The sequence below is a fragment of the Polyodon spathula genome, chromosome 5 (genome assembly GCF_017654505.1).
Source record: "Polyodon spathula isolate WHYD16114869_AA chromosome 5, ASM1765450v1, whole genome shotgun sequence".
NCBI classification, from domain to species: Eukaryota; Metazoa; Chordata; class Actinopteri; order Acipenseriformes; family Polyodontidae; genus Polyodon; species Polyodon spathula.
The window spans coordinates 55156230-55300408 of NC_054538.1; the positions used below are offsets into that span (position 1 = coordinate 55156230).

General features: G+C 38.2%; 2 protein-coding genes across 6 annotated transcripts; one reads left to right on the forward strand and one right to left on the reverse strand.

Annotated features, from left to right (window-relative positions):
• Window positions 1-15155: 15155 nt before the first annotated feature.
• LOC121316061 (brefeldin A-inhibited guanine nucleotide-exchange protein 3-like) lies at window positions 15156-98917 on the reverse strand. Of its 5 annotated transcripts, XM_041250786.1 has the most exons (36): window positions 98555-98917; window positions 92348-92399; window positions 83926-84007; window positions 81582-81713; window positions 80048-80116; window positions 73368-73490; window positions 67437-67482; window positions 65785-65869; window positions 65430-65534; window positions 64455-64779; window positions 62515-62627; window positions 58721-59643; window positions 56675-56841; window positions 56173-56338; window positions 55658-55765; window positions 53798-54013; window positions 51367-51477; window positions 50426-50576; window positions 49470-49760; window positions 46815-46948; window positions 43107-43252; window positions 42060-42239; window positions 41110-41251; window positions 40295-40417; window positions 39042-39145; window positions 34817-34961; window positions 34228-34356; window positions 29752-29928; window positions 28994-29108; window positions 27929-28031; window positions 25086-25217; window positions 22647-22777; window positions 20632-20640; window positions 18466-19690; window positions 17627-17814; window positions 15156-16837 (listed from the first exon to the last, which is right to left on the reverse strand). In XM_041250786.1, exons 1-36 carry the CDS (start codon window positions 98637-98639, stop codon window positions 16804-16806), a joined length of 6567 nt encoding a protein of 2188 aa, XP_041106720.1. In that variant the 5' UTR covers window positions 98640-98917; the 3' UTR covers window positions 15156-16803. The 5 variants fall into 5 exon arrangements, with proteins under 5 accessions (XP_041106720.1, XP_041106721.1, XP_041106724.1 ...); XM_041250787.1 differs by lacking the exon at window positions 20632-20640; XM_041250790.1 differs by lacking the exon at window positions 17627-17814.
• Window positions 98918-111945: 13028 nt separating this feature from the next.
• Window positions 111946-121213, forward strand: LOC121316062 (p53 apoptosis effector related to PMP-22-like). The gene is made up of 3 exons (XM_041250791.1): window positions 111946-112270; window positions 120180-120317; window positions 120878-121213. Exons 1-3 carry the CDS (start codon window positions 112075-112077, stop codon window positions 121087-121089), a joined length of 546 nt encoding a protein of 181 aa, XP_041106725.1. The 5' UTR covers window positions 111946-112074; the 3' UTR covers window positions 121090-121213.
• Window positions 121214-144179: the final 22966 nt, after the last annotated feature.

The following is a 144179-nucleotide window of genomic DNA, read 5'->3' on the forward strand; positions in this document are numbered from 1 at the left end:
ACTGAAAATAACAATAGAAAATACAGGTGGACTGATTACTTTATACTTTTTTTTTTTTAAATTACCGGTATAGTAATATACAGTCCTATTACTTATAACAGTTCTACATAATAAAAAGTATTGCAAACCGTATGCAGCTGTTCTTCAATTCATGACTTTAAAAAGGTATTGTTTGGGATCCCGAGTGGTGCATCCAGTAAAGGCACTCTATGTTGAGCCCCATAGACTTGAGGTCGCTGGTTTGAGCCCAGGCTATTCCACTGCTGACCGTGGACGGGAGTTCCCAGGGGGTGGCACACAATTGGCCGAGCGTCGCCTGGGGTGGGGCTTAGGTCGACCGGGGTGTTCTCAGCTCACTTCACACCAACGACCCCTGTAGACTGGCCAGGCGCCTGTGGGCTTCCCTGTAATCTACCCAGAGCTGCATTTTCCTTCGACACTGTAGCTCTGGGTGGGCTGGATGGCGGGCCTGCATAGTGAAAAGAAGCTGACGGCACACGCTTCGGAGGACAGCGTGTGTTCGTTTTTGGCACTCCCGAGTCAGTGCAGGGGTGATAGCGGTGAGCTGAGCCTAAAATACAATTGGATTTGTCAAATTGGGCAAGAAACAGGATAAAATCAATTGGCGACTACTAAATTAAAGAAAGAAAGAAAAGGTATTGCTTAATTTAGTGCTCATGAAAAGCAGACAATGGCTTATAGCTAGTGACCTAAACACCCCCTGATATTTAGTTCTCTTTCAAGCAGACAATGCCTAATTATAACATTTTGTATTGTAGCTTTGTTAAGACCACCAGTCACTGGGGACCTAAACTGGATCTGAACCTAGGCCTCCAGGGTTGAAATGCATGAGTGACCAGTGAATTAGGCTTTTGCACCACCAGTTGTTGCAATGCTTTGTCTCTGGTTTCCGTAATGTAAAATGTGGACAAACACTGATGAAAGTTATTATTTAATCTCCAAATCTTCTATGTTTACTTTACAGGGTAATACTAAGTCACAGGATGAGCTAATGCTGCTTGGCCTCGAGATTTTAGTTATAGTTTCTTCATACAGTGTCGGCAGACAGACCATGAGAAAAACTCCTTCAGAAAGATCTTCACTGGTGCTCTGAAAGTGCTCATTGTCCCAGTTCAGTGATGGCAGGAATTCCACTTGTTGGTCCGATCCTTGGAAGTCTACAGTGACGATATTTGGTAAGCTTGTTTTTTTCTTAGTGCATCTCTGGTAGAACAGAAACACAATTATCCCAATTAAAAGGAGAGAGGCGGTGGGAAGGACGATGTAGAATATTACCTCTGTATCTGAGCGATTGCTTGAGGTGTATTCATTCCAATGCCGACTCTGAAGTAGAACAAAATATACACAGATATGTATTTTAGTAAAGCTACAGGTGGAACTTGAGTAAAACAACGGGATCTGTTTCAATGATCTAGACAAATCTATACACAAAGTTAAAGAGTAAGTACCAGTAGCTTCCATTCAAATTACATTTTCTTTGTTTTACTGTCCCCTAACCTTTTATGACGTTTGCAGTTATTCTGAGTTGTAAGAATTGCAATTACTTGTAAGGTATATTGATCCCCAAAAATCAGGAATTGCCTGTACCTCTAATAAAGTAACTTGGTTTCAAATATGCTGCTAATTTTGTATCATATGTTTTTTTTTTCCAATGTCATAAATATTAAGTGTTACAGTGACTGTGTAAATAATCATATGTAACCTCTGTAACTTTATTGAACTATCAAGGTACCTTTGAGACCCCACCCCTGTGGTACAAAAGTAAGGACTCTCCAGTTAATTGGAATAATTAACCAAAGAGAGAATGAGTTTGGGACTTTGAGAGAAGATGCTTGATCTACAAAAAAAAGTGGACCAGTGAAACTGGATTACAACCGACAACACTTTCTCTGCCTTTTGTGTTTCGTCGCCTGTTCCTTGTTAGAGCAGCTGTGGATTTGTGTTGAAGCCGCTAGCCTGTGACCATAAATACAGTGACAATCTCACTGAATCCTGCTGGTGATTGCAATTGGAAAAAGCAAAGATACAGAGGTGCACAATCTCATCACTCTTCCTGGCTCTGCTGTTAAAGGACCCAGCCCTCAAACAACTACTAAGGAACTGGTTTAATGAGTATAAACAGGTTCAAATAACATTACCATGGACTGGGGTACTCTACAACGGTAAACTGATTGGCTGTTGATTTAACCTTTCATTATTTTCTCTGATGCTGTTCTGTAACTTTGTAAACTGCATAACTGAATCACTCATTTATTCATCTAGCTATTATGTATTCAATAAACTGTTTTATTCCACCAGAGTTGTTATACTGTAGATTGTTATTGATGCACCTGAAGTATTGGGGTTGAATTTTCCTTTAGTCAAACTTAGGGGATGGTGGTCTTAAATAATTTAACATCCTGAATCTTCATGACATGTTTTTTTTTTTTAATTTTTTTTTTATGTTCAAGAGCTGATGTTCAGTTTTGCTGTAACTGTCATAGACATGTGTAACATAGATTAGATCAACCGCATATATATATATATATATATGCATATATATATATATATATATATATTCTGCCAGCGCCCACTAGTGCACAGCAGTGTATTATCAACTAAACCAAACAAACCCCTGTAGCAAACAGAAACATAAAAAGCTGTGGGGACAGTAAAATAAAACAACAAAGTAAATGTGAGCAAATGTAATTAAAAGCCAATGTAGTGAAAGCAATAATATTCTGCTCCAACAATTGCATTCTGTTTACATTATGCAGGCAAACATACTAAGTTAATAAGAGTTTACTAACACAGGGTTGTGTTTATCCTGGATATTAATTCTGCTGATGTTTTCCTCCATAGGTATTTATTGACATCACTTAATGCAGTACAGTGGAATAAGGGATTTGGTTTTATGTTTCATTATTATTAGTCAGGATATAACTTGTTGAAACAACAAGCTAATTTACAAGATGCCAAGAAGGGATGTTACAGTGCATTACACACACCATTGGTGCATTGAATAGGCAGAGCGCTCCACAGCGTTACATAGCGTTTTCTACTGAACGAACTGCACACGAGAGCGCTTCGTAACGTTTGCTAACCTTCTGAGGAGCTTACTCGCTGGGCGTTTCAAAATGGCGGAGGTGCAGTGCAAGTGCAGTGACTGTAATGTAATTTCCCTACACATTGGACTGTGTTCATTTAAATTAACAGCGTTAATTACCTGACTATTTGCCCCTTTAAACAAAGTGAATCTGCAGCGTCGCATGCAACATTCGAAACGTTCAGCTTGTTATTGTTTGTTCGGTCGGCCTAACATTACAAGGAATGTTTGCTTAACTGAAGAGAAATGATGGACGAATAGCACGGTGTAACGGTGAGATATATGTAACACCGGTTTTATTTATTTATTTATTTATTTATTTATTTATTTTGATAGTTTTGCTATTTCTGTGAGATTATCAGACTTCACAGTGTATCCCGGCAGAAAACACACAAGTAGTATAGTCTATTCCGAAAACTTTAAACACATTTTTCCCATGGCAGTAATGGGGACGTTAGAATAAGAGAACGTTACTAAAATTAGGTACGTGTTCAGTGTTACATTTCTATCTAACCAAGAGCACGTTATAAACAAATTATATATGTATTATAAGATCTACATCACATTGGAGAGAACAAACAAACAGTAAACTTTGCAGAGGAACAGAAAAGACAAATGTGCACATATCCTTGAAACGCAGAAGGTTGCGCTTTAATCCTTTTATTGCGATTCAGTCAGTTCACAGATGTATTTTCTTGGATTTTTTTTTTTTTTGCTGTATAAAAATGTTACTGGGTTGAACACTTGTTGAACAAATAAATTGTTATATTTGTGTAAACTGTTTTAATTTTCTTTTGCTGTACAACACATACAATAGAAACATCTTTATTGCAAGCTTAAACTGCACTGTAGACACCTGTAAATAAAACATGCAATATGCAACAATTGTTTTTATCCAAAACACATTAGTAGGACTATATTGGGATGTATTATAAGCACAGCATACATGAAAAACTACATAACATACATGCATATCCATGCTCAAAATAGAAAAACTTTAAGTCACATCGAGATCTTGTTGCAAAAAATATATATATTCCTATACTAAAACTATATACACTTAACTAAACCAACATTTATATCCCCAGGCCAATACATTGTCAATATTGTCTCTTGATTTGTGCTGTGCAAACAGCCTCTGCATAGCCTCTCAATGCAGTTTGCAGTCAGTACAAGACTCTTGCATGTGTTTGAAGTGACTGCTGCTAAAGCCATCGTGTTTGGCACTCGATGCAAATGCAATAGAGGTATTAAACAGCAGATTTTCTGCACAATCTTCCATAAATTCATCCAAAAACAACACATTTCCGCCATCTTGAAAGCTCTCTCTTCATAACACACTGTTCAATAAGAGCCAACATGTGTTATTTAGCACCACCTCAGAGTGCTTTGCCTGTTGAACACAGCCTTTGGTATTCATTTCCAGTTTTGGCTTTATTCACATTTAATGTTCAAAGTCTCAAGTACCATTCTGCAGAAAAGAGCTGTTTATCTAAATGGACAATACATTTTTGTTCGATTTTCTCATGATAAATTCTTAAGATTTTTTATGAAATCCCCCACAAATTAATAGACCTTTAAAGAGTAAGTGATAATTACAATATTTAAAGAGTAACGGGGTTCGAAACAATATAGTGTTATACGTCCCCACGTGTTGATACAACTGTTTAAATAATGTACCTGTAATTTCTCTTTCCACCGTTGGCATCCTGACAACTTTTTACACTTACAACTTTAAAGTATTTTTCAAAGCGCTTTTCAAAATGGCCGCACTGATGCACCAGGGTTTGAGATCTGTCTTCTAAATCATTGCAGGAAGATTGATTAAAAAAAAAAAAAAAACACACACACACACACACACACACACACACACACACACACACACACACACATAACAACAAGTGCTCTGGCTTTTCTGTTCAGTACCACACCATGGACCGTTATTGCTGTGTTACCTGTTTGACAATGTGGGCAATAATATTAGTGCACTCGAGCGGCCATTTTGAAAAGATCTTTGAAACAGATTTTAAAATAAGTGTAAAAAGTTGTCAGGATGTTAAAAATTAAAAGAAAATTACAGGTAGGTTACTGAAATAGTTGTAGGAATACATGGGGATGTGTAACATTATATTTTTAGGAACCCGCATTTTTAATCTTTCATAATAGAATCTTCTGCTGTTACAGGTAACTCATGTAAGGTAGGTGCACAGCACATTTTACATGCACTACAGACAAGACACCAAACAACTACTGTGTGCATTTGTAGTCTGTGATGGTATTGTCAAAACACGAATGCATAGGAATGTGTCTAACACATCAATAAACATTAGTTCAACAAAATAGCTTTACAATTGTAAACAGACAGCAGTGATCAAATAAATATAGCATGAGCATTTTCTGAGACTAAGCAAAAGTATCAGCTAGGAATTTGTTTATAGACAGAGAAGCCGATTATAATGCTTAGGGTTTATGGAAACATGTAGATGCAGTAACTGAAGTGGGTTTTCTTTTCACTAGTAGTTTACAAAAAACATAATCAGTACTTTATTATCTGCAAGCAGTTTGAGCCCCTACATGTCTCATCTTAAGGAATCTTCCCCTTTTCTACAGCATTTTTTCCTGTTAAACCTCCAGATAGCAGTGGCATCTATTTGTACCAGGTTCACGTGTACGTATGCCTGATGGTGTTTGTTTGTATGCTGATGATTCAATTTAAGCACATGATTATCTCAGATTCAATTTCCTGCCAAACATTTAAAATAAATAATATAATATAGTGTCATGTTGTCCAGCCATGACCTTGATGTAGAGATTCAAGCATAAGGCAGCAGTTAACAGATACATCTTGCAGGCATTTTACTAATCAGATAAGCCACTCTTTGTCCAAAACCTTTACCTTACTTGAACCTTCGAGGACCTATATTGGAATAGAAAAACAACAAGTACCATTTTTTTTCTGGTGACTTAAGATTGAGATGGCTTTAGAGGGCATTAAGGCTGGAAGTCACGTCAGCATTTGGTGAATTTAAGTAGACTCTATGCTTAACAGCAAAGGTATGGCTGTGTAGGTGTACTTGTAAGCCTTTTTTATTTATTTTTTGTATATACTTAAAGGGGCAATAGGTAATAAAAAAAAAAAATGCCATACATGTTATCTGTTGTACACTTCAATTCGCTATGTAAATGTCATATGAGCAGTTTGGAAAGCAATGAAAATGACAGCTGGTAACATATTAGGTAAAGCAAGCTCTCGATTTGCATAATTTGCTTTCAAATGTATTGGAAGTGATCATTTTCAATTCCAAGGTCACTTCCAATACATCTGAAAAAGTTTGAAATTTTCCTTATATCCCCGTTTGTTTTTCTTGACCAACGAGATTCACAGCTCCTAACTGGGATTCTTTGTTTGCAAAGTTAATTTTCAAAGAGTGCACAAAATACATGAGCACAACATTTAGAGCAACCTTTTCATTTTGAGCTTCATTAAAAAAAAACATCATGAAACAGTCACTGCAATTTGCCACTAAATGCATATTTCATTTACTATTAAAAAAAAAATTCTAACTTAAGTTTTACAAATATCGATTTTTAAAAAAAATTGCTTTAGACCTGCCTTATGTGCGAAATTCTTCGTGGTATCAGCAAATCTTCTACTGGACAAAATTACAATGCTAAACTTTCTGATTCTCCACAACTAAGTCAAGCAAGGCAGCTGTTAGATACGATTAACATCCTGCTTACCTTCACTGCCTCACCATAGAACACTAAATAAATACATTCCTCTTAAAAGTGAATAATGTGTTACAATATATTAAAAAATGAAGAGCCCTCCATACTCATAGTTAATGTTCCAAGGGAGCTTTTAAAAAAAAAACAAAAGAAAAAACACTTTTTAAGACCACTTCTCAATATTTTCCTTTCATATGTCTGTGACAAGCAACTAGAAATGAAGAGTAGCTCTGGAACTCAAAGTCAAAGGTTTTAAGAAATGACAAGTGTCTCAAAAGACAACTGCTTATTGGTTTTTATGAAACAGGACAGGATTTGTAGACTGTGATATCTGTAAAGGTGTCAGTTAATATAAGATAATACAATATGCACAGCTCTTTGGGTGGTCAACAGCGCTATGAAGTGCAGCTGAAATCATGAAGCAATATTGGAATGTTCTGTAATCTGCAGCTTTCGTTGGCTGAGAATGGCTCAATGATTTATAACCCCACAATAACACCTTATTCCCACTCCTGAATAATGATTCAACATTTGTGTTCCCTTTAAACAACATGAAGCTAATCAATGGACTTCTACAACTGGGACATTGGAGCCTATGTGATAACGAGCACCAGAACACATTATCTGAAAAGAATACATTCTTATTCTGATCAGTTTCACATGGATGCTCAAGCCCTTCTCTCAGATACTCTTTCAGGGACTGTAATGATTATTTCAGACAATCAAAGTTAACTAATTAAATTAGATTTACCTTTTTGAGAGCAGAGCTCATGCATCCCTGTGAAGTGTTTCATTAATAAGCGGCAGTTTTAAAGCAGGTGTTAATAGTGTCATCTTTTCCGTTATTGATTATAACAGAGCAACTGACCTCTATAGAAAACAATGGGAGAGCAGTGTCCGGTTGTTGTATAGTTATGAACAATATTACTGGCATTAATAATGACAGACTATAGCTATACAGTGTTAACATGACAGGCTATAACCATAAGACATAACTAAAAATAAGTAACCCTATTTCCTTAAATAACCCATTTACCCAATGCTGTGTTATTTACAAGAGACATATGTCCTCACTAACTTTGTATTGCATGTCATGTAACTAAACTTAAAAATGGATCAAAATTGGATCAAAATAACGTTTTTATTTGTCTCACTTGTGTCCATTTGACGTCACAAAAGGATGACTTAAGACCAAATGAACATAGTTCAAGCCCATCCTTTTAAAAATGTTAAAACGTGTATGGATTAGTATTATACTACATGGAGCAAATATTACAATTCTTAGTACATGCAACATACACAATTAGAAAAAAAAGGTTATTTGGGTCTCATGATTCTTGCGGTCTAAATGATGCAGAAGGTTCCAAGCTACAGTGAAACGAAAAGACATGATTTGTTTGAATTTTTTTAAAGAAGATGTGATATGGTGCTGAAACTATGTATCGAAATAGAAAAATATTTAAAATATGCATAAAACCTACACCAAACTCTGAACTAAGCAGCTCTTACCATCCAGTAAACCCAGAAAAAAAAAAATCATAACTTGTTATAGATTATAATGAAGCTTAGATAAAACTGTAAAAAAAGTAAATTAATCTTTGTTTAAATTAATAAAATACAGTTTTATATTCTTGTTACTATCCTAGACTGTTATTGGCTTAATAACTTCAATCATTTAAAAAATGACTGAAGAAACAATCTTTAAATATATCCCATTGTGTCATGGGCTAAAACTTTGTAAATAGTGTTCAGCGAATCTCCTGTTCTTTAAATGAAGGGTAGAACTATGAGAAACTAAGTCAAGTTACAAACATTTCAACTAGTACCTTTTTAAGTGTACACAGAAGCAGAAATGTTTTTATACGTGAGTTAGATTCTTATAGTTGTACCTCAGAATTCTGATAGAGCATTTTGAAGTTATGGAATATTTCAGTGCAGGTTGACATATGTTGATATGAGAGGATTTTTTAAGCCATTGGTGTGGGGAAAGAGTTAAATGTGCCCTACTGTTGAATGAAATTAAAAGACAGACATTGACAGTCACCCACCTGCAATTGTTTTCCCACCAGTGGTGGTGGGACACCAGTGACCCAATCATACGTTCCTCTGCCAGCATGTCCAAACTTCACCCAGCTGCTCTCCAATAAACGCATGCTGCCAGACACAGTGCCGGTGGTGTCTGTGACTGCTACCCTGTAAAAGTAAGCCCATCCAAAGCGCTGATGACAAATTTATATCAAATCACTGTCTGATTCCCTGATCCAGTGTGGGGATGTTAATGGGGAATGATTATGTTCAAAGTCATTCTGACTGCTCAAAGCCAATCTCTTTGGGATTTACTGCCTCTGGCCTATATAATGGGAAAAGCTGACTGCATCATATATCAGATGGGAGTAGGGGGTTAGTTTCAGAATCCCTGCATTAGAATGATTGAATGATAAATTCTCCACATGAATCAGATGGCGCATGAAACATATTTATGTAGGTTAACAAAATATATGCAGTAATGAAAGCACAGGCTTATGATAAGACCCACTAACATTAATTTAAGGATTTCTGGTACCTTTGCGATCAACAGAAAAACAGAAAGAAGGAAGTATTAGACAGGCCAGCTAAAACAGCTGCTAAATAAAGCATTTAACAGCCTAATCTGACGGAAGTAAAGTGAAGAATGTATTGTATCCCATTATGTAATGGTTACATTTCATACTTGAAAGGAAACATTTTAAACAGACATATGCAGCCATTGTTTCTTTATGTTCCTAAAATTGTTGGTAGAAAAGAAAGGGTTCCAAACATTAGTTTGGTTACCAGTTTAATTCTGACTGCAGGCCTTTATTTAAAGAACACAACTTTTCAGTGCAATTCATTTACACGGCTTCGAGTCTTTGGGTTGCATACAGCTGAAGAACATTTCATGATGAATAGCCACAAAGAAGTTTTGAACTGAAAATTTGGTAAGATCTATGTTTTTAATAATTAAATAATAGTGTCAAGATTTTGAACTTCCTTATTTGACTGAAGGGGCTAGATGTGACTGTGTTTGTTTATTCATTGAACAGATGCTGAACAGTGGTGTAGGAATCTGTATGTAATGTCAAAAGGTTTATGCTTTTGGATTTAACAGTACTTCAGAAAATCCTGTTCAGATGCATATGTTTCTTTATGCAACAAGCATTGAGATATCGAGCATTGAATAATACTATAAAATACAGAATCTTGCATTTACTAAAATCCAACAACAGAATGACCGAGTGAATCGCACTATTCCAAATTATGGCACGTTTCAAAGCAGTGGTGGAGCTTGATCTACAAAAAGTAATCATCTGATTAATATAGGGTTACACTTTCTTTTCCAAAGATTGTTCTTGTTATATAAACGGAATACTCCATCAATGTTCATCGAGTCCTGTTTTCATGGTGTATCCTCTATTTACAAATGTCACTCGGGTGGTTTGGTGATGATGTCAGACAAGGAAATTGACAGACTCCATACTACGAGTAAGATGCACTGATGCAGGTTTATTTAAATAAATAGAAGATTTAAACAGAAAACACTTTGCAAAAGAAAACGGCTCGTTGGCCAAAACAAACAGACAGTACAAAACACAGTGAACACAAGTAGCAATTGTTTATGTTTCTTTTAAGTTTCTTTTTATTTATGTTCCTCTTCTGAACAACCCAACTAAGCCTGAGAGACTCTTATCTCTTATACAGCTGTGCCTGAGTTTGATTGCTTGTTAATCATTCAATCAGGCTCAGGCACATTCTGCACATGAAGTGATTTGGCAGGGAAGGCAATTAACCCTTCCCTGCTGACCTAAAACAGTGCCCAAATACATACATTTAAATAGTACAGCAGTGCACAGTATAAACACAAAATAAGCACAGGGGCAGGTGTACTCCGCCACACACCTCCCCCTTAAAGGCTCAAAAGTCTCGGTCCGGGTCCTGGCACCTGAACAGAGCTACTAATGGGCCCGGTGAGCACGGTGGCAGCGGAAAGGCTGACAGCAGCGTGGCACACTCCGGCAGTGGAAATGCTGCCTCCTCTGGACATATAGCCAGCGGTGGCAATGCTGATAGAAAACAGGCTGGCTCCTCTGGCAGGGGCAATCCTGGCAGCAGAAATGGATGTACAGTGCATCATGAATACCTACAGTACTTTTTGTGTTACAACTCTATTGTATTTATAGCCATGGCAGGGGGTCACTGACATACTATTTTCTTTTATGAAAGACAGCAAGAAGAATGCTTCTGAGAATATTCCTAAATGGAAAAAACAAATCTGCTTCTGACTTACTATTGAAAAGAGTGATTTTTTAGTGTGTGTGTGTTTTTAACCATAGACTTGGAATACAGTGGTTATACTGTATTTTGATAGTAAAAAAAATGCTCTCCCATTTGTCACTAGTGATACTCTTTTTTTTACAATTTTACCACTACAAATTGTCAGCAATACTGGTCCACAAGATCTTGAATTCACCTTAAATATATTGGTCTTAAGCTACATATTTTTGTTTTGCACAAATATGCTCATATCACGTCAAATGAAATAGGACTCTGGAATGATGACGGACACAGGTTTCAATCTTGAATCAAATGGGTCAATAAGGTAGGCAAAGAATCTTGGGTCACTCAAGCTCAAGTAAACTCATTTCTGGGGAGTTTCCTACGTCTGTGGGTGATGATACTTACACTACATGTGAGTGAAAAAGTGGCGCCAAATAAGGTGGTATTTACATTTTTTCCATGTTGGGCATGACTTATATAAAAAACATTTTAAAACATGTTTCAAGGGCTTTTCAACTCTCATGTTTATTCTGTAGACAGTTAACAGAAAAACAGTTGCAAGTTGGTCAAGATGTTTCTTATCGAATAGAGAATTAAAGCACTTGAAGGATGCAACTTCTGCTACACCTGGGGAAAGCAATAACTTAGAAACCATTCCTATGATGGACCAACCAATACAATAAACTCACTGGCTGTGGAAGGAGTCTGCAACCATCTCATAATTCATTTGAGACAGAATACAAATTTAAAAACAACCATAATTGAAGGAATATATGTAGCAAGCAGTGACTGGGACCTTGTGTTTTCAGGTGAGCATCACAACCACTCACCATATAGAGAAGATCCTATCAGAAATAAATATTCACACCTTATCTCATCTTGTAGACATATCCTTTATCTACACACAGCAGAGGAAATAGCAGAGTATTGTTAGGAGCTCTACAATAGTGTTCAGTTTGTCTTCAAGTGCTGCATTCTGTATAAGGGTAATAGTGCACCTTTTGTGACCTAACAACTCAAACAGAAGAGATGCAACTTTTTACAAAAAAAAATAGGATTAGGTAGCACTACTTCTTGTTTTTGACTAAGATTTGGAGATATTTTCTGCCCTCTATTTTTAAAGTTTAAAGAGCAAGATGGGCACAACTTCAACCACCTTGATGAAAACTAATCTTTAGCAGTTAAATAAATGGGCAACCAGCTGCTGCTGTATGCTTTGACTGACAAGTCACATCTGTTGTTTGCAGTGGGATAAATCCTCTTGATTACCTCAAGGGCATCTGTTAAATTTTGATTAAATGCAATAATATCACTAGTCAAGTGTGTGCTAGGTTGTGTTCAATTTCTGATTAAATCTGTCTGCAACCTATAATACTAGGAATGAGGCTGTCATTTGTAATCCACATGCCATGGCGTGCTACAGATCTGCTTAAGGGTTATTGGGAGATTAAGCAAAATAATGCAACCATCTGTCTTTTGATGAAGTTGAGTCCATTTTGAATTTTAGAAATAGCTCAAATATACTTCCCTTTTGGTGGAAAAATACTTATAAATGCAATCCTATAAAATCCTTCGCTAATGAATTATTACGTCTTGCTGCTCACGTCTGTCTACAATAAAATAACAAATTCTTGGTTTGTTTTGCATTTTAATAAAAGGCTGAACAAACTCTGAGTGGTTCTTCTGTTCCCATTATTATCATTTCACTAAATCTGCCTTTACCTGGCTTTGTACTTGGTTTGAATACTGGGACATAGCCTTTCTCAGTCCATTCAAATCATGTGACTGTGTGACTCTTCAACTGGATTTCTCTCTCTCTCTCTCTCTCTCTCATATATATATATATATATATATATATATATATATATATATATATATATATATATATATATATATCTGGCTTTTATTTATATAGACAGAAAGCAATTGGGGGCTGACAGAGTTGAAAGGTCACATTGTCACATGATTTGAATGGACTGAGGATAATCTAGAGGCATTGGACATGGTGGTCATTGGGGGTGGCCAGTCAAGAATTACATTTGTCTGGTCAAATTTGGTTGTATTGCAGTGGTTGTGGTTTTTAGTGTCTTGGTATGGGAAAGCTGTACACAGTTTTTAAAAACTGATGACATTTAGATTATGTATTTAACTTGAATGTAAATCAGCCATAAAACACAAAAAGTATGCTTGCTTTTCATTTACTTGTTTATTCTACAGCACAGGCAACATAAACTAATCTGTGAAACACTTCAGTATGTATTTGATATACCTCATGATTATTTTTAAACATTAAAATGTGTTAAAAAAAAAACAACAAAAAAAAACATTTTCGCAGCCAAACATACAATAACATCACAAAATGAAACCGCCCCACAGAACAACACAGAACACAGCGTAAATGTTATTTGGCCAACAGGAAATCAAATAAAACAACACACAACAGTATGCCTGAGTATGCTGATACTGTATACAGTAAAAACAATAGTACAGAGTAATATGTGACAGAGCCATGTCAAGAAATATATGATAGGCATAACCGGGCACAGAGAAGAGTCCTGTTATACTTGTAAATTGGCTAAATACAAGAAAAATGGAACACTAATCACATTCCAACATAGTAAATTACATCCTAACTGTCCTGGTGTGATGAGATACCCGGAAAGTTTGAATTGTTAAATACTAAATTAGATCGCCAAATATTTCCATGTTGTTTTTTTGTTGGGCCCGCTGAACTTGTGTACAAAGCAGTTTCATTGCATGTTTTTACATTTTTTGGTTCAGCAAATTAGTGTTGATGTAAGCATTTGGCCTTGTTTTTTCCCTCTGCTGGTCAGTAGTCCTGAAGATATCGCCGTGCCAAATAAATATTAAAAATAACAGTGATCAGATTTAAAAAATAAACAGTGTATTTTATTAACCAATAAGGAATGGGTTACAGTACTGTAGTAGTAGCCTGTGTCCATTCTAAAAACCTGTGCTGAACTTTTCTAAAACCATTATAGGTGTTTGGCAACATGTACTGGTAATAACATTCAATTAAAAAAAAATATATATATATATATATATATATATATAGAGAGAGGATATATAGAGATAGAGAGAGAGAGAGAGAGAGAGAGAGAGAGAGAGAGAGAGAGAGAGAGAGAGAGAGAGAGAGAGAGAGAGAGAGAGAGAGAGAGAGAGAGAGAGAGAGATAGCCCATAGTGGTCTTTTTTCTCTCTCTCTTTAAAAGAAAACCTCTCCCGGGTATGTTTCAATATTTTACGCGAGCAAATGAACTGCCATCGCGCGCGTCGCGCCGAGAGAGAGAGAGGAGAGAGAGAGAGAGATAGGGAAAATATTATTCTGATCCCGGGTATGTTCTGTCATATTTTGTTATTATTCTGAACCAATGTTGGTTGGGTCAGTATGTGCTCATTTTACCAGGCAGCGGTACATTGTTTTTTCATCGGTTTACATAATGCAGCATAAAAAACACAATTAATATTTAAAAGTAAAAGCAACCTTTGGTACAATTAGATCAGCTGGGAACAAGCTGAATTCATACTCGGCAAACTGAACCCTCAACTTACTGCCTGAACTGAATCTTATAAAACTTGTATGATTGTTTTTGGCAGAGAGAGGTACTCTACCATTAACATTCCAGTCAACGTGAGTGCTGTACTGCTGAAATACGTTATTTATTTCGAAATACCCTCAAGCCAATTCCCATTTTCACTGTAAAGCAACCAATCTTCTTTAATGGATAAAAACAAGCTAAACAAGATGAAACTGTTAACACAGTACACATGAAAGTGGCATTATAAGATTATAAAGAGGACTGAAAGCATACATTGATACAGTTAAATGAATACCTTTTAGACACACAGAAGAAAACGTGAAAGAAAAATACTTGTAAATACTTTCTAAAGAACTTTAACACTAAGTCAAAATATATATAATATATAGATATATATATTATATAATATATATAATATATAATATATATATAGATATATAATATATATATATCCTATAGTGGCTATAATTTAATTAAATTAACAATTGTATCATAATACTTTAATTTACAATCAATTCAGATGTTCCTTTATAATTAACTCCAACATAACTTAAACCAGGCCTTTTTTCTAAACAACTTTGTAAGTAACTTTTGCAAGTAAAATTGTACTATTTGTGTATACGTGCCTAAAACTGACCTTTCGGATTTGACGGCAAATGCACATCTACTGTACAATTGATGATATCTGTGGTATTTAGGAGTTAACTGTAGGGTTGGTTAAGTGTTGGTTAAACTGACTCCCAAGTGGATTAACAGCTAAGACCCTATGATAATTATTTATAGTTTTGACCACAGAATGCGATTCATGTTGGCACCAGCGGGGATATAAGTATTTTTAATATTTCAAAATGATATAGACATCTTTCTGAAAGAGGTCTGTGTTAGTTTCATCAAAATGATAGACAAGTCTTTGAAAACACAGGGAGATGTCAGTTTCATTCATTGGCTCATGCCTTTAAAAAGTAAAGCCTTTATGATGTTTTGTTTATTACAGATATACTGATTTTGCACTGAGGCACTATATATCGTAGAATATGCCACCTTGGACTCCCCACAGAAGTAAGTGGGACACTCAATTCCACTGTCGAATAACACAAGACAGTCTTCAGAATAGATTACCGCCATTTTCAATACTGAAAACACTAGCTTGGAGGGGCTTGTCTGCTAATTAAATACAAACACAATAACATGTACATAACAGACTACAGTGCATGGGTCCTGTAGCAATAGTCAGATGAAATTACTCCAAAAGGCATGTTAAATATACATTTAACAAAGCCATTTTCAAATATTCAGCTTTAGATTTAGAATAGTTACCCCTTTTTAATATCAAAACTAAATTTAAAATATTCTTTGTCAACAGCTTCATTCAATGTAATTTATATTGACAGTAATAGGAAAGAACACACAACTTCAACACCAATAAATTCTCTGTAGCCTCTTAGCCAATATTATACTTTGAGTTATGTAACAGTTTATAAATGTTGTGGAATTCTCTTCCAGAATTTTCTTCATGACATGGTCCAGTTAATGCTTATTTTGTGTCTTTTGTAAGCGGTACCCAAATGATGCAAACAGTATGTGCCTTTAAACAAGGCTTGTTCAAGTGAAACACCTTGGTGTTTATGGACATCTTGTGATGTCATATACAAGCCCTGAAAGCACAGCTATTACAGTGCATTGTTGCTGCTTGGATTGGCAGTCTCTGCTTGGTTTAGGTCTGAATGGCTGGGAGTATACAGGTTAGGATAGAGGCGAGCTTGCAGAGCTTTAAAAGGGTAAGCTCCCATAGTGCCCCTCACTTTTTATCAGCACTAGGCTAACAAGCATCACAAAAAAGGACAGTATTATTGATCAACATCAATTTTTAGTGCACATGTTACGTTTAGGATATACCTTCCAGGGCTTGTTTCACTTGATCCATCCCTGTTCTAACAGGTTTCATGATTCAATCCAAAGCTTGGTGGTTGACTTTACCTCTATTACTTGTTTGTGTGTGTGTGTGTAGGGGGTGGGGTTGGGGGGGTTAGACAAAAAAGTTGGCATGGGTACCAGTCTGCTGCTCAGTCCAGTGGATCCTGCTGTCTTGTGAATAGGTGCTGCTAACAAGATCATTTCACTGAACCTGGGCACCAGATGATGTTGAATGCCTGGGAATAAACAAATAACCTTTAACACGGTTGCTTGAGCTTGACTCACCACTACATTACAGACAAAAAAACAGCAACTTGCAGCAAGGCAGTTCTTGCTTGCTATGTAATCATTCAGAGTTTTAAAGCATTACTATTTCACAAGTTGTATGTGTTGTATGTGTATGCTCTTTTTGTGTATGTTGTATATGTATGCTCTTTTTTTCATTTAGCAGAGTAAGTAGATTACAATATAATTATTTGTATTTATTCATTTTTTGTTACATTTTCCTTACTATTACTGAGTGGTTCTGGGTCATGTTTCTCCAATACTGACTTTATCATTTTTCTCTAAATTCTGCTTGGTTTAGAGCTTGCTTTGGGCTGGTCTGGAGAATCACAAGTGCTGGGAGTGAACAGCCTTCCTTATACCATTCAAATCATACAACAACATGACCTTTCAGCTCAGCCAGTCCCACCTACTCTACCTACAGAGAGTAGTAGTAGGTGGTGCTGGGGATAATAACTCCATATCAGAGCAAAAAAAAAAAAAAAAAATCTATAGCTACTCAATGAAAATTAAGCATGCAAACATCTGAAGCTACTTATTCTTTGAGGTTACAGACATCACTGTATTATTTGTTATCATATTATCACAATTAACATCTTCTGCTACTAAATTGATCTTTGGAAATGTGTAAATGTTTTGAGTGCTTAGATGATTAGCCACCTAAATATTTAAACCTAAAACTTCCATTTATTTCTCTCTCTCTTTTTTTTTTTTTTTTTTAGAAACAGAATATGTCTTACAGAATGATGTCATAGACTCTGCCCAACCTCCCCAGCCACTCCCTCACAGCTTGGCGAACCCGTATGTCGGTCACATGACATGTCAGCTGACTGATGCACGGAAACACAGCAGGCTGAAGAGCTACAAACGCTGGGTCCGGAAGGAGCTGGATTTGATTGAGGATTGTTAATACCATATTGGTCCATGCCTAAAAAAAAAAGGTGCACACAGGTGCATTTTTGAATTGGCAAATGTTTAAAAAAAAATATGTATAAAAAAATGGATCCATTAATGCATACACACAGTTTGACTTCATTGGTAAGGTAATTGCTTATGTACAGTCAAAGTTTTAATATTTTATTTTGTTAGATTAAATAAGTATTATTCCTTAGGCTTTTCTTTTTGAAGGCAATATGCAGCTACGTGACATGTATGTGTATCTCTAAACTCAAATCACAAAACAATTTTTTTTAGCGGCTGGAGCTAAGTGATGCACTTATTATTGGAGTCAAAATCATTTTGATTTGATCCTGTGTTGAAAATGGGAAATTGCAGAATGGATCTGGTGAAATGGCCCTTAAAGCTGAATTACTTTGCTAACTTTTTAAGTTTTCTTCATATTGTAATAATTCTCCATGCTGTCACAATACTCCATATGACATATAACTGTACAACTATAAAAGCTGATTTGGTCATTTTATAGAGCTTGTCAGCATTTCTCATTTGTATAGAATACAAAAAACTGGTAAATTAGAATCTACAATTATGCAGACTATGTATTACTAAAGGTGTTGTGCTAAAGTAAATTACATGAAAACAGTTCATTTGTACAATGTGTATTTCTGATTTACAAGTTTACCTGGATCTGTGCCTCGGCATCTCGCAATGAAATGGTTTGGGAACTGGCCGCAGACCCTGAATGGGACCGTTTCTCCTGCCTCAAAACCTCTGGGCCGGCACTCAATGAATGTCTCATCTGACCTTGATCCACCAGCTGCTGTGGCCTCTGCGGAACAGGGGAGTCCGGGCCTCGTAAGGTGACAATGTCTCCCTTCTTGTCATGCTTTGACTCCTTCACAAAGGTAGTCAAGTTGTGCTGCTGCTTTATTTTCTTGTACTCTCCCATGAGCTTAGAGATGGTCTTATCTGTGGCAATGGTGTAAAGCTTGTTCCCAGCACTCTCCCACCACTCCTTCTTGTCGTGCTCTCTCTTCTCCAGTTTGTGGGTCAGCAGCGGCAGGCAGCTCGTGCTTAGCCCAGATGTTGGTGTCTCCTCTGCTGGCGTCTCTACAACTTGGTTACGTAGACTTTCTTCTGACGGGGTGCCCTTTCCTGAAAGACCTCCGGTAGAAGGTGTTGAAGTCTCAGAAGGAAACAGTGGGAGAAAGAATATAGTGTCTGCTTTAAGGACTGGGGGCTCATCCGTGTTACTTTTTAGATCAAGGTGCATCTGGATGTAGTTGGTACAAAGGTCCATGCAGAGTTTGTGGAGGCGCTTCACCAGCCAAGCCCAGTCTGCATTGCTAACTGGCTGGATGCTGAGGGAGGCGATCGTGGCGCTCCATTGTCTTTTCTCCTTTCCCCTTGGAGGGCTGACCTGGGCTGTTTCCTCAAAGATGTCTTCATCCTCCGAAGAGCACTGCTGGGAGGAGTCCGTGCTGCCCTCTTCTTCCTTGTAGAGGATCTTTTTCACCTGTTCGGCGGTGATGTTCGCCTGGTTGGTCAAGGTAGCACAGATCAAGGCCTGGAAGTAGATGTTGAAGCTCATGGCAGACTGGCGGTAGAGGTTGGCAGCCCCACAGACTCCAGATACTTTCATGAGCAGGTACTTTAGTCCAGGCCTAGTGTCAAAATCTCTGGCAGTCCTGTAGGAATCCAGCAGCAGGTCGAAGATAATGGCCAGGTTTTGCATGGAAATGTGTCTCAAGAACCCAGCTGGCTTGGTTTCTGATACCGGGTTAGACTTCTCTTGCAATTCTGCCTGGAAGGAGCTCTTCACAAACTCTTCTAACAGAATGTCATACAGGTTCTGAAGCAACACCTGATGGGACAGCAAGCTGACCACTATGGTCCTAAATGGGATTCTGTAGCATGAAATAAAAAGAGATGCATATAGATATTTTAGGATGCATTTAAGAATTGCACAGATTTAGTTATTTTATCTTTTTTTTGTTTAATTTCAAAAGAAAAGGTGTAATAACTAAGGCTTCAAGAGTATACATGTGAACGACAGTATCCCATCTTGAGGTTACACATATCAAGTGGTGTTTCTGTTGCTCAAAAGAGAACATGATGACTCTGTGTTTTTTTTTCACTTTGAAAATATTAGATTAGACTGCTAAATAAAAGTAGTTTTTGAAGGTTGCCTCCCATTACACTGCCCCACCGCCCCAAAAAAAAAACTGCTCATCCAGCTAACAGCCTAGAGATACCAAATTACAATAAGCTCTTTACCAGTCTTGTCAGATGTGCATATGTTTCAGTTTTTTTGGGAAGGGTAGGCAACTGAGGTCTACATTTCAATACAGTCTTATAAGTAGTTCTATTTCCAAAAATATTACATTAAAAAAGGAATCAAGATTTTCCAGACCAGGTATTGTAACCGCCATGTAGCTATGCCAAGATTAAAGTTCAAGTTTATGTTTCCATAGGGTTCCAGCTTGACCATTTTTGTGAAGGCATCAAAGCCCAACTTACTGTCTGTTTTGCAACCTTACATTAACGTGACAACAAAGGTAAGGAAATATGGAACATGCTATCCCAATTTCTGCATTGCTTCAATCCACAGCAGCACTCGCATAAATACCTTGTAGTGACTCAGTGCTGCAAACATAGGCATGGTACAGTTATGTATGCAACTTGTGGAACATGGTCTGGAAACTCTAATAAAAGCTTTTGACATGCAGGTTTCAGGTGAGAGACTTTTCAAACCAACATTTGTGTTTTGGGGCTACTGGTCTACAAGAATGTCACATTCTTTAAGCAGATCATTAGCATACCTTAAAAACATGTGTTTATACCTTACCCAACTTTCCTGTTGAACAGTCCAGCGTGAATAGAAAAGGAATTAAAAACAGAAGATAGCACATTGAGCTTTAGAATGTAGTAAATTGCTTACTGTAACTATAATAATTGAATTGTCAGCCAAACAAGATTGTATTTAGAGCAGCTTTACATAAATAATGAAATAATACCTACCCTCTCAATTCCCTCGTTGTGGTTATGATAATTAATCAAACACATGTGATACAGAAAAGGGTTCCAGAGTAGGCAAGTGTTTCATGAAAATGTGTCAATTAGGAAATCAGATGTGAAACCATTTACTGCTTTGTATGTCAACGGTAAGATTTTAAAACCAATTCTAAAATGCACTGGAAGCCAGTGCAGTGAAACCAAACCAGGAGTCAAATGATTCTGTTTCTTTGTTCTGGTGAGAACCCTAGCATCTAGATTCTGAACAAGCTGTAAACGTGATAAAGCATGACATGGAAGCCCAGCAAATAAAGCATTGCAGTAGTCAAGTCTAGACGAAACAAAAGCATGAATTAACTTTTCAGCATCAGACAAAGAAAGAAAATATCTAATTTTAGCAATGATTTGCAGATTATGTTTTTTTTTTAAATATAACCCCCAAATCAAATTTTATATTAGAGGTCAGTTTACCCTGTGGCATGCTGGAAGCTTGCACAGGTAAATAGTGTGGGTGTGTTTTTATTTTGTTTGGCAGGGATGATTGATGATTGAATGATTGACCATCAATCAAGTCTCATCCACATGGTATACAAAGCAAGGAGAAAGCCTCTGTTAGCTGGAGGTAGTAGGAAGGTAAAGGCTGCAAGTAGCAGGGTGTGCTCAGAGCTAAAGCACTGGAATAGCGGTTGCATGTTTCTTTTTGTTTGTATAGTTCTTTTGTTTGTTTAACCCTTTTGTTTTTGTTAATAAATCCGCGCTCTTGCGCTTCTTCTGTTTCTGAGTCTGCTTCCTGAGGGTAGCCAACATGGATCGTGATGCTAACCTTTCACAAGCCCAAATCGATTTTCAAGGAATTTGCAAGCTTTAGTTCTTGCCAATAACCTAACAGCAAATACATTTTGAAACATCCTACTTTGAATATTAGCAAGACACTCTAGCAATGAAATAGCAGTCGTGTGACCAGATTTCATAGAAATATAAAGTGTATCATACGTGTAGTGTATCAGTGTAGTGTATCAGATAACAGTGAAAATGTACACTGTGTTTAAGAATGATCTCACCCAGTGGAAGCACATACAAAGAAAATAATATGGGACCAGTAAAAGAGCCCTGGGGAACACCACAATAGCAGATACTACTGATACAGACTCCCATAAAGAAACAAAGCACTGTCTGTTACAAACTAGTTTAGAACAGTTCCAGTCAGGCTAACCCAGTTTTTAAAATGATCAATTAAAATGGCACAGACCACAGCATCAAATGCAGCATTCAGGTCTAAAAGAACCAATTAGAACCAGTAAGTAATTCACCACTCTTACAAGGGCAATCTCTGTACTATGAGCAGATCAAACCCAACACACTTTTCGTGGACATTACTACTATCCAGAAACCTGCTGAGTTGTTTCACTACTACCTTCAAGCACCTTAGCTAAGAATGGCAAGTTAGAAATGGGTCTAAAATGACTCAAAACAGTAGAATCTAAGTTAGAATTTTTTCAGTACAGGCTTAACCAAAGCAGTTTTGAATGCAGCTGAAGAACCTCGAGTTACACAAATAACTAAATACATCTTTACCGAATCTAGTTGGAACAGGTGGCAGATTTCATCTGCATCACTAATGTATTGAAATCATTTAATGTAATCAAAGAAAACAATTCCATGACAGAGCCAATCTAGTGGGCACATTCAAATAGAAACAATCCTGATGATTTTGATCCTTAATGGTAATAATTTTACTTTGAAAACAGTTAGGAAATTCTTCACACAGGAAATCAGCAAATTCTGCTATGCATCAGCACTGTTGATGAGTATACAAGTTATGATTGCCATTCTAAAATGACAACTTACCTTTTTTGAGTGTGGCCATTTGTTTTTTCATCAGCAGGTAATTCAATAATAAGTACACAGGACTGGGCGTGCTCGAAGCCCTCCTTGTTATTGGGTGTTTTGGGAGAACATTGGGTGTCTAGCATGAAGACCTACAAAGAACAGAAAAAGACATCTCTTAAGAGAGACCACAATAACGCCTTCAAAAAGTCAAAGAACACATTACTACAGTATAACTTCACTTTTAACTTTAATAAAACCAGAAGGACTTCCCTTACTTACCAGTAGCAGACAATCTCTTGAAAAATTATGAAATTCAACATAATGAAATTTCCAACTGTATAGGAGTAATCAGTATGTATCCACTGGACAGGTGCTATTCTCAAAACCAGTACAAAAAACAAACTAGAACAATGCCAAGCACTCGACAAACACAAGCAATCATGCTTTTATGTGTTATTTACATTTTTTTTTTCTTGTGTGTCAAAGTTTGTAGTGTACTTGCTGAAATGCCCTTGTGGTCTTTGTTATGTTGGTAAGACAATCAAGGAACTTAACATGTGCACAGGGGAACACAAGAGTGTGATTAAAAATAAGGACATAAAATCACCAGTCGCAAGACACTTTAATGAACAACAAAAACACGATGTTTGCACTCCCAGATTTATGGGTGTTGAGCCTGTGGATACCCCATCTTGGGGAGGTGACCATAACTAACTTTGTAACAAAGAGAAGCTGCGTGGATTTGTATTGGAACTGCCTAGTGGTATGAATGAGGAACTGTAATTTACTGTTTCTTTAACTGTGTGTCTTTAATGAATTTGTAACATTATATATATTAGACATATATTAGTATGTCTGTTTTTTATGTATGGTTTTGCCCGGATTAAAAACTTCTTTGTAACTGCCTTTTTAGACAGAATCTTGAGCCCAGTCTGTCAGTTTCATCAGCACCCCGCTAGATTGGAATGTAAGCAAAGACACATTCGAAACTAGTAAGCATGTTATTCCACTTCACTAGATAGACCCAGGCTTGTGGTATACATTAGGACTACATTATTTTATTTGTAGGGATATGTTATACAAATAGCTGCAATTAATTACTTAAAGAGGAACTGTACTTAAAACAACAAGGCTCTCTAAATGCTCTGTATACATAACAAATGCATCTTGCTGCGCCAATTTTGTTAAAATGTAAAGCCAGTATTACAACTTTTTTGTCAGCTTTCTGGGTCAGCTGTAAATGCAGGCTGCCGCCATATTGGAAGCTTTCTGGTGCCGCTGTTACATCATATCGGTGACAGCCACCCACACCAGTGAACGCCGACATGGTGAATTGTGTTGGAATGCAAAGCGTTCAGGTGCAAAAATAACAAAAGGAAAATCAGTAACAAAAAGTATTTTTGTGTACCTAAGCCTTTAAACCAACAAAGGGCGGCCATAACAAAACAATGGATACATAATATAGGAATGGGACATCCGCTCAATAGAATACTGTGTGTGACTGTAGAGCGAGTCAATGACAGGACGTCACATGACAGAAGAGAGCTCCAAAGCATTCAATGTTCATTTATTTTAATGGTTTTTATATGATATACTGCTCAAAGAGAGGCTGAAAATGTGTGAAAAGCTTTAGTTAACATGTTTTCTATTGAAATAATTCTCCTTTAATGTGGTAATTGTATTGATGTTACTAAAATAGATCAATTAACATGACTAATAATTGAATAATCTGTTTTAATTGTATTTAATCCTCTTGGTATGGTTTACCTCAAATTAATGATCTGTGATGGACTGAGGAAGGCCTGTGGCTGCAATGACTTCGCATTGACCTGGAACTGTCCCTTTTTTGTATTTAGCTCTTGTTTTTGTAAATAAAACATGAAAGCATGATTGCTCGTGTTTGGCAAGTGCTTGGCATTCTACTTTTTCTTGTTGATATCTTCTGCCTTTAGCACGCCAACAAAACAATACCATTTTTACAGCTTGCTCTATCTTTTAACTACCAAAACTGTACAAAAAAAAAATCCTGATTGTGTTCTACAGTGTATTTCTAAAACCTCAAGTGAGCATCTGACTTGTCTGGTTTTGGAAAGCGTTTCTGTGATTTTGAGATTCTAAAACGTGTTCACCTTCTGCTTAAAGGAGTAATACCAAAGTACATATATAAAAAAACCCTCCTCTTTCATACACTTCATTATGCACAACCATAAGTTTAATAGCAGTATTTAGTTTTCTCTTCCAATTCATGCGAATTAGGTGTTCATGAAAATTGGAGGTTAACTGCAAGAGCTGCATCTAAGCAAAGTGTTAGTGGGCATTGTTAGATCTTCTCATAGCTGCAAGCACAATTACCATATAACTGATATATGAATAGTTATTCATTGCCCCTGTCTGGGAAAACAGATGAAATCAGTGTCGTGAAGGGAGTGTGTTTAAATCCTATAAGTGTGTGTGTACCTGCTGTGCCATGGCTCGGATTCTCCAGTACTCTGCCTCTGCAGTTGCTGAGTGGGAAGGAGCTGCTACCTTCACCTCACACGCATCTCCAGAGAAGCTATCTGAGCCGCTGTGGAAGCAGGCCAACAGGTTCTACAAATGCAGAAAAAAAACAATACAGTCAGCAATGTTCAGTCACTTGACGGGTTATTTAAACTACAATCATTTCCATTCTCAAACCATTTTCGAAATTCGCAAACTTTCCGATTATGCTGAACGTGTTTCTTATTTTTACCACACACTCCTTACAGAGGTCACATGAAGAAACAGAGAGATTGAAAACACACAAGTCTGTGAAGCAGAGCCGGAGCTTGAGGAAGCAGAGCCAAAGATGTTGAGGAAGCAGAGCCAGAGCTTGAGGAAGCAGAGCCGGAGCTTGAGGAAGCAGAGCCAAAGCTTGAGTCTGAGAAGCAGAGCCAGAGCCTGAGTCTGAGAAGCAGAGCCAGAGCTTGAGGAAGCAGAGCTGGAGCTTGAGGAAGCAGAGCCGGAGCATGAGGAAGCAGAGCCGGAGCTTGAGGAAGCAGAGCCGGAGCTTGAGGAAGCAGAGCCGGAGCGTGAGGAAGCAGAGCCGGAGCTTGAGGAAGCAGAGCCGGAGCTTGAGGAAGCAGAGCCAGAGCGTGAGGAAGCAGAGCCAGAGCGTGAGGAAGCAGAGCCAGAGCGTGAGGAAGCAGAGCCAGAGCTTGAGGAAGCAGAGCCAGAGCTTGAGGAAGCAGAGCAGAGAGTTTGAGCTTTTCCAACAACTCTCATGTTTTCAATTTCTCTACACTTTTTCATGTTACCCCTTAAAATACATTGCGGGGATGAGGCAGAATTGCAGTAATTAAGTATCTGGAAGGATCTATTTAGTACATTTACTTCACTAGTAGCATTAAAAAAACAAAACAAAACACAAAACGTTCAAATAACAATGTGTGTGCTTTTTATACAGGAAAACATGGGACCACATCAGGTGAAATTTACTGGACTTCTTCTCTCTATGTAATTTAAGAATTTGAATTACATAGTGCCCAATTCACAAACTGTTTCTCTTGGCTTTAGTACCATTTCTAACTTAATATCATTACTAATATCATTCTTCAGCATACAATCTAACCTATCCACAAAGGTCAGCGAGTGCTTAAAATTAATGTTATTCACATGTTTTCTTAATAGCGTTTTGTGAACGCATTTCGTGTCTTCCTGCGTTAATTGTATAATCTGTGTAATCCACAAAGGCGTAATGTACCGCTTGGGTTTTATACCCCATTGAACTGCACGGAATGGCAGGACCGGGATGCGAACCTGTGACCATGTGGTTAAAAGACGAACAACTTACCAGTCAACTAAAGAGTAAGCTCGCTAGTCGAAAGGAAAGTACATCTTATGCTGATGGTAGCATTATAAACCCATAAGCCACTAGGACGGGGATCAATACAGTAAGACACTTTTTTAGCAACTTCTCAATGAAGAGTTACTAAACCAGGAGAAGTCAGCTTTTAAAAACAATAGGTGTATTAACCCCATTCTTATACACGAAAGTAGTAGGAAGATGTATGCCGTTCTTTGGTTACATAGAATCCATCATAGGGCAAGAATTAGGCTTGGTAAATCCTCTCTGCCCCCGTTCAGACCCCAATTACATTTAGACAGTTTTCCAGATTACATATTTGTTAAAAAGTTTCACCTCACATGGCAGGCAATATTAGAATTACGCGAGGAGCTTAAATCCTAATTGGAATCTGTACCAGGCAATCACATGCAATATCTGTTGAGGACAAGGCTAAGATTGTATCTGCTGCATTTTCTGCAATTATACGGCATTTAAAAAAACCCCAAAAAAAACAAAATAAACAAAAAAAAAAAACAGTGTACGTTATTTCCAATTAATTATTATAATTATGAAGTCATACACCAAAATTCTACAAATTCCTATTAAAAAAAAAAAAAAAAGAATCTTGCAGAAGGTTGATAAGCCACATGATCTAATCCAATTGAAATGTTTGGTTGGGATATCTGATCGGACTGTCACATAATTGATTTTGTTTATGTTGTAGTCAGAGATTCATTTAGTAATGTTTGAAACAATGACCAAACAACTTATGTATTTGTTGATTTGCCTCTTAGGTAGGCTGCAAGTGTAAAACAAAACATATGATGAAACAAATAGGCTACATTAAGATGCCCAGTGTGTCCTTTATTACATTTTTATTTCATATACATGTACTAGTGGGTAACCCTGTAGGCACCATAACAAAAATAGTTTAAACTATGTATAATGTGAAGGGTTGCATGTAGTTAGACTCATGACATTGAACATGAAATTCCACAGTATAATCATATTACATTTTCATATTGCAAATACACACGCAATCAATGTATAAAATAGTCTGAAAACAAAAAAATCTAATAAAAGCAATGGTGTTTTTGTACTGTATTACATAGCATATTTAAACACATCTGGAGATGTAGTACATACAATTAGTGGCTAACCGAGGACTGAATGCCCAAAATAAATATCCAGAGGCAGTCCAGTACCCAAGCAGATTTGTAACCAGGAGGTCCCCAGCTCAAATCCTGTGTGACCCTGAGCAAGCCACTTAACCTCCTTGTGCTCCGCCTTTCGGTTGAGACATTGTTGTAAGTGACTCTGCAGCTGCAGCGTAGTTCACACACCCTAGTCTCTGTAAGTCGCCTTGGATAAAGGCAGCTGCTAAATACACATAATAATAATAATAATAATAATAATAATAATAATAATAATAATAATAATAATAAATCAATCCTGTAAAACTATTAAGACTTTATAGAGACAACTTTTGCTTTACCTTGACTGGTTCTAGAGTGGCAGAGAAAGCATCTTGCAGTGCAAAACAGGAAAGTCTCCACATCTCTTCTGTAAACACAGGTCCAGCAGTAACAAGTACATACCTGCAACAAGAACAAAGTGATAACCCATACCGCAAGGGGAGACCCATTAGCACAATCTCCTCAGTGTTGGCAACAGTTCAGGCTTTCTTTATATTAAAAAAAAATTAATTGACTCAAGACTACACTGAAAGTTACACTTTAAAACAATAGCTGCACATTCCTATAAATGCCAATGCATTAGATGTTATTTCTGTGGTGGTCCACTTGGATTCACTATGAGCTTCTGGCCATTTTTAAAACGATCATCGGAGCTATAAAAATCAGAAAAGAAATAATAAGAAAACTTTGGTTCCGATGCTACCCCATGCAACCCTATCAAACTGATTTTGCTGCCATGGTTTATTTGTCTGTATCTTGCTTTTTGATGCATACCCACAACTGAAAGCTTGACAGTGTGTCGGTTCAATTTTGCCATTCCATTTTCAGCCAGTTGTGTGTCAAGACTCAGACTACAATTTTGGTTGATGGAATTTAAATCTTTTTTTAAAGGGGTGCACAAAGTTAGCACTTTACTGTCTTCCATGACACTAAATGTAAAAAACTGCCTTTCAATCCTTTGGAAAGAAACTTCAAAGCAGTGCTTGTTGCCATATTAGTATATTGCATCTTTTTAATGTTCCTCACCCAAAAGAATAAGTAGACACAGTGGTAATAACAAGAGTTGTGTTTTTTATGGCCCACACAGAAAATATCACAATGTAAGTTTGTCACCCCTGCTCTAAGACACTGTTTTGTGAATCAGAAGATATCTGGATTCTTTCTGGCCTTGAATGCAGCGATATTCACCATGTTGTCTCAGATTCTTACAAAAAAGATCCTCATTGAGGGTCTACTGTAATATTTTATACTTTCAAATATTCTCAACATTCTGCTGATCCATGTTAATAGGGGGCACTGCTACTGGAAGGGGCTTTTTGGGAACTGTAATCTCCTGTGAGTCACATACTGAGTTTATCCCTCACCTAATGCAGGAGCAGCCCACTCTGGAGATGATTTCAGCAGGCTCTGCCACACAAGCAACCAGAAGCTTGAAAAGATCCTTCAGCATCAAATTAATCATGTTTTCATAACCAATATCTGTCAGAAAGGACAAGTGTTGTAAAAGCATTGTAAATCCATGGGCCCTATTCACAAATTGTTTTAAGGAATGTTTATAGACTAAACAGTGTTTTAAAGAAAAACACTTTGGTTAAATAACTTTCAGCTACTATGAAAATAACACTGGGATACTATAATAGCAGTGTATTGCCCTGAAGAAATGTTAGCAGAACTATTAGCAGACATGAGCGTAATCAGCAATGGGATTAGCATTCTACTCATGGTTCTTACAGATGCAGCCCTTGTGCTGACACTGGGCAACGTTCTTAAAGCTGTTTACTCCAAATAGTAATTTGTGTAAATTTTGTCTGAAAGTAAAGAACACGATTTACGATTCTGAAAGAATAAGCAACAACTTCAGACTACCAAAAAGCCATAAAATTATGCACCTGGGTTGACTTTTTCAGGTTTGGTATATTTATTGGGTGTATTTTAACTGAAAAAAATCATGTTAATGAAAATTCAGAGATAATAGCTTTAAGAATCTAACCCATTGTCCTAGAACAGAATCATCGCATTGAAAATGTTTTACCATGTTTTGCCAGCTTTGGTCCTGGTGTTAATAACAATCTTAGAATAAATAGCTAAGCACAGTTTTCCCTACATGTTTTAATAGTTTTACCTGAATGGATGAAGCTGTGAATATGTTCCACCACAAGCTCGCAGGACAAGCCAATAGCATGTTTGAAATTAGATGCGGCTACATCCCAGTAAGAGTGATCACCACGGCTACGCTGGAGCCACAGCGACATCACAGGAAGAAGAAGCTGGATGACAGAAAATATGGCAAACCCAGCCCCTAAAGGGAAAAACAAAACAAACAAGCTTAGAAGGGAAGAGAGAAGGAAAGCGGCTTATTTCAAGAAGTTGGAGACTGCACTAAAAAAGTAGCTTTCATATGCAAATGATGTGGATTTTGATTCCTTACACCAGGAAATTTGGACTGTCCTGACGACAGGGACGGCTTGTAGTCAATAATTTAATAACATAAAAATAACAATATTGATAGTCAAATGGGATTGGACCTTAAATGACCACTGATAACAAATTGAGGATTTGTATCCCTACTTAACACATATAATTCCCTGTTTATATTAGTACAGTCGAAAATCTGTATGGAAAAGGCTGATTTGAAAGCGATAGAACAGACACTGCAGCCTGGCATCTGACTGAACTGTTTAATACTGTGTAGCTGCAACTGGATCAACAGGAAATATATAAAAAAAGATACAGTATATTTTATTAAACAAGGCTGCAATATTTCTATTCTAAAATCTAGAAAAGGTCTTCATTTCATGTGTTTCTATGACATATTGGGGGAACATATGTAGGGGTTGGACACAAAATGTAGTTTTAATTTTTCACTGTTTTGATAGATAGATAGATAGATAGAGAGAGAGAGAGAGAGAGAGAGAGAGAGAGAGAGAGAGAGAGAGAGAGAGAGAGAGAGAGAGAGAGCCTTGCAAAAGTATTAAAAACCAGAATGCTCAAACTGAAGACTTCTAAGGGTAAGATAAGTTACAGTAAATGTCAGCAAAAACTAAAGAGAAAAAACTGAAATATGTTGATTGCATATATAATGAGACCTGTCAACTCAATATTTGGTGGAAGCACCTTTGACAGCAATTAGAGCCGCAAGTCTTTTTGGGTAAGCCTCTACCAACTTTACACTTTGTGCCCATTCTTCTTGGCAGATTTGCTGAAGCTCTCTCAAGTTGCTTGGGGATCGCTTATGGATAGCAGTTTTCAAATCTTTCCACACATTCTCAATAGGATTCAAGTCAGGACATTAACTGGACCACTCAAAGACATTCACTTTCTTATTCTTAAGCCACTCCAGTGTAGTTTTGGCCTTGTGCTTTGGATCATTGTCCTACTAAAAGGTGAATTTTCGCCCCAGTTTTAAGTCTTTAGCAGACAATCCTAACAAGCTTTCCAGTCCCTGCTGAGGAGAAGCATCCCCATAGCATGATTCTGCCACCACCATGCTTGACTGTAGGAATGGCGTTGACTGAGGAATGTGCTGTGTTGGGTCTGTGCAAATGTAACGCTTGGCATTTAGACCAAAAAGTTCCAATTTGGTCTTGTCTGACCACAACACCTTTTGCCACATTTTTGCAGGATCACTCAGGTGCTTTGTTGTAAACTCCATGCAGGCTTTGAGATGGCTTTTTTTAGTAATGGCTTCCTTTTTGCCACCATGCCATCAAGGCTATTTTTGTGAAGTATTCTGGATATTGTTGACTGATGCACATTTTCTCCCATCTCAGTAGTTGTAGTCTCTGTAGTTCTTTCATAGTTGTCGTTGGCCTCACAGTGGCATCCCTCACCAGTTTCCTCCTTGCCCGGCTGCTCAGTTTGGAGGGATGGCCTGATCTAGGCAGTGTCTGGGTGGTACAATGCACCTTCCATTTCTTGATGATTGAGTAGACAGTGCTCACATATATATTCAGAGACTTCTTTTTGTACCCTTCTCCTGATCTGTGCTTTTCAATGACTTTATCCCTGACCTGCTTTGAAAGCTCCTTGGTCTTCATGGTTGAGTCTTTGCTTGAAATTCACTACCTGACCAAGGAACCTCAAAGAGACAGGCGTTTTTTTATTCTGAAATCATGAGAACCACTAATATTGCACACAGACAGAGGCCATTCAACTAATTGTGTGGCTCGTTAAGGTCATTTTGTGAACCTGAATTAATTTAGGCTTGCCACAGAAAAGGGTTTGAATACTAATGCAATCATGACTTTTCCATTTTTATTTCATATTTATTATCTATTTACTTCTTTTTTTATAGTTTTTGCTTTGAATGTGTGGAGTAGGTTGTGTATATAACACACATTAACTCCTACTTCAAAGTGTCATGACTGCAAGCTTTAAAGCAACAAAATGTGAAAACTGTGAGAGGGTCTGTTATCGACATGTATTTATATTAAGATATATATATATATATATATATATATATATATCTAATATACCTCTATATATATATATATATCCTGACTGACTGCTTGACTGGGGTCAATCGGATTAATTAAGCAAGAAATTTAAAAGGAAGCCATTTTAGGTGAACAATGGAAGGAGAGGGAGAGGAGAATCCTATGTTAAGAAGGAGATTCCATGAACACAAAGGTATTCTGCAAAACTAACCCTATGGCTCTGTGTTATTGACAGATTTTGGATTTGCGATTTGGTTATTTGTGTTTACAGGGGAACAAGCTTAGCTTGCCCTGCTGCTTGTTTTGTTTATCCTGTTTGGTTTGTAAATAAACACATGCTATGGTGTTCATTTCAGTAATTTCTGTTTGGTTTGATAATTACACTCAACACTTCTTCACAATTATATACTGTGTACCGGTAAAACATTTTGTCATTTTTTTAAGTACAAAACTGCATCGGCGTGCTCAGCAAGACAATAGCAGAGTGATGTATCAGTAAGAAATTAAAGTTACTTCCACCTCTGTATATTATATATGTGTGTGTGTGTGTGTGTGTGTGTGTGTGTGTGTGTGTGTGTGTGTGTGTGTAGACACACACACACTGATGCACTCAAGTCTAATGGATTTAATCAAATATTTTAAAAACAGATATCAAACAAAAAAAACTAAAGAATCATACATTTTCAGTACGAAATGTGACACACTGTCCAAATTAAAACATTACAAAAATAACGGGTATGACCTCTCTAAGCATTAACACAATCCTGGCAGTGTTGACGTGTTCTTTGGGTGTGTTGGGTTTGCGGCAAACATAATGCTTTGCACTTAGGCCAAAAAGTTCAATTTTTGTTTCATCAGACCGCAAAACTTTTTGCCATATGGCTGCAGAATCTCTTGAGTGTTTTTTTGCATATTTCAAATGGGATTCAAGGTGGGCTTTCTTGAGTAATGGCTTCCTTCTTGCCACCCTACCATACAGGCCACATTTGTGGAGTGCTTGGGATATTGTTGTCACATGCATACTTTAACCAGTCTACCAAAGTTGCCATTGGCCTCTTTGATCAGTCTCCTTCTTGCTCGTTCAACCAGTTTGGAGGGATGGCCTGATCTAGGAAGGGTCTTTGTGGTGCCGCACACCTTCCACTTCCTAATAATTATCTTGACCGTGCTCCAAAGGATATTCAAGGCCTTTGATAATTTTTTTATACCCATCCCCTGATCTGTGCCTTTCAACAACTTTGTACTGGAGTTCTTTTGAATAGCGCCTTGATGCGGATGGTTGAGTCTTTGCTTTGAAATGCACTACCCAGCAGAGGGAACCTACAGGAACTGTTGAATTTATCCTGAAATCATGTGAATCATTACAATTTAACACAGATGGAGGTCACTTAACTTGGTGTGTGATTTTGAAGGCGATTGGTTACACCTGAGCTAATTTAGGATTGCTATTACAAGGGGAGTGGACACATATCCAACCAAGCTATTTCAGTTTTTATTTTTAATTTTCTACAAATTTCTAGAATATTTTTTTCACTTGGATGTTGTGGGGTAGGATGTGTAGATAAATAAAAAAAAATAAAAAAAATATTTTAATGCATTTTAATTCCAGGCTATAAGGCAAAAAAAGGTGAACATTTTGAAAGGAGATGTAGACTTTTTATAGGCACTGTGTGTATATATAACATTAGGCACATATGAAAAGTTAAATTATGGAATAGCCCTACCAGTTGGCTACCTTGAAGCAACTACAGAAAAGAAAATACATTCACACAGTAGCAACAGCTTAATATGATCTAGTCATAGCCTTTTTACTGTCTGAGCTATATTTCTATACCTTCTTACTCGTTTAGCACTTCTACCTTTTCCACTCATTCTTTTTACTTGATTTTAAAGTGCTACTGTTATTTATGTTTAAATCCATGTGATGGATTTAAATACATAACTACAACAACAAGCTGTAACGCATCAGAGAAAGCACATTTTATTAGGTTTTACCATGTATTTTATTTATTGATATCATTTGACAATTCATTAAGTCATTTTCTTCAACCATCAATATATAGTCAAAGATCCTCTCTGCTATGCATTATTAACCAATTGGCACGTCCACTTACAATACCGAATGATGAATTGAATAATAGAAGCTGAGGGCAGGAATGTACCTGGTGTTTTGGTGACTTCTCTCAGAAGCTCAAAGAGCAAGTCCAACGTTGGGGGTTGGTGCTGGCGTGGGCAGTTGGAGACAGCAGCTGTGAGCTGCTCCAGTAACAGTATCCAGACTTGGATCAGTCCTGGAAAAACAAAATACCACATAAATCAAGCCACTCAAAACACTAGAATTTAGATTTTTAACCTGATAAATTATGTATAACATTCATAGGATCCAATGGATGCAGGTATTATCAAGTTCTTCACAATTAAATGAATAAAACACAGGTTTAACACAGTTGATATGCATTCCATATCACAGAACGTCAACTGATTGATGTCAATTACATTATTTTTGAGGCAAAGATGGACTTTTAATGTAAAATTAAAATGTTTTTTGTTGGTATAATAAAATAAGGGTGAGTTATAGCACTTGAGTACTTGAAAATAACCAACACTTTCAATTTTTTTTTTTAGTAATTTGATAAATGTGTTACTCTCCAAAAATATTTTCTATTATGTTAATAAACATACTTCACCATTTTATATGATAACATTTTTAGTTTGTCTGTTTAGTTCTCAGTTTAGTTTGTGATAACTTACCAGTGTCATCATCAAACTCTGCCAGAATGGACTCGACACCATCTTTACTGTTGGTGGAACTCTCCTGCACTTTCACAGGCAAGCTGGCCAATCGCGCACTGAGGAAAATAGGCTTTGAAGGCATTTTGTAGATTTTTGCAAGCAACTACAAAAGAGAGAATTTTAACAGAGTTAACCTTATACAATAGAGATATGGACACATGTGCATTAGGGGATGAGAAACGTGGGCAGGTGGAGTAGAGTTGCTGAAAAGATAAAGACAAGCCAGCGAGAGAGAGATTACATTTACTGAAATTATGAGCTTGAGGTAAGATCAAGCACACCAGCCTACAGAATACTGTACTTTATATCTTCAATATTTTCTTATACTTAATTTCTTCCCCATTTGATAACCTGTATGTTTGTTAAGTATCATTCTCTAATCAGAATTTTTGTTCTGTTGTAGTGAGAAATCATGGTAAATAATGGTGTATTCAGAAACAATGGAGATACAACCTGAGCACAAACCTGTATGAAAGTATCCCTTTAAGTTGTCATCGCGGTGTCATAGGAAATAAGTTGACCGGGAAATAAGTTGATTGCACAAGCGCAGTAATGCAAAAACAGGCAAAAGTAAGGCGGGGCAACAGTTTGATTAAAGGGGAGGTTCACTGCATGGCTTTTTATTTTTATCTTAACGTGTGAGTGATGACTCTTTATATGGTAAATTGCTTTAAACCCGTCTTTTTATGTTTCTATAACATCGCTGTCAATCAGATGTAGTTTGTGTGATTGCAGAGATTTATTTATATGTTAAAGGATTTTACACATGAAAATGTTGTCACTCTTTAATCAAATTTAAAATGTGTCAGTAATGTAATCTAATGACATGCTGCATCCATAATATTAGTTTGACAAGGTCATATTTTTACATTAATATTATTATAGCTGTAACTTTACTACAGTTTAGACATGGCAAAACACAGGTATTTACCACAGTTTAGCAAAGACGTTAACTCTCTAGTTTTTAAGTAATTAATGTATTGTTTCTTCCCAACCTTGTAATTGAAATACATGCATGATGATAGCCAGTCTCCTGTTCGTTTTCTGTCCTAATTATACAAAGTACTGTATGTAAAAATAAATGAAAGAACAAAGTGCATAATAAAAAAAAAAAAAAAAAAAAAAAATAATAATAATAATAATAATAATAATAATAGTATAAGCAACATTTTTCATCATGTGATTGATGTGCACTGTAGCCTAGTTAGCAATCGCAGCATGGAGCTCAATTTTTTCTATGACTGAAACTCACACTTTAACTTTTGGAAAATCGCTCACATACCTTTCCATACAGCAGTGCTTCCCAAAACAAGAACACCTCCAGAAATGCAAAATAACGTTTAATATATAACACATTTTGCTAATTAATGCTTGTTACACAAACAGAAATACATATTAATATCACAGGCTACTTATAAATTTCATTTTAAATTATTAATTTGTTGCTAATATATATTACAGCAATATTCACATTCCCTTATCTAGCGTCATACTGTTGAATATATCAGATCTACTTATTAATATAAAATATACTTACAAAATTCATTTTAAATTATTTTTTTTTTGTTAGACTAATATATCTGATCTGCAATGATATTCACATTATCTTATCTACCGTCATTCTGTCAAAGACATCCAATCTACTAATTTATATAATATACTTACAAAATTAAAATTATTTATTGTTTGTTAACATATCCGATCTACTTATTTCCTGGGCTCGATTCACTTATTTCCCAGCCTAAACTCATAGACATTAGAAACAATGGAATGTCCTCTTTAAATTCTAGAGCTTGATCAACTTATTTCCCGAACAACTTATTTCCTAGGACGCTGGCATTTCAACACAGGATGACTTTTGTAATGCTAAGACAATTATTTAATTAATTATTTGTATACTGAAAAATGCTAGGTTATTATCATAACTCTGGTTCCCTGAAATAGAAATGTAATCATTACTGAATCGGTATTTACCTCCTAAAGACATGAATCCCGAATACTTTATACCAAAGCTGCTCTTTGAGTCTGGGACGCAGTCCTGCCCCGCCGCCGAGGCAGTACTGCAGTCACTGACCTAAGCGTCATTTTTCCTTCAAGTCTGCTGCTAATAAGGTTAATGGTTACATTTCTATTTCAGGGAACCAGGGTTATGATAATAACTTAACATTCTCTTTCAAGTACGAAATGTAACCATTACTGGATGGGTGAGTGTACCAAAGCCATTGCAAGGGCAATGACTGGAATGCTACAAGGCTAAGCCAAGAGGTTGCCCTGTGCTTTACCATACGGAACCCCAGTAACAAGTAACTGAGGTGAAAAACTGAAGGAGAAACTCACATCTATGCTTGTGTTGTAAGGGTAAACTGGGAAGCTGACCTTAACACTCTAGTTCCAAAACCAGGGTTTTGAGGATCCACGACATTAGCGTGTAGAACCTACTGAAGGTATGGGGAGTATGCCACACTGTCGCATTGCATGTCCTTGACAGATGCACCCTGAAATAAAGCCCACCAAGTTGCAAGGCCCCTAGCGGAATGGGCAGTGAGCTTTTCTGAAAGGGGCAAGTTGGCCAGCTCATAAGCAGTCATGACTGTGTCACCCACTGCTTAGGCTTGACCATATGACTTTTTCCCCCACAGCAGACAAATAATTGTTCAGACTGCCTCCAACTTTTTGTCCTGCCTGTCAACATAATATGCCAGGACCCGAACTGGGCAGAGCGTATGGAGCTGTTGCTTCCTGTCAGACTGGAAAGGAGGTGGATGGAAAGCCTCCAATTCCATAAACTGGTTGACATGGAAAGCCAAGACAGTCTTCAGCAAAAAGGCAGGATTGGTATGGGGAGTGACCTTTGTCCTGGCCTCTGTAAAAAAAAAAAATAAGCAGGCTTTTGCAACAAAGAATGTCTGCATCTCACTCACCCACTTTGGTGAGGTGATAGCAAACAAGAAAGCTGCTTAAAAAAAAAAAAAAAAAAAAAAAAAAAAAGCAATTTCAGCTCAGCTGAAAGCAGGGGTTAAAATGGAGGCTTCATGAGTGCACTAAGCACCACGGTTAGCCTTCTACGAGGGACAATTTCCTTCACAAGCAGACAAAGCCATCAAGCCCCATTCAAAAATGTTCCTGCCAGGAAGTAAGTGAGCTCCTGGGGAGACATCTTAACATGGCGAGCTGAAACAGCTGCCAGATAGAACTTTAATGTGGAGGAGGATTAACCTTTGTCAAAAATGTGTGTAAAACTTGCAGTATAACTGCCATGGGACAAGTCATGGGGGTCTATCATGCGAACAGCCTGTTTCTGCAGCAGAGCTGCCATCTCCTGAGACTCCACAGTGACGTCTTGTGTGTCCGTGACTGATGTTGTAGTCATGCCCCGAAAGGGAGGGGGACAGTGCTTGAATTTTAGACAATAGCCAATCTGAACGGTAATAAAGCACCCCAATGTCTGGGGCATCACCAGGCATCCTGTTCGTACACCTCCTCAGAGGCAGCAATGGATAATATGTCCTCCTGTGGCCAGTCTGGGTGGCTGACAGTCCTGTGCCCCAAGGGGGCAGACAGGGCACGTGACGGTGAGTGTTCCTGCAGCGATTCAGCAAGAATAGTTCCCCAATGCGAAACCGCTGCCCAGGTTTTTTCCATTTCCTCAGAGTCTGCAGAATGCCTGGTCAGCGACTCCTCGTCCTCTTCCATAGGGGGAGGTGAAGGACAGGCAGAGCTTGACATGGATGAGGAAGACCGTAAAGACTGTTTCCTGGCTGGGCGTTACCCTGGTGCATGAGGACACAGCAACCTCTCTAAGACAGCTGATCAGGAATAAGGGACATAGAACATTCCTTAGAGCTGTGGGATAACCTCTTCAAGCGTGCGCTTGGGGTAAGGGACACACAATTTGACCATACCAGTGCCTCCTTGGTATGCTCTGTCACAGGGTCAAAGACCAGCTTTGGTATAAAGTATTCAGGATTCGGGTCTTTAGGAGGTAAATAACCATTCAGTAATGGTTACATTTCGCACTTGAAAGGGAACTGTATATTATTTTCACAAGGTTGTCAATGGCAACCATGCAAGCATTGCCTTATATAAATTAGCTCCAAACATGTATATACTATATTGAATGTAACGATTTCTAGAGGACAGTTTACAGAACTGGTATGATTATTATTGGTTCATTCACACCTACCTGTGAACACCTCCTTAAGTAGTCTAGAGCAGGAAGGCACAAATCTGTAGAACTGTACCCGGAGCCATGATCGCAGTCTCCAATCTCCTTACAGTCCACTTCTCCTGGGAGCACATTGTAGTATTATACTTTATACAAAACTTTAAATCATGGGTCATCTTAATTAAAGTTAGGTATTCACTAAGCTGGTCCACAATAGTCAAACAATTGTATGAATATATATGGATTAATCAAGTAGCAGCGAAAAGGGAATATTTACACGTGGCCAGCATTAGTGAAAACGAACTGAAGGGGAGTGCTTTGGCTGCCCAGGTACAATCATTCCTGAGGTAACCAGTTGATACTGCTCCATTACTTCATTGATGCCATGCAGTGGAGGCTGGTCCAGCACAGGTACAGTAGTCTGCTAAAATTGAAGAATGCAGCTTTATTAAATTAAGCCGAGATGTGCAGTTCGAACTGAACCATGGCACTTAAATTGAACCAAATTAAAACTGGGTTCCAGGATTCACCTGGTCTGAGATATTACTGTGTGTCTATAATTACACGTACTTAGCATTATATTTACATGGTTTTGGTTGCATTTGTTCTGTTGTGGCAAAACAAATTAATATTGATTTGTGCTCCGACTGGCTGAAATGGCCTTGTGCATTGTATAACAAATAATATTTATTTCACTAAAATAGACTTCAAATAACTCATGAGTTAAAGGTTTGTGAAAAGGACCCTGTAGTGCACTTCCACTACATCCACAAAGTGGAGAGCAGAGTGTATGTGTCAATAATATTATTCAACACAGATTTGGTGCAGACCAATCCAACTAAAAAACTCTGCTTTGTAACAACCCCACAGTTCATACAGGTTGGATAGAAATTTAGAGAAAAACTCCAATATGTACTTTGGTGTAATTGGGGTGTCCTCCCTGCTGAGGTACTTATGTAATATACAGGGTGATTCTTAAGTCACTGGACAAATTAGATGAACACTATAATTAAATGGATACACACAGAACCCCTTAAGTAACTCCTCGAAAAACAATTAAAACACCTTTCAGGCTTATGTCAAATTGGTCAAATCCTGCTCTCTCATGGTGGCCCAACACTAACAGGGTGTTTAATTTGTAAGCTCTTCTCTCCATACATTATATTCACATTTCCCAAACTCACGTTTTATTAGGTTTTTTTTTTACTTAAAAGACCTTGAGACCATGGGCTCATTTTCAGGGCCTCCTGAAAATCAACCAAGCAGCTTACCTAGCCCCTTGACAAACTTCATAAGGCACATAATGTAATCAGAGGCAGCATTGGCAAAAACTTGAATATTGTCGGTACTGATAAACGCTTCAAAGACATCAAACACAGGAGCTTGGCATTTTCCTGGAAAACAAAATGAAAAGAAAAGAAACAATGGTTTTAATGACCAGTTCTGTAACGAGACATTACATTTATGTCTGTTGAAGGGTAACTAAAATGGGCAAATATTCACGTGAGTGAATTAGTGAAGGGTACATTTACAGTACAAATCAGTCAACATGGTCTAGCCATGCATTGTATTTATTCTTCATTAAAGGATTCATTCTGAGGGAATATATTCAATAATCTAACTCAATCAACAGTGTGGGTTTAGTCTCAATTCCATAAAACGAATGAAGTAAACCTGTACGTTTTTGTGCATTTTGATTTGAAACTGTTAGTTATGTGGCTGCTCCCACACATTATTTCTTCACTGATATATAGAAATGTACAACTGAACACACAGCACCAACTGGGATACAGTTAAAAAATTAGAAAATACAATTTGAAACACAAACTGTGAATGTTATGAAGTCTATTTGTGAACATAAGTAAAAGCACAGTAAAGCAGGGTTCTACTTTTGAGCAAACTGCTCAAGCAACTTATACATCCATGGATACTCCTCCACCTAACAATCATTTTATGGGAAATGCCCCAAGAACATCAGCTTCATATAGCCACTTCAACAATACGTAATCCTGTGCTTCCTAATGTATTGTACTACAAACAGTGAGCAGGGATGAAGATGATAACTGTCTCGTTTTGAGTTTATTACCCATGGAATATTCGCCAACCAGGTAGTCTTTGACATTGGTCTTATTACCATGCACTGTCCTCAGTGCACTGAAGAGAGGCCTCCAGCCAGACTGGATCTGTGGGGAGCACACTTCCACCAGCTGGCCTATGGAGGTGATCACCTGATGGGCAAAAAACAACACTGAACCACTGCCTGACTGCAATAAGCTTTAATACACTGCAGTCATTTAGCTTTTATCACAAAAAAGCAAAATCAAGTATGTTTGCTTGTACATCCCCTGCCATGTCTACGAATACAAAATTAGAGCTTTGGATTTATCCTTATAAAAGTGTCCCATGGTAAAAGCATAGCAAAGTGTAATAAAACAAGTGAAAGCATAGATAAGCACTGTAATGAATAGCGAGGTATGGTAACGCACATTAATAAACATGGCAAATCAGGGTAAATGATAGTAAATGCATAGTATAACTGTGGGAAAGCATGGTAAAACTGCAAAAAAAAACTGCAAAAAAAAAAAAAAACACAAAGCTTGTATAAGGATAGCATCATGGAAAACATCACCCAACAAGACAATGTCTCAAAATGCTGATACTTTTAATAACACCTCCGATTGTTATATGTTTCAAATGTCCAGTTGTGTTTTTATTTTAAAACATGATATATGTTAGTAAAATCTATGTTTGCAGTGTGTAGCTAATTAAAGTGCAAAACAGGTACTATCTATGGAATGACTGTGTTAGCTACAATTAATTTGAAGTTTTGTAAATAGGGCCCATTGTAGTTCAAATAATGAATATTTGCTTCTGGTCGCCTTAATTATCTCTCTAATGCAGTGGACATGCTTCCCTAGCAAAGGGTAATAAACAACCAACAGTTCTGAAACTCCTGTAAGAAGAGTGCTGGGCTGCGCAGAATCTGTTGAGGCCTAGTGATGGCAGTGGCTCCTCATGCGGAAGTGCAGAATGTACCTGATCCTGGACATCCTCGTCGCACAGCTCCAGCTGCATGATGTGCTCAAAGGGGCGGAACAGGGCCTCGTTGAAATGGAAATGAGGCAGCTCCCTCCAGGTAGACAGGACCTCTGTGAGGACGTCATGAATGAAGGAAATGGCCTTTTGGGAAACGTGTCTCTCCTTGTGGCAAGCGGCCTTGAGGCAAGAAAAAGAAAAAACACTGAACAACAACTTCCCACCAAACAGCTTACCCCAAGACAGACCTGCATTTTGCTCTGTAGGTCTTCCTATACAATCTGCACCAACAACCCGGGGTGCATATATAAATGGTGTGTTTAGTTTATATAGACAATGTATTGCATGCAAATGTATTACAGCAAATCAACTTTTTTTTTTTTTTTTTTTAAAAGGAGCCCGGCCAGACTACAGGGGTCGCTGGTGCGCGGTGTGCATTTTGTTAATGGCAAAAACCTTAAATGTATTTTAATATTTGTTTTTTGCTGATCTTGTTCTACTATTTTTAAATGCAACTGTTCATTTTAAGCTACATTTTTACACAACAGTACTCGCACATGTTTGGTCACCAGAGCAACTGTTGCAAGAAACTGATGTTCCCATATTCTGCTGGTGTTATACAGTACCTCTCTGCACTTACAAGCATTTGTATTCGATCACATTGTTACCGTCCTTCTCAAGCTTCAGTTTATTAAAACATGTGATATGCGTTTTCTTTTTTTTTTTTTATACAGACCGACGTCATAGGGCATTCATAAATATTGACACAGCTTTTAAAGGGAGATGCATCATTTTTGTGTCTAACCCAGAAAAAACAGTTACCAAATGTTTTGATTTCGCATTTTGCAACCATTTCAGTCGCAGCCTGGAGCTCTGCATCATAATTTCTCATTTCTGTGATTCAGTGGTACAAACAGATCGGCACATTATTAGGGAGTATTGTGGTTGAGGAATCATATCGTCATAAAGAATAACTGCTGCTGTGTACCAGTTACAAGCCTGTCAACAGGCTAGCTGCTGGACCATCAATGTGCCCTGTTCTGTTACCTCCACAAGGTGAGGAGCCACCACGCTCCAGGCCCTCATCATGTGTAGCAGTGGGCGTGACTTGCTCCTAACAATACGCAACATCACGTCCCCCAGGCGGAAGAGGTGTAGCGCACTGGCGTGGTCTTGAGTTGACTTGGCTTTCCCTGGAAATAAATAAATAAGTACATGTTGAAGTCCTATGTGCTGGGAATACATATATTTTTGTAGTATTTTATATAGGAAAAGGATTTATACATGTATACATTTATGGGTGGGAGGGGAGCAAAGAGTTTCCTCACTGAATCCATATAGGTCTGTAAACTCAGTATCTTGGATTTTGCAAGGTGTCTTAAGCCCCTTTCACATTGACATGCTCTACTCAGGTCAGAACCTACCCGGGTCAGGACCCGGTGTCATGCAGGTTGGCTACGCGATTTCACACTGCTTTTGATAAAGCAGGGTTGACCTGGGTGGCAGATGTAAGTAAACAGTACGCGTGTATCAATGCCCCGGAAGCAGTTTGTTAGACACTTCCATCCAAGCTTCTCTGAATTGAACTGTCAGCCTTAATGTTGATTAGAGCAAATATTTAATCCCTGCTACAATCTGGCTCATGGGGTGTCTCAAATCTTCAAAAATATGGCTAAACAGAAAACAGAAATGTTCCTTGTGGAAGTGAAACCTTCATGCAGGCATGGCTGTTTGTTATTTCGTCATCTCATGAACGACTGTCATGCATTTCGTCTTTCTCAACCCGGATCAAAGTGTGTCAACCCACATCCTGAGGTGGGTCGCTGAGACCCTGGTCAACCCAGGTTCCTTATTTCACACTATGCAGACAGCCAGAACCCGGGTCGTGAAAGGGGCTTAAAAATAAATAAATAAAGAAAGAAAGAAAGAAAAGAATGTAAGGTTTTTTTTCTTCCAGCCTGAAAGGACTGTTAACTGTCTGGATTTTACGAGTCTTTACAAAACCAAGCCACTGAAATTAAAAACCTAACATTTCACATGCAGCGTTTATGCTACAGCAACACTGGAGTCTGAAAAATGTAAACATTTTGCAACCAACATGTGTTCAGTTTTTCCTTTACGGCTGGATCACAATAAACTGCTTGAAAATAAGCTGCTGTTACAGTTTCAAGATTTTAAAGACCATTTAGCTTAAAAGGAATCTATCACTGGATAATGATAGTATACTGGAAATCTAACTGGCTGAGATGATCTGTGGGCTTTAGAATACATATTAAAATTGAATGAAAAAATCTGATTCAACCAGATATGCCATTTTTGATATTCAGAAGATCAATGTTATTGACCTAGTATTCGTATGAGTAGATCCAGTTACGGTGAATGTTTATCACATAATAACGACATACATCTTACCCATTTTCCACTTTGATTCCCTAAACAGGGCCCACAAGGTGCACTTTTGAAAGAAACACATATGGTAACAAACATGTATTTTCATTTTAAACCCTGATTTCTGGTACTACACTAGGTTTAAAATAAAAAAGTTCCCAGTCTTTGTCCCTTCAACACCTTCTGTCCTATCATTAAACAACCACCCGCTTCCCCTATTAACCGACATGCTCAGCAGCCAGTAACATTCGTTGACCCTGAAGACACTTCTGAGATGAAACATCATAACTGGAAAACCAGACGTCCTGCATATTACTGGCTGCTGAGCATGTCAGTTAATAAGGAAAGCGGATGGGTGGTTAGTGACAGGAAAGAAGGTGTTGAAGGGGCAGAGACAATTTTTACTTTAAATACAGGGGAAATGATCATGGAAGTGGCAAGACAGAGACTTCCAATTATTATTCAACCTGGTTCACCATTGCAACCCCTGAACTAACTCACGAGAGATGAAGACGAACACTTGCGTCCTCGGAAATGAGTGCCGTCAGCAGTATGTTTTTTTTCCCACTCTGCAAGCCTGTCAAGCAGCCATATTCAGAACTTACAGCGTCGGAATTGCACAAAGGCCAGCCACAGGGGTCGCTAGTGCACGGTGAGCCAAGAACTCCCCAGCCAGGGCTCCAAAAAATATGAACTCCATTCTTTTGCTGTTAAATGTAGTGCAGTACTATTTATTAATTTGATCGCTTCTTTGTAATTCTAGTGTACAACAAGATTAATATAACGCATAAGATACAGAAGACAAATTTGTGAAAGTAGCCACTGTAGCCTCTAACCCACTCCAGAAATAACCCAACCATAGATGCAGTGACATACAAAGGCTCATCAGTCAGAACAAGCGTGGTGAGAAACAATGAACGCTGCAATTAACCAATACATAAATAATTAACCAATACATAAAAAAAGGTTAAAGAACACGGCTGGTTTCAATGGGAGTAAGCAGCAGACCGGTAGAATCCACTCACTTGAGGTCACTGGGTAGCTTGGGCTGAGGAGGCTCAGTATTTATGAAAACGTACAGGAGTTTTTTGTACTAAAATAGCATAATAATTAAAACTATGGCTTTGATGTAAGTTTAACCCTAGACCCTGTATAGAACTAAAAATCAGCACTAGTTAGGGTCTTTTATAAAAAAAATTAAGTCTGCTTGTTTTGGTATCCTTTAAGTAATTGCAGCTAACACAATAATTTCATAAATCCTATCTGTTTTGCACTTCCATTAATTAGCTTAGTATGTTTCAAATGAGCAGCTTTGAAGAAACGCATGTTATAGTACTGTGATGAGTCAAAGGGGTTACGGTCTGTAATTCAGCCTCCCGGCAGTTGAAGGCACCAAGCTAACCCGGGACTTCCCTTACCAAACTCACGTGACCGTGACAGAAGTCACCTTTATGAGGGGCATCACCTTGGTGAGGGGTGGAAGTGAAAGTATGTAGATCCCAGTCACTCGACTCAAATTAATTGTGGCAACACTTGTCAGTTTGGGACTGGTGTTCCACTGACTAAAGGGGCGGGGCTTTGCATACAAAAGGGTACGCGCTACTGTGTTCCAGCTGGTCTTTGAAATACAGGTGGGGGTTACGAGGCTGGAGGGAGTAAGAAAGGAGTGCTTGTGCCACAGCTGGAAAGTGTACTATCAGTTTCTGTTTTGTTAAACTTTTTGTTTTTGTTTTTATGTACGGCAGGCGATCCACAGAGGACTGAGAAGTTGAAAGGTGTACAGAGTCGTACATGGAATATTATTTTTGTTTGTTCAAGCACTCCCTCCCTCATGGCAGATACTTTTTTCCATGTAACAAAATAAAATACCTTTGTCACGTATTTTTGTCTGGAAATTCCATTATTTACACACATGCCTCACAAGAACACATGTATTTTCATTTTAAATATATCTGGTACTACTTTAGGTTAAAAGTTTGTATACCTTATTCTAGGGTTGTCTGTTTGTACTTGCACTCCCCAGTTCATTTAACCTCGGCAGTGTCTTCTGGTTTCAAAGCATGTTGCAAGATGAAAGCATATCAGTCAACAGCGGAAGCAACTGGTTGGTTAATGACAGGAAAGAAGCCTTTAAAAGGGGAGGAGAATTTCCCCCTCCCGGTGAAATGACCAAGGAAGTGCAACACTAACTGAAACCATGACTTGCAAACGGAGATTTCTTTAACCAATTGTAGTACCATATATAATGTTTTAAAATAAATATAAAAGTTAACTACCTAAGTAATGGAAGTACTCAATGAGTAAGAGTTATGGCATTATTAGCTGCAATCACTTTAAGGGAGGAGAGGTATTTTATTGCAGTAATACCTGGCATAGCCAAGGAGTAGGCCCCCGTTTCTGTCACAGAATTAAAGAGCTGAGCCTGGGATGCTTTTCTCAGCTGATGGAGAAATCCTACCAAGGTAGACAGGTTCAGTTTGTTAGCAGCATCTTCGAATAACCTAATAGGGGAAAAAGGACATGGATCAGTGCGAGTCTGGGCTAAACCCTTCATATTCCTGAAAATACTTTAAAATGAAAGCTGCAGTAGTTTAGAGCATTATGAGATTTTAGCTTTGAAAACTGCCTAAAATGCCCCATGTGGTTTAATCAACAGCTTGGAAAAACAAAGGCTAGGGCTGACAGTTAACAAGATCAACAAGGGTGAACAACAAATAACTCACTTGTCTGTACAAGCTGTTTACTTAACAAAGTACCATATGCATCTCATCCTTAAGCTTTAACGTCAATCTGGAACTTCTGTTATAAGGAGCGCTCCAGATAAGGTTTTTGGTCTGGGAGTAACTTACCCTCTAATTTTAACACATAGAGTACATTTCAGGGGGTAAAATGCAACATTACCTTGAAGTCACGAGTAATCTCGAGAAATACTTTAATGGTAGTGGGGTAGGCATTAAAAAAGAGCCTTCCATTTTAACTGCAATATTACTTTGAACTACTATACAACCATGCATGTGTTATACAAGGTTCTTTATCGGCTCAGCAAATTAATTACATTACTTATATTTTAACATTAAATTATTAAACTCAGTGAACATGTTAAAACTTCAATGTAAAGCCACACAGATAAATACAATACAAAAAAATGCATTAAGAAGTTATAAAACAGTTCATTTAATATTATAGGCACCTTTTTATAGCCGTTGTCTTGACAGTTCCAGTTGGATTTGTAGCTGGACTGGGGTGTTTAGGCTTACCTGTGTAGCTTACATTTCTTATTATTTTACTGTGATTGGCTGCAAAGACAACAGTGCTAGCCAGAGGATTGGATAATGCTTGTTGGATTGTTTTTACTTCTGTAGTTTCCTAGTAACTATAGACATTGTATTCTGGGAGATGTAGCTGTCAGTGGAAGTTTTAGGGGAGGCGAGATGGTATGCAGACAAGCTGTGCAGCAAAATTGCAATGTGCATTCTTACACATTACATTTAAATTTAGTGTGTATTTCGGATTGTTTAATGCGTAAAAACGGCATTTTCGCAGCTTATCTGGTCCGCTGGTTATAAGGTAAAAAAATGTGATACAACATTGAGCATACATGTAAAGTGTCTTCTGACAACCCATACAAATAATTATGAATCGTAGTCAAAGTTGCAATATTATTCACTGCATCATAAGCATTGCTTATAACTGTTTAGAGGTTTGTTTGTCATGTTAATCAAGTTAAGGGTGATAACTGATGCTAACTGCTTATACCTGCATATGCACGTGGAGGGTGAAAATAGAGTGATTGAAGAATTTGTTGTACCATTTGGTAATTGAAGCCAACAAAATATTTCTATAAATGTTCTCTGCCATCCACATCCATTCATTATATAGGTCTAAAATGTGGAGTTTTGAAAGAAAAGTATAAAACTACCAGATGTCTGTTTTTAAAGTGAAACGATGTGTTCGCTACAACATGTGATTCTTTAGAAACTGTACATTTTAGACCTATAGTATGTAGCGAATGGAAGTGTAAAATTATTTCTGAAATTAATTTGTTAGTGTCACAAAGACGGCCGGACCGGGTGGTGTCAGACCAGAGCCAGGAAATAAACAACGAGAGAGGTGGAGTTTGGTGGAGCTGAGCGAATGGTTTCACTCAGCATTTAATAAATAAACAGAACAGAAAATAAAAAGGTTGTAACAAACAAAAGTACAGGACACGGCACATTCGCCAAAACAAAAGAGACAAACAAAACGGACTATACAGACAAACACTGTGAGCTGATTTAATGATTATTATTATTATTATTATTATTATTATTATTATTATTATTATTACCTCCGTCTCCAATCCCATTCTCCACTCACCGAACACACAACCCTGAGTATGTGAAAACATGCTGCTTTTGTGCAGCTGTACCGAGACTTGACTGCTAATCAATCATTCAATTGCAGTCTCAGTACAACTGCACGTGAATTAATAAAGTGCAATTCCCAGTGCTCACATATTGTTACTTTTTACTTGCACGTGAAGTCATGTGCAATCCTCGTGCCTAAATACAAATATACATTTTAAACATTCGTGTCACACAGACCCGTTTATATCCCGTGTACCGATGACTATACGCCAACATTAAAACACAACACATAACACAAAATATACACAGGGGCGGGCACTTTGCCACAGTTAGCCATAATTACATTACGGCAAACTATCAGGTATGCTATTACCATGTTTTACCGGTTACATTTAAATAAAGTTATAAAGCCATCATCCTGATTAATTGTTATTGCATTTACACAAATACTTTGTTTATACGTTAAGGTGCTTAAAATAGATCAATCAAAATATCTTATAGTAACAAGAGCCACCGCTGCTGAGTGTACACAAGGAAACTTGATCCACCTTTTGAACTCAGACCGGAACACCTAAGCTGTAGAATGTAAGTCTTACAGTCACCACTAGCCGAGTCCCAAGCAGTGAGATACAGTGCCCTTGCAGCCAGCCCAGCAGTTCCCCCAGCACCTCTGTACCTGTCAGCCTGTGTGGAGAGCGTGCAGACTGCCTTAGCGGCACTACTCCCACTCAGCAGGCTCCCTCCCCGGAAGTCGAACACTTTGCCCTTGCTAGTCTCCTTCAGCAGCTCTTGGATGGACAGAGGCTGGATGACGGGGTGGCTGACTGTCAGGTCCTGCTCCAGACTGTCTTGCCTGAGCTCCAGGGCTATTTCCACAGCCTGCTGAGCTTGCGTGATTGTGACGGCTGGCTGAGAGGAGCCATCGCTGAAGTGGCTGTGCTCCAGAGTGCTCACGTACTCACACACCCTGGGGAACACAGGAAAAGGTGCAAGTCAAGCAGGAAATGAAAATGAATGAAACACATAGCTGTTGAATGTGGATTCATGTCCAAAAATGGTGTCTTGCTAAACTCAATGGGGAAAATTCACATAGCCCTTTTTTCCAGTGTCAGCATTTTTGTTAGAAAAGACAAAAAACATCTTTATGGTACAAAACAATGAATGAACAAGTTATAGAGCAACTTGGTAAGACATATCACATTTATGTTAACTATCTATTCTTCTTGTTCCTTACCCTCTACATCATTTTCTGTTTGAATCATCGTATTGCGATGATTTTTTTTTTAAAGCCCCAATGTTGTATTTAGAGAAGACACATTTTGATTAACAGATTTACGTATTGATGTAACAGAGGAAATACAAAATTAGTTTTCAGCATCAGAAAAAATAGAATGAGCTATCAGTATCATGAAAAAGTAAATCCCTGTGACTTACTGTACATCAATTGTATACTCATACTTGTTATATGTGGCTAAGGTTATTTAGTAGATTATTCAATACATTTTGAAGCCAAAAATATCCTAAAAAGGTGACGCATTTTTTCAAGTATTAGACAAAATGACCAGTAATGATAACAAATGGTCCTTGACAAATGCAGAGCAGTAATTCTCAAGAAGATCCAGCAAAGGGAACCTGAAAATGTGCGGCCAGCAGTCGTGGTTGTGGCTACCCATCTCCAGGCCCACGTTCAGAATGGCGTCCATGCAGAGCACATGAGCCGTGTGCAGCCGAGCTCCCTGGGGCCTTCCCATCTGCTCCAACTTTTGCTCTACCTTCTGTTTCACTGCACAGAACAAGTGGGAAAAACTAGAATTTTAAATCAAATACAATGTTAGGTTCTGAAAAACAGTTAATAGCTTGGGGAAATACTGTACAAGCACAATATTACTTCCTGTTTTTGCAGCATTTTCTTTTTAAAAGGAATGATTATTTTGATATTTTCATTTACACATCTTGGACTAGAGCTAGGTAGCTTCTTGTTTTATTTTCATCAAATTCTAGGCAATATTTGTCTAGATGTTTGTGTTCCCTGGCACAGGAGTTTATTTAAAATGAATTAATTCAATATTATTAAAAGGTAGATGACTATGAACTATACCTACAGTTTGTAGTTAGAAATTTCAGTATGACAGTATACCAACAGATAGACAGACACCCCCCTGAAACGTGTTCTACAGAATGTCCTTAGCAAGTCTCAAAACAATTTGATACCAGTGAGCAGTTCTCTAGATATATGTAAACAAGAAAGTGTGACAACAGGAGAAGATATATGCATCCCAGGCAAATAAAAATAAATTACCTTACAACTACCAGTACTGCTATTGTGTATACTGAGGGACACATTTGAGTACAAACCAAATATCAAAACATTAAGCAACTAGGCACTTCAAGGCCCTCAAGCCACATCTTAACATATAAATATGATGCAATCCTTAAATCAGGTAAGTATAGGGGTTACCAGTAGGGGTTATAATAAGAACAGTGGTGCTAGTCTCTACCTGCCTCATCCTGTCAAACTCTTTTATAGTATGTGGAAGTGTATTGCTGCACATGCAGTTCCAACATTCCTGTACCTTGTGATATGGTGTCACTAAACTCAGGGGCTTCTTTGTCATCTTTATCTTCTTGCACGCAGGATGCAGCAGCCATCTGGGCCAGAGCTGAGGCGCAGTTAGCAGCAACACCTGCGGAAAGCCCAGGGATGTAAATTCACTGGGATTATTCTATCCACAGTGGTTTAGTAAGAGCTGGAGGGTTTGGGTAAGCTTGAAGCTCTGCTAGTCTTGGCACAGGCTTGCTCTAGTGCAGTGGTTTTCAACCTTTTATTTTAATATAACTGTACCCCTTCTGTCTGGAGGCTTCAGCACAAGTATCCCTTTATAATTTTCGCTCTACAGAATGGTACCACTGTTGCAATAAAAGTAATCTGATTTAAAAATATATTAATTTATGTCACAGCAGGTTGGGACTGACATACTGCTGGTTTAGTACAGAACACTAAACTGAAATTCTTAAAACTTTGGATGCACAGAATCAAAAAACAGTATTTGGAAATACAGAAATTTGCTTTCAGTTCGGCAAAGTTATTAGAAATAACCCAAAATCTGCAGTGTAAATGTCTATCACATTACCATTTACTTCCCATTTCAGCATAATTATGTGTGTCATATAAAATGTTTACAATATCAAAAACATTAAACTCAAGATAAAACTACAATAAATTAACGAATAAAGACAATATCCAAAAGGGACTCAGTATCAGTTTGTTGTTTTGCATTTTCTGTAGACTGATTCTGAAATTAAGAAATGTACCCAGAAACCACACAGGATAACCTGGATGTATTCAAACACTGTAAACAAATTCAGCCAGTGCTATTGCAGTTATCAAAATGCAGCCTAATAAATAAAACAAAAGCTGTCAAAAGAATTGTGATTATTATTTAGGTTTACCACAGCATTTATACTTTTTTAAAAAATTCACAAAGATTGCGCTTCACTTATTAGTATTCAATTATATGAAAACTGTAAAGTTCATGAGCAGCACAGAGCACTCTGAGCAGAGCTCTCCGCAGCAGAATCGCCAGTCTCCTGCTTCACCCACCCTGATATCAGAGTTGAAATCCGCTCAACTCAGATCACGCATGTGTACAGGTGGATGATATATCTTTTAAACTACTATACTAACATTTGAGCTACTAAACAAAAATGAAATATTTAGAGTTTTAGAGATAATTGAGATAACATATACTGTAAATCAAGATCATGATTTTCTTTTACTTCCATTTCTGAGTCGTCCTGCGTACCCCTTACGATCCTAAGAACCACCACCAGGGGTACTCGTACTCCTGTTTGAAAGCCCCTGCTCTGGTGGACAGAGCACAACTGTTCTTGCAGCTCTTAAACTTCAACCCAGATGGTGTGACATTTTCGTAGAGGCATATTGAGGTTGATATTCGTCTTTTACTGTATACTATTTTAATTAACCTTTTGATACATACTGCCGTGTTCTGAGCTTTTTCTAACGATAAAGAAAATGTAATATTGAATATTTGCCCATCAAATAAACAATGTTCTGGTTGTTTGGCTATTTCTGTGTTGGAATGCTACAATTACATTGGCATGCACTGGTTCAATGAATTTTACACAGGCTCTTGCTTAAAACTAGACCAAGCTCTTTGTTTACTGTATTTGTATTGTATACTGTGCATGTACCTTACTGTATTTCCCCAGGGAAATATTTTGCTAACTGACTGATGTAGTGAAACTGACAGCTGGCAAGGAATGTTATATAACACATTTAGGAAAGTCCTTTTCCATGTTCTGTAGTGTGCATACATGTTTTAAAATTGCACAGATGGCATGGAGTGCAACAGCCCCATCTGCTGATTGAGCAGTGCTAAAGGCGTGAGTTGCAAAACCATGTATATTTAGTAGTACAGGCAGTAGTTGCAAAAAAGTTATTTCATCCCTAATTTTATTTGATTTCTATGTTATCACCAGGATTTAGTACTGCATAAGCATGTATGAATGAAGTTTGTGAGGGACTGTAGAGTTCTTCACCCACGGTGCACCAGAAGTTAGTATTTTGAGATTTAATTGCTATCTATATTACGAACCAAAAATAATCAACTTCAGTTTTAGCTTAAAAGCAAACGCAGTTATACATAGTGTATTTAACACCAGTCCAATGATATTAACCCCATGCAAAATATGCCTGTTAAAAAAAACAAAAAAACAGTAAAATCAATCACTATGCTACGAACCTAAAACAAAGTACACATCATAACACATAACTAAGGCTATCCACCACATTTTTACCTCTTAAGCTATGAGGTAAAAGCAGTAAACATTAAAACTTAAAATTCTCAAATGGTTTAACACTAACAGTTGTTGAATTCTAAATTCTATGCGTTTCCCACAAATGTTGTATCACTACAGGTGCATTTTCATACACATACTGTAGTTCTACCAGGCCCAGCACTCCTTCCACCCACATCTTCCTACCTAAAGCACAGCTTAGCCCTGCTGCTTTCCTCAGCCCATCCAGACTCAGGCAGATGGCATCCCGCTCCTTCTGGTTCTGTTCCTTCACCCCCTCTGCCCCCAGGATAAACGTTAAGCCCTTGGAGCTCCCAGCCATCCTGCCCGTCAGCGGTGTCGACAGAGTGTCAATCAGGTTTTTCCAGCAACCAATCAGGATGAAGCGAGCGAAGACCACACCTACAGAACCAAACCGAGGCATCACCAGGGAATGTCAACCGGGGTAAATGTACATTTTCACAACTTCTCTTCCCATACAAAATGTAAAGGATACATTTAAGGGGAATATTTTTAGTTTGTTAACTGTCAAGAATAGCTTACTAACATATTTACAAATATTGCTTATTTTTATATAGATAATAACTAATAAAAAGGTCAGTTAGAAAGTTCAGTAGTCATCAACTCCAAGTTGATCATAACATATATCGTGGCCCTCGATATATAGCGGATTCATATTGGACCTCGACACCTGCAATATATCGAGTGGGAGGTGTAATACACAAAAAAATGAATTTTACGAAAATGTACAGAACAAACCTCACCACTTAAGTTTAAGTGTGCTTATTTTCAAGCCGGCCACTTAAAAAAACCGAGTACAGAAGTGTCTTTTTACTTTATTTGAAACAAAGACGAGGGATAAAAAAGTAGGGCTGTCACGGTATACCGTGGTAAGACTGCCACAGTTATGAAACCGCAACCATTTTTATATACCGTGGTTACTGAGTTCACGAGTTACCACGGAATGCAAAAGGAGTTCTAGGTGCTTGTCAGTTTTTAACTTTTTAAAAAAAAAAAAGCAAAACAAGTGCTGGTGCTGTTTTGCTGTTAAATTGTGTTGTTTTTACAGGAAACAGTTGTGTTGAAACTAAACAAGCAAAACAAAAATGTCGGAGAGTAAACAGAGACTGGGAAGTAACGAAAGTGACATCATCCACCTGGGGATATTTTGGGTATGCAAAAAAGGAAGAGGGCTTTGCTATCTGAAAACTTGCATAGTCAGTACATAATAGGACTCTTTATTTAACAATCTTTATTTCTCATTTTCTCCCCAATTTGGAAAGCCCTATTATTTTTTATTTCAAACTGGCTCACCACTGCCACCCCCGCGCTAACTCAGAAGAGACGAAAACAGACACACATGTTCTCCAAAATGTCATCCATATGCTTTTTTTCACTCTGCATGCCCGCCATGCAGCCACCTCAGAGCTACAGCGTCAGAGGACCATGCAGCTCTGGGTAACTCACTGGCAGGCCGGCTGGCGCCTGACCAGTCTACAGGGGTGCGCAGTAAGCTGAGGACACCCTGGCTGACCTAAGCCCTCACCACCCGGGCGGTGCTCAGCCAATTGTGTGCCGCCCCCTGGGAACTCCCACCCACCAGTGACCTCCAGGGTATAAGGCGCATTCTGCACTGCGTGCGGAGTGCTTTGACCAGATGCGCCACTTGGCCCCTTCCTTTAACACTATTTATAGCAGTATTGTGCTTCTCAACTGCAATTCTGGACACAGTACAGTTCAAATTCAAACTAATGGAAAATATTTAGATTTTTTGCAGGAAAAATGTAACTACAGTAAGAGCACTTAAACAGCTTTTACATAGCTGTTTTAAAACAGAAAGCTTAATGTTAAAAGTAACAATTTTTTTTTTTTTTTTTAATTAATACAAATATTTTAATATTGTTGACCACTGTGTATTTCTTTAAACAGCCATTTAAAAAAAATGACATTATACCGTTGTATAATGATAACCACGGTATATTTTGACGGTTATCATACCATCAAAATGTAATACCGTAACATCCCTAATACAAATTACCCACGTACCTGCCACCACAGAATCAGCTGCACTTTTGTCGTGGGAAAGAGGAGACTGCATTGAGGCCTTGTTGATCATCTGCCCTCCAATAGCACTGCTGCCCAGTCCATCAATATCTGAAGAGAAATGCATTACAGTAATACAACAGCACACAAAATGAGGTCTTACTGGGGCCAATTTAACCCTAAAAGTGTGTTAGGAGAACTAACCAAATTGTTTTGCTGTCTTCTGCTGTCTTCACTCAAAGTTGGTGTTGTACCAGCTGTCTGGAGTTTCAGCCCCAAACATATTAAAGGAACTAGAAGAAATGCCACTCATTTTTGGCAGTGGTTTTGTAACTAATAACAAATATATACATATGCACGGTCATGTAATGCTGTTTAACCAAATCAGAGGTTGTTATTTCTCCAAGCCATGTTATAAATTCTATTATCTACAGTATAACCCTTTAAACACTCAAAACAAAAAAACACAGGAGTCAAGAAAAGCATTGTCACTGTGCTCTATAAAAGACTTGGATTACCTGTTAGCATAGTGATGAGTGGCAGGGAGTGCTCTTCTGGTGCCCCACAGAACCCAGCCTCTCCCAGCAGGTTCCTGTCCAGGACTTGATGGTACAGCTCCTCTATCCAGGCCTGGGACAACACCACCAGCACTCCACTGCTCTGAATCTGCCTCACAAACTCTTTCTGCAGGCCCAAGGGATATACATTAACACATTGACAGGGGTGCACCAATCAATGCTTCACAAGAAATATCTATTCTTAACTGTTACCTATGCACATAAATGTTAAGCGGGTAGTCTGCCAGTTAAGAACATATACATTACAACATCACAGTTAATTACAGTTCTTTATAGGGAGACAGTATCATAAATACAAACAATGATATATATTACGCATAATGGCCATAATGGTAGTTTATGCATTTTTAAATGAGTTTGAATGCTTATTAAGACTAACTTAAAACAAAGAGTCACCTTCTCTATAATGAACAAGACACCATGTTTAACTTGCTTTTCTTACCAAACTAACAAGAACTGGAGCTGGTTTCTTTCTGTAGTAGTCACAGCAACACAGTTTTAGGTTGAGAAGAATTGCATAGTAAGAGACCAGGTACAGTCCATCTGCATTCATAAGTGCCTGACAACTAAGGTGGTCGCTTGCTTCAAATCCTGGTGAATGCACACCACCTATGGAAACAAGAAACAAAATATATTCTACAGTAAGTAGCACAGAAACATTCTTAGAACCCTTTTATTGTTTTGTGGTTGTTATTCAGGTTGCTGGGAACCCTCTATATTAGGGCTGTCCACCCAATAGTTCTTGAGCCATGCATTGTATGTTTCACTGAGCTCCCCAAAATCACTTTAGATTTAGAGTGGTTTGAAAAGACTACAAGGGAACTTGGTACTCTTAGTAGAAGCAAGTAGAGTCAAAATGGTAATAAACTGATGTGTTTAAATATGACACACATATTCATTCAGCTATTTAGTTACTATAACTTATTTTATAACCCAGTCTCCGCCCCAATTAGTAATATTTACATATATATTTTTTTATATGTCTCTTTTAAAACTCCCTGGTCCACACCCCTTCACAGGCTTATTTCCTGTTGATAACCAATCACTGGCATGTTTTTAGCCAGTGACATGCTTCCCTGCAGACACTGCTTAGGCATGACCCAGGAAGTGCAAGTAGTAAACCACAACACAACACAAGAAAAAGGCAAAGAAACTAAGAGCTTCCTTAACCTAAAGTAGTACCAGATTTCTTTTAAAACTGCACTTTGAGACCCAAGTAGCTAATGGAAGTACAAAATGTGTAGGATAATTTTGTCAGGTACAATTATATATGAAATTCATACATCTCTACATTTTAAAATCTATTAAAATATCAAAAAAGTAAATACATACCATATTAAAGTTAAGAATTATAGAAAAACATCATGAAAAAAACAAATGATTGTGGCTGCCTCAAACCTTTACCTTGGCAACACATAGAAAATGATGTGGAGTCTGGTGATGACCTACAGTCATTGTTCTGGGTACAAAATACCCTTTGCTCTAGAAGTTGACACACTCAGTTTCAGCTAGATTTTTAAAGTATAATTAATTATTATAAGTGGCATTTTTTCTCTCGCAGAATGGTCAATCAACTTCGGAATCCAACTGGATTCATAAAGAGTTTAATTTAACACGACAAAACTTTACGTAGCTAGCATGACTAATTTTTTATCTTCATGGCAGTAAAATTACTAGTTTCATCGTGTACATTAAGAAAATAATGATATTATTTCTCTGTAGAGCAGTTCCCAGAATTCATATTTTACATGGATTTTATTTCACATGCCTCAGAAAATGCCTATATTTTACAAATTCCACTGTATTCATTGTTTTGATGGTTTAAAAGAAAAATACATCAGGAGACTAAATTTAATATTTCATAACATTAAAACTTACTTCAGATGCCATTCACTCAATGAACAACCGTATTTTACTTCGAATTAGTAGATAATCAGGGGAGGGTATCGACAATGTTATTGACCAGTCATATAAATCCATAGGCAGATGAGACTGACCAATTGGTTTAATAATGATTGGCACCAAAGCTGCCAAATAACTTCTCCTCGTGATCTTACTGACAAGAACTAAATTAGATCATCCATTGTCATTGGTTCCTTTCGAAAATATTTTAATGATTGTATAGTTTCTGTGATGAGATAAGGTTTTCTAACACAACGCTAGTGGACTGTGTAAAATAAACAACTGTAAGACTGGATGGAATGTATGCACGTTGGTTAAAAAGCAGATAAAACAAGTCCCTCTACCAGCATCAAAATAAGTTCAAAATAAGTACTGGTGAGTACCCGCAGAATTTCAATCCTGCATCCAAATGATCCAATTGCATCGCAATACCGATATGATGATAAACACAATGCCAATTCATGGATTAGTTGTGGTGCAGGAAAACCACATTTACAATTAATAAATAAACGCACCTAGTTTTAATGGAAATTAAATTAGATATTCAAATGTTAGCTATAAGGAAGTTCAAGTAGAGCCCTCTTACCAGCTTGCAGGCCCAAACAGAATGTGGAGGACAAGTTCTGGAGCGAGGAGTCCACCTCTGTGGTGCTCTGGAGGCTGAGCAGACGAGGGAGGAGGCTGATGAGGGACTGGACAAACAGCCGGGCGCTGTGCTGGTCGGCCTCCTGGTTCTTGAGCAGCTTTAGGGAGAGGGCTGCTGTGCGCAGAGACCTGTGACCAGGACATTCTCTGGGGGTCTGTTCCTCATCTGCCAAAGAGCAGTTATCGGAGCCCATATCTGAGACATCAGACCTTCCAGAGTCTTTCTCTGCTGCCATGGAGTACTGGTCACAAGAGTCAAACTCGGTCCTCGAGATATCTTGTTCATCCACGCTGAAGTTGCTTTCACTGTATCTTGATCCGTGAGACCTCACCCTGCACTCAACTGACAGGAAGTTGGTTATATCCGGGTAGACCATGCCATGACTTCTCTGGATCACATCAGGTTGCTCGTTTGCTTCTAACTCTGCTTCCCTGCTGGAGATTTCACCATTATCTTGTTCACAAGGGGAAGGCTGAATGGCGCTTGGTTCATCCATGTTCTCTTCAGGGGTGGTCTGCCCCAGGTCACCCTCCAGAGTGGTCTGGCCTGTATCCGTGGTGACGCTGATGCTGATGTCAGGACTCTTTTCACTGTCAAGCTCCCATGGGGTGTGCTCTGAGGACAGAACATGGCGCTGCCAGAGGAAGTCTGCCTCGTTGATCTCCATGGATTCTCGGGTGGACTCAACTCCATCCTTTAGCTCCTCCAGGCGACGCAGAAGAAGTTTGACCTGCTCAGGCTGGAGACCCTTGCCCTGGCTCAGTTCATCCAGGGCTCCCAGCAGTGAACACACACATGATACTGATGAAAAACAGGCCTCTATCCCCCCTTTCATACAGGCTTCAGTCATGCCATCCATTATGCTGTAAGGAAATAAAGAGGTTGGTTTGTATTATTATTGAAGCAAGCAATAAACAAGTACAATACCAACCTGAAGTAAGGTGGATTCAAACACACACACACACACACACGGATAAGACAAATTCCAGCTCTAACACGTTAAGGCAGACATCTGGTTGAGTACAATTCCATTTAGAGTGCAATTGTTCCAGGGATATTGGCCATAGCTGTTAGCAATCACAGAGGCTTATTGTCAGTAGGGCCTTTTTTGTTAATCCCACAGCTAGATTGAAATATAACATTTCCTGGAAACTCTAGAATGTTTATGTCAATTGATAACTGACAATATATTCTTCATAGAATATAATTTATTGATGCATGTCTAAAGGTCCTTACTGTGCTTGAAACTTGGCCAGGCAACCTGACTTTAACTGTTAACTGAGATTTGAAGATGTCCTTTAAAAGAAGATTTTTTTTTGTCATCTTGAACTGAAATTTGAAGATTGGGACCAAACCAAGGCAGTTCTTGTGTTCACCATGTGCGTGTGACAGACAGACAGGTGGACATGTTCAATCCCATTTTTGGGATGACAACCCTAAATAGGTAGGCCCTACTGACACACATCTATTGAAATTAATATCTGGGAACTGCATGGGCCAAGGAAGGTATGCAAGTTATGGATCATCTCCTTTGACACACTAACAAACAATTTTGGCACAGTGAATAGTTGCATCTTAAAACTCAATTCTCAGATATGTATGAGTATTGACCTCAGCCTCCAAAAAGAATAACTAATCCCAGACCATGCCAACTAATGCTGTGCCACTGCCTTTTCTGTGAGGGCTGTGTAAGGCCTCAGACAATACTTAAATATTCACGATTCACACTGTTATAAAGTTTTAGAATACAATGAATATATTTAATTAAAACAAATACAAATAATGAAAAATAAGAAACATAAACTTGTGCATTCTGGAGTGGCATACCTCTTCTTATGGTGGCGACTCAGAACCGTACTTACAAATAAATTATGACCCAAAAATGTCAAGAGAAACGTTTCAAAAACTTTGATAACTTTTTCTAAATAAAAGCAACAGGTAAGTGACTTTTGATCTTGCTAAACCTTTGTTTATGTATTAATAACTTTTATATTTCTGTGTGTTAGTTTACCTTTAGTTATCGTCTTGCAACCTTGTGAACAGGATGACACCACTGGTCAGGCTGTATTTAACAAGGAAGAGACTCAAACACACAAAAGCTGCAGGTTTAAATGCGCTTTTGCGCAACTGAATTATAAATAATAAACAAAACAAACAGACACAAGGGTCAAACAAACAGTTTAAACAAAGCAGAATATATATTTTAAAATACTGCAGTTTTAGACACAGCCGCCAGTTTGTCACACACAATACTCAGCTTCACAAAAACTACCCTAAACCCTAACGGTATTTCTTAAAAAAAACACCCTCCTATATATTTAAACCATCTGTGGTTTTAGATCGAGCCTAGGCACAGCTGCATAAGAGGTGAAAATCACAGCACGAAACTTGTTTTGGGTCACTATTTTGTTTTGGCCAAGATGCTGTTTTCTTTTGCAAAGTTTTTGTTTTGTGTTTAAACCGCTTCACTTGCAGAACAGAGTCTCTTTTCCAAGCCATCCGGGTGACACACCTCATATATATTTAAACCCCATAGCACACAAAACCCTCACCTTCACCAACATTAATTCTCAGCATAATTTCTCACTAACACCTGTGATATTATGGAGGACCTCAGTTCCCACAAGTAGGGGCTCCTTACAGACTAAGGTCGGAGGTGGACCCGGGACCTCCCGCTTTGAAGCATAGCGCCGATACCGCTGTACAAAAGAGCCGGGCTCCCTTGCAGGAGCAGATATCGGGCTTATGTCTTCATTTTAGTGTGGGCTATCAGCCCTGACCCCTACCCCATGCATGCTGCAATTTATACACCTGTGGCTGGAACCTTAATCATTTAAACATTTATTCAATTGACGGCTCCAGCCACATTCCCAAGTGTGCTTGCAGGGGGGATTTTAACTGCCTCCCTGCCACCCAATACTCCTCACACAACACACACCAATGATCTGGCAGGACTTTCACCCTGTCGTGCTGCCACACACCTACCCTAATAATAACACACAATACATTTAATAACAATAATAATACTACTAATACAAAAATAATACAAAATATACACATGGGTGGGGTGCACCCCACCTGAAACCTCCAAAATGCACTTTACTAAACTAATAACACAAACATTAAAATGATCCATAAACTTAGTTATAATCTTATTATTTTATTTAGTCTGTTTATTCAACCTGATCTAAGCTATCAAATGCATACATTCCAGTCATACCTCACGATGCATCATTACATTTCCAAAACACAGGTAAGTACAATTAAATTTTCTTTATCGGGAAACGGGGATATAATTTTGCTCTGTCACAAATGCATGACCAAATAATAATTCAGAGACATAAACACAATCAAGGTGAAGTACTTGCTGTGGCTACTACCATACTCTTATCCTCCACCCAGCGTGAACAGTGTAAACCACAATGTTTTTCCAGCCATCCAAATGTTAAATGGAAAAAATGCCTAAAGGTTTGTGTACTTTTGTAATGACGTCTATCATATATTATAAATTCGCTGTACATGACAACTACACTTCCTGCCAGATTACATGCAGGGATTTATTTACCACTTTGACAATGATTCATTGTGTGATGAATCATCTTTCATGAACACAAATTGGACTGTTCCAACAGATGTATAGGGGTGTTCTTAGTAAGGTCGTTGGATCCAGTAATAAGAGTGAGACATGCTTTTTGCTAAGTCTACAGGTACAACAGGATACATAAAACACTCACAGTTTCAGGAGGTCCAGATGCGATTTTCTTTTGGAGAAGGATCTCTTCCTGGTTTCTGTCTCTGAAACGGCAGGTGCCGCCAGGTCAAACAGGCGCCGGGAGCTGCTCAGAATCTGATTGAAAGCCAAGGAAATAAAAATATAAAATAAATAAAACATAAGGACCTCTTTTCAAAGGGAACAGTGTGATTTCTTACCAAGGCCAAGGTCAACAGTCATAAATAGAAGACAGATACACGGTTAAATATACAACAGCCCAGTTCTTTTTCATTATTCTGTTGAACACTGCTGGTTCTGTAAAATAGTTTTGATTTAAAATACCATTTTAATAGCCCAATTAAGAAAGTAACTGCAGCATGGCTTAGTTTGAAGTTTTGAAAAAGAAAGCATGTTCTATTTTCTTAATGCTCTTACAATGAATACAAGTCACAGTGTTATTGAGGTAGTCTGAAGCAGTTTAATGAGTATATTTAACACATGTTCAAACATCTACTGGCATGATGCTTAACAGTGCCCATATCTGCCCCCTTTAACCCAAGCTTCACATTTATAACCATTGTGGTAAAGTATATGTAAAGGTTAAGGAGTGAAAGTATATAGGGCCCTCATAACCCCTCAAAGTCTACATCCAATGGCTTAAATACTGTGACAAAATGGTTGGAAGAAAAATGTAGTCCTACCAGATAAAGAGCTGACAGTTTGAACAATCAGCTAACCCAACCTAGCCGTGTGTAATTTACTGGGAAAAGGTTGGTATAAAAGGGTTGAGTAAACAGACCTGTGAGAGCGTGAGTGAAGACCTGTTCAGATCTGAGTGCTACCAAAGAGACTGTATTATTGAATATTTGAACTTGAATCTGTAATTTTGTAGTTTTATTATTGTGAACTTTTTTATTTTGTCGGTAAGCAGATTAGACTAAAAATCACCACAAACAGGTGGATTCTGTGCAACCATGTCAGTGTTATGTCAGAATTGATAGAAGCATTGCATCAAAGCAATACCAGCGTTTACAATAAACCATAATATAATATAAAAATTGGTAGGATCTGTCCTGAGATTCTGCAGATCAGTAAAAAGCTACAATTGGGCATAACCAAAATTGGGGACGGTGAAAATACAAAACATAATTGGCAACTTTTCAAAAATGGATGCTTTGAGCAATGCATTTGGAGATATGTATGGAAATACATGGCACTCAAAAAGGACAAAATGGTTATTCTAGCCTTTGGAAAAGTAGGTACAATTAAATGAAAAGGTGCTCAGTTGATATGCTTCTTTCTTCCTTGATCTTGCACAGGTTATTTACATCCGATTCACTGTTTACAAATCATGCACAAAAGTGCCTTCTCTGGCCCCAACATCACATTTCATTTTGAATTTACCAACTTTCCTTGATGAAAACTAGTCCACGTCTGATAGGTTACTAGATGTCCTCTGCTTCTGACCAACCCTGAGGACACCTGATTTTTTTAGTGCCGTGCAAATCATGCTTTAGAAGGAGTTAGGTTTTGTTTTGTTCGTTTTTCTTAAAAAGTATGAGTTATGAAGTGCATTGTTTGATAAATAAATAAATATACAGGTATTTAAAATACAAAAGTATTGTTGCAGTGTGTCGTGTCTACCACCATTGTCATCAGGAACACCAAACTCACCAAGTTAAAAAAAAAACACCATTTATGACATTAACATATATACACCCTGCCACAGCCCAGTAATACAAAATTAATCACCGCGGTGTCATGAACAAGTACAACACCGTGGCCTACATCCACATAAGAAAATTAAAAAGGTAAGAATTACATAAGTAAGGCAGACGCAAACTAGATGCAAACACTCTCCATAACTTGTAATACAGAATATCATTACCAAGTTTCATCACAATTGCATAAATGATTCAACGATCCACTATGCTTGTCCTACATGCTTGGTTTGGTTTTTACCTCCTTCATAATCTTGATGGCCTCCACCCTGTGCTGGGGAGGGGGGTACAGCAGTATCCGGTGGTAGAGAGACTGCAGCACTGGCTTCATAGACTCCACACACCCAACCAGCCGCACCAGCTCTGCTGCTATGTAGTAAATGGTGCGTGCCACCGGGCCAATGAGGGTGGGAGCACTGGAGGAGCAGCCTGAGCCACGGCCATGGTCTGAGAGCCCCAGAGAGGAGGAGTCCATCTCCTGCAACACCCCCCCATGAGCCGACGTGATGGTTTTGTCATTCATGGGGTTCCCCAGGATCGCAATCAAGGCTGGGCACAGCTGCTTCCTAAACAAGAACAATATCAGCATGTGATCTAGACAGATCTTTCTTATGAAGGCTGATCCATGGTCAGTCTGCAGAGGACTTGATTACAGGCTGATCCAGGATCATATTCTATACAGGGACTGAAGAACGGAAGCTCAGAAGTGTCTGATTTGAGTTCACTTGCAGCCTGACCAGTAGGGTCTGCTATAGCACGGTGGGGATAAACAGTCAGTCATTTTGCGTACCTCATCCAGAGGGACACTAGAGCCAATGAAATTCTCCCTGTGGAATTCCCATCAATGATTGGCAACTTGGCACAGCCAGGATGCAAACAGGTGTTCCCTTGACTTTACCGAGTGAGCCAGACTGGGACCCCTAGGGACTAGAATCTTATATACTTTGACCTAGTAATCTTGCGGTTAGCACACTCGCCCGCAGTCCCGTAAGATGCAGATTCACATTCTGCTTTCTCTCTCATGGTCTTAATTAGTTTTATTATATTTCTTTTTTAAGTAAAATTTGACTTGCACTTGACTTGATAGCTCCTGTGGTACTAATACTAATAATTATGATCTCTCTGGATTGAGATTAGACACCATGACCCAGGGCAGTCTGGTAGAATCAGAATTGGTTCACCAATTTCTATTCCCATAGTGGATGATGACACTCACCATATCAAGTCTGTGAAGCTTTTGTGCAGGTGCATGCTGGGAGGACAGCTGCTTAGCATAGAAAGGAGACACTCCAGGTACAGGAGTTGGAGCTGCTGGTTCTCACTGCGAAAAAGAAAGAAAAAACAGCAATTGTACAGTCAGTTACCACCAAATATATTTATAAAGTTAAAACTTAAAATGTCATAATGTGGCCAATGATGTCATGATACAGTGTTGTGAATTGGTATTCATGATTATAGTTTTTACATTTTCTTAATGATTTATAAATTACTTTCTTTTTTTTGTAGGGTCACATATTTACCCCCTCATTAAATATCTACTTAGTTTTATCTGATGGAGAACAAGTACTTACTTAATCACTCCCTGCAGCTTCTCACAGAAGACAGCAAGAACATAAACAATATCCTCATGCAGAGGCTCCTCGGTAGACAAAGCTCCTAGAAAGATCAGGACAAAAATACATTTATTTTAAATTTGTGATGAATTCACGGCTTAACAATTTTGTAAACATTAAATCAATCTTTGTATCCCAAGTGCAGGTTTGGTACAGTCAGACACAGTTCCAGCTTTTTCACAACGACTTGCCAATAGTCTACACAGTGTACTTCGATTTCTCTCACATGGTCTTAATAATTTTTATTATATCTATTTTTTTAAAGTAAGATTTGAATTGCACTTTTTTGGCAAAACAGTTAGAGTCAAACGTAATTCAATGGTGGTAGGGTGATGTTGACAACTGCTGCTTAAGAACTTGTTGGCAGATTTCTAGAACTTTCAAGCTGTGTACAACTTGGCTGATAATGGAAAAGTGACCCAGATTTTGAAATAATTCAAGATTTATAATTAAAATAGAAATGTAATGCCTCGAGCCCTGTAATAAATTAAATGGAGGTCTGGATTTACATTTCTAAATCACACATGGTTGTTTTTTTTATGCTGGCCCTAGAATGTATAATCCCTCCACTTACTTTAGGACCCAAAATAAAAAAAAAAAAAAAAAAGTTTATTCAACATACATTACTGAAGAGGTTATAAAGCATTTCTACTTAAATATATTTGATACCAGGTTACATAAAAACTAGGCCCTATTTGACCAGCACAACAAAACACATTACAGCATAACATGTGTACATTAGCTTTATCTTTTGAGCACAGTACAATAGTTCTTATTTTCATCTTTATTATAATACTATGAGGTGGAACACCAGAACAATATATTAATTTGCCCATAGGCCTTTGACATGGCTTAAAGTTATTTTTTATGTGATTGTGAATTTTAACAGAGGGTGAGGTACAATGACACTGTCTATGTGAGGCAAACATGAGTCAGGCAGTCGCCTCTGCTTGCCCTACAAGGGCACCTGAATCCTGTCACACACACCCTGCCATGAACCAGTCCACTGGGGGCAAGGTTGAAACCACAAGAGTGGGGAAAGGCATGTAAGGGTATTGAATAACGCTTCAGTTTTTTTTTTTTTTTTTTTTTTTTTTCAGTATCAGACTACTAGCAAGACTTTTTGATGATCAAGTTTCGGTGTATTAGGTCAGACCGTATGACATCGATGACTTACCATGCTTATGCAATGACCCAGTTACAGCAGTAGGATTAACTGGCATATTCAAAGAATGTGTCAGCTCTATAGCAAATGGCAAAATGGGATGGCCATCTTTTCTAAATGGTGTTTTAACTTTTTTAGTTGAAACGTCTGCATAACTGAAATGCGAATAAGACACGACAACTTTAACAGATTCATCACAATAACACATTATTATCAAGGTCAGCCACAACGGGTTTTACTCAATATAGTTCGTTTTTTTATGGCTTATCACTTCTCTACAATATTTATTTTGTGATAATTACTACAACACAGCCACTTTCTCAGTGCCTGTTTTTACCAGTCTGTATCAACAAACTCCTGGTTAAGCCATTTAAAATGCACAGCTAGGCACTACCGAGCTGACAAATCCTCACTTTAAAAACAAGGACATGAAATAAAAGGGTACCTTTCTGCTGACACGCTGGTAATGACTCTTCCTGCCCATCTGCTGTCTGCAGCATTACAATAAGAAAAAGGTTAGCTGAACAGTACATTGTCGTCATCACCTCACTGTTTACTGAGAAAAAGGAGAGCTCATCGGAATGAAAAAAGCAACTGCTAATAAAAACTGTTAAACAAGAGAAAGCATTGAATGTGTTGCCATGAGCACTGTCTTGCTAGTTTTATACTGTTACATTTTTTTCATAATGGTTGCCATTGCTTCAAAACAAGACCCGGTATGCTGAGACCTTATTATTTTCAAGCCTCTGAGGTTCAACTGCATCAGCCTACCGGTTTTCTAGTCTACTGGTAGTAGTGATGCTTTATTAATCAAACATTTATCACATGCAGCAGTTACTGTAATACAATATTTATCAGCAGTGCAATACCTTCACTGATTGTTGGTTATTATGTAATTAATACTTGCCTTAATAATACATCAGTGAGGTACAACTGTTAAACCTGATAAACCTTTCACAGATAAACTTGTAATGGGAAGGGAGTATATTCATTATTCAATACTTAGGCACCCTTAAAGAGTGTATAATTACCCTGAGACAAATGATTTTACTGCTGTAGACAAAACTTTATTAAGAAGTATAAACATGGACAGCTTCAGATAATCAGAGTAGCATCGTCATTATCATATAATAGATGCCCTCTAAAGCTAACTGGAAAGTCACTTTTCCATACATTTCATGATGCCTAAATATAACCTAAAAACACATTTGGTAAAAACATCTCCATACACAGTTTATAATAGCATTAATATCCTCCACAGCGATCACTACCTTTAGATAACTGCTAGATTAATGCTTAACTGCATTATTCTGATTAATCGTTATTACATAACACAAAACTGCACATTTTATGAAATACAATACAAAATCACTATAAATGCATTAACTGATGTAATTGATATGAGAGTTTATAATCTCTTTCTAATCGCCAATTAAACAAATACCAAACGCAGTGGGAATTAACATAGAATTCCCATGGTATAAGCGATAGATAAAAGTGTTTTGAGTGGATAAAATCGTCAATGTCAAGATTTTATAAAAGCCAGAGAAATGGCTGTGCTTGCTTGATAATGAACCATATAGTTATAGGTACAAGTGCTGGAACAAGAAGTCAGTTATGTGCTTTCCCTACTAGACTTGAGAGTCTATACCACCATTAGATCCCTATTCCTTGCATCCACCTTGTGAAAAAATTTAAGTCTGACATACAGGTCGGTTCCCTATCAAGTTGAAAGGGCACCCACAACAAGCCCCCCCTTTGTGCCAGGACTTCCTGGAGCTGGTTCGCTCATCTTGGAGCAACCCGATGTCTGCTTCCTCAGGCTCCAGAACAGCAGAGTCCCTGCTACACACCGCAGGAGCCAACGAAGCTGGCCTAGGCACCTTCCCTCCTATCTGGGACACTATCACGGTGCTGGTGCAAAGATCCACCTTCACCAGAGGGGACAAAGACCTCACTTGCCGGTGCAAGCTATGCAGAACTACTGATGCCATGCTCAAAAAAGCATATGCGTCAGCAGCGTTATCAGTCCGAGCGGCAAATGCAATGGCCATACCAGTGCTTTACCAGTCGCAGCTAGCAGCGAGGCTGCAGGAACGGGCAACTGAGATGGATGTGGGAGAGCTTCATGCGGTGACGGGGGCAATGACTGACTGAATAGGGAAGTTGGGTCAGGCATCAGGCAGGTCTCTAGCGGCACTGGTGGCTGCTAGCCGACATCTCTGGCTAACCCAGGCCAAGGTCGTGGAGACCAAGAAGGTGGCAAACTGAACTCTTAGATGCTTGCCTCACTATTACACCGTTGGGGCAGACTCCCAATTCGCAGCGACCACTGATGTGAGCCTTGAGAGGTCCCACAAGGGCATAGAGGTCGCTTCGAAATTCTTGCGCCTTCCTGCCTACCGCCTCAGCCCTAGGTGGCCTTCCCAGCCTGCAGGGGCAACTGGGCCTGAACGCAGCCCTCCACCACAGACCATACAAGCAGGCAGAGGAAGAGCACGCGGTAAGGGACCACCGCCGGCCAGGGGTAACTGGTTCTCTGGCTGGAGACTGAGGCCAGGGTCTAAGAAACACATGCCCACTCCCAAGCCCAAGGGTGTCTGCCCCTGATGGGCTCCGGCTGCCACCTTCCCCTATCACAACCGGACTGACCACTGGACACGACCCGTGGCAAGGCTGCACCCAGGACTCCTAGGTGCTATCGACAATGAGACACTGTTATGCTCTGCAATTCTGCTTAGGCCCGCCACACTTCAAGGGTGTACTCTGACCACCGTCGAACCAGCATGCACGATTCTCCTTCAACAGAAGACAGTCCAACCAGCTGTTTGTCTGCTATGGGTCCCACTCGAGAGGTCAAGCCCTATCGACGTCTATTGCACTGGGTGGCAGATGCCATACGGACTCCCCCATGCCGGGGAACATTTACGGCCCATTCTACCAGGGGACAAGCGACTTCATGGGCTCTCTTTAATGGCAGCTCCTTGGATGAGCTTTGCAATGCTGCTACATGGACAGGTAGTCAGACATTTGAACGTTTTTACCGCCTTGATGTTGCAAACCGAACGAGGCCCTCTCTGGGCTCTAGGATGTTGCAGGTGGCATGCCCTTAGGCATCATGAGGGCTCTGTGGCTATCGCCATGAGGCTGTACTGTCGGTAATCTGGAGCCACGACAGCTTTGGTACAGCTTCCCATTTGGTAATGGTTGTCATTCAATTCAAAGGGAATGTTAGGTTATTACCATAACCCTGGTTCCCTGAAAGAGAATGACAACCATTACCCTTCAAGGTATTGTCCCCAGCTGACCTCTGATTTTGAAAGAAAATGGTGATATGTTCGTTCTCACAGCAGGGCCCCGACAGGGCAGCTTTTTTATATATGCTCAGTGATTGACGGTCAGAGAGGCTCTTCCCATTCGATAATGGTTGTCATTCTTTTCAGGGAACCAGGGTTATGGTAATAACCTAACGTTCCTTCCATGCATCCCATGATACTCAATAACTTTGAGTATCAGTGCTACAGACCACTGGTTCTCAGGAGGAAAAGGCATTCTAGAATTCAAATGGACTCCTGCCGTGATATCTTGCATTTGCTATACATTGGTGTCAAGTAGTGAGTAACTACTTGAGATTGGAATAAGATAAAGTGCCTGAGGTAACTAAAGAGGCCTTTTGTTGTGATGTAATCAATTGCATTGCACAGACCAGCACACAGCAGTTTCTCTGTCCTCCAAGCAATGGTGACTCGTTATTGTTCTGTAGGCATTATTGGAGCAATTATTTCTATGTGCCCAAGCATACATTCTCTGATTGGTAGTTTATAGCTACACCACTGCATCTACTGTGGCTAAAAAGGAGTTGTATGAAATAGTGATTAGAGGCAAGAAGCATTTACCAGTACTGCTATGCTCCGATGGGTACTTCTTAGTGACTCCAAAATTTTGCTTACAACATGGATGGGCATGAAATTAAATATATTGTACCCATTTTGAGCTCTGTATGCTCATGTAACTCTCACAGGGAATGCTTTAAGGAGGACCATAAATATTTCCAGAAATGTGTTCTCAGTTTCTAAGAAAACAAACAACTTCACTGGCATGGGCTTCAGACAAATCGAAGCAGTCCAATGACACAACCCCCAAACACAAAATGCATAATAAGAGCTCTCAGTAGCATGACAAAGTAGGCCACTGTGATCTACATTTACTGTATGTACAGACATTATACAATATAACCCCTTTCTCAGATATTCTCAGTGATGAAAAGTTGTAACCAAGTGTTATGCAAATTGGATAAGTGGTTCACTAGATTAAATTAAAAAAAAAAAAAAAGTAAAAAAGTAGGTGTGCTGTACAGATGGACAGAGGCCTCCAGTTGGTGTTAAACATTTTTGTTTCTTGCCAGTAAGCTCTCCTGTGATAAACTAGGTCGTACAGGTAAAACACATTATATTCATAACTTCTACAGGGTCTTGTTTTTATCCTGCTTTACAGTGGGGTGGAAATGAGGCTTAGGGAAAGGAAGAGAATTCTCCCAGTGTCAAAAGTACCAATGGGTTTGTGAAAAGTAACAGTTTGTTCCCAGTTTTAACCTGAAACCAAAAGCCCAATAAAGGATTAACAAACAACCACACCTGCGTGTTTGTTGTTGTGCCTGCTCACAGAGGAGCTTAATAAATACCTTTTTTTTTTATCTACATAAGCTAGTTGTCTTTAATAAAGCAAAAAATGGAGTGCAATGATTATTCAAGTTCACCTGAGTGTGTCAAGACACACTAATTTAATTTAAAATTCAATAGGGTTTCCCAAGGTCCAGTGTATTACACAGGAGAATATCGACGCTCAAAACTCAACATAATTATATGTCATCTTTTACAGCTAATGTAATAATTCCATCAGATTTCCCTGCAGTGCATTGCAGTATATGAGCACATATTGCAGGTTTTGCCATTTTAGTTTTGAAAGAGGTTCTTATGACAGCAAGCATTCATTCTGATCTAATAAACTAAAAAAACAAACAGTTACCAGCTTTCATTCCTTTCTTTTAGTTAGGTCGGTCACACCTGTACTTCCTTTGTTAATTCAGCTGATTGCTATCTTACAGATATAGATGAATGAAGCTCTTTCTGCAAAGCATGCCAGTCTTTAGGAAAAGCAGCTTGTTTCAGTAATAGAAAAAAAGGCATAAAGTGCTTATGGGCATTTCATTCACCAACCAGCTTTCAATGAGGCCTTTCTCTGGTTCTAAAACCAGCATTTATCATGGAAGACACAACAGATTACAGATATATGCATGGCTTGAAACATGCTTTTTTAATGCAATACAACCAGGTTTAGAAATATGTACTAACCAAGGCTTTGCACAACATTCTCATGCCCTTTAAAAAGGAGCTTGTAGGGAATAGGCATCTATGCCCTTGTGGAATGAAAGACCTAATCCAGAGACTGGCAAATGTAGCCATTTTACAGTATACTTATGGAGAGCTTGAAATTAGCACCTACCTGGCAAATGTATGTTCACTTGGTTTTGGTAGGTATATTTAGCTAATTTTATTTAACTAACATATAACAAATAGTTATTGATTATTATTATTAAAAGTAACCACACAAACATAAATCGCTGTAAGTTTTGTTAGACATGGTGGTAGAATTATGTTTGCTTTGGTCAGTAAAAAAAAAAGACATCTGTGTCCTTTACTATTATTTGAAGAAATACCTAGATTTTCTGGGATTTACTGGCTTATCGGAACAGGTGTGTTTAGCTCAGGAGATAGTACTTACTCTGACTGAAGCGCGTGCTTTCAAAACACCACAACACAGGAGTGTTTACAGTATGTAGAGTTTATCCTCAAATGTATAGTGTTGTGTCAGCAAATGAATACAGCAAATGTAGTCCTTATAATATGCTTTTACCAACCAGTAAACCCCATGAAAATATACACCCCCTCCAACTGAAGCAAATGACAGTGGTCCCTTTGAATAGGCAGTCACCTGTCTTAAGCAGCAGCAGATGTTCAGTTCCTTGGTAACCAGATAATAAACTGAGATAAAATTAACAGGAATACCACAACTCAGTGTTACTGCCTTGCAGGAAGAAGGCTTCAAAGTTTTTCACGCTTCCCAGTTCTATCCTACTTTGGTTGGTTGCATTTAGGTTTAAAATATGAAAAATGAGCCTACATTTCTTTAAAAGTTTTATGTTGAATACTATCCCATACAAACAGTCAAACTTGACAACAGAGGGCATCTTGCTAGCAACCACTGACAAAAAGAAAGGTCACGTTTCCCTATCACAGTGGTGTAGTGCACGGATATGTGGCACGCAGACAAATCAACATAACACAGTTAGCTTATATGCAGTGGCTGCAAGTCTTACCGTGTTCTCCTGCCTTTGACACAACTGAAGAGTCAAGTCGCTCAACATTTGGCTGAGCGTGGCCCGCACAGCAGTGTTTATGCTGCGCTGGTGACAGCTTGATGTGTACGTCTCAGTGCAAACCTGGTGTAAAACAACAAGACAGATGGTTGTAAATCAACACTAGATCACAGTTAGCAGTCCGGAGCTTTTCTGACCCGAGACACTGCAACAATTTGTTTTGATATTTTGCATCCCTGGGTCATTACTCAATTAGAGGAACGCTTGCAATAATAATTAGGTAGCTGTTTTGCACTCAGAAATAGTTCCACGCTATGCATCTATAAAAAAACATGTCCTAGAAGGACATGGCAGGGATAGTTGTGTGAGAATGAAAATACTAAATATGAAGTATCAAGCTTAAATCATTCATTTATTCATAATCATCACAATTCAATTCAAATCTTGGGACTAATGTAGCTTTTAGGTGACGCGTTGTGATAAAGTAAATGTTTTCTTCACATTTTGAGGTCTCAAAGGGTATTCCCCCAGCCTAACTGCATTAATTCCTTCATTATTTAAGATAAAAGCCTGTTGTGGTGGTACTTTGCTGTACTTAAATATTTTCAACACATGTACATTACAGTGGTGGCCAATATTTTCCTCTATTATTCATGAAATTCATTTTTAAAAACCTATAACTGCCTTTTCAGGTGTTATTTGATAAAGTACAAAGGGCATGCTCAATACAGCCATGGCATTTGCCAGCTTGGCTGTGGGTGCCATGGAGATAAATGACCAGAATCTGTGGGTTTCAACTCAAGCAAGGATGCGGCTTGTCATTTTTACATCGATTGAAAATGGGGATTAGTCATCATGCAGAGCCAGCCTTGCTCACTGCACCAACCCTACATGCTTCCCACGCAGTCTGAGTCAGACATTTTAAATAGTCAATGAGAACACCATGTGGGAGATAGAGGTCTTTGGATTAGCACCAAAGACACGATGGCACAGGGAGCTTAGGATCTGGGTAATGGAAATCTTTATCATTTCATGCATTCAGGGGGGATCCAGGAATATGACATGCCAGGCACAGCTAGAAAAACACAGGGGGTGGGATGAAAAACAAACAATGTGACAGGCAAAAAACCCCCCAAAAAACATGTAACAAACACCCAAATCACAAACTCAAATAGTACACTGTAAATTAAGCTCTTCTTTTATATGGTGCACATATCGTAGGGTTGTGTGGTGCTAAACTTTGGGCAAATATGAGACACCTGCTTAATGTGAATGAAATGCTAAAAATGTATGACATACAAATGGATGACTAGAAGGCCATCTCCACATATCTACAGATTCTGATACTCTTGATAACTTGTGCTAAATATGTCATGTTTCATAACAAATGGAGAAGTAAAATTGTAAGGTGTGACATATTTCCATAGCCATTTCTATTTCCATGAGCTTTGTGAATAGGACCCATAGTAATGGCTATAATATTTATAGAACTTATTGTAAGGGGTGAGGGGGAGGTGTTGCTATATACATAACTGATAAATTCCATGCTACAATATTAACTTCACAATCTGAGCCTCGTCAATTTGAATTTCTAGCTGTACAGCTTAGGGTTTCTAATATTCCTTTAATTGTTATAGGTTGTTATAGGCCTCCTTCTGCAGTCAGCGAAACATTGTCAACTTTAGCTGATGTTTGACCTAATCTGACTCATTTAGAGGTTATTTTAATTGGTGATCTAAACTGGGACTGGCATATCAGAAGGACTCACAGAACTCTGCATCACATTAAAATTTGACAATTAATAGATACTCCAACTAGACGTAATGATAAAAAAAAACCTGTTAGTGATACTTTATTAGATGTTATGTTGACAAATTCTGTACACAAATATGTTGCAACTGGAATTTTTTCAAATGATCTGAGTGATCACTGTAATATTGTATGTGTAAGGACACTAACATTCCTACAGCTAATCCCTGTATTTTTTTTAAACATTGTTTTAGACATTTTTACATTATCTATTTAGTGTCAACTGGGCTAGAATTCTATTATTTCCAACAGTGGAGGACGCTGTGTCGAAGTTCCAACAGCAGTTTATTTTAATAGCTAATAAAATGTATATGTTGAACGGTTTTAATGAGCATTTTTATAAAGCAGGTCATAGTTTTGACGAACAAACCTCTAATTCTGAACTTTTATGCAATTCAGAAAGCAATACCCTATCCTCCCCATGCTCTTCCAGTTTTCAGTTCTGTTTGTTTCAGGTTACTGATATCTTGAAATCTCTACAATCTATCGATTGTAAGAAGCCTGCAGGTCCTGACAGCCTTGACCCATGTTTATTAAAAACAGCTGCTCTAGTTACTGCAGAACCTATTACTTATATTTTTAACCTTTCAATTGAGTCCAATGGACTACCTAATGTCTAGAAATTGGTTTATGTTACTCCTCTATTAAAAGATGGAAATCCATCTGACTTGAATAATTACAGACCAATTTCCAATTTGTCAGTTTTGGCAAAAAAATTGAATCCTTGATCTGTAATCAATTGAAACGTTATTTGAATTGATAACAATTTTAAACAATATGCAGTCTGGTTTTAGGTCAAGACACAGTACTGTGACTACAGCATTGAAAGTTTTGGCTGACATCAAAATGGTATTAGATAAGAAATCAACATGTCTCTCCAAGGCTTTTGATATATTTGATTATGTAATACTCAACTGAGCGCTGGTATTGGATTGCAAGCATCTGGATGGTTTCAAAACTATCTTACTAATAGATCACAAACTGTTAGACATGCAAATCTGATGTCAAATCCTGTTTGTTAAATAAGGGTATTCCTCAAGGATCAATTTTTGTTCGTTATTGTTTGTCCTATATATTAAAAATATTGGTCACAACATTAAATATTGTAAGTAATATCTCTGTGCAGATGATACGATTTTTTGTTAATGTAATCCCTCCTCCTCTTTGGCAATCGAAAATTTGCAATCCGATTTTGACTCCATTCAACAAGCTTTAATTAGTTGACAACTATAAGTATCTGGGTATTTGGCTCGATAGTAATCTTGATTTCAAAGCTCATATTGGAAAAAAAAAAATTGAAATTCATGATTCGTGTTCATCTGTATAGACTCAAATCTTGTTTTTCTGTAGATACACCCCCCCCCCCCCCATTATATATATATATATATATATATATATATATATATATATATATATATATATATATATATATATATACACAGTACTGTGCAAAAGTTTTAGGCAGGTGTGAAAAAATGCTGTAAAGTAAGAATGCTTTCAAAAATAGACATGTTAATAGTTTATATTTATCAATTAACAAAATGCAGACTGAGTGAACAGAAGAAAAATCTAAATCAAATCCATAATTGGTGTGACCACCCTTTGCCTTCAAAATAGCATCAATTCTTCTAGGTACACTTGCATAAAGTCAGCGATTTTGTAGGCATACAGTCAGGTGTATGATTAAACAATTAAACCAAACAGGTGTTAATGATCATCAATTCAATAAGTAGGTTGAAACACAATCATTAACTGAAACAGAAACAGCTGTGTAGGAGGAATAAAACTGGGTGAGGAACAGCCAAACTCAGCTAACAAGGTGAGGTTGCTGAAGACAGTTTACTGTCATAAGTCATACACCATGGCAAGACTGAGCACAGCAACAAGACACAAGGTAGTTATACTGCATCAGCAAGGTCTCTCCCAGGGAGAAATTTCAAGGCAGACAGGGGTTTCCAGATGTGCTGTCCAAGCTCTTTTGAAGAAGGACAAAGAAACGGGCAAAGCTGAGGACCGTAGATGCAGTGGTCGGCAAAGGAAACTTACTGCAGCAGATGAAAGACACATCATGCTTACTTCCCTTCGCAATTGGAAGATGTCCAGCAGTGCCATCAGCTCAGAACTGGCAGAAAACAGTGGGACCCTGGTACACCCATCTACTGTCCAGAGAAGTCTGGTCAGAAGTGGCCTTCATGGAAGACTTGCGGCCAAAAAGCCATACCTCCGACGTGGAAACAAGGCCAAGCGACTCAACTATGCATGAAAATACAGGAACTGGGGTGCAGAAAAATGGCAGCAGCTGCTCTGGACTGATGAGTCAAAATTTGAAATAGCAGAAGGCAGTTTGTTCGCCGAAGGGCTGGAGAGCGGTACACGAATGAGTGTCTGCAGGCAACAGTGAAGCATTGTGGAGGTTCCTTGCAAGATTGGGGCTGCATTTCTGCAAATGGAGTTGGGGGTTTGGTCAGAATTAATGGTCTCCTCAATGCTGAGAAGTACAGGCAGATACTTATCCATCATGCAATACCATCAGGGAGGCATCTGACTGGCCCTAAATTTATTCTGCAGCATGACAACAACCCCAAACATACAGCGAAAGTCATTAAGAACTATCTTCAGCGTAAAGAAGAACAAGGAGTCCTGGAAGTGATGGTATGGCTCCCACAGAGCCCTGATCTCAATATCATCTAGTTTGCCTGGGATTACATGAAGAGAGAGAAGCAACTGAGACTGCCTAAATCCACAGAAGAACTGTGGTTAGTTCTCCAAGATGTTTGGGCCAACCTACCTGTCGAGTTCCTTCAAAAACTGTGTGCAAGTGTACCTAGAAGAATTTATACTGTTTTGAAGGCAAAGGGTGGTCACACCAAATATTGATTTGATGTAGATTTTTCTTCTGTTCACTCACTTTGCATTTTGTTAATTGATTAATATAAACTATTAGCATGTCTATTTTTGAAAGCACTCTTACTTTACAGCATTTTTTCACACCTGCCTAAAACTTTTGCACAGTACTGTATATATATATATATATATATATATATATATATATATATATATATATATATATATATATATATATATATATAGAGAGAGAGAGAGAGAGAGAGAGAGAGAGAGAGAGAGAGATAGATAGATAGACACACACACACACACAAACTACGTTTTATCTAATCCAAGGCAGTTTTATGTAACTGACATTTAGAATGTGTATTTTGGATTGTCTTCCAGAAGCCCATTAATTTAAAGCATATTACCTCTTCTCTGGTCCTGGTAAAATCAAAACCTGACAAAAAATGTTTGGTTTTAACTGCAGAATGACTTTTATAAAGCCAGTGCGTTACAATATTAATATATAGTATTTTCAGAAATAAACAAAATAAACAAAATATTCCCACTGGCAGTGTTTGTAAGAAGACCTTGGGGTAGATGGAAGTATAGAAGCAGTGCAAATAATTGCAGATGCAAAATTATCATTACATTGCATAATTGCATTGTGAACACTATTCTTTATTTATGCATCATTTTTAGTGGCTGCATTATGGGGGTTTTGCACCCGCAAATCACTTTGCCCGTATCTTTACATCTACCCCTTTATGTCTATATTCTACACAGAAAGGTTTATGCCTTGTCACATGGGACTTTAATTCTATGCTGTGAGAAGGTAGCCGTGGTGATGATGTACCCAGACCAGACTGCTGACAGACAACACAGACAGGCACTGTGGTGAAAACGCTCTTGTGCGCCGTTTTAATTGCAACAAAAATAAATAAAATATTTTCACAAAAACAACGCTCAAAGAGCAAAGTAAAAGATTAACCCTAAAACAAATCACAAACACATACAACAAGCACAACGCGTAGGCAGGCTGGGCAGTAGCCTTTACTGATCCTGCTCCTCCTTCTTGAACACCCACGCCGAACAAGGAAAGCTTTTATACCAGCGACCATCTCCAGAATAGCAATAAATGAATCAATTAACTAATTCATTAAGGTGGAGATGGTCATCTTCTGCACAGGGTTTACAGGGATGGGGCTGCCAAACAATAACAAAAGACTCACTCATTTTAAATAAACAAAAACACATACCAAATCATAATACAGTACTTTTAAATTTGTTTTAATTAACCATAAACCCATACAACAATAACCTAATTTACATACCCGTGCACATACAATTACAACTGTTCTAACAATAATTCAATTTACCATCCCCTCAAATGCACCTTGGCGTTTCCCCATTCAGCACTAGCGGCTTCTGGAAAATTTAGTTTTTAGGCCTTTGGCCATGACACCCCTCCCGTGGACTACAAAATCACAACACATTTTAAATCACAATACAATAATTTTACAAGCAGGGCTTTGCCCTGTCCCCTTTTATTATGTGCAGTGCTTTTCTCCTGCCCTGCTACATATGCCTACAGTTTAAAGTAATTGTAGTGAATAAAATAGCGCCATAAATTTTATTGGCCATGTGCATCAATTCACAATATGCAGCATGTCTCAAGTGTGCAGTTTTGAAAGAAACATGTTTAAGGCAACCATGTATTTTCATTGTATGTGTGAATGTACACTAAATAAATCTTTTGTAAAGCATGCTGTTAGACTATCTAACACTTGCTGGGTCACTCCACCCTTAGGGAATCCTTTCCTACTGCTTCCCCTAATGACAGGCATGCTTTGCAGCCAGTAAGATGATTTGACCCTGAAGATTCTGCACTAAAGCAGTAACAGACTTCCTGGAAGACGAGGCAAGCTAGCCAAGTTCTTTTATTAACACAGTGCAGTACCAGATCTCGTGGGATCAGGTTATAGTAAAAGTCAACAGACCGATTGGTACCAAATAATGTAAACATGTGGGGAGGTGCTTACCTCAGCAATTTTCAAAATGGAGTCCCTGTTCATCTCAAAGGTAGAGGAGTAAGTTATGCACAACAAAACCTAAAAGACAAGAGAATGTGAGATGAAAATTCAGAAGACATATTTGTGTGTGTTGGCAGACAAAACCAATACTGCTGAGAAGCAGGGGGGGAGGATATGTAGTAAAAGGGGTAAAGATATATATTGTTAAATAAAAACAAAAAACATTATTTATTTATTTCCAATTGGAAATTGCATTATAATTCCAGATATAATAAAAACATTAAACAGTGTGTGTTTGTATGCAAGTTTCAAGCACTGTAAGTGATAGGAGATGGAGAGAGTCTAATGGCAGGGGAGGGGGTGGGGGTGGGATGGCTGCTAAAATCTGGTGGGAACCTGTTTTTGGCTGAAAACTGGCTTTTATTAAAAAGACAGTATCTCTGATTTATACCGAGTCCAGATAATGCGCCCGCACAGTGAGGCACACATTTCCGACAGTTCTTTGCTGTTGACAAGTTCTTTGTTTTGTTATTTGCTACCATGTGCAAAAAAAAAAAAATGTTTGTATACAATTGTGAGCAAGTGGCACAGTCTACAAAATATGTGGAATAGAAAGTGTTTATTAACAAAAAAGTAAATTTAAAAATCATTCCAGAAGTTCAAAACTGTGTTTGGTCAATTATAAAAATGCATTTTGTCTCAATTTTTTATTGTATGTATAATGTTGAATTAGCTCGAAAAAAAAAAAAAAAAAAAACAACTACAGTTTGTACCTTACTACAGTATATAAAAAAAACTAAAAAACTTGTACCTCATCATATTACCTATTAATGAAAAAAGAGAAATGCTCTTCTTCATAGTAGAAAGTTTGTTACTTATTTCAGAACCAATGTTTGCATTGGTTTCTTATACATGACATATCTTTCAGTCACTGATATATTCTGTAAAAGGAACCAAAACAAGCAGGGTTATTTTAGCCACTGACTGCATTTCAAGCAGTGTTTGTTCGAATATTCCAATATTTTGTAAAAAAACAAAACAAAACAAAACAAAAAAAATTCCTGAATGCATCTTCCAGAACTTGTTAATACATGATATGGATCTCACTCACTAAGAGAGGAAGCTACTGTACTGCTCAATTTGCAGCACTGAGAAACAGTTTGGATACTGTCCAGTTTAAAGTTCATTGTAGAACATAACAAAGTGTACGAATGAGAGGAGGCCATTCGGCCCATCTATGCACATCCAGTTCCTAGAAGCTGACTGATTTCAAAACTTTGTCAAGTTGGGTCATGAAGGATCCCAGTGATTCAGAATCAACATGACTAGGTAACCCATTCCATACACTCAGCACTCCATGAGTAAAGAAGCGTCTATCTCTGTTCTTGGTATCTCCAATTAGTTTCCCCACTGGGTCCTGGTTTCTGTGCTCCACTTAAAGTGATGTTTTGAGTTAACTTTGTAAACTCATTTTCAGATTTTACAGACTTACCGAGTCACTGCAGCCAAACAGAGTAGCAATTTGATGCTTTGAGGGTCATACCTTCATAACCTCGACCTGCAAATCTTCATGAAGGGATGGGGTTATTTTGACAGCATCCAGCATCTGATTGAGCAACTGCTTTTCCGTAGCATCCCTTTCAATTGATACGAATCTCTCTTCAGACAGAAGCCTCTGCAGATGGAGGGCAATGATTTTAAAAGTACTAACAATAAAAGATACAGCTTTGAAAATTGCTGTAGGTTAATAGATGCCTTGGAATCCATTATTAAATATTTTTGTAAGAAATCCAGGCATTTCAGAGATGTCTAACTGCAAGACCAGAGGTTGCATGGTTTATGTAAGCAATGACCCACGACAGGGTGTGCGGTAAGACACATTACAGAATACTATTTGTATTTTTATCTTTTCAGTACCTTTGAAAAAGTATATTGTGGGTGCACAACCAACACATGTAATTGTGGTCTCACTCTGCCCTATCTAAATTTCCTATATGAAAGATGCACAGAAATATGTTAAACGTGAATTTAATTCTTTTCTGCTGCTCTTCCTGTTCACATACATGAGTTGCTTCTTGGAGTTTAAATCCCTATAGGAATAAAAAAAAGCAATTGAAAACATTTTTTTTTTTTTTTTATACAATGACTCTTCCCGAGTGTATTTAAAAAATACACACACATATATAGGTTTGCTTCTTTTCGATTTTAATTAGTAAAGCTCGTTAAATGTTGAGTTCCCAAAAGCTACGAGTTTGACTGAAATAAATTCATATATGATAAAACTGTAATTTAGAAACCACCTCTAGTCTGTGTGGTTTTAATACTTGCTGTGTGTACTATCTCCGTTGCACTCTGAATGGCTAAGGGTCGCTGTCAGTCAACTCAGTGGCTAGTGTAGTTTCACCATCAGTCATTTCAACCTGTTCTGACAGATCTCATTGACTGTAGCACTGATTGAATGATCTCATTCATTTAAATGACTGCCAATCATCAAACCTGCACTTTTTGTGCAGTTTAATTTGCCAGCTAGAGCACCTGTCATTCAAAGCGCCTACTTTGAAATTAGCGGGTTAAGGTGTATGTAGGCTTTTGCTACATACAGTGACAGTTACTAGTTTGATTTGAAAATGGGGCGCAAGAGGAAAACACTTAATGAGTATTGCACACAATATCCTGACTGACAGCTGAAGTCTCAGTGTCAAGACAAAGTGGGCCCATCTGCCTTACCTTCAGTGACTCCAGCTGTGCTGAAGCAGGAGAGGGGTGGAGCTCAGACTCCAGATAATAAGAGCAAGTTAGTCTTGTTCCACTATCTAATGTTTTGTTCTGTGCAGATTATTTTTACTTGTAAATCTATGCTATAAAAGTCTGTGCAATACACATTTATATTGTGTTTTCTACAGCTTATTTGAGACATTTTTTAATTTGCATAGGATCTATACAAGGTATCTCTGTTGTGACCAAATGTTGAATGTTGGTAACCATGGTTTTGCTGCATGATGTATTGTTGAATATGATAAAGTGGTTTTCACTAAATGAGACATTTCTCAATGGCATAAAGTCTTTTTTTTTTTTTTTTTAAGCATAAAGGTAGATTTCACCCACTTCAACTGAAAAATAAAGATAGAAAAAAACATTTAACTTCTTCCAAAAATAAATGTCTATTCGTCAATTTGGCAAAAAAATAAAAATCGAATAGTAGCAAGCATGATATCGCTACCATTCTCCACAGATACAGCGTGGTAGCTTTCTCTAGCGGTCTGGATATATTTTAACATTGTAACATTAACTATCTCTACTTACTTTTCTATAAAATATCTGTCTATTCCTTTTGTGCCATCAATTGAAAGGGGGCTACACCTGTGCTTTCACAGAGTACCAGTTTTGTGGCTGACGTTCACAAAAACACGACAGGTTTTACAAGTTACAAATCCAGTCACATATTCATTTTTTCAAAATAATTTCACTCTTCTGATTTACCTATCAAACTACTACCCATTACATGATATAAATCCTGCGCTATCCTTTGTTTCACCTCGCTCAAACATTTTTTATATCACCAAGCAGATGTGAAAAAAGGATCAGTGATCTCCAGAATTAAAAAAAAAAAAAAAAAAAAAAAACTAAACAAACTGAAACATTAAAATTGCTTTCTATTTATTTTCTTTAGAAGAGCTGAGACTACCAGAAGCCAGGAACACTAGCTCAAAGCGAGTATCTTAACCACTGTGCAAAAGATCTAGGCTCATCTGCAGTTGAGGTTTTATACCCTTTTTAACCTCATCCCACCAACAGGGGTCAGAATCCTGCCTGTCATCTGGCTTAAAAACTTCCATTATTTTTACACCCATAAAAATGCAAGTGAACATCACTGATGGAGACCGCACCTGCATTCCAGTGAGGGCATTCTGGGCCAGCTTCACATTCTTGGACTCCAGAGCCAGCTTAAGAGGAACCAGACATCTCTCCCTGAATCAGAAATAAGCACAATGTGAGTGTACAAGGAAGGGAATGGAGGGGTTTACAGTATGTGGGATGGGAGGAATGTACAGAGTTCGTCATGGGCTGTCACTTAAAGATGTTGTTGTTGTGTAAAATAATGATATGCACCACAAACAAATGGCAACCTATCTGCTGGAATACAACCCCATTGCTATATGGAAAAATTGTTGTAGTTGCTTAACATTTTGAGGCAATTGTATGTTTACCATGTCTGGTAGCAACCCTCTTTAACATGGTTCTCGAGACAACCATGTCCTTTTAAATGTACTTTCCTAAACAAGCAAGCAGAATGTGTCACTGCAACCTGCAAACCAATCAGAGTGAACTTGGATGTGATGTTTGGATTACGTTTCCTGAGAGAAATTGGATGAGTTTGAGCATGTTCAAAGTTCTTCAAAAGAAACTGGATCAACTTCTCTGACCGTGAAAACACACCTTAAGGATGGAGGTGGAGACAGAGTGATGCGAGACAGGATCAGAGGTGACGTGAGTGCTCTACCTAACAAATTCAAACCTGTGCATTTAAAAATGCAACCCTGGGTGGGTAAACATTTCTGCTTTCTTTTGCCCAATTGAGGCCACTTCTGCTTAAAAAGTGTTTAGAACAACACCATGTTTTGTTCAAATCTTTGTGAAGAAATAATTAAGGATAAGAGCTGGTACATTTGTGCTTTTCTGTTAATGTTCAAATGGTTCAATTCCTTTCTGAAGATTTGTTTTTAGGGCCCAATATGTTTATTGTTTGGCACTTCTTTAAAGTGATGATTTAAATACTGTTATGAGTGAACAAATTGACATACCTTGTTATCTGTTATGAAATCATTCAAAAAGGTCACATTCAATGACATTTGCATACTATCTGGATACATCAGTCTTGCAACCCTATATCACAGACAAGCACACATTCTGACCGCTCTCCTCTTTCGGACCATAAAAAACAAAGATCACATTCTCTTATGATCTTAGTTTGCCGTGCCTTTTTTTATTCTTGTAGGGTTACAAACAGTTAATAAACATCACCCATCAAACAAGCACTGGCAGTTCCATCATTTTATAGTTTATCTTGCGGCGCATCACAGGAGTCCTGGGAAATTGCAAGACTCTGCACCAATCCTAGAAGTGTTGCTTCCACCAATGCTTGTGATTTAAGAGTGGTGACGTAGGAATTGCTGTGTCACACTATTGCTGGCAGCAGGGCGGGTATTGCTGCATCTGCGTCCTGGACATAGGCGTTAAACCGTTTGCAAAATTTTTAGATTCGTTCTGTGTTTCTGGTTAATGAAGAACACAAAATAGTGCATGTGATAACCATGTGACGATATCTCAACACTGAGAAGCCAATAAAATAAAAATCTTAAAATGAACAAAAACATGAAAAGAAAAGGACAGCCATATTGGCCTTGGATGGCATCTCTGAAAACTGCCCCAGAGACTGAACATGAAGCCATGTTGTACTGTAATTATGTTTGCGGATGACAGGACATGGTCACAAGACAGGTAGTACTGAGATTATGGATGCTACCTGGAGTGCATTACTGCGTTGTTAAAATGGCACTGAAGCAACAAATATACAAGAAACAGCAGTGGGCAGACCCTGTGTGCATTCATACTTGCATAATAACACAGGCAGACAGAAAAACCATAACCATCTTGGACAGTGTAATGATACAGATCCTTATGCAGATTGAGCACCCCACCTTCCACAAATTAATCATTCCAAATGCATAGTTGCAGCTAGACTTTACAACACCAATTTCATGATATTGAGCTTCAATCACACACAGCCTGTTGTATGAGACAAGCAAACCTCCTAAGAAGTGAAAGTCAAAGAAGACATCAATAATTATAATGAAGGAGGAAATTAAAATGGAAAATAGAGACCATGAGTGCTTACAACTCAAAGCACACTTAATTTGTACTTTTTTAAATTGGCTAATGTAAATACCACAATAATTTAAATCATGTGTATTATATATATATATATATACACACACACACACACACACACACACACACACACACACACACACACACACACACACACACAGTCACCTCCAGAATTATTGGCACCCTTGATAAAGATAAGCAAAAAAGTCTGTAAAAAATAAACAACACAGGTAAGAGCTATATTTTATGCTCAAAAATATGGGGAAACTATATTCTTTTATACTAATACAATTGCTCAGAGAAAACATTTATTTATAACAAGTCTTTTTTTTTTCTCTGATTCTTATAAATAAAATCAAACAAAATTCTACTTTAAGTACATCTCAGTCTTAAGGAACTGTATTGTGGCCTTCCATGGCTTCCTGTTTCACTGGGGTATAAAAACGAGGTAACACGCATGTAAAATCCATTTGTCATCCATCACCATGGAGAAAAGCAAAGAACTCACAAATAAAAAGAGACAAATGTTTGTTGACCTTCATAAATCAGACAATGGGTACAAAATAGTTTAAAACCTAAACATACTACTTATCACTATTAGGGCAATAATTAAGAAGTTCAAAACCAGTGGAACAGTGGTAAATCTGCCTGGTAGAGGACCCAAGTGCATATTGCCCCCATGCACAGTGAGGAAGGCAAAGAAGAATCCAAGGGCCACAGTTGGAGAATTACAGAACTTGGTTGCATCTTGGGGTAACCAAGTCTCCAAATCTACAATTAGACGCCACCTCCATGCCAACAGCCTATTTGGAAGAGGCCAGAAAAAAAAGCCTTTATTGAGAGCAACCAACAAATGTAAGCACCTGGAGTTTGCTAAACGGCATTGGCACTTGTATTGGAACCAGGTGCTATGGTCAGATGAGACGAAAATAGAGCTCTTTGGCCACGCACACCAGCGGTGGGTTTGGCGTCAAAACAAGGATGCGTATGCAGAAGAGAACCTCATACCTACTGTAAAATATGGTGGTGGATCTTTGATGTTATGGGTCTGTTTTGCTTCCACTGGTCCTGGGGCCCCTGTTAAGGTCAACGGCATCATGAACTCTACCAAGTACCGGGACACTTTAGCTAAAAACCTGGTTGCCTCTGCCAGGAGGCTGAAACTTGGCCGCAAGTGGATATTCCAGCAAGGCAATGACCCCAAGCATACATCAAAATCCACAAAGAAACAGTTGACCACAAAATCAACATTTTGCAAAATGACCATCTCAGTCTCCGGACTTGAATCCCATTGAAAACCTGTGGTTTGAATTGAAGAGGGCAGTCCATAAGCGCAGACTGAAGGATATGAAGGATCTGGAAAGATTCTGTATGGAGGAATGGTCTAAGATCCCTTCCAATGTGTTCTCCAATCTCATAAAAAATTACAGAAAAAGGCTCAGTGCCGTTATCCTTGCAAGGGGAGGGTGTACAAAGTACTGAAAACAAGGGTGCCAATAATTGTGACACTTAGTGCTTTTGGAAATTAAATTATAATTTGAGAAATGTGTAATTTTGGTTGATTCCCCTGAAACAATATATTCCACATGTTGGAAAATTACAATATAGCTCATTACCTGTGTTTATTTTATACAGCCTTTTTTGCTTATCTTTATCAAGGGTGCTAATAATTTGATAATAATAATAATAATGACTGTGTGTATATTGTATGTAGAACTACTGAAAATGCAAGAGCCTTGAGGCAACTAGGAGTTTTTTTTTTTTTTTTTAAAGAAGCAAGTCTGAAAACATTATGTCTTAAACATGAACCATTTGAATTAACAGTTATATTTGTTGCATCTCATTCAAACTCTGTAGAACTGCCTGGGAGAGCTCCCTATATTTGTCACATATAATGACACAGCACAGAGGAAGCAAAATATCACTAATTAAATGTGATGCCAGCAAATAAGTGTCACGCTGTCTTTGGAAAAGGTTTCTCGTTTACAGTTGTTTGTAATTAATTGAAAGACAAATGAAAATGTATGTAGCAAATTAACTACACAATTTAAACAAACTGCTGAAAGACATCTGCAACAGCATCAAAATAAGAGTTACAAGCTGAGGGGGTTAACTTGGGTCAGCAAGACTGGGAAACCGAGACCAGTCAAGAATACATTTCTCCTGGCAATCAACACAGCAAGGGTCAGAGTAAGTGGCTGCATTCCAAAGACAACCTCAAGCTGACTTTGAGCCAAATAAATCAGTATACTGGCAACAGTATCACCACGTAATGCTTTTAATACATAGAACAAGATACGTTACCAACATAAAAGCTACCAGCATAATGTCCATGTAAAGAAATGTGCATTTGCATGTGTTTTTCCACTGCAGGCAAATTGCCCATGTTATTAATTTACTATGGAGTAGCCAATTTCCCTGCAATTTGTAGATCATGACCTCATTAGCCCAACCAATCAGATTAATGCGGATATACTGTATAATTAGGACAGTGATTCTGATCTTCAAAAATGTGTGCCACGTTTTATCATACTTGAATATATGAATATGTCATTACAACACGTATAAAATATTTTAAGAGGAGATAGTGTGACCTTATACCCCTTACCTACTTGGTGCCAGACATATTCCTAACAGTAAATCAAAAAAAGAAAGTCTTTGTAATTCTCAACATTTGCTTCAATTTGCATGTCAGCAGCGCAGACATAATTACTGAGTTCAAAGTCTTCTCTAGAGAGACACAGAAGCTCAGTTAATGAAACCTAACCTCATCTTTGAGGCACAGTCATTTCTCTACCAGCATTTACAAAAGAAGCAGTTTACAGTGCAGCAGGGACTTTGGGCACGGCTTCGAGGCGTGCCGGTGGGCAGACTCCGTCTTCAAGGAAGCCTACTTTCACGCGAGGTGGAGTTAGATGAGGAATGGCGCCACCTGAAGGCTCTCCCAGTGCCGGCCTCTCAAACACAGATCTCCCCCCACCCCCTCCCAGGGCAGCTGGGACACCCATCTCAGCGCTCTCGAGGCCTCAAGCAGCTGCCGGCCGAGTGCCGAAGAAAGGGAGGGGTAGTTGTCTCCGGTGCCCAAGAAGGGGGATCCATCTCAAGCTGAACGTCCAGAGGGGCCAGTGTTGCTGCCAGCATTGCCGCTGGCACAGTGCCCCACACCACTGGCAGCATTGCCTCCGTCAGCGTTGCCTCTCTCACTGACAGAAACAGCCTTTCCAGTGACGCTATTCTTTCATAGTCTTACTTTCTTCCAGCTTACAAAAGATATCCCTCTCTACCGGCTTTGCATACATTTTCATTTACTACATTATCTCCTCAAACATGTAAAAACACCATATCATTTGATATTTAACAATGGAAAGTAAAGTAAAACTATTCAGGTTCAGATGCAAACATGGTACACTGCAATTGGATTAACAAGTGTATTAACTTTAGTCCAAGCAAGTGGACTAAACCTGCTTAATCCACTTGTCAAACGCATCAAGTGGACTAACTTTGGTACTTTGGTACTAACTTTCCCGCTCCAGGAACCTCCCCACACAAATTAAATAAATTGAGGAGGGATTCAATTTCCCCTAAATGAATCCCTACCCTAAACACACTGGGGTCCTCCTGGTTCACTCTCCTTGGCCACCCACGCAGGCATGCATCGTCATGCTGGTACACAAGAACAGGAACCAACACCAAACAAAAGAAGAACAAAGAATTTGTCTTTTCAGCCTCTTTTTAAGGCAGATGACCATTGTTAATTGATTATTAATTATTCAATGACACTTGGCTACCTGCTGCACACTAAACTTCACCAAGGCAGGGAGGCATGTCTAACCTCTCAGCCTTGCCACATCTAGCACATACTTTGCTACAAAAGCTACACATTTGTATTTACAAACCAAAGCAAACTGTTTTATTTATAAACCCAACACAAATATTTTATTTACCAGGCAGTCCTCTGCCCTGCCACAATAGCTTAAAGATGTTTATTGTTCTCTTAGAAGAGAGAAAAAAGAAGTCCTGAGAAATAACAGGGAACAGAGACAGGTTGGTTCACGCAAAATTAAATTTGTTTCCTTTTGCACTAGAGAGGCAATAGCCAATTTACACTAATCTAGCAAGGGATACGTCAAATGTGATAACCCCCAATTAATGAAAACAGTTTTACTTGATAAGTAGCACTGTTTTTTGTTGGCTCCAACATATTGGAATTTCCCACCAAATCTCTGAACAGTTTCCCACAGATACTCAAATAAACAAGCAGGAAGCATTATAATTATTATACAAACAAAACTTTACCTAGGCCCTACCTAACTTCACAGCAAATAATCATGTTTTGTAAAGTCGGCCTACTATAAATAATGTTGTTGGTTGAGACATGAAATGTCAGTTCCATATAAGGATATGCGCAAAGTGATCTACGGATGCAAAACTCCCATAATGCTGTCGTAAATCGGACCACTATCCCTGCACATGTGAAAGTGCTGTGTTCTCTGCACTACTTAGCCTCTGGTTCCTTTCAGACCACAGTTGGAATGTCTGGAGGGATAGCCCAATCCACCTTTTCTAGAGTGCTAGGCAAATTTCTGGATGTCATGCTAAAAAGGGTAGGCCAATTCATATGCATTTCCTAAGGATACTAGCATAACTAATGTCAGCTGAGGCTTTTCCAAACAATTCTGTTTCATGTGGAGTGACCTCAGCCGTAAGGACTCTCAGCTCCTTTTCAGAAAACTTTTCTTTTCTTTTCCGTGTGCCAAAAGGACTTCCTCTGACTTTTTTTTTTGTTCGTATTTTTGTGCTCCACAAATGTCACACAGCACCTACTGCTCTCTGTACTTGGTTAATTTGGGAAAAAACTCTACTAATAACAGTTCCTTTAAAATGAAAATCACATCTCAATTCACATTTTTATGATTTTTTTTTTCAACATAACTGTATTAAGAAGTAGATTATAAACAGAGCATATTGCTTTCGCTGTCCAAATAAAAATTATTACATGCCAGATATATTACTGGTATTACACCACAACAATTTTGCAGCAATTGTGGAGGCCTGTTCATTTTATTGCACAAAAAAAAAAACGACTCGTGAAAAAGAAAATAAAAAAGTTGTTGCTTCAACCTGCGAGAAAAAAGTCTTGAAGCAATTGTAATTATTATTTTTGCAGGATAGGTCAGCATCGCGTATGCATTGTCTTTTTGAATAACAGTAGGAAGAAGAGTTTGAAAGTAAATAAGGCAAATACAGGGGCGTTGTTTGATAACCCATTTTCACTCCAGGTTACAATAATACTGCCAAAAAGCATAAAAGATAAAAAGAACATGACAATTATATACTGAAATTGAATAGCCTACTGCCAATATGTTCACAGCAATTATTTTACAGAAAACATATCACAGCTACTATCTCAGCTTTAATTAATCCAAAAACACCATTCACTCATTCATTCACTCTATATATTCTAGAGTATGTTACTACTTGATTTCCACTATGCAGCATTTGGCACAGAGGCGCTGAAAATGCAGTTTATATATCTTATCCAAGAAGTAAAACTTTTTGATTATTATTTTCTGTTATTTGTTTCCCAGAGGAATATGAGCAGAGATCAGATACAATGTCTAATGGAAAACATACAAGTTGAGAAGTAATTTACTTCCATTTTTCCAGTCAGCATACCTAGTACTAGTACATTTAAAATATCTAATCTGATGCGGTCTCAGTTCAGTTTGAATAGCGTTGAATGGACTTTAGTTAGTTTTGCAAACCCTCATAAAGTCTGCTTTCAAACTAACAGCTTTCCATGAAAAAAAAAAGAAAAACAGCCCAAACCAACCGTCAATGGGTCACAAAGAATATTCTATTATCCTAATTCTCAGTAAGGACACACTTTTAATAATTAGTTTTTGTATTTTATTACACTAGTAGCAGAACACAAATCAAGTTCTGTCATATCTCCTGTATCAAATTGGAGAGATGAGAGTTGCTTCACTGTCTAGTGTTCAACCCTGGTACCCTAAAGTACCACCAAAGGTCAGGGTATTGTTTCAAATGGCAGTTAAAAATGTAATCACCCATTGTTTTCCAGTGCACATAAAACAGAACTTAGCTACTGAAACTTTAAATATGATGTGGTTAATTATTTATTTGTGCCTCCCACTGTAATACAAATTAAAGAAAGAACTGGTTTAGACAATTGCATGTTCTTGAGGACCAACCAAATGCCTCCACTGGCCTACAAAGAACAGTTAAACCATTGAGCAAACTTTGTATCTCTGACACTAGCATCTGTTTGTTTCTCATCATCTCTAATACACGATACTGTTTGTAGGTTTGCGTGTGTTTGGCGATTTTTGTACAGACCTGGGAGGCAACCGTTGTAAGTTTCCTGAACAAAACAAATAAAAAGCTTTGTTATTTTACCTCAGCTCACATGGCTTCATATCGCTTGATCCATTCTGTGCTTCAAGGGTCTCTGTTGGATTGAAAAAAACATATTTTACATAGGTTACACAAAAAAACAACATCTGTGATTCATCCTCTCTGTAGTTAGTAGTCGCTGGCTAAGACAGAGTTGACCACCGGATACAATATGCCAAGGCCAATCACGATATGAATCAATAAATACAACTGTATTTATTACTTATGTCATGACACACTTATGTAAATAAATGAAATGGAACAGAAAAAGTAAGAGAAAAACAATAGGCAAGCTTATGTTAATAAACTATAACAATAAACCAACTGACAAACTAATGTTAATAAACTAAAGCCCCTTTCACACTGGCACTCCTAATCGTGTCCCGACCTAGGTTCTGGCTGCCCAGGACACAATCCAGTGTAGTGTGAAACCATGTACCTGGGTCGCACCCGCGACCCTCCTCAGGATGTGGATCGACATGCTTTAGTCCGGGTTGAGCGAGACAAAATGCATGAAGGCCAGTCATAAGCTGACGAAATAACAAATAGCCACACCTGTGTGAAGGTTTCACTTCCGCAAAGAACATTTCTGTTATAACCATATTTTTTGCTTGAGACACACCATGAGCAGGGATGTACAAACATTTGCTCTAATCAACGTTTGGGCTGATGGTTCAATCTAGAGAAGCTTAGATGGAAAGGTCCGTAACAAGCTGCTTCTGGGGCATTGACACGCGCATTATGTACTTGCGTATGTCACCCAGGTTAACCCTGTTTTATCAAAAGCAGTGTGAAATCACGTAGCCGACCCACATGACTCTGAGTCCTGACCTGGGTAGGTTCTGACCCGGGTACAGCATGCCAGCGTGAAAGGAGCTAAACTGACAAACTAAAAATTAACAAATCACCCCTGCATACAGTAAAAATATAGCAAAGGCTCTAGCAGTAATTATGAATACGAGAATCAGTTTTAACACAATAGTTAACACAGCAACCATACACACACTGCAATGACAAGCCAGGTTTGAAAATATTGAATAAACAATTTGAATTTGAGTATGATGATGATGAGTTATCAGGTTACAAAACAGTACTGCATCAGTTTCGAATCGGCTAGCAACCAAAGGCTAAACTTTAAAGATATTCTGTCAGAGCGAACCAAAATTGCAAATGGTTCTCTTTCCATCAGGTCCCAGTTGCGCCAGCACGGCACCGATCCCCTCGTCGCTGGCATCAGTGTCAAGGTTGAAAGGCAGCTGCACGTTGGGGGGGTGGGGGTTGTCAACACAGGGCAGAGCCTGTTCTTCAGCTCATTGAACGCACCTTGTCTTTTGGGGGTCCACTCAAAGGGATTGTCATCTTCAACAGGCCATGCAAGGGGGCAGCGACAGCGGCAAAATCCTGTACAAACCTCTGGTACTATGACTCGAGCCCTAGGAACCCTCTCACCTAGAGGGGGTTGAAGGGGGTAGGCCAATCATGGACGGCAGCAACCTTGTCCTGATCCGTGTTGATCCCTTCCGCACTCACCCGGTGGCCCAGGAAGGAGACCTCTCGCCAGAGCAGGTGCCATTTCTCTGGGTGCAACTTGCCCTGCCTCCGTCACTCTCTTCAGCACTCCCCTCAGCGCAGTCAAGGCGGCTGAGAGGGTCCCTCCATGGACAAGCAGGTCATCCAATTACACCAAGCACTGTGTTGGGGGCACCCCAAACAGGACCGTCTCCATGTGGTGCTCGAAAGTGGCAGGTGCGTTGCAGAGGCCGAAGAGCATTACGGTGAACTGCCATAACCCTTGGCCAGTGGAAAAGGCGATTTTGGGGCGAGCCGACGAGGAGAGAGCCACCTGCCAATATCCACTGCGGAGATCCAGCGAGGAGAACCACCTCGACCCTGCGACCAGGTCCAGCGACTCGTTGAGGCGGGGAAGAGGGTAGGGGTCCTTAGCAGTGGCTTGGTTGAGCTGCCTGTAATCAACGCAGAAACTCCACTTGAAATCCTTCTTCATCACCGTCACCACAGTGGACGACCAGGGGCTGTCAAGTGGTTCGATGATCCCTGCGGCTCTCATTTCCTTCAAGACCTGGTCTGCGACCTCCTGGGGGGGCCAGCGGCATGCGGCCGGGGCATTGCTTGACAGATCAGACGTTGCCAGTCTCAATCTGATGTTGCACCAAGTGTCCTCTTCACATTCTCTGAAGTAGTGGCAAAGCCATGTCGTAATTCGAATAACAGCTCCCACAGCTGGTGCTGCTGCTTTGACAAAGCCCCTCACAGTTGTTGCGCCAGACCATGGACACCGTGGCCATGACAGGGTCTTCTGCCTTCAGTGGAGTCAACATCTGAAGGAGGGGACGGGAACCTGGACGAGAAGAAGAAACGGGGTCAGCGTGGGCCCGGCCGAAGGGGGGTGGGGCCCCATGATCCCTCCGTGTCAGTGACCCCAGCTGAGGCTAAGGTACCCGGGTGATGGTGGAGGCGAAGTACTCCCGCGTCATGTTGGCCAACTCCAGCTCAGGTAAGGGGAGGGATGAGGTCCCCAGGGCTGTTACATCAGAAAACAGGGGTCTGGTAGGTGTCTGTACCTGCTGAACAGAGGTGTCCCGCTCCTGACCCCATCACCCTAGGGGAAAGGTGGAAGCTCCCTCAAAGTCAAAAGGGCAAAGCTCGGGCACCCCTTTAAATGTCTCGGACTGCAGGTCTAATTGGATAAAGGCCTCGGTGGCCAGGTCTTCCTGAGCCGCAGTGCAAAGCTGCAGTATCCCTTCCAGGCAAAATACTGCATGTCCGCGGCCAGCACACTGAGCTTCTCCCCGTCTGTCGAAAACGAGTTGCCAAGGTTTGGCACAGGGCAGCAGCAGGTTCAACCCCTCTCTAATGGCGTTCCAGAGCAGTAATAATAGCCTGGTAATCTGTTAGCTCTTCAGTGCTCTCCTCACTGGTGTATTGTCTGAACTCCAGTCGACTTGTCTGAGGCCCTCTCATAGCAGCTCGATCTCCTCTTGAAAGCTGTCTCCCTATGCTATCTCCCGGCCACTCCTCCGTCGCAGTTGCGATTCCAACTCGTCCCGCAGCTGCAGTTTCCTTGTGCCGGTGTCCAACTCTCCGCGCCTCCATCTTGTTGAACAGCGTGGATTCTTCGTCCCATTCTGACACCAATGTGCCGACTCGAGCTCTCAATAGGATGGATAACACTGGAGATAAGGTGTGCAGGGCTAAATGACAGTAGTTTATTGTTTTGAACAGAAGTCAATACTGTCCTTGTTTGAGCCAGGACCATGCCACCAACGTAACAATCTCCCCTGTCGCTAACTAAACTTTAGTGTGTCCCCCCTCCCCGTTCTTTATGCGCTCCCGACCTTAACACAGACCCCCCAGGCTCTCTCTCTCTGATCTGCAGGTTAGGTAGTCAGTCAATCTTATTATCTGTCTCTCACACTATCTCGCCTACTCTCTCTCCCCCCGGTTTCACACGTACCAGGTATTTATACCCCTGCTGCTCACACACACACAAACACACACACACACACACACACACACACACACACACACACAAACACACACATACACACATATACACCTCATATCTAGCTGGCCTGGTCTGAAGGCTAACAATATGCAAAACACCAAAGCACAGGACTTACAAACAAGACAAACAACCAGGACAACACAAAAATCCAACAAGGTTCCCTTCCTGGCGGAGGCGCTACAATATAAACACGTGAATTTTTTGGTCCAATAACATAAAGTTTTACATAATCTCTGCAAGTAAGAAATCACAATACAAAATAACAAATTAACATTCAAAGTAGAACTACAGCATTAAAATGCTGAATACCAAAAAAAAAATTAACCAAGTCACAAGCGCTTGCAGTGTTTTAAAAAAAAAAAGTACCAAAAAAAAAAAAAAAAAAAAATTCACAAAGATGGATTGTAGCATAACAGGAAAGCGTAATCAATCAGACTGCTGTGTCTGTATCATCTGATCCGAGCCGAACTCCATTTTGAACCGAAGATAACCCTAACCCCGAATCATTAATGCATGTAACAACTACTTTAGGCAGTTTTGTTATATTCATGTGAGCCGTGAGATTTCCCCTTAGGTATTACTTGAAATTAATGGTGAAAATTTTACTTTCAGCTAAACGCGATCGATCATTCAAACCAGGACGTTAACTCGGCAGAATCCAGTATTTGCGTTGCATCCTCCTTTTCAGATGAATGAAGAAGCCATTGGAATTACTAGCAAAGATTTCTTTAACTTTGTGCAGTATCAGGCTTTAAAATGAAAACACACGTTTGCTAAAACATTCAAAGCTATATACTTGAGACATACATACAATCAGCTGTCCAGATAAGCTGCGTACCTGACGTTTTTACACATTAAAAAAAATCAGAAATACGCACATTTATATTTAATGCGTAAAAATATGTATATCAATTGTGCTGCACAGCTTGTCTGCCTCCCCTAAAACTTCTACTAAAAAGCACATTTCCCAGAATACACAGTCTTCAGTTACTAGGAAACTACACAAGAAAAAACAACAGAACAAACATTATCCAAGCTCTTTTTTAATGCCTACACCATTATTTATCGAGATTACTCATGACTTCAAGGCAATGTTGCATTTTACCCTCTGAAAATACATTTACTCTTTCAGTGTTTAAATTAAGAGGATGAACTACTCCCAGACCCAAAACCTTATCTGGAGCGCTGCATACACTAGTGTGTTGATGGGCACAGCATAGAAAATGTATGGAATGAATTTGTATTTTAATATTGTGAATAAGGTAGGTAACGCATCCTCGTAGCTCCCCGATATTTTTGTAGGAATACTGTTCACAGCTGGCACTCTTTGAACAGAGAAGGGAGGGGGCTGTAACAAACCAATTTTAATCGAGGACCGGTCTAAAGACACCATTCAGTCATCTTCTAAAGTATAAACCTTGTCCATCAATGTTTGGGTCTTTCCTATATCATCCCAGCCTGAAACAGGAAATGACAGACAATGCAACTACTATTATTCTTTCCTGTGGCTGGCTGATCGGTGCTTTGGATAATGACAGGAACAACAACCTGGGGTTATCAATGCACCAACAAGGTCTCTGGTCTTTAGTCGTGCAAGACTCTTTAAGAGTTTTGTACAATTTTTATTTTGAATCATGCAACACTGTTAAATACAAAAAAAAGAAAAAAAAAGAAAAACAGCAATATGACACGTAACACGTTTTAAGTGTCATTACGCAAATACACATTTGCAAACTGTAGAAGAGTTTAATGTGTTCACACCCCCAAATCCATATGTATATATATATATATATATATATATATATATATATATATATATATATATATATATATCTCTCTCTCTCTCTCTCTCTCTCTCTCTCTCTCTCTCTCTCTCTCTCTCTATACTATATATATCTATATATATATATATATATTATATATATATATATATATATATATATATATATATATAAATTATTATTATTATTATTATTTTTAGTTTGTTTTACCAGCTATGGTTCAGTGATGGTCTTTAATTATTTCAATACTAGTTGAGTCTACGGATACTCTGTTTAAATGTTGAATTAACTTTCAATGTAAAAAGTTATGGCAATCAATGCATTTTAAAGTCTCAACTAGCTTGACAAATTAAATTTCAATCTAGAAATTGCAATATAGTGGAAAAATGTGGAACATTTAACTTATTCTAATATACAGTATTGTAATAAGCAAATATATTATGCAACTGATCAATACTATTATATATATATAGCAATTATATATATATATATATATATATATATATATATATATATATATATATATATATATATATATATATATATAAATAAGCTGAATGTATTTGTATACTTTTAAAAAATGTGATTCATGCATGGCATGGGACTGACTTTAGTCTGTATATATAATAAAATGCAAAGCTGTTATGTACTTTATCGATTTAAATATTTTAATTGGTTTGCCTTGGATTACACAATTGTACCTGTATCTATGCCTGTATTTATACAAAAAAACTGTATGTCATGCAAATATTATTAGTACTAATAATAAGACCATGTATATTATCATTGCATGTATAGATTGTATGTATTCATCCTTAAAACTGAGAGATGGCTTAACTAAGCATAAGTAGTATGTATTCGTATTCAGTGAGTCTTGGCAGACAGGAGATACGCAGTACTTACCATATGCTAAACAGCAGGCTTCCCTTATTGCTTTGTGTTTGTTTCCCGATGCAGCATTCTGCAATTTTTTGAGTATTTCCTCCATCCTGCAGACACAAAATTTTGTATTTTTCAAACAGTTATGGTGTACACCTATGCCTATACACGCAGCATCCTCGTTCTATGATGATTCACACCAAGGCCAGTGGATAAGAATAAAAGTGCACGTCTATTTCGTAAAACGGGCTGCTGTCATTGTCTTGTAGGTTTTTACATACAACGCACTGTTAATCCATGCGTGTTGACAAAGGAAAATGACTCATTTAACACCGGCGATTTCGATGACGTATTCCAATGGCCCCTGTTGAGTTTGTTTTTAGACTATTTCCCTAATTATGACTGGGAAATAGTAAGCCTGGAAAATGTGGCCATGGATTTTGAACGGAATGGGATTAGAAGAGACCAGTGTTCAAATGACAAGACCTTATAGATTGCAGATGAATACTAAAACATCCGTCACAAACAGGGCAACATTATTCTATCGAAAAATGATCCTAGTACGCACATATATTACACTTATCACATTCTGTTGTAAGAAAAATATAATATAATCCCTATATAACGATAACAAATGCAGATATTTATAGAAATGCATTTAAAGTGAATATGATGCTATTATTTCACACATTAAATCAGAGCGTCTTTGCAGATAAATTATTCCAATTTGGGATTCCATTCAAGATTTTATTTCTCACCTTTCCAGCCTCGTCACTGACAGATTTGGCACCACAACATGAGAAAAAAGCAAAACGTCAGGTTGCAAGGAGCGTGTATAAATAAATCTCAGCCATCACCCAGTAGCATTATAAACTGTGAAGAAGGCTGTCGTGAGGGTTCACTGCTTAAAGCTGCAGTCCTACAGTCAAACTCAATTTACATTTATAGTAAAATAAAATTAATTGTTTATTTTTTGTTATTCGTATTGATTTTCTTTAAATAACATTACATCTCATTTAAAACTAGTAACAACTATGCATTCACCTAAGACTTTATATATAAGTAAGCAATAAGATTCAAGAGGGTATTGTTTGTGCTAGAATAACTGCACACCCAGGGACATAGTAATGAGACCCTGGAAGTTGTTGCTGTCTAAAGCCTCCAGGAATGTGTGGACATTGGAGTCACCAAACATCGCAGTAATGTCTGTTTGTAATAATTCAAGTTGCTGGGACTTGTTTTTACTCGTTGGTTGTACTGTAATAATTCAGTGGCTTGGAATGTCTATCAGCAAGTTGGTGACAGTTCACCTTTTCTGCCTGCACACCCGAGACGAGCCGGTGATGAGCCGAGTCAGCCTGGTACGGTTTGGGTAGCTTGAGTTCCTTTTACACCTAGATAAAGGTGAGCCGAGAGGAGACGTCACACACAATGAATGTGGCGAGTCGATTAAATCAAATGTTACAGACTGCAAAAATAGAAGTAAGCATTAATTAAATTTTTAAAAAAAATTGTTATCATGTTTTTGTTTTTTATGGAAAAGTACTGAAAATGTGCGTGGGGGGGGGGGGTTGAAATACATACCTAAATGGAGGCCAAGTTGGCCTCAAAAGAAGCAACAAACGAAGCAGACGGGTGACCCTATTACAGGTATACATAGTTTAATTACGTCCTTATAAAATGAAACGACATGTGGTTTAGCGTTTCGATTATTATTTATTTTTAGTTTTTTGCTGTTTCGATCAATTGTGCCAGCCCTAATATCTATACAGTGCTCCCATGTTATAAGGCTGTCGGTTCCCTTTCACTTCGAAAACAACCACCAAAACATTACGTATGGGGTATGCCTACCTATTGGTAGGTATTCACTGAGCTCTCTATACCAGAGTTGCTGATAGGTCCCTTCCTAGGTGACATCCTCGGTTCCGCCTACCAAGGGGTTAAAACCGTCATTCCACAGAAGCCGTTTGTCTTTTTGGCTCTCAAGACGGTCAGGTATGGCTTCTGTGTTGAACTGAGCATTTGGTGTAAAAGAGCTCAGTCTACTGCAGTTCGCCTGCATTTGTGCGAAAGCTGGCTTGCCACTTTCCTGGAATCAGTGGCTCCAAAACTGAAACCTCTTTTCTTTCTTCCTTTTTTCAGCAGCCTGCTTTGCCTGCCTTTCCTTACTGTATATAGTGTGTGAGCAGCTGTCTGTGCATTATTAATTTAAAGGAGTGTGTCTGCGTATGTCTTATTGGAACACAGTTCCTCCACCGGGGCTAGGCCTCTCCGCATCACCGCTGTCTAGTGACACCAGCCATCGTCTGGGCAGCTGGACTGGGCCTGAAAGGGAAGACGACCACCAACCGCAAGGTTTCATCAGTCGCCCTCACAGGTTCGATGCAAAAAGAGAAATGGGTTCCATGAAATGATGGTTTTAACCCCTCGGTAGGCAGGACCGAGGATGTCATCCAGAAAGAGGTCTATCGGCAGCTCAATGAATACCTATCAATAGGCAGGCATATCCAATATGTAATGTTTTGGTGGTTGTTTCGAATTGGAAGGGAACCGAAAGCCTTATAGTGAGGGAGCACTGTATAGATATTAGGGCTGGCACAATTGATCGATGCATCAAAAAAAAATAAAAAATAAACACTAAACCACATGTTGTTTAATTTCATAAGAACGTAATTAAATTATGTATACCTGTAATACGGTCCCGTCTTTGCTTACAATGTTTAGCTTTGTATTTCAACCCCCCACAAACACACACATTTTCACTGTTTATGCATGGTTAATTCATGGAAAGTTAAATTTTTGCATCACTATATGTGCATTACAGAGAGGGAGTTATTTTATTTTGTATTTAGATGTGTGTTGACGAATTGCTTCGGCCCCAAGCCAGGTTCAGATCTGTTGCGAGGCTGGAGTTTCACAGTACGGGCCGGATATCTTGCTAGTGGAAAACCACCCGAGCCATGATGGCCTGGAGCCTCACGGCTCGGGTGTGCAGGTGGAAAAGGGGTATCGAGTCTGACTCAAGTCACTTTTTTTTGGGAATTGAGACTTGACTTGAGACCCAGCTGACTTATCTAATTTCCGTCCCATCTCCAATCCCCCTTTTCTCTCAAAAACGTCTCACAATCAACAATCTGCTTGAATCTCTACAGTCTAGTTTCCGGCCGCGTCACAGTACTGAACTGCTCTGCTCCGGATTGTGAATGATCTCCTGCTCAGTGCTGATGCTGGTGCTCCCTCTGTGCTTGTCCTCCTTGACCTAACAGCTGCTTTTGACACCATAGATCATGGCATTCTTCTTGACCGCCTTCAGAAGTATGCTGGAATCTCTGGAAACTGTCTCTCCTGGATGTCCTCTTACCTACGTGGTGGTGTTGCAAACCCAGTCACTTGTGGTGTCCCCCAAGGATCTGTTCTTGGGCCCCTTCTCTTCAATATCTACATACTTCCCTTGGTTCACCTCATCTGCCAACACAGCCTCATGTTTCACACCTATGCTGATGACACCCAGCTCTACTTAAAACTCTACCCTGGTAGCTACCTCTGCCATGGTCTGGCTCTCTGCCTGCATTCAAGACATCAAGGCCTTGATGTCTGCCAATTTTCTTCAACTGAACACTAAAAAATCTTGTGAAGAATGTCGCTACAGGATCCTTACCAGATATAAAAAAACATGATCGCATCACCCCCTTTCTTGCATAGCTGCACTCTCTACCTATAAAGTTCAGAACTGTTCTGCTCACCTACAATGCCCTTCATCATGCAGGTCCCGAGTACCTCCTCAACCTGTTAACCCGCTATGTCTCAGTCAGCAAGCTAAGGTCCTCCGACTCTGGACTGCTTGTTATCCCCAAGCAAAAATGCACCACACTTGGAGAACGCTTGTTTAGCTTCATGGCTCCAACTCTTTGGAACTCTCTCCCAGATTTGGTGTGTGATGCTTCCACTGTCACTCGCTTTTAAATCAACTCTCAAGACCCACCTGCTCTCTTTTGCTTTCCATACTCTTTAAGCTTGATATCTGCTATTAGCTTCTGTGTTACTGCTACTATTATGTTACTATCATGTATTATGCACTTTCCGCTGTATTTAATGTACTATTTCATGTATTATGCTACTATCATGTATATGCACTTCTCTGTAGTTAAAGTATTATGGATTTTCTTGCTGTTAGTGCATCTTGTAAAGTGCTTTGTGATGGTGGTCCACTATGAAAGGGGCTATATACAATAAAGATTGATAGATTGAACGAATTGACTTGAGTCTTGACTTGGGACTTGATGAAAATGACTTGACAACAATAAAAATTCAAATGGTACACCGGTTTTACGGCTTGTGTTGCACCCTCGCTCAGCTTGTCCTCTCGCTCTCTCTCCCTCTCTCTCTCATGCTGTGCACCTGTGTGTGTGTGTGCGCCTGGTCAGTGCTGCAAGACTTTTTCTGCAACGGCCACAAAATTTTAGAAGTAACCAGCCAAAAAGTAGACAAATTGTGTTTTTTAAACCAGCCAAAAATAGCCAAAAACCTATACTTACATTTAAGATATAGTGTAACGATCTGTACATTTGTTGGGTCCCTTCTGTGAGTAACTGTGTGTTCACGTGTTCAGTGTGTTCCCATTAGCCCGAAGTGTGCGGCTGAGGACCAATGTGTAAGCTTTGAATAAAGGGGCGGGCTGGGGTTATAGGACCTGTTGTGACGCCATGTTGTTGTTGTTGCGTCATGATTGCCATGGTTCCGGAGCAGCTGACAGAGAGCTGTGAACTGTGTGTGACTCGGGGAAAACAGTAGTGAATAAAGCTTTTGGAGCGAGAAACCAATATGTCTGTCTCTCCTGTTTTCTGGCTGCCCTGCGAAACACTACATTGGTGTCAGTGCGGGATAAGAACAAAACCTACAGCGTCAAGCAGGAGCAGTTAGGATCCGGTGGGATGGAAGATGGGAGAACTTCTTTGAGGACCTGGAGGACTGGGGTTGGTGCTTCATCTGCGGGTGAGTTTGGGCACGAAGTGGGGTGCTGTCCCTGCCAAGAGGGAGAAGAGCTTCCTGCCAAAAATCAGAAACGGAAGAGGGACGGCCGTCCCCAAAGGCAAACACGATAGTCGGAGCCATCCCTAGCGCCTGAGAGGGAGATACTGCCTGCAGGACTAACTGAGAGGAAGGTGCTGCTGGCCAGATTGCAAGGGAGAGAGGAGCCGCTGCAAGCGCTAGCCCTTTCAAAGGGTCCTGCAAGGGGTGCAAGCAAGGAGCATGAGTTTCGACCGCTGCCAGTGTGACTCCCTGTCCCCCAGCAAGCGCTAGCCCTTTCAAGGACTCCTGCAAAGGGAACGAGAAGGGAGCAGGAGCGGCAATGGCCAACAGTATAACCCCCAGTCCCCCAGCGTCGCCGCCTGATTGCATAGAGCCACTGCCTGACTGCCCCGTGCCACCACCTGACTGCTCAGTGCCACAACCTGAGTGCATGGAGCCGCTGCCTGACTGCTTAGCGCCACCACCTCACTGCCCAGCGCCACCATCTGACTGCCCAGTGCCGCCACCTGACTGCAAGGAGGGGCTGAGGGTCCTGCACCATAGCTGCCGAGCTGCCCGCTGCAAGTGCAGGAGGGTCCCGCGCCACCTCCGGCATTGCTACTGCTGGCATTGTCCCTGCTGGTGTGCACTACGCCACCAACAGCATTGCCACCCTTGGTAAAGTCACTCAGGTTTTGGGGGTAGGAAGGGGGTAAAACGGGCACCCCCTTACAGAAGCCCAAGGGTTACAAGAGGGGTTAAACGGGCATCCCTGACCGAAGCCCCAGCCTGGCAGAAGGAGGAGAGGAGACCGCCTGCACCACAGCGCTGCCCGCTAACCTCCTTGCAAGGATTTGGAGGGGAAAAACCAGACATGAGGGGAGAGGGGCTGTGGACAAGAGGAGGTGGACAACTGCGGCTACAAGTTGCACTGTGCCCTCCGGACTTTTTGGAGACAAAAAGAGACTAAGGTGGGGGCAGTGTAACAATCTGTGCATTTGTGTAGTACTGTACTTCAGTGTATGTGTGTTTACGTGCTGTGTGTGTCTTATGTCGTTCCCATTGTTTGTAATTGTGTTCCCTTCGCCCTCTGTATTTCCTGCCGTTGTTTAACTGTGTGACCCTGGTTTGCGTGGGGGCATGTTCTTTGTCTCTCCTGCGATTAGCCCTTCCCGCTGTATCAGTCATGTAGTGTGTGGTATGTCTCCCCCCGTGATTGGTCCTCTCTGGGAGTCACTGTATGTTCACGTGTTCAGTGTGTTCCCATTAGCCTGAAGTGTGCGGCTGAGGACCAATGGGATGTGTAAGCTTTGAATAAAGGTGGCAAGCTGGGGTTATAAAAGGGCAGTGCTTACAAAATGTTCCTGTCAGGACAACTGAGGAAGTCAGCACCTCTGGTCACTTTTTTTCTCTTCGAGAAATGAGAAACCAACCAAACTCTCCTGTTTTATGGCTGCCCTGTGAAACGCTAAATATTACAAAAGTATACATAAGTGCTACCTATTTATTTCAAATAAAAATATATTTACAGTACAATTTTTTTATTTTTTATTGTTTTATCTAGAATGTAGTGTAAATTTTAATTGTTCTGAACTGTCAGCGTATAGCCTATAAAATAATAAATAAAATGTATTATACTATAAAAAATGTATACAGCAGTGAGTATTATTCTACAAAAAATATATGGCAATGTATGAATGACTACTGAAATCTACAGAAATGTGTATATGCTGACATCAGGACTTACAATGCAAGGTAAACTCTAAATAGCCTCCAGCATAGGCAGCATTTATGATGGTGTCAGTAACCATCCCTATGCAATACATTAACTTGTGGTGGAGTACAGCTCTCCAAACCCAATAATAAACTGGCATACTTGTAATAGACTAATCTAACTGACCAGTACCCGACCAGTCTAGCTTTTCAGAATAGTCTCATCTACTTTTATTCAACTGGAAATATTAGTAAATATAAATTATAAGCTAAGCAAGCTTTTAAAACTCTTATGTACGTAGATCTATATCAGCATATTGTTTGCTATGAAATCATTTACTATATATAGCAATATGTAACTTCCATAGTCAACACATCTTTACACGTTTCTATAGGATTGGGAAGAAAACAAAGCAGAACTTTAAGTAAGCCACGGTAACAGCAAAAACAACACAATGGATCTGGAACTGATTGATTCCAGTGGTCCTGATTTACTGAAGTAGCACAGTGGTATTTGGCATTTTACTGTGGTATACAATGGATTTTCCAGCAGGTGGCAATATTGAGTGCCTTGGTAAAAGCCTATGGGCTATAGCGTAGCCAAGTCAAACTCATATATTCAAACAGGCATGAATAACAGTCATGGAAACAGTTGTGGGAATGGAGCAAAATAAACAAGAAATAAATTTGTTAAAGTAGTGAGGTGCACTCATTTGAGACCAGGGCTATGCCTTAATTCTGACCTACTTTGATACCTTCAGCAAGTTTTACACTTAGGTTGCAATACATGTAAAAGCAACTAAGGTGTGTTCCTTAGGGTTTGAGACAAGCCAACAAGATACTGCAGCAGACTGGCAGAATTTCTCTAACACCCTGTGGCAGAGCAAAGCTCTGCCCTTTTAAATTGGCAGGGATGGGGTTAACTTCCCCTGCCTGCCTGGGTTTATTATGTTCAGGTGGCTGGGGTTGATTAGTTGATTAGGTTGATTAACGATCAATCAGCGCCCAGCCACCTGATATAAAAGGAGGCCTCAGCTTCTCATTTGGGAGAAGGGAGCTGAGGAAGCAGGTTGGTGTTTGTTTTGTGGTTTTTTGAATTTTCTAAATCCAGTGAAGGCATTGCCCAGCCTGGAAACTTTATTTTTGTGAGTTTTGTTTTTGCTTTATTTGTGTTTGAGTATCTGTTATTTTGCCCTTGTGCACTTTATTTTTGTTTATTTATAATAAAATAGTTATTTTTGAACTGCAGTCTGTCTCTGGGCCTCTATCCACTCGCCAGCCTGCCACACACCCAAACAATAAAGCTCGGACTAAATTAGAAGAGGCACCCATTACAATAATGAATAATGTACCAGTGCAGTCCCCTCTGTTGGCCAGCAGCAATGGTCACTCCAAAACTGGTACAAGAGTCAAAGGGATACCTGTCTTGGCAATTACTTGGGGTGTGTGTGTGTTTAAAAAGGTGTTTTGGACTGGTAAACGGCTTAGCTGTCCAGTGTTCAGTTAGGGATTGAAGAAGAAACAAAAGTTTAGTAAGTACTCCGAGTGGGATAGGTGTTTGTTTTGTTTTTGTTTTACTTATTGTAAATAATAAAAGTGCAAGTAAGTTTTAAACTTGCAGTTCTGGTGTCTGGGTATGTGCTTATAAGGGCAAAAATGAGCCTCAGTCATAAGGCTGTGTTACTATACATACATACATACATACATACATATATATATATATATATATATATATATATATATATATATATATATATATATATATATATATATATATATAATGTTAATGCAGCAGTTAGGGTTGAACTCATTGCCACAAAAGCAAATACATTTTTACGGTTTTTAACCCTAACTCCCACATAAGCAGCCAAAGGAACCAGACAACACAAGCAACTGCAGACTGCCGTCATCAGGCAAGACAGCATGCAACTCTTTCCAGATGACACAAGAGACGTCCGTTATCATGGTCCACCAGTGCTGTAGCAATGGATATACAAGTATACACCAACACATACACACCCACTTCAGGCTGCAGAACTGAGCATAGATATATCCTTCTATATCTATGGGAGCGGGATTCCTTGCTGAGAGGATTTCATAGAAAGTCTGGGCTGCTGGACTCTTTTTTATTATTATAACTTAGGAATCATTTAATATTTTTTCACCAAATCTTCACAAGGCCCTTCCTCAGTACAGACCACATGTACCTTACTCGGTTTGGTACAGAAATTCAGTACCGTGCAGCCTGTACATGAGAGCAAAAAAACACAAAAAACACAAAAAAAAAACATGTTACGTATAGGGTGAAAAAGGGAACTTTTACCAAAAAAACAGGTATCCAGATCTCGTTAACCGCACAAGGTGGCGTCATGAAACTCTCCACGCTTTCACAACATTGCAGGTCAATGGAACATGCAAATCTGTGGGCGATTTCCGAAAAACCCCTCCAAAGTTATTAAAGTGCAATGTTTGAGGTTTAACATTGAGTACCCAACTCAACCCTATAGTGGTGATACAGTGCTATTATATATATATATATATATATATATATATATATATATATATATATATATATATATATATATACACACACACACACACACACACACACACACACACACACACACACACACACACACACACACACACACACACACACACACACATGTAGTTGTGTACAAGCTTTTACTTAACTGCAATGATATTAAAATAATGTTGTGAGAAGAGGAATGCACCAAAAATGTATGGTACAATCATCGATAAATTCTTTGAATGGTTATATTTTGTGTGGCCACTTAATGGATTGCTATTTTCAGGCTTAACTGACAGTCCTAGTTGTGCTGCCTTTCAGTATATTTTACCTGTATAAAACAAACCAGTAATCAGTATCAAACTGTGCTTACAATCCTCTAACACTAGGTGGTGCTAGCATTCCTATTTAATTAAATTGTTGCTTCTATCCTTAAGCCCTGTTCACACTGGCGCACCAACCCGGATTTCAACCCAGCACAGCAAAGCTCGACCGGGCAGCGACCCACCTCAGGATGTGAGTTGACACACTTTTGACCCAGCGAGACGAAATGCATGGTGGGCGTTCCTAAGTGGAGGAAGTAATAAACAGCCACGTCAGCGCGAAGGTTTCACTTTCCCAAGAAACTTGCGAGCCATTTCTGTTTATTCTGCTTTGCCATATTGGTGTTAATTGAGACACACCACGTGTCAGCTTGCAGCATGGAGGAAGAAACATTTGCTCTAATCAACATTTGGTCCAATGATTCAATCCAGAGAAGCTTGAATGGAGGTGTCCGTAATAAGCATGCCATCTTGAAAGCCTGAACAGATGAAAGCGTGGTCATGTGGGCGTTGCTGCTTCCAGGGCACTGAGCACAAGCATTGTGTGCTTGCTTCTGTCACTCAGGTCTATCATGCTTAAAGCAGTGTGATAAGGCTTGGCCGACCTGCACAACACCGGGTCGCAACCCGGGTAGAGCATGCCAGTGTGAAACGGGCTTTAGATGTCCAGAACTCAAAAGTGGACTAAATATAAGAGCATGATATTTAAAGTTTTTCATTATACTGCTATTTCAATCTGGGTGTCAATATTGTTATGGCGTTTAGCTTTGTTATTGCTTAAGTTATACAAGTTAACTGTGGTATACTATATACACTAGGGTAGTGGGGTATAGCTGAAAGCATAATAAAACTCAGGTACGTATGGTAACACTAAAGGCCATTGCACACTGGATTCGATAACGCATCCACATTTAACGTGCATCTAAACTGAAAAAAAACATCATGTAAATTCCCTATTGCACCTTGCACACTGAGTCCATAATTGTCACATGACGGTGATGTGTCAATTTTGGAATCGAAAAAAGTTGATCCGATTTGATATGCGTTAAAAATTACATTGACCAATGAAAAACGACTGGAAAGACACGTGGATTCTTGCAGTTCCCTGAACAAAATGGAAAATCTAATTGTGTGTCGCTAAAAAAAAAATACTTTATGATAAATCCAACAAAGATTCTAAATGACAGAACGGATCCAGTGTGCAATGGCGTTAAGGATAAGTGTGACACGCAAATGATGTCAAAGACCATGCTTATAACTTTGAATAGCCTTTATACAACAACGCAAAATTAAACTATTTATTTAAAAGTACTTCAGAATGAAATTAAATAAAGAATTCTGAAGAATCAAATGTTTAGTCAAGTGTGTGTGGTTGGAGTGAATCAAGAACTAACAACAAAACCCATGAAATATATATTTTGTAGGAAGGGCCACAAGAGAAACCACTACTGACCGTTCTACTACAAACCACTTGTTGGGCAACAGCACAAACAGTTTTTGGTCAAGGGTTTAATATGTTCTGCAGTATACTGTAAGAAATGGTAGCGTTTTTAGACTATATTATAATATTTATTTTTTCTGAAATTTGGGAGTTAATAAAAATAGAGTTAAAACCAGGTAGAAGTATGAAACTCTGAATACATGCAGTAATACACTGAAAACCAAAAAAGGATTAACTCTGTTGTGTACTTTGAGTGGTTGTTAAAAATTGTGGGTTTGTCACCTTGTACCATCAGGTCGGACACGACTTCCGGAGACCTCCATGACGAACACCATCCTTTTACTCATTAACTAACTGATATTTTGTGAAATATATTTTAGGCAGAATTGTAAGGTCTTTCACAGAGGGTGCTTTAGAAAAAGTTAGAAGTTTAGTAAATACAGTTACAAAAGTTAAAATCCTGTTTTCTATAGCCTTTGTTGTGTAAATCAAATAATGAATTGCAGCACATGACTAAATATAAAAGTCATTTTTTTCTAATGGAATAAATCAAGTTTACATTTTTTTTAATGTTGTAAAATAACTTTTTAAATAAATAGATACACAACTACATCGTACTATAGACACTCTCATACAAATGACTGCTGAAAGTGTTATGGCTGATTAGATATGGTACATTACCCTTCATCTGGACATATTGGAGGAACGACACCAATAAAATAATAAGCACTAATGTTGCATCATGTAGTGGATGACAGATTGCCACAAGTCTGCCCAACAGGGATCCCAATGCTTTAGGGCCCAGTGACAAGTTCAGTCTCCCAAAGCCTATGTGCCAGAACCTTCTATATCTGCTTCACCCATGCAAATATAATGATATACAAACTGTTGAAAAAACAATGAATCATAATCGTTTTTACTGTGATAATAGATGATTTGAATAACTGAATTGTTACAAATGCACAGGATCCAGCTTGTATGTTTGTAAGTAAGCTGCCAATATATATGTCAGATACATAAAACAATATAAACAACAAACCAAGGAGATCCTGGGGGCTTGTTCCTAAAGTATTAACATGCCATTATTGTTCTGCCACCCAATACAATGCATTCACTGTTACGAGAAAGCAGTCCAGTTTTCTTTTACAGCCATATTTTTCCCCAGGCATTTGTGCAGTTGTGTGTAACTACAGATGTTGTAAAATGCAACCTTAAATACAAACATTTAAAAGCCACAAATTGAAATGGGAAACTATAGCTATTAACAAATAGTTAAACACTTTTATTATAACAATATATCTATTTTTATAAAGCACCTTTCATAGTAGACCACCAGCACAAAGCGCTTTCATAGGCTGTTAACTGTGCATTATATGCAGAGTCACTTACAATAGGACATTGATTTAACATCTCATCCGCAGGATGGAGCACAAGGAGGTTAAGTGACTTGCTCAGGGTCACAGTGAGTCAGTCAGTGGCGGGGGCGGGGGGATTTGATGTGTCCAGTGGACTCAACTTGGGGAAAGTGTTTGCAATGAACATACAACTATGATCCAAGAATTCCAAACAAAAAACAGAGTCCAAATGACTCATGTTGCTCCTTTGTGGGGATGGATTCACCTTGTCCACACAAAGGTTAAATATTTTCAGTATATTGCTGATTTATTTATATTTTATATGGGGAGGGGTCTGTTTATTAAAGGTGTTATAACAAAATATTTGTTTATCTCCTTATTTCTCATTAGGTAATGTTAATACCAGAGTAAGAATTTCCCCCTTGCCCAGCCTATTTATTCATTTAAGAACATAAGAAAGTTTACCAATGAGAGGAGACCATTCGGCCCATCTTGCTTGTTTGGTTGTTAGCAGCTTATTGATGCCAGAATCTCATAATAAGCTTCATGAAGGATCCCAGGGTGTCAGCTTCAACAACATTACTGGGGAGTTGGTTTCGACTACCACAATTCTCTGTGTAAAAAAAGTGACTCCCATTTTCTGTTCTGAATGCCCCTTTATCTAATCTCCATTTGTGTTCTTGTTTCTTTTCTCAGGTCGAAAAAGTCCCTTGGGTCGACATTGTCAATACCTTTAAATATTACTTTGAAAATTAGAGCACTTCTAACACTCTGAAACAGTTTAAAATGGGGTTAAATGTTCAGTAAAATTGATTTAATCAACCAAAAACAACCCTTAACAAAACATGGCATAAAAAAAATAATAATCTGCCTTTAAAGCATGTTAGTAAACGAAGGGTTACAGATTTACAACTTCGTAACCTGATCCACGCCTCGCTCTCTGGAAGAGCATTGCCGCGACGACTCCCAGAGTAACAGCCCTGCCTGGTGGCAATGCCTATCCCAGCCCTGCAGGTCTTTCACGAAGCACGTTAGACGACTGTGTTACACAGTGCTCACTCGGGCGGGGTTATCCAGCATTGTTTAGGAGCTGTAAAAGTACGACACGGCCAGAAGGATCAGACATTTTCCCATGAGTTTTGTTTAGCAAGTTAAGTGCTTGCGTGTTCAAGATGTTTCGGTGTGGAATTGCCTACCCAAGGTGCAGATGGATCCTGCCTCTTCTTTTGCTTTTTGCCGTGATTTTTGACATTATTGCCATTGCTGCCACATCTGGCTGGGTCGATGACTCCAAGGAGCATTATGCTAATATGTGGAAACAGTGCCGAGGACCAAAAGATAACTCGGTTTGCCGGCCTCTGGACTTTGGTAAGAGAATAACGAAATTCTTCAGGTTATGTGCTGTTCAAAACAAAGTTGGAGAATTATATAAAGCCGTTTTATAAATATGGAAAGAGTACATTTTCACTTAAAAAAAATAATAATACTTTTTCCGTTTGTTCTTACTTTAGTTTTGAAACCATGTGGGACGTTCTATTTAAAGTGTAGTCTAATGCAATACACTAAGTGGGGCGACCACCTGGTCGATCAAAGAAAAATGGAGCGATCAAGAAAACAGAAAATATTTTCGTAATATTGTACGTATGTTAGAACCCCAAGCGAAATACAACCAAATCGGGATGGAGTCGACCATTGGTTGGTTCATCTGTCAATCTACCATGCATTGACCAGCCAGCGAGAATTTATTTATTTATATTATGTATTTATTTTTGCTCGGTTAAGCAATAACTGGAGCCCTGGAAAAACAGTGTAAATGACTAATCAATTCACCTTGACCACCCCTTTCCCATTAAAAAAATAAAACTTACGAGTTACTTACTACTACTCCCTGTACAGCTGGGCAATGTACCACTTTCTTGTATCTATTCATTCGTTCTGAATACTTTGAACCCACCCCCAACTACTGGGTTGAGCGTACTGAAGAGAATAAGCTGTTTATGTACCTGTCATGATCTCTGTTATGATAGGCTTGGCAGAATTCGATTAGATTTTTTAAGAATTTCGACGGATAATATCGATGTATATTGTTAAGCATTATTTCGGTTTTAATTGATTTATTTTCAGGATTGATTTATTTCCGGGTGCGGGTGGGGGGGGGGGGGGGGGGGGGGGGGGCAGGTAATTTATTAATGACAGTATACTGTTAAAAGCTTTATAGAATTACGTCAACATATAAAAAAGTAAATGGCCATAAATCAATCAATTATACCTGATTTAAGTCAAATCTGAGTTTGATCCAGATTTCGAAAGCTTTCCCAAATTTGAGTTTATGTCTTTATTGCAATACAAAATGTTGAGCTGTCCATGTCGGTCTTTAGAGAGGCGCATGCGACGTTTGTCTTGAACTTTTCTGAACAAACTGAATGATCTTCCTATAGACACTGAAGTGCGCGTAACGCCTCAATGGACATGACAGACAGTCAGTGAGTTTACATGGCCAGTAATATTCCACTAGTGTTCGGAATATTGAATAATCCGAATATATATTCTGTCATGTAAACAGCATATTTGGAATATGAAGAGGAATGTTCCAAAGCAAAAAAAAAGAAACAAAAAAAAAAAAGTGGGACAAGTCTATCAATTTTTCCTTACTTCAGAATTATGAATGACATACTGGGTAGACGCTCTTTGTCTTCTCTGACCCGGTGTATCATGCGAAAGTGTATCCCGTGAGATAGTGCACCCCTTCAGCGCAGCAGTGTGCCTTAACATGTGCACGTCTTGCGATGTAAGGGTAGACGATGGAAAAAACTTGAATTTAACATTTTAAATATAGAAGAAACAAGCACATATTGTACATTTTCCTCTTTCAAAGCTTTTCCCACATCTGCACTTTTGCTATAGGTGTGTTTATTCATACAACTTTTTACTCGTATTACAAAATTGACGATACGTGTATAAAAAACTAGATGCTGTATTCGATGTTTTATTAAGTGTAGCGCTGTATATAATTAGTAAGTAGCACAAATTACAAAACAAACATGAAAAATGTATTAATTATCTAAGGGGTGCACTTTCGCACCAGTGCGTTGGAAGAAGAAAGTTACCCCGACCAGTTAACTGAGGAAACTGAAGGAAAATAATTCTATCAGCGTCATCGCATTATAATAAATTAGCCATCACATACATATTATATCTCTATTTTTTTTTCTTTCAAAATTTCTAAAGTACCACTCACCAGTAGGTATCGTGCGCACTACAGATACAGTATAAATGCTCTTACAATTTGAGTACAAAGGTATATAGAGAAAACAAATATCAATACATGCTAGATCTGTAAATGTACAGCTACATTTAAAAACAGCATACATTTATTTATATACAATTACAGCTCTAGATATCTGAAATTCAATCAAATGCTCTTTCAAAAAGCAACTATGCATAGGATGACATAATCACACACACACACACACACACACACACACACACACACACACACACACACACACACACACACACACACACACACAGTTTATTTATTTGCTATGGTTATTGTTCTACTGTGCATTTGTTTACTGTAGACTCTCTTGAGATGTGCTTGGCTAAACAGGGGCAACTCATCTTCAATCTGTCTCCTTGTTATATTAGTAAAGACATAAGCATGCATGACTGTGTGAACACACTGCACTGAATTAAGACCCACAAGCATCTACACAATCTCAAAATAACAGATTCCATATCTGAAAAAAACAAAAACAAGTAATAGAAATACAGTGCCTATAGAAAGTCTACACCCCCTTTCAAAATTGTCACATTTTGTTGCCTTATAGCCTGGAATTAAAATGCATTAAAATTGTTTGTTTTTTTGTTTGTTCATTTTTTCACATCCTACCCCACAACTTCCAAGTGAAAAAAATATTCTAGAAATTTGTAGAAAATTAATTAAAAATAGAAACTGAAGTAGCTTGGTTGGATAAGTGCCCACCCCCCTTGTAATAGCAATCCTAAATTAGCTCAGGTGTAACCAGTCACCTTCAAAATCACACACCAAGTTAAGTGGCTTCCACCTGTGTTTAATTGTAGTGATTCACATGATTTCAGGATAAATTCAACAGTTCCTGTAGGTTCCCTCTGCTGGGTAGTGCATTTCAAAGCAAAGACTCAACCATGAGCACCAAGGCGCCTTCAAAAGAACTTCGGGACAGAGTTGTTGAAAGGCACAGATCAGGGGATAGGTATAAAAAAATGTGTCAAAGGCCCTGAATATCCCTTGGAACATGGTCAAGACGATTATTAAGAAGTGGAAGGTGTATGGCACCACCAAGACCATGCCTAGATCAGGCCGTTCCTCCAAACTGGGTGGCCGAGCAAGAAGGAGACTGATTAGAGTGCCTACCAAGAGGCAAATGGCAACTTTGCAAGAGCTACAGGCTTTTATGGCCAAGACTGGTCAAAGTGTGCATGTGAATTCTGCCAGAAGTACTTGTGAAATCTGGCCTTTATGGTAGTGTGGCAAGAAGGAAGCCATTACTCAAGAAAGCCCACCTTGAATCCCACCCCGGAGCAGACTGTTCTAGGCAGTGATGTAAACACCTGCTCCACTCATTGCATTTTAGATACATTGCTTAAAACAGATCTTATAAAATTAAAGCTTAAAAAATGTGCCAGATTAATGGGGTATTTGGAAACATCATTCCTAAAAATAAAAACTGGCATGAACTGACAACACTGAACTCCCCAAGTGAGTGTCTTAAAGCAGGGTTTCCCAATCCTGCACCTGGGGGACCCATGTGTCTGCCGGTTTTCATTCCAACTGAGTTCTCAATTACTTAATCAAGCCCTAAAAAAAGCTGCCGATTTCAAGTTATTTAGAAAATTGTATAGTTAACTTGAAATCTCACAACTGTTTAAAAGCAGAAAACAATTACAAAAGTATATAAAAAAAAAATAATAATAAGGGTTCAATTAAGTAATTGAGAACTCAGTTGGAATGAAAACCAGAAGACACAGGACCAGGACTGGGAAAGACTGCCCTAAAGGACATGTTGTGAGCCGAATATACCCAGTAAATCCTACCTAATATGAATTTTGGTCACTTTACAGATCTCATCTTTTCCATTATAAAAGACTCACATATTGTACAATTAGTTTTTTTTTTTTTATTGTATTTGTATTAAAGAACAAATGTTAGGATTGCTCCTTAAAAATACCTGAATTCCACTTCTAGAGGTTACACAAAGAGTACATAAGACCATTTTCCATCCAACTTTTAAGCTCGCTAAAACCTATGCGAATAGAAAATATATGCGACAAACACTGTGGAAAGCGGTTTAAGTCGGCTTTTAAGAAGTTTTTACTCGCATGACAAGCTCGCTCGCTGGAGGTGGTTTTATTTTTTACTTGCAGCGACATTTTATTCGACACCTGCATGGAAAACCGTAACAAGCGTATTTCTGGTCCTAGCGCCCGTCTTCACTATTCCAATCACATCAAATTATTTAATGCGCATGCTCTAATGATAATAAACAAGTTGGCAGACGTGAAGCAAATAAGAAACACAATTATTTTTACAATTACTGAACGAATATGATGTTGTCTCTGCACTTGATTTGTTTGCATTTTAAGTTTAAAGATTCTACCCGTAATTCCAATTAAAAAAAAAAAAAAAAAAAAAAGGTTTATTAAAAAATGCTACTTTGTTTAATAAAATCCTAGCAAGCAAAAAAACAACAAACAACAAGCTAAAAACATAAGAGCTTTTCAAAATTTTATTACAATAATATTATATATCTATATATATATATATATATATATATATATATATATATATATATATATATATATATATATATATATATATATATATATATACACCTTTTTATTTTATGTTAGACTACTGATAAATAAAGTGGTAGAAACTTGATTTCCTAGTGTGTGATTTGTTTGAATGTGTATTATGTTATTAAACTGTACTTTTGAAATCATGAGTTTGTTTTCTACGAAATAGTCTGCTCCTTGACTAGTCCAGAATTTTGTGAAGCAAAAATTTGCCTCCCCATTTGTGTTTACATTTTTTTACATAACGTTTATTTATATAACCATGTCTCACATCTTCAAGCCCTATTTTGCAATGTGTGTGTGTGTGTGTGTGTGTGTGTGTGTGTGTGTGTGTGTGTGTGTGTGTGTATATAGAAAGACATACAGTTAGTTACCTGCAGAGTACAAAACTGTATCATCTGCATAAAGGTGAATTGGGGAGTTCCCAGCTGCTGCAAGCAAGACATTTCCCTGCGCATTTGATTAGCTATAGTAGTGTGCACATTTATTAGAACACCTAGTTGCTTCTGTTATGATGTGCATATCAAATCAAAGCAATGTTCTGTGGCCTGGAGAAAAGTTAAAGGAGTAGGTTCACAAAAAACTTCTCTAGGTTACAATAGTATCAAATATGGTCAAACTGAACTTTTTTTGTGTGTATTTTTTTGTGTCTCTTGTTAAAACAATCAATAAGCTAACAACATGTGTAAATGTTAAAAAAAAAGCCTTTTAATGAAACTTTATAAAAAGAAATGTGGATGTAATTGGTAATTTTACTGTTATTATCCAATATTGTTCGCCAGTAGGTATATGCAGCTCAGTAGTTCTTACCTCTCTTTTGTTTAGGACGCTCTGTAAAGTGTTTTGGGGTTTTTCTTGATTTGCAAATATGAAAAGGAATTAATACTATATTACTGAAATTAATTATTGTTGTGCTACTGTATAAAATACACAAAAAATGCTTTTAATGCAACAAACTGGTACAAGGAGTTTTGGCAGTAGAACTTATTTGCACAACCCCAGAGCAAGCAAGCACATGTAGCACAAATCTAACCAGAGGGAAGGGTGTATTCTCAAAGAGTGAATTCCTTCTGATTGTTCCAGTAATGAAAGGTATGGCATTGTTTTGGCAGTAAAACTAAATAAAGCATAACATGACCATTATAATTAAGTCAGGGAACTCATGCAATATTATACGTTCTTGGCCTTTGGCCTCGCCTCGGGGAACCCCTGCCCATAAATTTAATGGGCAGGGGCAGGATAGCTGCCCACCCCTTAGGTGAAGCCAAAAAACAGGTAGAGGCTGGTGAGGAGGTGGCAAATCAGGTAAGATTTGAATCCATTCCCTGACGATCACTGGACAAGTAATTACGTTGTTAGCAATAAGGTACTGCTATTTGATTGACAATTGTCTGGTTATCAATGCTTAATAAAGTTGATTTCATTGACTGATTAAAAGTAAGTTCTCTGTCTGAACCACCACTTTGCTCTATTCAACAATTTCCTGTTCTTTGGTACTTTTTAGTCAGTAAATGTTTAATCAAGTGAATACACACATTCTTTAAACAACTAATGCAAATCTTTTTTAAATCTATTTTGAAACTAAAAAAAAAAAAAAAACAGGATTTATAGAGAATGCAAGTTGATTTAATTAAATGTAACTTCCTTCATGTTTGTAAAAATTAGAGAAAAAGAGACGGTTAATTTTCACTGACTTTAGAGTCTGAATTTAAAAAAAAAATTATAGTCCTATCCTAAAATAGAAAAATACACTATAATATTGAAATAGTGTAGTGATTTCAGTTTTTAGGCTACAGGTGTTTTTAAAAGTAAAATATGACACCCCTCAGAAAAAGACCTTTGGAACATATGAAAAGAAAGTGTTGTATTCATAGTAAATGTAAATAAACAGTATATTGCTTAGCAGTTTGCTCTAGATGTTACTTTTACAGACAAAGAGTGTACAAATGTGTGGTCTGAATTCCATTGCATACGGTTAGTGGTCAAGGGTTAGCTGAATTCATCCTGGCTGTTCCCTTGTGAGGCTATTTGTGTTAAAGAAATCTTGACAGTAATGCAACTCGGTTGTTTTGGAGATCTAGGTTTATGCTTAATCATATAGTACACTGTATGATTACCACGTACATGTCAAAAGGCATGATATTATCTTAGTCAAGCTCCAAACAACAAGAAACATTTGGTGTGTCCTTTCCACATACTTGCTATCAGACGTTTTGAATAACAGTATATTATACATGATGTTGTGCCCGGAGGTTTTCAACCTTTTTTTGTAAAAGGCAGAACAGTAGAAAACACATTTCAATTTTTTTTTTAAATAATTTATGTCACAACAATTTGGAACTGACAAAATGGTCTGGTTTAGGACAGAATACCAAACAATAAGCTTAATTCTTAAAACTTTTAATGTCTTTGGATGCATAGAATTAGAAGACAGTATTTGGGAATCTATTTGTAAACACTTGTCTTTGCTTTCTATTCAGCAAAGTTATTATAAATAATAATAAACAGTCTGCACTGTAAATTTTTATCATGCTGCCATTTACTTCCTATCTCAGCATAATTGTGTGACATTTAAAATGCTTATAACATCAAAAACATTAACCTCAAGATAAAACTATAATAACTAACCATGATAAACTTTGCATCATTTGCATTTTCTATAGATCCTTGAAACAAAAAGAATGAGTATTGTGATTTATTATTTATATTTGTAGGAGCATTTATACTTTTAAAAAATGCAGAAAGATTGTGTTTCACTGATTAGTATTCAATTATACGACAAGTTGAAAACAGAAAAGTTCACAAACAGTACAGGGTATTCTCCAGACACCTGCTTCACCCACCCCATATCATGAGAGCGGAAATCTGTTCAATCCAAATCAGAGAATATATAATACTGTTAAAAGAAAACCCCTGGTATAGGTCAATATATGATTTGTCTGCTTGTGCTTCAAAGAGTATAAAATTGACAACTAGTAAAAACATACCATTTCATTGTATTCTAGTGCAAAGTGAAAGAAGACATTTAGAATCTGCTGTCTAACAGAAACTTGTGATCACCATGTATTTAGAGTAGTTTTAAGATGAAATAGTTGGCTGGCTGATCCTAGATGTTGGGTTAAGGTAAAAAAGAGCTGAATATTTCTAATATGTACAGGAATCAGATTTATTTTTAGCTTTCCTCTTAGTCTCATAGTATGCCGACAGGTTGGAGCGAGCTGATCTCTTGTGCTATTTAACATCTGCTTTGCTGTTTTTTTTGCAAAGAGACTTGAAACAGAAAAATGTATCTTTATATATTAATGCAGGGATAATATTTGCACATAAAAAAGAATCAATTATGTGAGAAGCAGCTGACTTTAAAAGTGTGATTTACATGTTTTAGAAAAGATGCCTCTTTTCATTAAGCTAATCGTGATTCCATTTTGTTCTATTTCAGCATGGGCCAAAGCCGTCGCTGCCCTGATGATCATAGGCCTCATACTGCTTATCATCGCATTCATTGTGTCCCTTATGTCCCTCTGCACTCTGAGGCTTAGTCTGCTGCGTGTCGTAGGACTCCTCCTCCTTATTGCAGGTAAGTTCATTACCTTGTCCGGAAAGTCAAAGAACTACAGTTACAAAGGAAAACTCCAGGTTTTACTTCAGTAAAGCTATAGTTAAGAAGCTCAGGTGTGCTCAATTAAGCCTCCAGAGCCATTCACCATTTTCCTAATTGCAATGCCTAATTATTATTTATGTTGTAAGGCTGTAACGAAAACAAACATTAAGTTACCAAGCTATGACAATCAGTACAAGTCTGACTAATTCTCCCAGTTGTTGAATTTTGATCACTGCACTAACAAAAGATACATTCCCGTATAAACGGGCACTGTATGGGGTCCATACAAGTGACTGTGGTGCACTGTGTGCTCTAAATTGTGAGAAAGTGACATTAAATAGCCAAAATTCATATGAATATCTGTGTAATGCTCAATATTAGCAGCTCATCTCTCAGGGGCAATGGGATGACCCTTGAGTAAGTAGGGTGGCTGTTTTTTATCTTGTTTTCAAGATTTGAGGTGTTAACTATGAATAAAAAATGTAGTTAGTCTGTGAACTGTGACTGATTTTCCCTATTTCCCCCCCTCTTCACAGTTGTTCTACAGATCATCGCTCTGATTGTTTACCCAGTGCACTTCAACAAGTTAATCTATGAGGGACAGTACGACTACAGCTGGGCATACGGCTTCGGTTTGGGCGCAACTATTCTCATGCTTGGCTGCGGCATCCTCTTCTGCTGCCTTCCCAACTATGAAGACGAGCTGACCGGCATGGCCAAGACCAAGTACATCTACACCACAGATTAGAAACCCTGGGAAGAGGAAGAGGCACACAGACACAAGCTACCACTCTGGACCATGCAGGAGATGTTTTAATTCCTGGTAATGCCAGGGTATGCCCCTTCATTTGATGCATTGCGGGCACACACCAGCATTACATTGAATTAAAACATCCCAAAGGATTTTGTTCAAGAGGAAAATGTTTTTGAATTGCATTAGTTATAAGTAGGCTTGCTACTTTTCGATATTAATCAGTAAAGCTTGTTAAACATCAAATTCCCCCCAAAAATAGGAGTTCAACTGAAATAAATTTATAAACGTTGGTAAAACCATGCGCTACTTTTTTATTTTCTTAGCAAAAATAATCATTTAGAAATCCTCTCTCATTTGTGTAGTTTTTATACTTGCTGTCTGTCCAGTCTCCGTTCCACTCTGAATGGCTGGGAGTCGCTGTCAGTCATGTCAGTGGTCTGTTAGTACTGTAGTTTCATCATGTTCTGACAGATCTCGTTGACAGGAGTGCTAGAATGCTCTCATTTGTTTATATGACTGTCAATCATCAAGACATGCACCGACTGCACTTTCATTTGCCAGCTACAGCGTCTGTCATTCAAAGTGCTTACTTTGAAATTAGCAGGTTAAGGTGTACGTAAACTTTTGTTTTAGGTATACAGTGACAGTTACTAGTTTGATTTGAAAATGGGGCTCAAGAGAAAAACACTAAATGAATATTGTGCACAATACCCTGGCCGACATAAAAAGTTTTTTTTTTAAAGCATAAAGGTCGATTTCACCCATTCTGTTTGAAATTAAAAATAAAGATGAAAAGAAAACAGTAAATTCTTTCTAAAATTTCCCACAGAGACATTCAGCAGCAAAGGGACTTGGTGGAGTTTCAAATGGTGCTGTTATATTATATTAGAAAATTGATCAGAGATTTCCTTTCATCTGATTGGCCAGTACAAGGTTCTTAATCGCTGGTAAAGGAACTCGAATGTTATTGTTCAAACTATGTTTAATCACTGTTGCAAATCAATCTGCCGAAAAATATACAGTATTCATGTATTTGACCTGTTTCTGCTTGATGAAAGAAATCTCTGTTCTAGTACATGCCCTCTTCAATATTGTCTGTGTGCTTCGGAACAGGACATTTAACAACACCAGACGGGCCTTACCAGACAGTAGAGCCCTCTTCTTCGGGTTCTATTGCTTAATTGAATCCAAGGTGATTCACACTCAGAAGGTTCTTCACCAATTCACAGCAATGCCAAGGGACTAGTATGAGCAATGAAGCTTGGACAGGTAGCAACAGTTCATTTCTTTATACTTTTTCCAAGGCTTGTCTGGGAACTGTCAAGAGACTTTTTGGCAGTGTGTTGCGGATAATTTTGAGGTGTGTGTGTCAGGTAGTGCTGGATTTTTAAAATAAAAAAAATAAATAAATAAAAAATTGGCAATTATATGCGTGGCAGTTCTAATAGGATGTGATAAAAAAAGTGTAATCTACAAAGGATAAAACTACCAAGTCCTTCAAAAATGACTGCTGTTTTAATGTAATTATATATAGAAAATAAACCTGATGTGTCTTTTATTCATGCAATTAGTCATTTATATTAATTATACAGATACTGTAGGGGGAAAAGATTGTTGTTGCTTTAACTTTTTTGCAAATTGTATCCTTTTTTTTAATAAACCTTTTCAATTATTTGTTGTTGAATATATTAAATTTTTCTACACAATCACAAGTTGCATTGCTACAATATGTATTATTGAGCAACACAACAACCATATCAACAATATCATTATAGATGTGAATGTAGTCTGCATTCCCTCTCCCTTATCTGTTTTCTTTTAGTACAGATGTGCTTAGAATGTATATTATCTCCCTTTGATGCAATACCAAGCATTGCCTTTAAAGCCGTCATTAACTGAAATGGCTGTCTAATGTGAAGCTGTCTAATGTGAACTACTAACTAAATAACTGTTACACATTATTATGAAGGCACATTACAGACATTACACATTACAGACAAACATTTTTTTAGCCAGTATTGTTAAAAATCGTTCTTATCTGTGCTCTCATTCTATTGCTTGTTTTCACTGTTCAGGGGGAAAAAAAGTAATATGACTGTCTCCATATTCCTTAAAATGGCTAAAAAATAAATAAATAAAATAAATAAAAACACAATAAAATCAATTTTAGTACTTTTCATTTTCAACCATATAAAATATGTGCTACAGTGTTGCCAGGGTACAGGAATATCCCTATTCCCACATTATATGTTTTTGGAGAGTTTTAGCTGCATAGTAACAGAAGTTAATGTGAAACTATGTTTGATGTTTGATTTGTGAACTTCACCGTAGTACGAATGGTCGATTTCAGCTCCACGTTGTTATAGGGGTTTATTCAGAAAGGTTTAATATCTCACAAGACTATGCCGGGAAAAGTAAATTCTCTTAACACTACTTCTGGAAATAATGTGTACAGTCTGTTTTTGACGTCATCATATTTAACCAAACAGGAATTGACGAATCTCAGCTACCTTCCCGTCTAAGAAAATAAAGAAAATAAAGCGTCTGTGTCATAAATACGATAAGAATATTTTGCACTGGTATTTAATGACCCTCGTTATACCTACCGTTTGGTGCTGTATTTGTCATATACTTTGCGGTATACCAAGAGGACTATAAATTGGAGAATAGTTACACAAAGGCGGTGTGAATACATTTAAGTACAGTATGTTTATACATATTCAATGTCATTCATAAAAAAATAAAACTGAAAAAGTATATTGTGTGTAAAAAAAAATAAAGATAAAATACCTACAAGGCTTGCACAAAACTTTTATACCACCTTTTATACATAAATACGAGGGTTTATTTTTAAATATGATAGGCACAGCTAGCATGCGTTTTACAATGTCCAATTGTGTTAATGTACAAACAAAAGCTGTAAGTAAACTCCCAGGAAATGCAGCTGTTAGCATGTAGGAAAATGTAAAGATATGAATGAAAATTCAAGGAACAGGTCTGTAACTATGGTGCTAAACTTGAAGTTTGGCCAAGGGGTCCCCCTTTTATCCCTCCTCTGAAAGGTCAGGCCTAATGTTGGTCAGACCACCAAGACAGAGTGGTGTAGTACCAGCCTCCCAGAAAACCAAATGGGGTGGAGGCAGCCCAGCAGCTAAGAAGAACAAATTAAAGGGTTAGACTCACCTGGTAGATGCCAAGGCCCTGCCCCTTGAATCATAGCTTAAAAATATATATTTGCCCCAATGAGAAATGCTGACTGTTTTACCTGTAGGAAACTATTTATTAAGCCCTGTTATACCATGAAGCAAAAACAGTTCAAAGCAAGTTTTAAATTAAATAATATGTGATATTAAAAATATTTTTTTTATATATTGTTTTATTTTTCAGGATGTTTTCAAATGTAATTATCTATAACTTTTTAATGTAGGGACCTCCTTGGTGTTCGGATTTTTCCCACATACCACTTGCCATGCATTTTTTCACAACAGCATTTTGAAACACGTTTTTTTATGTATAATTACATATAGAAAGTAAAGTATTTATATAACTTGAATAAGTTAATGAGATCCCTGGGCTTGAATCATCGTTACCAGTTGAACAATGTTGCCATTTTAAAGATGCTGATGGCAAAAAAAAAAAAAGTTGTGGTTTTTTTTTTTTTTTTTTTCACATTCTGAATGTTTTGTAGATAAATGGCATCTAAATTTTGCAGGTTTAAGAGCTTTGACAAAACCTCCTGACAAATAACGCACCAGGGCTTTATGGGTTGCCTTGGGATCCAGTACATTAAACATCAAACTGCACATCAGCAATCACAATGTTTTACTGTTCACTAGAACAGTGAGCATGTTGTGTACAGCAAACAACAGAAGATTAAACAGTTGTTTTCTGCATTTTAATAGGTTATGCTTATCTTTCTGGCAATAAAGCGAGGGAAACTGCACTACATTGATTTGTTTGGCTGGGTGCTGTGACAGATGGCAGACAGGGTGAAGGTATAACGGTAGAAAATATCATTGTTTTATATTAGTGCGCATTGGATCAGAAGGAAATGTGGTGGAAGGCGAGAGGGGAAAGACTACCTTGAAGTTGTTAAGTTGTGAGTACCTGTTGGTAACACTGATATAATTCCATCGCATGTTGGTAAAATGTATACTAGTAGTGAACTAGCAATATTAGTATTTTAATTGTATTGAGCTCTTTGAACTGAAATGCAAAGGAATTGTGAAGCATGCGTTTTCAGATGGACAGAACGGCAGCTGCAGTTGCAATTATTACATATAATTGATATTTTACAACATTAATAAATAGTTTTAGAAATGCAAAGCAATAAAAAAATATAGTACACAAACAAGAGTGTGCACACATAGAGCACCAGACTTTATGAAATGCAATGGTGACTATTTGACCTATTCCACCATTTTATCCTTTGACTATTTGTCTCTGTCAAATTAATCATCATTCTACCTCTACTCAGGAAGTACCCGGAAAACAGAAAAATGTGTTATTTTTTCTGAGATCAGTACACAGGATAAGATGTACTGGAATTTAACAGTAATTGAGGTTGACTAACAACCAAACGAGCAAGATGGGCTGAATGGCCTCCTCTCGTTTGTAAACTTTCTTATGTTCATTCAGGATTTATAAAGCAATTAATATGATTCAATGTGACTGTTAAAGTTCAAGGGGTGGAATTTTCAACAAAACAGTGCAAGTACTCATATGCACAGCCGGGTATAAACATTAAAAATATTGAGAACTTGAGTACCATCAGTAAATACTTTGAAAATATATAGATATTGTTACATTATCAATCTTTCAATACAAAATAAACCTTAAAAAAAAACTGAACATATAACCAATTCACCATAAACAAAGAAGTTGAAAATACTGAAAGCTTCATTCCCTCTGCATGTATCACGCACTCATGTACTGTAATACAACACAAGTTAAACTTTAAATGATAAGCATTAAGAAATATTACTTAATTTTTTTAAATGTAAGAAACACTACTCTTTAAAAAATAGAACATATATCCCTGTTTTTCTTTGATGTGTTACATATCCTTCAATTACATATTCTGTTAGCTTCTGTCTAGATTAATTACCATGAACTAATTGCTAATTTTTACCATGAAAAAAAAAAAAGAACTTCTGAAAAGGCTTCTCAAAGCCAAACAAGAGGAAATGTGATGGAATTATATCAGTGTTACTGTAGCAAAGTGGTTTGTAGTGCACAGGTGTAGAGGTGATGCAGTGCTTAGAAACAGCCCAACAACAGTTCAATGGTAAACAACAAAGCTTTATTAATGTTACTACTTTAATAAAGTCCAGAGATGATAATAATACACACATTTTAAAACACCTACACGATCACCAGTCCAGCAGTGACTGCTCCGGGTGCAAGTGGCGTTGGGAACAGTGATACAGTGCAGTCTGGGTTTGATGCTGGCTTAACAGCGACAGTTCCCGGATCTTTGGCTGTCTACAATGACAAACAAGAACAGTTAATAAGCAAACAGTACAACAATAAACGCTCACTGTTTCTTTTACTCCTCAGTCAGTCCATAACTGAGGAACAGATCGCTTGGCCACATCCTCTGATATACCTTCAGTCCCGCCCCCTTCGGTAGCAAGTGCAATCATGTCGCCTCCAATCCATGACTGACACATCTCCTACCATATTTGGGCAATGACTTCTGGTATTGTGGCTCCGCCCCCTTCCTGGATAGCCAACTTCCAACTGACCCTGGAAAGAACTGTCAAACCATCCAGTCCAGGGCAGAGCGTTACTAATACACAGCACCGTCAAAGGTCGGGAGGGAGATTGTTGACTCAGATTCATTCAGTCTCTGTCACAGTTACACATACATATACTGTCCACATTCTTCAAATGATTTTTCCCCTTTCTGATAATCAGTCTTTTCAGGATCATTTTTTTAAACAGATTTGCTAGTCAGCATGGCAAATACTAAATTAATACTCTACCACTTTACAGCTATGTTTTGCATCACCCCAAATAATTAACAAATGTTGCTTCATAAAGTCAAATGAAACCTGTTGAATAATGTTGCATTAACATATTGAATTACATACCCCTTTGCAGTTTTTCATATACTTAATTAAAAATAATTTTGTAGTTTCTTTGATTACATCATGTTAAATAAATTATATCTAAATTATGTTCATATATATATATATATATATATATATATATATATATATATATATATATACACACACACACACACACACACACACACACACACACACACACACACACACACACACACACAGTGCCTATAGAAAGTCTACACCCCCTTGAACTTTTTTCACATTTATTTGTGTCAGTGCCTCAGAGTTTCATACAATTAAATGATCATTTTTTCCACTTATCTACACACCATACTCCACACTGTTAAGGGGGGAAAAAATGTATTGAGAAAAAAATTGTATATTAAAAATACAAAACTGAAAGATCATAATTGGATAAGTCTCCACCCTCCTGAGTTAATACTTGGTGGCAGCAATTATAGCTGTGAGTCTGTTGGGATAGGTCTCTACCAACTTTGCACACCAAGATGCACATTCTTCTTTACAAAACTATTCAAGCTCTGTCAAATTCCTTGGGGAGCGTTGATGGACAGCAATCTTCATGTCATGCCACAAATTTTCGATTGGACTTAGGTCAGGGCTTTGACTGGGCCACTCAAGGACATTTACTTTTTTGTTCCTTAGCCACTCCAATGTAGCTTTGGCTGTGTGCTTCTGTCATTGTTATGCTGAAAGGTCCCAGTTTCAGCTTTCTTGCAGAGGGTAGCAGGTTATCCTCAAGGACTTTTCTGTACTTTGCTCCATTCATTTTCCCTTCTATCCTGACAAGTGCCCCAGTCCCTGCCGATGGGAAATATCCCCATAACATGATGCTGCCACCAACATGCTTCGCAGTAGGGATGGTGTTCTTTGGGTGATGCAATGTTTTGGGTTTGCGCCAAACATAACGCTTTGCATTTTGGCCAAAAATTTCCAGTTTAGTTTTGTCAGACCACAAAACTATTTGCCACATGGCTACAGAATCTCCTGAGTGTATTTTTGCATACTTCAAATGGGATTCAAGGTGGGCTTTCTCGAGTAAAATACAGGCCAGATTTGTGGAGTGCTTGGGATATTGTTGTCACATGCACACTTTGAACAGTCTTAGCCATAAAAGTCTGTAGCTCTTGCAAAGTTGCCATTGGCCACGTTGTAGCTTCTCAGATCAGTCTCCTTCTTGCTCAGTCATACAGTTTGGAGGGATGGCCTGATCTAGGCAGGGTTTTGGTGGCGCCACACGCCTTCCACATCTTAATAAACATGACTGGATATTCAAAGCTTTTGACATTTTTTTATACTCATCCCCTGATCTATGCCTTTCAACAACTTTGTCTCTGAGTTCTTTTGAACGCTCCTTGGTGCTCATGGTTGAGTCTTTGTTTGAAATGCACTACCCAGCAGATGGAACCTACAGGAACTGCTGAATGTATCCTGAAATCATGTGAATTGCTACAATCTAACACCGGCGGAGGCCACTTAACTTGATGTGTGATTTGGAAGGCGATTGGTTACACCTGAGCTAATTTATGATTGCTGTTATAAGGGGGGTGGAGACTTATTCAACCAAGCTATTTCAATTTTTATTTTTAATCAACGTTCTACAAATTTCTAGAATATTTTTTTCACTTGAAGTTGTGGGGTAGGATGTGTAGATAAATGAAAAAAAAAACTATTTTAATGCATTTTAATTCCAGGCTATAAAGCAACAAAAGGTGAAAATTTTGAAAGGGAGTGTAGACTTTCTATAGGCACTATATATATATATATATATATATATATATATATATATATATATATATATATATATATATATACAGCTCTGGAAAAAATTAAGAGATCACTGCAAATTTTTCTTAAATCAGCATCTCTACATGTATGGCAGCCATTCCATTCCAGTGTTTGTTGAATTCCAACACAGGCACACCTCATTCTACTGAATGAGATACTGATTAGGGGATCATCTGAACCAAATCTTATTTAATGAGGAAAAGTATAAAAAACACTCCTGTGGTCATCACTATCCTCTTGCAATAGGACCAGCTGGATGGCAAAACAGTGCTAGTAGTACCTCAAAAGTAATTGGAATAAAAAAAATAACTATTTACCATGCCCAAAGAGTTGAAAAGGAAAGTTCTGAGTGAGGAAAAGACCATAGAGGACTGGAGTAAGGTCATCTTCTCTGATGAGTCCAATTTTCAGCTTTGCCCAACACCTTGTTGTCTAATGGTTAGACGGAGACCTGGAGAGGCCTACAAGCCACAGTGTCTCGCACCCACTGTGAAATGTGTTGGAGGATCGGTGATGATCTGGGGGTGCTTCAGCAAGGCTGGAATCGGGCAGATTTGTCTTTGTGAAGGACGCATGAATCAAGCCAAGTACAAGGTTGTCCTGGAAGAAAACTTGTTTCCTTCTGCTCTGACAATGTTCCCCAACTCTGAGGATTGGTTTTTCCAGCAGGAAATGCTCCATACCACACAGTCAGGTCAATCAAGGTGTGGATGGAAGACTACCAGATCAAGACCCTGTCATGGCCAGCCCAATCTCCAGACCTGAACCCCATTGAAAACCTCTGGAATGTGATCAAGAGGAAGATGGATGGTCACAAGCCATTAAACAAAGCCAAGCTGCTTGAATTTTTGCACATTAACTTATTTTATTTGCATTATTCAATATCTGACAACACTACATCTTTTTTGTTATTTTGACCAGTTGTCATTTTCTGCAAATAAATGCTCTAAATGGCAATATTTTAATTTGGAATTTGGGAGAAATGTTGTCAGTAGTTTATAGAATAAAACAAAAATGTTCATTTTACCCAAACACATACCTATAAATAGTAAAACCAGAGAAACTGATAATTTTGCAGTGGTCTCTTAATTTTTTCCAGAGCTATATATCATTGTAATCAAAAGTTTACATACCCCAATGGAAATTTATAATTTCTAGATATTTCTCAAAAACAAATAATTATAGGAAAAATCTTTTATAGCAAAAGTTTTGCTTTTGTGGATGAGGAAAATAAATTACAAGAAATAGAGGTCTACAATTATTTATTTCAGCAATTTTTTTTGCAAAACTCCAAAAATGATAATTGAAAAGTATTCATACCCTACAAGGAAAATTAAATTAATAGCTAGTTGAGGCACTGTTAGCAATTCCAATCTCTTTTAAATGATTAGGATATTTGTCAATGAGCGTTTGGCATGATTCTTGATTTTTTTTTGGCATGATTTTTGACCTTTCTTCAACACAAAATTGTTCCAGTTCCTTAAAATTCCAAGGATTTGTCTTGTGCACAGCCTTCTTCAACTCATATCAAAGATTCTCAATCGGATTTAGATCAAGACTTCCACTAGGCCATTCCGGAAACTTGATTTTATTCTTCTTTAACCATTCTGAAGTAGATTTTGATGTGTGCTTTGGATCGTTGTTGTGTTGGAACGTCCAGTTGCGATTAAAACCAAGTTTTGTAGCGAAGAGTTTCAGATGATTGGCCAATATCTTTTTTAGTATGCCATGGAATCCATTTTATCATGTATTGGAACTAAATTTCTTGTGCCATTTACAGGAAAAACAGCCCCATAGAAGGATAGTACCACCTCCATGCTTGACAGTAAGTATGGTGTTCTTTTCTTTGTACGCCTCACCAGACTTTCTCCAAACATAACCACTACCAGCATGACCAAATAGCTTGATGTTTGTATCATCACTCCACAAAACCTTTGACCAGAACTCATATCCATCAGTCAAATGCAATTTTTCAAACTTTAAGCGATTGTCCTTGTGACGTTTTCTTAAGAGTGTTTTTTCCTTTTCCTGCGACCATTGAGACCTTCACCATGCAATACTCGACCTGTGGTTGGAATGGAAACCCCAGTCACACCTGCAGCCAATTCACTTTGCATATCTTTGGCAGTCAGTCTTGGATCGTTATTAACCGTTAACACAATTCTTCTTCTTGTTCTTGGTGAAAGAACCTTCTTTCTTCCAGGTGGAGAAACAATAGTTGAAATTGGAAATCTTCTTGTATCCTTCTCCAGCTTTGACAATACATTTCCTGGCTAAGGTCTTCAGGTAGCTCTTTACTTTTTCCCATATTGACTTATTGGTAATGACAGCAATCATCCTATGCCTAACACTTTTATACTCTCTAAGAATGTTCAACTATAATCCAGCGTTTTATAGACTTTTCTAGAATTAGGTTCTGCATTATCACATAGAAATGTCTAGCACCTTGCAGACAATACTTGCATCAAAGGGTATGAATACATTTAATTAGCATTTTTTGAGTTTTGCAAAATACTTGCAGAAATAAATAATTGTAGACCTCTATTTCTTGTAATTTTTTCCCTCATCCACAAAATCAAAACTTTTGCTAAAATATTTTTACTAAAATTATTTTAGAAATTTCTAGAAATTATAATTTTCCATTGGGTGTGTAAATTTTTTACTACAACTGTACATATATAATTGTCTCAACTCTAAACTTCTAGGTGATGTACATTTTTTGAACATAGCTGTAATTATGAATCAACCATTTAAAAATGCAACATGTTATTAGCGAAACGGAGAACAGTGGGTGCGTTTAGCTACAGCCTTCATCAACATTCAGATGGAAAAGTGAAATAAAGATGAACCATAATTGAATGCTTTCAGATATATAAACGAAAATATTTTTTTAAATGTTCATTAAAATCAACAATACTAATTAATACTGTTGTTTAACAGCTGCTTGTAATTTAAATATTTTACACTTGTGATGAAAAAGTTCCAGCTTAACTTTAAACGTGTAATTAATTACTATTAATTGTCTTTTTTTTCTCTCAGAATGGTCTATCAGCTTCTGAATCATTAACCAGCTGGATTTATGGAGAGTTTAATTTAACACAAACTTATTTAGCTAGCAGGGACAAAAGCATGACAAATTGTTATCTTCATGGGAGTAACATTCAAAGACTCACTAACTTCGTTTTTAAATTAATTGTGTATATTAACAACATAACACCGTGTAACAATTTTTTTTTTTTTTTTTTTTGGTTCCTGGGTAGTAAGTGTTATTTCCTAATTGCTTATGCCTCAAAAGTATAGAAAATGGCTATTATTCCCCACAAACTTTGCTTTTGTGACCAGGACAGTGATATTTTGAAATGTACCTATTTTCCAGAACATTCCAGATAGATTCAGTGCTGAGTAAACATGGAGTAACTTCTAGAAATTTCTGGAACTTTCCAGTAATATAAATAGTAGCATAAATACAGGGGCCTTAAGCCCACCAGTTCAGTTTAGTTCCAGCTGCCTAAGTGGATACATATCTGCATTTTTCTGAGATGGCATCAAGAGGCCGCAATGGTAGCATTCCTGATGGGTCTCCAAGGCAGTTTTACCAAGTTTCCCTGCTGTCTTTGCCTTTGGGACAGCAGGGACAGCAAGGTGCCCTACCACAGGCGGGACTGGCCACAGTGGACCGAGTTCTCTGTGGGGAGGAACAACGTCAAGTGGGAGCCACTGGTGGACCCCCGGAAGGTGCTGATGCCACCACTGCACATCAAATTGGGCCTTATGAAACAATTTGTCAGAGCTCTAGATAAGGAGTCGGCAGCCTTCAAGTACCTTCAAGACTTCTTCCCTAAGCTGTCTGAGGCAAAGGTCAAAGCTGGTGTCTTTGTCGGACCACAGATAAAGAAGATCCTGGAGTGCAATGAATTCCCAAAGAAGCTCACTAGTAAGGAGAAAGCGGCTTGGAACAGCTTTGTCGCAGTGATTTGGGGCTTCCTGGGCAATCACAAGGCCGAAAACTATGTGGAGCTGGTTGAGACTCTGGTGAAGAACTATGGCACAATGGGCTGTAGGATGTCCTTCAAAGTCCATATCCTTGATGCTCATCTTGATAAATTCAAGGAGAACATGGACAGTATAACGACAATATGATGGGAGACTACATTTGGGGGCTGATTCGTGAAAGTGATTTACAGTATAATCGTAAATCTCGAAAAACTAGTCACTTCAAAGTCTTTTGTCATCATTTTTGTATTACTTTAGTATAAATACATATTAATTTGGATTCATATGTTGTTTTTTTCTGACTTTATGTGAACGAAAAGACACAAATTTGCCCGTTTTCTCATTGGAAATAGGTAAATTTCAAAATATCACTGTCCTGGTCACAAAAGCAAAGTTTGTGGGGAATAATAGCCATTTTCTATACTTCTGAGGCATAAGCAATTAAGAAATAACACTTACTACCCAGGAACAAAAATTGTGTTACACAGTGTAATTACATGTGTAGAACTGCTCTGTAGAGCTGTTCCCAGAATGCACTGATACACATTTTACTTTTAAATTAATTTTATTTCACCTGCCCTTGAAAACGACTATATTTGACAAATTCCATCATTTATAGTTTTGAAGGTTTAAAAGACCATTTTTTTCATAATAGTAAACTTACTTAAGATGTAATTCATTCTTAACCACCTTTACATACCTTCAACAAAGAACTGGTACTTTATATCAGGGGAGGGTACCAACAGCACATTATTTTGATAACGCTATTGACCAATAACTTCTCCTAGTGCTCTTGCTGCCAAGAACTAAGGTATATAGGTCCCTGACCACCATTGATTCATTTCGAGAATATTTTAATGATTGATTAGTTTCTGTGATGAGACTGTTTTTTAACGGAATGCGAGTGAACAGTGTAAAGGCCGCTACATCCCAGATGCAATGCGATGTTTCATCAGGCAACAAGATACTGTTGCAGCAACATCACTTGAAACGACACAGATGTGATGCAACAGGTTTGAAAACAGAGAGATCTATAAAACTATTACATTGCTATTGACAAAACTATGATCAAGACTGGTACATATTCGACCATGATGTGGAAATTACGAGGGTCTCTGATGGTATTCCAGCATATATGGCAATAAATCACACACACCAGGCTTATCCAGTGCCTTCCTAATGGACTCCCATATATTCTCTTTCATCTCTGTATCTCTAGAATTGCGATGATCTTTGTTATAAAGCTCTGGGTATTTTTCAAGGGCAAGTATTATTTTTTCAAGCAATATCCATCATTTTGGACACTGCTTGCCCTGGTGGACACTGTACACTGAAGCAATCCTCTAGTTGACGTGCAAAGAAATCGCAGAAAAATAGGATTCAGTCATAACTATTTTGCGTTGCTCCCGCATTGCCTGTAGTGTAACCTGTGGTGTGAAAGATATGAATTTTGTAGCATCACTGCCCATTTTCGCTTGTCCATCGCCTCTGGTGTCTAGTGGTCTTAAGAGTGGATGGAATGCATGTGCGTGTGTACTGAATATCATAAAAATGTTACATGACAATTAAGTAAAGCTCAGAGTTTCAGAAGACTATAAACCATGCAACATCTCTGATGGAAAGTCATTCTTTATCCTTTATATACAACAAACTGTATAGCTATAGCTAAAAGATTTGTATCACCTAGAGATTTTAGGATTGAGACTATATAAACTTAATTGAAAGCTTTTATTTAACATAATGTAATCAAAGAAACTACAAAATGATATCACAAAAAAGTCTACAGGAAGCCATAATAGTACAGTATTTCATGTTAGATTTTGAAAGGTCACATTTTTTAATTTGTGTCAGTTTTTCTTTAAGTAGGTGGAAAACTACTACTACAATTTGTAATGCAATATGTTAGCGTAATATTATTCCACAGGTTTCATTCGACTTTATGAATCAAAATGAGTTAATTATATAGGGTGATGCAAAATTTTTGGCCATAGCTGTCATTTCTTGTTCACATGCAAATATTTAGGTGGCACTTGACTAGGCAGAGATGTACTAATGGGTGAAGCCTTTGCTGACTTCACCTGTGTTTTTGGGTGGGTGAATGATTGTCACAAATGGGTGTGGGACACAACGTTCAGAGCCAAACCTTATACCAAAACTTGTTGTTTCACATAAACTGCTGTTAATACATTGTCAAGCATTTTAACCCTAGGAAATCCTTGAACAAGTAACATACTGTAGATAGATTCATACTATGAAATGATACCTGTGGTATGTAGCACACCCTAGCATTACTGATTCATATGCAAAATGACATAATTTGGGTTACAGTCTACATTTTCCATTTGACTCACATCTGGTAAATGCCTCTTTTTTAAAAGTTTTAAAAAGTTGTTGCATTACACTAGATGTGATTTTATTGAACTTACTGAACTTTTAAGTGTTGTTTTTTTTATAAGCTGTATTACTTTTCTTTCAGATACAGTGGTGCAAATCATTTTGTATTGCAGCAGAAATGGCCTGCCTGAACCTTGAACTTGAACTGGTAATGCAGAACTATCAAGAAACAACTAATAGTTATCTCTGTGTATAGGAACACGTCGCCTATGTGGTGAAACTGATTTGTCCCATTGTAAATGCTCCGCCTGAAGAACAGGAACTTTGCTTAAAAGAACATCTTTTTGTCACCGCTGCTACAGTACTGTTTTGTAACCTGATAACTCATCACTATTCAACTTCACCATTCTGTTCAATAATTAGTGCATGTCTTGGATATTGCTCCTGTACAAGTATTCATAATTAATCTAAACCTGCTGCTGCATTTTTTAATGTGTGTAGTGGTGCTGTGTTAATTTAGTTTGACAGTTCGTTTAATAACATTAGTTTGTTTGTTACTTTATTATTATAGTTTATTAACATACACTTGCCTGTTGCTTTTCTCTTATTTATTCTGTTCATTTCATATGCTGATGCATGTGCATCATGACAATTAATATATATTTATCTGGTGTCTGGTGGTCTACTTCGTCTTAGAGAACACTTTGGCTAAGAGAACACTTCACTTGCTTCCAGAAAGGTGTTCTGTTAGTTGGAGACTACTGTATGTATATAGGAGATCAAGTGGGTTCTAGGTTGAAGGGAGTTCAGAGTATGCCCACATATTTTTCTGAAAGGAATTAAATAACTCTTACATATAAAACTAGCTACAACACCTGCTCATGATTATCCTGCTATCATTGGCTCCTTCAACTGGCTGGCAAACCTTTGAAAGATACAGTAGACTGAATCGCTCTGTTTTATTCTTCTTGCATCAGACCCAGCAGTCACTGGACAAAGACCTGTATGAAACAGGCTGCTCTGCTGGTATTGCTGAGTTACAAAGACCTGTATGAAACAGGCTGCTCTGCTGGTATTGTTTAGTTCAGAACAACGCAGTTAAACGAGGCAGTCTTCCCAGCGACAGCGAGTGGAAGCGACAGCGAGTGGGAGAAGTACAGGCGTGGAAAAGTACAGAGCAGTTTCGAAGCAGAAAGGAGAAATTGCATCTTGAATTGCTTTAATCAGAAAACGGAGGACATTGGGGAAACACAGCAGCAGCTCAAAGTCAAACAGCCGCGTGTGTTTTTCTGATAACAAACAAGCTGAAACTCGGAGCAGCTGATTCAAATTCAGCGCCGTTTTGAGACACGGGCGAGGGGAGGAGCCGACAGCACAGCAGAACAACGCAGTTAAACGAGGCAGTCTTCCCAGCGACAGCGAGTGGGAGAAGTACAGGCGTGGAAAAGTACAGAGCAGTTTCGAAGCAGTTGGAAAGCAGGTTGACAGTTGCAGAAGAAACTAAACTTCAAAAAAAAAAAAAAAAAACCTCAACATGGTCTTCAAGCCTGTAATCTGTGACATCTGCTTGATGTGGGAAATCCGAGAAAACCCAGCGGAGCTAAACCAAGTGTGCGTAAAGTGCTGCGCGATCCAGGATTTGCATAAACTAGTAAGTATGCTAGAAATGGAGCTGGAAGAAGTGAGACAGCAACAGGATCTTGAGGAACTGGCACACCCACAATTCATGGAAGTCTGCATCACCCCTAACAGACTGAAAGCCACCAGGGAGATAGAAGGTCAGAACAGCTGGGTTCAGGTAGGCAGAAGCAGGGAAAAAAAGAAACTTCGTCAAACACAACCACCAGAAATCAAAACAACCAACAGATTTGAGTCACTTCAGAATTTTGATGAGCAGAACCAACAACAAGAGAATGAAAGGAACAACATCCAGGACCCTATTGACAGTGGTGACAAGACAGTAAAAAGAAGGGAGGTCATGATTGTTGGGGACTCCATATTGAGAAACACAGCAAGTTCAGTTCGCAGTTTGGACCCCCTTACTACAACAGTGTGCTGCCTTCCGGGAGCCTCGGTCAAGCACATCACTGAAAACGTGGACAGGCTCCTAGAACGAACAGGAGACGACCCGGTAGTAGTCGTCCACATCGGTACAAACAACATTGGAAGAGACAGACCAAAATCCCTGCAAAACAAATTCAGAGAGCTAGGAAGGAAATTAAAAGAGAAAACCAAAACTGTGGTATTTTCTGGTATACTACCCGCACCTTGCAAAGGACCATATGGACAGCTGGAAATAATTAATCAAAACGCATGGCTGAAGACGTGGTGCACACGGGAAGGCTTCACCTATCTTGATCATTGGACCACTTTCTACAACGAGGACTATCTGTATAGACGGGATGGACTGCATTTAAATAACAAGGGAACCAGTCTACTTGGAGAAAAGATCCTCGAGCAGGTTCAGAAGCATTTAAACTAGAAAGGAAGGGGGGAGAAATCAACAAAAAAACAGAAGGGAGACCGCATCAAAACAAGAACAACAACTCAGGTAAGACAACCATTAAATGTATTTATCTAAATGCTAGAAGTATCAGAAACAAAATTCTAGAACTTGAAGCTACTGCACTAACAGGTAACTATGATGTGATAGGTGTTACAGAAACGTGGTTGTCTGAGAGTGATGGGGACGAATATAATATTTGTGGGTATACACTGTATAGGAAAGACAGGCAGGACAGAAGAGGAGGAGGGGTAGCGCTATACATAAGAAACAGTCTTGAAGCCCAGGTGTTAAACCTGGACAAAGAAAATAAAGCCGAATCAATATGGGTCAGAATAACGGACAAAAATTCAAAGGGCATAATAATAGGAGCATGCTATAGACCGCCAGATTCAGACGGTGAGCACAATAATCTGTTATACAATGACATTAGAAATGTGTGTAGCAAAGGAGAAGCCATACTAATGGGGGATTTCAACTTCCCCCAAATAAAATGGGAAAACCCGGTGGGTAGCGCGAAGGATGAAATAGAAATGGTGGAAATGACAAATGACTGCTTCCTAACACAATTTGTCAAGGCACCGACTAGAGGGGAGGCATGCCTTGATTTAGTCTTTTCAAATAACGAAGATAGAATAACTAAAACAGAGGTCAGAGAACCACTGGCAAACTCAGACCACAACATGGTCTCATTTGAAGTGTTTTTTAAATCCCCAAAAGTAAAGACTAAAGCTAAGGTTTACAATTTTAGAAAAGCAAACTATGAAGGCATGAAACAGAGACTAACAGAAGTAGATTGGAGTAAAATAGAGAAAACACCCACAGAAGAAGGATGGTTGTTCTTCAAAAATGTAGTACTAGAGGCGCAAAACAATTATATCCCTAAAGTAGACAAATCTAAATGTAAAACTAAATTGCCAAAATGGTTTAATAGATCAATTAAAAAAAATATTCAGCGAAAAAAGGCACTTTACAGAGCATTAAAAAAGGACCAAAAAGAAAGTACACAGAAAGAGCACACAGAACTGCAAATGCAAGTCAAAAAGGAAGTTAGAAAGGCCAAGAGAGAAATAGAAATGAACATTGCTAAGGGAGCTAAAACCAATTCCAAAATGTTTTTCCAATATTACAACAGCAAGAGAACATTCAAAGAGGAGATTAAATGTTTAAGAGATACAAATGGCAAAATCGTAGAGGAAGAAAAAAAAATAGCAAATATGTTAAATGATTACTTTTCACAAGTTTTTACAAAGGAAGATACTGACAACATGCCCCACATGTCATCCAGTTCCTATCCAGTTTTAAATAACTTTAGCATAACTGAGGCAGAAGTGTTAAAGGGACTAGGAGCTCTTAAAATAAACAAATCCCCTGGGCCGGATGAGATCCTCCCAGTAGTACTCAAAGAAATGAAAGAAGTAATTTACAAACCGCTAACCAAGATCATGCAGCAGTCTCTTGACACAGGGGTGGTACCGACAGACTGGAGAATTGCAAACGTAATACCGATCCACAAAAAGGGAAACAAAACTGAACCAGGTAACTACAGACCAGTAAGCCTGACTTCTATTATATGCAAACTTATGGAAACTATAATAAGATCCAAAATGGAAAATTACCTATATGGTAACAGGGTACTGGGAGACAGTCAACATGGTTTTAGGAAAGGGAGATCATGCCTAACTAACTTGCTTGATTTTTTTGAGGATGCAACATCGATAATGGATAATTGCAAAGCATATGACATGGTTTATTTAGATTTCCAGAAAGCTTTTGACAAAGTCCCGCACAAAAGATTAATTCTCAAACTGAACGCAGTTGGGATTCAAGGAAACACATGTACATGGATTAGGGAGTGGTTAACATGTAGAAAACAGAAAGTACTGATTAGAGGAAAAACCTCAGAATGGAGTGTGGTAACCAGCGGTGTACCACAGGGATCAGTATTAGGTCCTCTGCTATTCCTAATCTACATTAATGATTTAGATTCTGGTATAGTAAGCAAACTTGTTAAATTTGCAGACGACACAAAAGTAGGAGGAGTGGCAAACACTGTTGCAGCAGCAAAGGTCATTCAAAATGATCTAGACAAGATTCAGAACTGGGCAGATACATGGCAAATGACATTTAATAGAGAAAAGTGTAAGGTACTGCACGCAGGAAATAAAAATGTACATTATAAATATCATATGGGAGATATTGAAATTGGAGAAAGAATCTATGAAAAAGACCTAGGAGTTTTTGTTGACTCAGAAATGTCTTCATCTAGGCAATGTGGGGAAGCTATAAAAAAGGCTAACAAGATACTCGGATACATTGTGAAAAGTGTTGAATTTAAATCAAGGGAAGTAATGTTAAAACTGTACAATGCACTTGTAAGACCTCATCTTGAATATTGTGTGCAGTTCTGGTCACCTCTCCTCTCGTTTGTAAACTTTCTTATGTTCTTATGTTCTTATGCAGTTTTATAACACCATTATTTCTACAACAGAAAACATGGTGGTAAACTTTGCGCTCACTTCAAAATCAGTACTTTCATTTGATTCTGTAGATAGGGCAACGATTCCAAAGAAAAGAAAATGCCACCTTATAGACTTTTCTGTTACATTTTCCATTTTTGGAGTTTAGTTAGGAATGTCTTCCAAGGCAACTGTGTTGTGGAATTCTGGGATGTATTGTTTGTTTTTCTTCACTAGATTTTATTCTATCTTATTTTTATGTTAAAAGATTTTTATTTAATAACTTCCCAATATAGTGCTAGCTAAAATTTTTGGTTTTGTTTGTTGTTTCTGTTGTGGTGTATTGGGTTGGTTTTAATGTAGGTTTTTTTTTTTTTTTGGTATTTCCATCACAACACTAACATTTTTTGCCAGCCATTCAGTAGCCAGAATGTAGTTTTTTACTCAATTCCATTGAAGTTCCCTTACTATTTTATTTTATGGTGTTTGCAATTGTTGTCAGTCATTTTGGTTCTGTTTCTCCAATACTGAATTACAATCATTTTTACCTAAATAAGACTGCCAGCTGCATATACTCCACATTTAAAATCAACAGGTGGGGATTGCAAAGTTGAAAGGTCACAATGGTGGATTTTTTTTTAGCTTGAGACATTTGCATGGGATTGCTGCTTTCACCTGCAGCTCCCCTTCTGGCAGTTTTTCAAACTGCACATTATTGTACAATTTTTAAGTGAACATTTATTCAAAAAATCACTGATCTATAATTCAAGTTCCTTAGTTTTCAGATGTATGTAATTTGCTAAGTTTAAATATGTATGTTCATAATTAAATAATACATTTATAGAAGGCTGTGCTGTCTGGTGGCTAAAGAAACAGGCTTGTAACCAGCAGGTCTCCAGTTCAAATCCTGGCCACTCACTGTGTGATCTTGAGCAAGTCTCTTAACCTCCTTGTGCTCCATCTTTCAGGTGAGATGTTGTTGTAAGTTACTCTGCAGCTGATGCATAGCTCACACACCCTAGTCTCTGTAAGTTGCCTTGGATAAAGGTGTCTGTTAAATAATAAATTAGCAAGTAATATGTTAACATAATTTATATACAGAATTGATTTACTTAATACGCATTTTAATCAACATTTATTATATTTATGAATAAACTGATGTTCATGTATTACTGTTACTGGAAAGATTTGTTTTTTTAATTAGCTGTATTATTTTAAAAAGTAAATACATCTAATAATTTTATAATCGTTTTATAATAGCAGGATGTGAGGATAAAAGGATGTGAGTCTATTGACAAGGACAGAAGGGTTGGCTGTGATCTAAGTCTGAAACTTTATTTAAAAATTAAGGGCATGTATTTATTGTATATAATTCAGTCAACGTGTAAGGTTTTATCTCCATTAAACCTTGGTGAGGTAAACTGATATAAGAGCTGGACTGCAGGTGACCTGGTTTGCCTCACATCTCAGTGTGGACAACCCTTATGGAAAAACATATATTTTTAATATATGTTAGAAAAGTATGATCCTTATATTTTTGATGTATAGAAAATAGCCCCTTTTTTAGATACTTAAAATATATGTGATAGATTTAAAATATATTTTAGTCTGTAATCCATATAAAATAAATATATGGATTACAGACTAGAATATATTTTAAATATATCACAAATATTTTAAATATATAAAAAAGGGGCCATTTTCTATATGTGAAAACTATAAGGAGCATACTTTTCTATCATATATTAAAAAGGCAATATCCACAGTGTTGTGAATTGAACTTAGTGTAGCTGGTTTCTAATGTTTATAATCGGAAACATGACTTAAAGGAATTTGTGAACTACTGTTAGCCCCTTGACAAAAGAAGAAATTTGGAAATTTACAACAAAAACCTGCAGAACAGTGTATAAAGCAGTCATATTGTACCAGTACATTGTAGTAGTTTACAGTACTATACTGATACAGCAGAAAGGATACAAACTGCATAATAAAAAGGGTTTCTCTCTGAAATGTTGTATTTTGGCAGTTTAGGCCACATATAAAGATCTTTTCAGACCACAAAAGGGTATTATAAAGTTATATATCACCTACTCATTTTATATATAACACCTATTGCAATATGTATCTTCTCACACTTAAAAACTTGGTTATTCAGCAATGTTAAAGTGAAAACATATTGTGGTCATGTAGCTCGGGAGTCACTTTGGGTAATTTAATAACATAGCAACTATAACTATTGTATTAAGGGTAGTATTCAGGGTTAGTCATTGGGTGCTCCAGACTAGAATATTCAGTTCCCAAGCTCTTTCAACAGAGGAAAGGTGTTTAGAGAACTTGTAATAAAGGGCGTCCATTAAAGCTACTGTATTTGGGGCTTGTCTAAACCTGTTAAATATTAGTAGAATTAATTAATTTTTATATGGTCCTGCAAGAACTTCTATTTCTTACAGTGTTTTCAATGTTAAAATTGCTTAGCACAATCTTATACCCCTTTTACACTGGCACACCCAACCCGTGAGGGCCTGGGACCCTCAGGGGTCAGGTGCTTTTACACTGGCAATATACTAGACCCGAACTGACCAGTGAAACTCTGGCCCGATAACATATCTGACTCTGGCTCGGGGCCGAAGCAGGCCATGGTTGGGGTTATTGACTTTCGTCATGACGCTGGTGATTCTTGATTGTTGCATCTGTAACCTTATTGCTTTTGTCTTTTATTTTATATGTTTAAGTTTCTTTTCAGTGTATTCTGCCATTGTAAATGGTCTTTTCACAGATTAACAATGCTAAAACTAAAGTATTACAGATTTCTACTGAATTTTTATTTATTTTTGTCCATTTCACTAAATGTGAATCTCCATACATTAACAGTTTGTATGACGAGCGAGTGCTTTGATTTAACTTGGGCTCTTCTGTTAAGAATAAAACAGAAATAATGAACTCTTTTAACTTACGTTAGATAAGACATATGGCTTTAATGTTGCTTTATAAATAAGTTAATCATAAATAAAATAACACTGAAAACTAAGGATCATCTTTGTATAGAGCTACAATAATCAACATATTCAAGCATGCATGACTTCATGGTTATTTTTTATTATCATTATTACTAATTTTAGGCCAGAAAGTTTATACTGCATGTAAATGTTTGAATGGCAAAGCATCAGAAAAAAAAAAAAAGTTTTTTGCCATACACCTCCTCTCTATTTTCTGCGACTCAGCATGTTCATTACACATGACGTCATTTGGTTGGCTTGGATCTTCAGTGTAAAAGCAACTCAAGGTACCTGGCTGGGCTGGGCTGGCTGGGCTCGGCAACAGCTTGGCTCGGATGTGCAAATGTAAAAGAGGCTTAGACAATTGGATCTGGGCCAATGGAAAGGTTACGGAAAATGTAAAGAGATGAATACAATCATTTGAACGGTATAATACAACAATACACAGAACAATAACATTACACCGTTACAATTGTTTTTGCCATCAGAAAGTGTGCCTTTGCATTTGCTTCAGAATGGGGTCCCAAACCTCTTGGGATTTCCAAACATCAGTCTTTGAAAATCCTTAACCTGGGCAACTAACAGGTTTCAATAATAGACTTTAGGTAAGCAAAACTGTTAGACTGGTTGATTGGGAATGTCTTATAAAAACTCTGTTAGTTCTAGCAAATAAAAAAAAGTTGGGTAAATATACTCCAAATAAAAAATAACACCATTTGGAAGGGTTATGGGTAATTCACTGACCAGGAGACAGACAGGTGTACTTGAGAACACCACACAGGTGCCCGGTTTTATTTTGAAGGGTGTCTTATTTCTTTTTAGCCCTCAGAGGGCGCTGTTGGTCCGTGGTCTGCTTACCAACTATGGTAAACAGAACCACGGGAATACCATATGATGGTACGACTGTTCAGGGTGCACG

What these genes read in the sequence shown, in the direction of transcription:
- LOC121316061 (XM_041250786.1), bottom strand. Translation starts at nt 98,639, where the DNA reads ATGGAGGAAATACTCAAAAAATTGCAGAATGCTGCATCGGGAAACAAA. An exon ending in ACTTAAGGAGGTGTTCACAG is followed by an intron (nt 34,962 to 39,041) that starts GTAGGTGTGAAT and finishes TCTCTTTTGTAG; the next exon opens with TTGCTTGCAAAAATCTACAA. An exon ending in AGAGTCTATGACATCATTCT is followed by an intron (nt 16,838 to 17,626) that starts GTAAGACATATT and finishes GTTTATTCCCAG; the next exon opens with GCATTCAACATCATCTGGTG.
- LOC121316062 (XM_041250791.1), top strand. Translation starts at nt 112,075, where the DNA reads ATGTTTCGGTGTGGAATTGCCTACCCAAGGTGCAGATGGATCCTGCCT. An exon ending in TTGCCGGCCTCTGGACTTTG is followed by an intron (nt 112,271 to 120,179) that starts GTAAGAGAATAA and finishes GTTCTATTTCAG; the next exon opens with CATGGGCCAAAGCCGTCGCT. An exon ending in ACTCCTCCTCCTTATTGCAG is followed by an intron (nt 120,318 to 120,877) that starts GTAAGTTCATTA and finishes CCCTCTTCACAG; the next exon opens with TTGTTCTACAGATCATCGCT.